Source organism: Oryzias latipes, chromosome 20 (genome assembly GCF_053564925.1).
Source record: "Oryzias latipes strain Hd-rR chromosome 20, Olatipes_Hd-rR_3.1".
Classification (NCBI taxonomy): Eukaryota; Metazoa; Chordata; class Actinopteri; order Beloniformes; family Adrianichthyidae; genus Oryzias; species Oryzias latipes.
The window spans coordinates 30,517,759-30,661,937 of NC_136256.1; the positions used below are offsets into that span (position 1 = coordinate 30,517,759).

Consider the following 144,179-nt stretch of genomic DNA (forward strand, 5'->3'; position numbering starts at 1 on the left):
GAGATTGGCAACATAAAATAAAACAGAAAACCCCTCACTCTGTGGCATGCACAAACGTGGAAAAAACAAAACAAAATATAAACTAAATCCGAACACGCCCCAATTGAGCCTCCACTGTTGTCGCCCACTTCACAAAGCCAACTTCGCAAAGCCCTCCACAAACCGCCGATAGTGTCTGGCAAACCCAAGAAATGACCGCAGTTGGTGCATGGATCAGGGGTTTCCATTTGGCCACCGCCTCAACCTTGGTGGGGTCTGTGGACACCCCTTTGGCTGCGATCATATGCCCCAGGTAATGTACCTGCCGTTGAAAGAAGGCACATTTACTCAGCTTAACCTTCAACCCCTCCCTCTGCAACCGTTCAAGCACCACCTCCAGCCTCTCCAAATGCTGATCAACTGTGGATGAAAACACCACAATATCATCCAAGTACAAAAACAATTATTTGCACTGTTGATCCCCGAAGAGCCAGTGCATGAGGCGCTGGAAGGTGCTAGGGGCATTGCAGAGTCCGAAAGGCATGCAATTCCATTCGAAGAGACCAAATGGAGTGCAAATGCTGTTTTGGCCTTATCTTCCTCTGCAACTGGGACCTGGTTGTAACCGCTGGCCAAATCTACGGTGGAAAACCAGCGGGCCCAGACCATCGAGTCTAAAGGGGGAAGAGGGAATGCGTCCTTCCTGGTTTTGTGTTTCAGCTGACAGTGGTCCACACACATACGGAGACTGCCATCCTTTTTCCTTACAAGCACGATTGGGGAGGCATATGGGCTGCTGCTTTCACTAATTACCTGGGATTCCAACAGCTGATTAATGTGTTCCTTCACACCTTCATAATCGGAAGGTGGGATGCGCCGGTAGCGTTGCCTAACCGGGACATTATCCAGCAGAGGAATCTGGTGGGTGATCAGCTCTGTACAGCCAAAATCACCCTCTCATGTGCTGCAAAGACAGATGCATAACATCCCAGAAGCGCTCTGGGATGTTTGTCTGCTCCTCTGCAGACAAAGGTGATAGGTTGGGCTGATCAATGTCAAGTGGCAGCAATAAATTTCTTTTTTTTTTTTTTTTTAACTTGTCTTGTCCAACAGCTGGGCAGACAGATGAGAGCTGAGGGCCTCTTGTGTTGGACATATTTTACTTTAACAAGAGGGGTTATTAATCTTCAGACAAACCAAAGGTATGTCTGAATAAACCCCTTTTGTAATTGAGGCCAAACTTTATTAATTTCAATCATGTCTGAAAATCTTTGGTGTTGGACCGGACGGAAAAGGAAAGAGGGGAAGAAGAGAGAGGGACGTTAGAGAGAGGGGGGGGTAGGAGGGTGATAATAGGAGGGGAAGGGGGATAAGACCATGAAGCAGCATAAAGCAACAAGTTTACTGGTTGTTAATCATTATGGTAAGGTTCAAATGTAGTAAAAAACAAAAAAACAAAACAAAAAAAGGGGCGGAGCCTGTCCACACACACACTGAAATGTATTAAACACACCTGTTAGTTGCAAAAATGTCCACCTGTCGACATGTACACAAAACAGATAGTGTTCACACGCATACTTGTGCCTTAAAACCAACTAGTGTGAAATATTTCAGTCATTCAGTCATGCAAACTGTTAGTGGAAAGGTGAGCTAACACCTGTGCTCAGGTGAGTGTTTATGTTCTTCTAAAATGGGTGGTGGAACGTGAAAAGAAGGCAGCAATAAATTTCATTGTCCCACCAGGAATCCAATGAGCCCTCCGGCCACGCACCCTGACCATAAATGTTTTTGGAGGGCCCGGTTTGTCCGGCACACAACTACCCCCCATGGTTACATTCAGGTAGGGGCAGGACGACATGAGTGTTGGCACCTCTACATGGTCACCTGAAGCCACACTTGAGCTACCAACTGCACCACCGAGTTTTGGCTCTGCAACTTAGTGGGCACTAGTTTTCCGCCGAGGGACCAGATTGGGCCGCCTGTCCAGCTTTCTTGCTGGCTTGACCACCCGGACACCATCACAGTCTTGTGCGTAGTGTCCCAGCTGTTGACACCGTCTACACCCTACCTAGCTACGGGTTTAAGGTCAGGTGTTGTTGGAGTTCTGCAAGAGGGAGAGGTTTTGGGTTAGCTGACTGATCTGCTGTTGCTGCAGTTTCAACATCCCCATAATGTCACTTAATGCGGAATCCTGGGGCTGGTCTAGCACCATCTGGTTACTCCAGACACCATTTTGGAAACCCAGCACTGAGGGACAGAATGACTTTGGTTTCGTCCTTCACCTGGCACCCCCTCACGCTCCCACCTGATTGCCTCCCCCCTGACCGCCAGCATTGTAGTGGTGGGCTGTCTCCGAGCGAACTGCTTCAGTTCCCGACGCAAGTTACCATCCAAAACATGTTCAATAAATTGGTCACGCAACAAAACCCCTGCATTTGGAACTTCATTAGGTGCGCATGCCTTAACAGAAGCCATCAGGCTCATTAGAGCCAAGGAAAATTCCTGCAGGGTTTCATCCTCCTGTTGCCGTTGTGAAAAGAAAGCTTCCTGTAAAGCCACATATGACTCTGTGGATCCATAGACTTCCTGTAAGACGGCTATGATTCTAGCTGGATCCTCTCGCTCACAGCGGGGGCAGAAATTGATCTCCTCACGTGCTTCTCCTTCCAGGTGATCAAATAAAATAAAAGCTTGGTCAGATAAGTTCAAGTGTCGTGCCCTCAAACAAGCATGTACTTCTTCGAGCCATTCTGATAGGCTTAAGCCTGTTCTCCCCCTAAACGTGGGGCATTTCTGGTCTCTAGGAACATATATCAACCTCTCCACTACAGTGGCAGAAGTGGGGGTCATTGGTACCGCAGCTGAGTTGGATGCATTGCTAGGACCAGGCAAATCTACATCTGGCTCCTGACTCAACCTCTCATTTTCAGCAGTTAATTGGGCAACAAAATCCCTTAATTGTTGAAATTGTTCCTCCATCATAAATACAAACACTGTAAAACAGCAACCATAGACCTTCAAAATACAACACTGGGCACTCCTTAAAAGAAGCCCACTGCTGCTTTGTTTGGCTTATGTTAAAGAAAAAAGAAAATATAAATACACGAACAAATAAACCATTAAAAAAAAGCTAAAATGGAATAAAACTTGGAACACACGTCTTGGCCAGATACTTTAAGGGATCCTGCCAACAACGCCACCTTGTGGCAAGTGGTCGTAGCAGATAAAAAGAAACAACAACTCCACCGCGGGTACAGGGTCCGGGGAACCCAAAGCAGCCAGGTAACATCCGTCCTAACGGAAGCTGCTGCTGCTGTTCAGGATCTTCTTTTTGCTGCTACTGTGTGTTTTGGCGTTTTAGTTTAGTTTGGACCAAAGAAACAGTTTTTTGGGTCGATTATGGGTCACCATAAAAGAGTTTTCTTATATCGGATGTTTCTCCTGTGGTTTGTTTAAATATCAAAGTCTTTTTGGCAGCGTCCTGCTGCTTTTCTGTCTCATTCTTCATATCATTTTGTTGTTGAGTGCATTTCCACTCTTAGGACTCTTGTTTTAGCTGAACCTGCTTTGCTTCATCTTTTCTCCAGCTTTCGTCTCTTTGATGACCAAAAAGACGTTCTGATCTTAATCTTCCTGGAGGAAATTCCACTGAATCAGCTTTCTCCGTACCATCGCATGAGGAGGCTGCTGAAGAGGCAAACCTACCTGAGCTGGGCGCGAGCCCAAAACCCACAGGTGTTCTGGGAGAAACTGAGGCGTGCCCTGCAAAGCGGAGATGACCTGGATGAAGGCCGGTTCTGCCCAGGCTTGTTACAGACTCCCTGATGGAGGTGGAGGTTTGGAACCATCATTACATGGTTGAATGTATTTTGGATGTTTTCTTGTTAAAGAGGTTACATAATGTAGTGGCGGTCACGTGCACGTTGGGTCTGCTGGCAGCACGGGATTGTGGGATGAGATCTCCTGGTCAAAATAGGGCTGAGCATGGGAGTTTCTTTTTGCCCACGTTTCTTTTCATATGAGAGTTTTGTTGTTCCACCCTTAGTTAATTCTTCCTGTTATGTTTGTTTCTTTTTGTTGCACCATCAATGTGGGAAGGGGAGAGGGTGATGTCCCATGTGCGATGCTCAATGTTGTAGGTGTTTAAGATAAATTAGCTTAATGCCGGAAAAGAGGGATCACATTCAGCTTCTCTTTCTGCCTCCTGCTCTCTGAGACTGTTCAGAGTTGTGCGGTGTATGGGACACGGACAGCTCTCCAGCACAGCCAGTTGATTGACAGCTCAGCTCTTGTTTTCACCTCTCTTTTAACCAACGTGTGTATGTGTGTGTATTTGTACCTGTGTGTGTGTGTCTGTACGTGTGTGTGTGTGTGTACGTGTGTGTCTGTATGTGTGTGTGTATTTCTACCTGTGTGTGTATTTGTACCGGTGTGTGTGTGTCTGTACGTGTGTGTGTATTTGTACCTGTGTGTGTGTGTCTGTATGTATGTGTGTATTTGTGCCAGTGTGTGTGTAGTTGTATTCGCGTGTGTGTATTTGTATTTGTGTATTTCTTTATATTCTTTTACTTTTCCATTTTATCCAGTCAATTAACGACTAGCTGTCCTCAGTTTTGTCAATATATCCTTTATTTTCTTTGTTTTCTTCATTTTATTTTTTTGTTGGTGAAAATCCTCCAATTGTAAAATCGAACACATTCAGTGTTTTGATTTGGAAATTCCTGACAGACGCTGATCATGGTGCATAGAAGTCTGCTTTCAGCACGCTGATGTTCAGGCTAACATGTGAAATAAAGAACAATGACCACTGAAAGCTGAAACTGCAGACAATGAAGTTTCTTTTGACATAAAAGCTCGACTTCAAAGAGACGCTGAAATCTGGGAAATCCAGGACATAAAATGACACTTCAACAGTTTGAACCAAAACTCGAAGAAGGGAGAGTAGCCTCAGACCCAGGTCAGTGGCAGACCTTTTCTCACAAAACCATTATGGTCCAGTGTCGTGGGAAAGAGGAGCGCAGAAAGCCGATGCCGGGCTTTGTTCCCTCTCTCTGTATCATTACTAAACCTGTCAGAGGTTTTGTTAACAGCTCTGGAAACCGGAAAAGTTCCACATTTCTTGTGTGGATCAATACGGAGCCGGCCCACAGAACATTTTCTTCAGCATCCTTTAGATTTATGTACCACTGAAAAAAACATCCAACCATGAAGCTGTATTTTTGGCACAATGTGATCAATCCAACGTCACAAGAGTCAAAAGGAAGCTTTTTCAAATGGAGACGTTAGAAGTCTTTTTTAGGTTTGTTTGTCGTCAGAGTCTCTATGTTTATCACGTGGAACTTCATTTTTTTCACGGAAGAAGGTTCATCTCGCCATCTGCTGTCTCCAAACATCACAAAGACACAACATTTTACTAAAAGGATTCTTTATTAAAATCTTTTACAAACACAAAGGTCACTTTTTACAAACAAAGTTCTTTCTTACTTGATCTTAGAGCACAGAGACGCCGGAGCGGACAAATCTCAGCACAAAGTTTTTAGTGAGTCTTTAAGCCAACTGTGTATTCGAACACTACACTTCTCTGTTTATAAAACAGAACAGAAATAGGGAAGGGTCCCACTCCAGCTCCTGGATGTCTGCGCTGAAGCCAGCAGAAAACTGCAGAGCTGCCGGGGAAGCTTTCCTCCAGACCGCTGAGTTGTGAACTCTAGTCTGCAGAGGTGTTGAGGACCTGAGCAGCCTTCCTCTTCCTTTCCCTACAAGAAACATGAGAGGAGTTGAATGAACAGCCAAGCATCCCAGCACCATGCAAAGCAAAGAAAGGCCTTTCTACTCACTCCACACAGAGCTGGAGCTTCTGGGTCCATCTCATGCTGGGATCTGCACACAGGAACTTCCCTGGAAGGTGGAGACTGTGGAGGAAGACCACAGTCACATGAATGCTCTGCACATCTCTGCTTCTGTCCTCAACTGGTTTCTCTGAAGTTTCATCTTCAAAAACCTGCCCTGAGGGTCTGAAGGCAGTGAAGCTGCTGCCTGCTCTCACTCACATGACGGCGGGCAGGTCGCAGGAACCGGTGATGGTTTGGATGCTGTAGCCCAGAAGGAGTTTGCAGGGCGGCCGGCGCCTGCTGTAGCTCAAGCAGCAGCTGGCTGTCAACACACAGACACTGATGAACACAGTCCTGGGAATCAGTCTGAAGGATTGTTGGTCACAGAGCATGGACTCACCTGAATGGGCGCTGCTGAGGAAGGTGGAGAGGAAGAGGAGGGAGCACAGAGCCGCTGCCAGGCACGCTTTGCTGTTTGTCATCGTGCTTCTGATGTCCGAGCGTCTCTGTGACAGAGCTGAAGAGGCTCGTCTGCACGTCTTGGAGATGGAGTGTGTGCAAGCACTCACGGCTGAAATACTAAACACCTGCTGTCTGGAAATTCCCAGCTCGGGGAGGGGCTTAAGTTAGGATCTATTTTTAGAACAAATGAGGAGCTGAAAATAGAAATGTGCCTTAAAAAAGTAACAGGAAAAGAGGCGGGGCTTAGATTCTCAGCTCTGTTTACAGCTGTAAAATGTGCAGTTTTCTCTTTTGGTGACACAGCATTGGTGCAGCTAGAACGTAACTCTGCTGCTGAAAACAGACGTCTTTCCCACTTTGAGCAGTCGCTTTGAACGAGCTTTTTATTCTGAAAAGGAATGAAGATGATCCTCTTTAGGGGTCATTTTAGGACAGTGAATGATGTTCTGTTCAGTCACTGAAGAGCAGGAGGAACAACTTTATTTTCTCCCAAACTCTTTGGCTTAACGTTGACACTAAAACTGTGTGTTTGTTGCAGCAGAAGGCAGCATCAGGCCATGAAAGTGTCTGCTGATAATGTATCATGTGAAATGCAAACACTTAGAAAAATCGCCGTAGTTGGAATTCAACTGGAGAAGATTAAAGGAAAAATGTGTGACTCACAGATCTTTTTAAAACTTTAAAGTCTTTGACATCAGACACAAACGGACACAAATAGAGTGGCTGAGCTTTGGATCCCATCAGCTGCCAGGATGGAAATGATTGACTTTGTGATGACAAACAGTCACTGTAGAGGTCGGAGGAATGTCTGGAATTTCACCGCGGTTCAAAGTTCTTTCATTGATGTTTGTCCCGCTCAAACCCAACAGAAAAACGTGGATTTATGGGAGAAGGTAATCATGGAGCTCACACGGTCCACCTCCGGCTTCCTGACGTTCCCCAACAATACTCCCAGAGTTCTGGTTTAGCAGGTCCCATCCTCTGGTTATTTTCTACTGGTTCTTCTGTCTCCACAGGAGTACTGGATTACTGTTGGGGACCCCGACACACCTGCAATCCATCCGCATCACCTTGGTTGTTAAAAAAAAAATCAGACCTTAAAAAGAACTTTGTCTTTGCCTGTATTTGTATTCCACTTGTTTTTTTTTCTTGTCTTCCAGCCTGACCATTCTCTTGGATTATATTAATTTATTGACTCCACCGACCACCTACCACACCACCATCCTTCTGAAATCGGTAGGGAGCTTCTATCTTTCTCATGGCACCAGTCAACTTTCGTCGCCATGTTAACGATGGGAAAAGTGACTGCGGTCATTATGAGGAAAGTCTTGTTTTTTGCAGATAATAGTCATAAAATTTATGGACTGATCTCAGAAAATATTGCAATGAAAGAATGAATAAAAGTCTAACCCTTCAGGTTTTTCAGAGTGCAAAGTTGTGAAAGATATTCCCCCATGATTTTGCGTTTGCTCTAAACCATCACATTACCAACTGTATGTCTGCCTGTAGTCTGCTAGCAAGGAAATGTTCATTTTATTACTTTTGTCACAGATCAAAAACCTGACAAGCAGTGCAATGCATTCAGTGTTTCTTCAATTTACAGAATAATTGTCCAAAAGCAGAGTACAGAATTCAATTCAATTCTATTCTATTTGTATAACCCACAACAACAGTGGTCTCAATGGACTCAATGGACATACCGGTAATTGTGTAATAAAAATGAAATCAGTCATAAAATACAATAGGTAATGGCTAAACTAATCAGACTGTGTTATTAAACTGGACATCCCTGCCCTTAGACCCTCCTTCTCGGTGAGGAAAAACTCCTAGAGAAACCAATTCTGGAAAAAAACGCAGAAACCTCAGGGGTGTCCACATGAAGGAGGGATCCTCCCCCAGGACGGACAGGCGATGTCAAATCTCAAAGATGTCAAGAAGTCCTGCTAGTTTGTGGGAGATGACCCTAATCCTGGATTCTCTTTTTACATCCTGTTTCTCACATTTGAAGTGTTTCTGTGATGAACATTGCAGAATAAATCAAAGATTTTGAATCTGTGTCAGACCTGTGTACGGAGCCCGTGTCCTGACATTAAGATATAAAAATATCGCTTGTTCCCACAGATTATTATCTCGTTCGCACAAAATACTATTCCGTTCCCACAAGATACTATTCCGTTCCCCCGAAATTATTAATTTGTGCAAACGCAATAATTATGTCGCTCGAACGCAATAATTAATCCGATCGAACGCAATAATTGTTCACGTCATAAGTCATTCACGCGGATATGCTCTCTGTCTCCCTCTGTCTCCTCTGGCAGAAGCCGCTTTCAGCGGTAACTTCTGGGTCTCTGTGACCCATATTCGTTCAAAAAAGGAACATAAAAAACAGAAATGATCATTTTATTACTGTCTCAATGAATATAAGAAAAATATCAAAAGATTTATGATAACTAGGCTGCTTTGTCATACGATAGCTCCTGCTAGGCTACTACTAGCGCCGCCGCAGAGCTCTTTGATGTATGACGGCGTTTGGGCAACTGGCTGGTCGGTTGACAGACAGCTGATATTGTAGTTTAGGGTCGAATAGGAATAAAAATATTCAGGACTTGTCTTTTATTAACTTTAGCAGTTGCTTTACATTCGAAGGCTATTAGGCTACATGCTAACTGACTAGCCGATCATATCCTGTTATTAATTTACGTCATAGATTTACAGCAGATACCTTGACATTTCTGTCTGTGTGTGTCTCATTACATTGCATTGAAGACACGGAGGATGTTTAGAGAACAGATTTATTTATTTTAAAAAGCACAAAAGCATCCATCGTATTCACGTTCATTCACATGATGATCTGGTACGCCCTCTGGTCATCTTGCTGCAAAAGCCGCTTCCTGCCGCTACTTCCGTGTCTCTGTGAGCATTCAATAGGGGTAAAAATAAAAGCAAAAATGGTCGATCTGTTATTGTCTCGATGAAAATCTGAAAAATATATTAAGCTGGCTGCTTCGCCTAATGCACTTACCTTTAGCTCGTAGCATAACAACAATAGCAGTACGTCATGTTTCCCAGCATGCTTAGCGGCCAATCATTGGCCAATCACCGTGTCCCTGTGACCAAGGTTTAACAACAAGACCAATGATTGGCCGCTAAGCATGCTGGGAAACATGACGTACTGTTTACTATTTTCAATTTATAGTATGCATGTATTGTGAGGGCGAACCAAAATGGCAGCCTGAGCAGACGCTCCTTTTCATCCAGCTGCGCTAAAAAGTTATTATTACTTTGGAAAATTAGCAACTTAAACGCTGAATAATCTTTTCTGCTGACCCTGAACACCCTGAATGTTTACTGCTCCTAAAATGGATTCCCGAGATAGAAAATGAAGCTCAAAGCAAAAAAATAAAAGTTTGGCTAATGCTAACAACACAACTGCTAGCGGCTGTGACTCGGGCAAGGCGGATCATGACTACGTTAAAGTTCCTGACGACCAAGATATGTGTGGAGAGGAAGAATTCCCTCCCTTACCTCTCTCAGAGGACGGAACACCTTGCAAAGAACCTGCGCTCAAGAAGGCATTGTTTGCAACTCCCAAAGGCAAAGGTGAGAAAAGTGTTGACGGCAACCAGGAAATCGTAGCTGTTTTATCAGAACTGATCAACACTCGCTTTGACAGCTTGGAACAACTGATTAATACCAACTCACTTAAAATTGAAGACCTTAAGAAATCAGTTGACTTTGCTTTCGGTGAAATCCAAGATTTAAAGAAGAGACTTGACGTAATTGAGAGGAAAACAAACAAAGATGGCGCCACCATCCTCCAGCTACAAGAAAGACTAATTGAGTCCGAGCGCTACTCGAGACGCTGGAATCTAAAACTGTACGGAGTACCAGAGACTGTGGCCAAAGAAGATGTAAAGAAGGAAACCATCCGAATCTGCCAGAGTGTTTTTCCTGAAGCTAAAAGCAAACTGCCTGACGTGATTGACGTTGTTCACCGGTTGGGAAAAATGAAGGAAAATGAAAGGAAACCCAGAGGAATCATCGTACAGTTTACCTCCAGAACCCTCCGAGACGCCGTGTGGAAAGCTGCGAAAAACAGCTCTTTTCTGAAAGAGCGCCATCTCCACTTCACCAAAGATCTCTGTGCGGCAGATCGCGAGAGAAGAGCGGCGCTGTGGCCAATGATTGAGGCAGCCAGACGAGAAGGGAAAACAGCGTACTACGTCGGTCCTCGAGCATATATCAATGGTATAGAAGTCGGCCTGCCTGAGACCTAAACACTGGACTGTCTACCCGACGATATCAGCTCATCCATCTTTTTGTTCTCTAGCGGTTTGCAATCTAACTTTATTGAAAATTGGCCATTCATGTTAATATCTTAATATGGTCGTCAGGTTTTTCTGGTTCATAAGTTCAAGTCACTTTATATTTGAGCCTGAATGTGTTTAATTCAGCATATTTTTTCATCCATTTGAATTTTACATTAGCGTAAATGTAAAAATTGAACATTTATTTTCCTATTTTTTATTTATTTTTAGCACACTGGTTGATGCAACACAGCTCACCAACTAAAGTTCTTACTTTATCATCTTCTCTTTGTTATGTCTTTATCTTTAGGTTCATTGAATGCCAGGGGGTTAAAAAATGCTACAAAGCGTAAAGCTCTTTTCTTGTTTGCCAAAAAGTTAAACACAGATTTTTTCTTTTTTCAAGAGTCTCACTCTACAAAAGATGATACCAATTTTTGGAGATCTCAATGGGGTGATAACATTTTCCTCTCTCATGGTAGTCAGCACTCAGCTGGCACTCTTACGGTAAAACATAAATTTGAAGGTGACATTCTTTCACATAAATGTGACACTGAGGGTCATTTTATCTGTATGGCCTTGGCCTATGAAAAAAAGACTTTTATAGTAATTAATGTATACGGTTACAATGCAAAACGTGACAACTCTCAACTCCTATCTATAGTAGAAAATGATTTAATAGAATGTTTAAACAAATATCCCAATGCAATTATTATCATTGGAGGAGACCTGAATATGGTGTTAGACTGCCAACTGGATAGATGGCCACCACAAACTGATAATCCTAATGCCGAACTTCTCTCATTTATCCAAAAATTTAATTTAAAAGATCCTTGGAGAGAGAAATTCCCAACAAAATCAAGTTTTACATGGAGCAACAAAAATGGCTCCCACCAGTCTCGTATAGATTATTGGCTTGTTTCTGATTGTTTAGATACAGATGACATTAATATTGATATTTTTCCTTCTCCTCTTACTGATCACAAAGCAATACAGATTTCCATTAAATTAAACCAAAATAAATCTAGAATTAAAAAAGCATATTGGATCCTTAACAATTCTCTACTTAAGCTTGCTATCGTGGAAAAACAAATTTCTGAAAGTGTCTCATATTACTTTGAAAAAGCTGTAGCTGAAAACTCTTATAGTAATAACTGGGAATTATTCAAATATGATATTGCAAACTACCTTAGGAAACTTAGTTCTAATTTAAATAAGTCCAGGAAGGAAAAATAGGATAAAGTCATAAATGACATAACAAGATTATCTCAAATATGTCCAGTAAATCAATCTGAAGATGACAAAATTAACTTAAATTCTTTACAAAATAAACTGGATGAGATTTATAAAAATCGTGCTGAAGGCGCATTTGTCAGATCTCGACTAAAATGGCTGGAAGAGGGTGAAAGCAATTCTTCTTACTTCTTCCAATTAGAAAAGCATCGTGCTAAATCAAATACACTACACCAGTTAAATATTGATGGCCAACTAAACTCAAACCCCTCTGTTATTGCTAAATTTGTTAGTTCTTTCTATAGTAAACTTTATGCTGTTAATGATTCCACTGACAATCCCCGACAGTTTTTAGATAACATTAATTCACAATCTATTAATCCCTCTGAACGTCAAATCTGTGACTCCCCTGTCACTGTTAACGAAATACTGACTTCTATAAAAAACTGAAAAATAACAAATCTCCTGGACCAGATGGATTAACTGGGGAATTTTACAAACAATTTAGTATCTCAATTGCTCCTTTTTTAACGCAGGTCTTCTTAGAAAGCCTTCGCCAAGGCACTCTTCCTCCAACACTGAATCAAGGAGTGATCACTCTCCTCCCAAAACCCAAAAAAGACACTCTCAATATTGATAACTGGCGCCCGATCAGTTTATTGAATAATGATTATAAAATTATTGCCTCTGTATTTGCTCACAGACTGAAATCAGCCTTGGACTCTGTAATTGGAGAAACCCAGTCAGGATTTATGCACAGAAGACATATTTCTAATAACATCCGGCTTGTACTAGATATTTTAGATTATTCACATTTAATAACAGATGAAAGTTACATTCTTTTTTTGGACTTCTATAAAGCTTTTGATTCAATTAATCACACATTTCTTTTTAGCTGCCTTCACAAATTCGGTTTTGGCTCTTATTTTTGCGATGCAATAAAACTGTTATACAGTAATGCTAACTGCTCAGTAAAACTAAAATATGGTACTTCTCCCCGTTTTAATATTAAAAGAGGAATTCGACAGGGTTGCCCCATCTCGCCGTATCTATTTTTATTAGCCACTCAAACTCTGGCAGATTACATAACTATTAATGATTTGAAAGGCATCTCTGTCTTTGGTAAAGAGATTCTTATTAGCCAATTAGCTGATGATACGACCCTTTTTTTGAAAGATAGCAGTCAAATTCCTCGAGCACTAAATCTAATAAAAGCTTTTTCTAATGTCTCTGGACTTCATCTTAACATTAAAAAATGTGAATTAATATCTATCAAAAATGATCAAACAGGATCCATATGTGAAATCCCCATCAAAGAAAGTGTAACATATTTAGGGATTACCATCACCAAAAACGAACTAGAGAGAAGTTCTTTAAATTTTAGTCCCGTAATAGAGAAAACCAGAAAACGTTTTAACTTATGGCTTCAAAGAGACCTGAGCCTAAAAGGAAGAGTCCTGCTGTCAAAGGCAGAGGGAATCTCTCGACTCACTTACTCTGCATTATCTCTGTACGTAGACAATCAAACATTAAAATCTGTTGACCAAATTTTATTTAACTTTATCTGGAAAAACCGTATACATTATTTAAAAAAATCTGTGGTAATGAACTCGTACGAGAATGGAGGACTAAACTTCTTGATTTTATAACCCTAAATAACACATTTAAAATAAACTGGATCAAATCTTACCTAAAAAATCCTACTTCAATTTGGAATATATTTCCCCATTTTATATTTTCAAACTTAGGCAACCTTAACTTTCTTCTCCTTTGTCATTACAATGTTGAGAAAATACCAGCTAAACTATCAGCATTCCACAAACAAGCTCTTCTTGCATGGGCACTTCTATACAAACATAATTTCTCTCCCCATAACTTCTTTATTTGGAACAACAAATATTTATTATACAAGAATAAATCTTTATTTTTTCCACATTGGTTTGAGAAAAAAATTCTAGTGGTGAGCCAACTTTTTGACACGAACGGGCATTTATTAAGTTTTACTGAATTCAACGCTAAATATAATCTGGCTGTGACTCCTAAAGAGTATGCCATTGTGTTTGATGCTGTTTCCAAAGAAATATGCCAAATGTTTAAAACAACTGCTACGAATGAAGAAATGCCCTCTATGGATGCAACTGCCACCACCACAGGAAAAATTTGTTTTACCCCCACACACAAGAATAACAACAAAAAAATACGTGTGTTGTTTCAAAGGGACGTCATTTCTGTACCGTGTACTAAAACCTACTGGAGACGTTTTGTTCCCGACAGTATCTGGAAGAAAGGATGGAGTGTCACCCAAAAATTTATGATAAATAATAAAATGAAAGAAGTATCTTTTAAAATAATTCACAAAATTTACCCCACCAATCAATTTATGCTAAAATACATTAAAACAATTGACCCTAACTGTATTTTTTGCAAAGAATATCCAGAAACAATTAACCATCTTTTTTGGAATTGTGCTATAATTAGAATCTTTTGGAAAAAATGTTTACAATTTATTAGAAATCGCATTCACCCCAACTTTAATCTAAAGTTTGAACATATAATTTTTGGCTTTCATAATAAAAATTTGGACTCAAATAAAAAACTCATAATTAATCTTATTATTATTTTTGGCAAATTTTATATACATAAATGTAAATTTTCTTCATCTTCAATTTTTTTCCCTGTTTTAATGAAACAAATTGAAATGTATATTAGTAACATCTCCAAGAGTCTTAATCAGAAAGCTGTATGTCTATATGAAAGTTGCAGAAACATGAATTTTTTTATGTAAAATATATTTAATATGTATGCTCCCCTGGCATATTTGAATTTTATTTTGTAAAATTGTGTTTTGTATTGTTTGTATTGTAATTTATTGAATTGTTTTAATGTATAAAATATTTATCAAAAGAACAGCTTTTATGTTCTGGTGATCTGTCCATCACTGAGTTTTTATATTTAAAATGTTCAAACTGTCTCAAAGTATAAGGCTTTGTCGTGTTTTTGCACTTGATTTAGTTCATTTCAGTTCATATGAGTCAAGGCAAGTGAGCCAATACTTTTGGCTCACTTGCCTTGGACTGGTTCCAAAACAGTTTCACAACAGAGCCGTGCCTCAGGAGTTTGTTCTCTGTCAAGAATGTTACCCTGACGCAAAACCATCTCTTCCTGTCGGACGGCTTTACAGCAAAAACAGACGTCATGACATCTGTTTGACTTTCACATTCCTGCCGAGTGAAGGAAGGTCAGAACATGTGAGAGTGAACTTCTACTAGAAATAAATTGAGGGTTGCAAACATTTGAATAATGGAATTTAAGCAGGAAGAATCTTTGAAAAGAAATGTAACAGCAGATTTGCGCACACGCAGCAGCAGATTTGAGCAGTTGTAATCGCCGATTTGAGGTTGTAACTCTAAATGAACACATGACAATGGTAATATGTCAGTTTTGATTTTATCTGTCAAACTTTATGGCAGAAGATTTTTACATACAGATGCAGATTTTTGGTGATCTCACAAATTCTCACATTCAATCTACAAGCTGTCCATGTTGACACATTTTTACCTTCATACTGAACTGTCCTCCAGTCCGTCAAAGAGACACACAACCACACACTCACACCAGTTAGTCACCCCAGAATCTATGAAGCATGTTTGCGGATTGTGGGAGGAGACCGGAAAAACCCACACATGAACCAGGACAGGGGTCAGCAACCCAAAATGATGAAAGAGCCAAATTTGACGAAAAAAACAAAAATGTCTGGAGCCGCAAAATATTAAAAGCCCTATTTAAGTCTTATAATGAAAGCAACACATGCAATATGTATCTATATAAGCTATATTAGCCTACTATCAAAATGACTAAGTTGTTACAAATACATAATGAGCATTATTAACGATTACATTTTTATTTGCCCTGCAGTGCATTCTGCGGAGAACGACGCGTCACGTGACTGCTCTGTTGTGAAAGTTTAACTTCATTATAATATCAATGAATCATGTTTCATTGCTTTAATAAAATTAAAGAAATGTAATAAAGAAATCTGATTTTTGATGTCATTTTTATTTTGAGGATTCGAACAAAAAAACAATAAAATGGAACGTGCGTGCCCCATGACAGCCAGCTTGCGCTCGAATTACAGAACAGCTTCAAGCATTTGCGGCGCCTGCAGACTTTCATTCAGCTCGTTTAGGTGGTTTGTCACAGTCATAGCCACCAAAAAGTGCAGCTTTTCCAGCCACAGTATCTTCCAGTTGCGGGTAGTTCAGGTCTTTGCTTTTCAGGAATGTTTTCACGTGTTCTAAACAGACGACAAAGTGACACAAAACGTCACCCCTGGACAGCCATCGGACTGCGTTGTGAAGAACTGACGGTGATTCGATTTACATCAGCCACCTGCCTAGCGGTTCCGCTAAAAGTAAAAAAAAAAAAAATTTAATAAAAGAAGCCCTGCTGGTAGATACGTGTGTCGAAGGCCATATTTCGTTGACGGAAATGTTGAAATTGTAGTGGCGGTCATGTGCATTTTAGGTCTGTTAGCAGCAGGGGATTGTGGGATGTGGGATGATGATCTTATTAGGGCTCAGCAGGAGCATTTCTGTTTGCCCACGTTTCTTTTCATATGGCAGTTTTGTTGTTCCACCTTAGTTTATTCTTCCTGTTATGTTGTTTCTTTATGTTGCACCGTAAGTGTGGAAGGGAGAGAGGTTGATGACCACTGTGCAATCTTCATTGTGGTGTGTGTCTAAAATAAATGAAATTAATGGGTTTGCTAGGCCGGTAAGAAGCTGTGCTCTCAGCTTCTCTTTTTGGCTCCTCCTCTCTGAGACTGGTCCGTGTCCAGCAGTGTGTGGGACACGGACAGTTCTCTAGCGCAGCCAGTTGATTGACAGCTAAACACTTTTGAGATTTTGGCTCCCGTACGTGACGTACTTGCCGGGCGTTACAACATATTTTCTACACATTATTTCAGCATTGGAAAACGTTAAGAATGTTTGTGTCTTGTTTTTCCTCCTACAGAAACCATATTAAAACAAAAAATATATTTCTCTCCCCCATCTTTTTACATTTTCAAAAAAAACTATCTGACTTTTAAAACAAATAGCAAATTAAGATAAGTAGAAACAAAGTAATTATTAAAAAGGGAAACTAAATTAGTAAATATAATTTCAGTTTTCTCAAAGAAATAAGTCATTTTGCTGTTAAAAAGACAAGAAAAGCAATTATTAAATTCACTTTTCATAAGAACAGTTGTTTGGTAGAGTATTTGATTTCATACTGTAGAAAATCTTCTCTTTGAATGATGCCACGTTTACTCTCATGCATTTGTGAAATGAACAGCAACCAAGCAACACAAAAATGGAATTAAACAGTTCATTTCAAACAACCATCCAAGTTTAAAAACCGAGCAAACCCGACTCCCAGCATGCCTCGGGGGAGCAAACACTCTGGTCAGAGTTTCCTCCAACAGCAAGATGGGCGTTTGATCAGGAACGTTTCTTTTTTTTTTTTTTTTAACTTGTCCTGTCCAACAGCTAGGCAGGCAGATGAGAGCTGAGGGCCTCTTGTGTTGGACATATGTTACTTTAACAAGAGGGGTTATTCATCTTCAGACAAACCAAAGGTATGTCTGAATAAACCCCTTTTGTAATGAGGCCACACTTTATTAATTCAACCATGTTTGAAAATCTTTGGTGTTGGACCGGACGGAAAAGGAAAGAAGGGAAGAAGAGAGAGGGATGTTAGGGGGGGGGGGGTGATAGTGAGAGGGGGGGTAAGACCATGAAGCAGCATAGAGCAGACAGGTTTACTGGTTGTTTATCATTACGGTAAGGTTCAAATGTAGTACAAAAAGGGCGGGGCCTGTCCAGACACACTCATATATTATCAACACACCTGCTAGCTGCAAAAATGTCCACATGTCAACATGTACACAAAATAGATAGTGTTCACAAACGCATACTTATGCCATAAAACCAACTATTGTGAAATCTTTCATTCATTCAATCATGCAAACTATAAGTGCAAAGGTGAACTAACACCTGTGCTCAGGTGAGTGTTTATGTTCTTCTAAAATGGATGGTGGAATGTGAAAAGAAGGAGGAGGAGCGCCCAGCCACCCCCACACCCAGCAGCAGCGGCAGCCGGAATCCCCCCAACGCCACACGGGAACAGGCAGGGAACAACCGCCCCCCAGGCGACCAAGACCGCCACCCAGGCCAGGGCCAGCAGGACCGCCGCGAGGCCCCCAGAGCAAGAGAGCAGGGAGGCGCGGAGGGAAAGAGAGCGCCGCCCCAGCCCAACCAGGAAAGCAGCCCCCCCGCCACGCCGGGAGAGCCCAACTTAGGGACCCACCGGAGAAGGACGCCCACAGCCCCAGACGAGCACCCCACCACCACCCAGGAGTTCCGGGCATCCCCACGCCCCAACCCCAGGTACGAGCCAGGACCCCCCAAGGGAGACCCGCTCCGCACTCCAGGCAGCCACCCACCCGGCCCACGGTTGGTCCAGGGAGGAGCAAGGCAGGGGCCCGCCGCCCCCGCCCAGGATGGGGGAAACCCGGGGAAAAAAGGGGGCCCACAATGGGTGTTGTAAAAAATATGGCCCGACCAGGCTCGGCCACAGTTGGAAGTTTGGTGGGGCCCAGCGCTCAGGCGCAAGGACCAGGACCCACCCCCCAGGGACACGAACACCCCCGGCTCAGGTGTAATGTGAACCCCCCCACCGTGCGGAGAGAGCACCGCCGGGCCCAGGAAGCCGGCACCCAGGGGACACGGCCGCCGTCGCCAAGGGGCCCACACCCCCCACCAGGGAAGGGGTAAGGGACAGATGTACCCAGGTCCCACCTTCCTTGCAAAATGTGTGTGCGTGTATGTGTGTTTGACAGGGTGTGTGTGTGCATGTGTGTATGTTTATGTTGGAATGCATATATTGAAGGGGGAGGGGTGTGTGTACTAAGGGGGGTGCAGTTAAAATTGGCGAGTAGGGTACTAAGGGGACATCTCCTGATTACTCACAGTGATGTCCCCTCACCCTCCCCACCAAGGGGCCCTAAATGTCTAAGGTGCAGTTAAAATTGGCGGGTAGGGTGCCAGGAGGACATCTGCTGCTTGCTGGCAGTGATGTCCAAGCACCCCCCCTACCAAGGGCCCTACATGTCTAAGGTGCAAATAAATCCGAAAGAGGGGGGGCCCACTCCATATGGCAACCATAGGAGGGGGGCCACTGCCAAGTAGCTCCCCCCCAAGGCGCATCGCAGGCTAGACCCCCCACCCCCTCACCCTAATATGAGGTTATATGAGAAAGGGGGTAAGTTGGGGACAGCTGGTAGACTGTCCCCCGGTGGTCAAACAGCTGTCCCCCAGCTCTCCCCCCAGCAAAGGGGCCAGGCCCACCCAGCCCAGGGGCCCCACCTCGGAGGCGCCGACACCCCAGGCCCGGCACCACCCACCCCACACAGAGAGAGGGGAGCCAGAAAGCGTCGCCCCCCCCGGAGCAAGCCCAGGCCCACACCCCCAAACGCCGGCCCTAGAAGAGCTCTGGTCAGGCATTGACGGGACCGAGGCAGCCAACCGGCCGAGGCAACCACCGATTGCCTCAGCGGAGACCCCGACCCGTCAGCCCCCCCGCCCCGTACCAATAATGCCCCCCCCTCCCCCCCAGAACACCCCCCCACAGGACAGGGCCGACAAGCCCCCCACCCCAGACCCCGCAGCCGAAGCGGATGACACCCAGAGCGACCGGGGGCCTCGAGAGGGTTGTCCCGTCCCGACCCAGAGCCAGGGAAGGGCCGATCCCAGCCCCAGGTGCAGATGGGAAGCCCATCCAGCGCCGCTGGGCCCCCCCAGCACAGGCAATGGGACCACTCCCCCAAGCCAAGCCAGACCACCACCCCACCCCCCCACCACGCACCCCCACACCCAAGCCCAGAGGACCACCCAGCGCCCCAGCCCGCCCCACCCAGGCACCGGACCCGACCCCCCGACCAACGGAGCCCCCACCGCCCCCGCCAGGCACCAGAGGCCCCGACCCCCACCCCAAACCACGGCAGAAGGGCAAGGAGCAGCGACGACCAAGCCCCCCACCCCCTAAGTCATGGAGTCAACCACAGGAGACCAGAGAGACTGAATTCTTTCAAAGTTACTTGAACTTTGGGCTGACATTTTTTCCAAGCTGATATGATCAAACAGCAGATTTCTGTGTTGACTTATGTTTATGTTTTTCTTGTTTTTCCAATTTATTAAAATATTTTTTTTAGCAATACAAAGAGTTACAAAAATGATAGATGCTAATCCTTCTTCTATATCGATGGCACTCATGTCACCAAGCACACAAAGTGACGGTGAGGCCGTGATTGAAACCTTAAGCCAGACTGATAAATCGGCACATACCTGCTGCCAGAGAGCCTGGACAGGAGTGCAGAACCACAGTGCGTGCATGTAGCTGTCGGGTAGATTATTATCACAGTGCTCGCAAATATCTGAGTTACTGAGACCCATCTTGAACATCCTCTGTCCAGTGTAGTAAATTCTGTGAAGAGTTTTGAGATGGATTAGCTGCAGATTTGGACTTTTTGTCAGTTTAAAGGTGTTTAGACAGAGTTCTGACCAGAAGCTTTCATCTGTGCTGATGCTCAAATCTGCATCCCATTTTTTTGTTGGAAGGGCAATATTGTTATCTAAATTACATAAAAGTTTGTATATTTTGGAGAGAGTTCTATTCATTGAGAAATTGATCAGAGTGGTAACTACATCTGGTAGCTTGAAATCGTCTTTATATTTATACTTTTTAGTAATACTTGATTTAAGTTGCTGATATTCCAAGAAGTTATTTATTCCATGTTTGTCTTGAAGTTCCTGGGGAGTTATGAATCTTCTATCAATAATTACGTGCTTTAGTTGTTTTATGCCCCCTGCTTGCCAAGCTGGGAAGTGAATAAATTTTTTGTTTATAAGGATGTCCGGGTTGTTCCAGATGGGTGTCATTTTGCACGGTTGAATTGATGATTTTGATATTTTGAGAAATTCCCACCAGGCTGTTAAAGTGGCGTTTATATTAATAGTTTTGAAACAATCCTGTTTTTTAACTGTTTGGCTAATAAATGGAAGATCTGACAGGTTGATCTTTCCACATAACGCCTGGTCAGGAACGTTTCTGCATCCGGGCCAGACGGACCATGTAACTCTGCTGCAGCCAAACCTAAGCAAAAATGTACATCCATGATTGATAACACCTGGCATCCCAGCAGCCTCTGGGCTGCTTCATGACAGCATGAGATGCGTTTTCACGCCAGGAACTGAAGCAGCGTATCACAGCTGTCCAGCTTTGCATTGACATCCTCTCTGTCCACCGACCTACCAATAAGACATGTATGACAAACCAACTCCTGATCAGGATCGGGAGTTCAGTGTGCTTGAAGTCGGCCCGTCTCTTTCTAAATTCTGAAGGTAGTGTCTAACAAACCTCCTCCGTGGGACCAAGCGGTCATCTTAGATGATGGAGTTTGGACCTGGACTGTACACAATGGAATTATCACATCTGTCTGCATTAAGATTGGTTCAACCAGCAATACGTGAGGGAGATGCTGTCCCACACCATGCTACTGTCTCCACCAAAGATGTTACTCTGTGCAGTAGCAATCTTCTTCACGACTTTGACTGAACAGTTGAAAGTCAGAAGACAGAATCCGGATTCATGTCTGAACCCAATGTTCCTCCACTGGTTCAGGTTCCTGCCTTGCAGACACCAGCTCAACAAAGTCTCCTGCAGACCCTGCCCAGGTGAGACAATCCTGGAATGCTGATTCTTGGAGCAGGACCCATATTTATTTATTTTATTTATTTGAATTAGGACAATGCATATTAAACAATGTTTCAGCAGCTGCTTTAACATAAATATGCCAGAGTTAGCACAGGAGCTAAATTTCATCTGTTGTCCTAGGACAGGATAAAAATATCAACACTTACATTTACAACACAATGAAATAGCACAATATTAGAGGTAAAAATATTTACAAAGGTTATTACAATAAAAAGCAAGTCTAAAAATTCCAAGACAGTCACAGAAAAACAACAATAACTAATGTTTGCAGGACTGGTTTGTTTTTAACCATCGTTTAAGAGCTGTTTGGAAGGTAGGGTAGTTTTCCCAGTTCCTAATGTGCTGTGGCAGCGTATTCCATAGCTGTGTGCCTCTAATTGAGACCACTGTTTGGCTGAATTTAGTCCTGCGCCTTTGAACATTACAGTCCCCTCGAGTTAAAGCCCTGGAGGCACCACAAACTCAATGAATGTCAACAGCAAAAAAGGGGTTTGGCTTTGGCTAGTGGAGGGCTTGACCTTCAAAAAGGAAAAATAAGCCACCAAACAAATTTCCTTTTCTTTGTGAACTATCAAAGCTTCCAGTTTAATAGTTTGTAACTGAGCTGGTAATGTTAAGACGAGTTTCAGAGGCCGTTTGTGCCACTGTTGACAGGCCGGCTGGTAAGCTGGTTCTGCATCAATGCAACACGTCAGATCCAAAGAATGTAAAGAATGAAGCTCTGACATTTGATGAATGAATGAAACACTCGTCAGGGGAAATTACACTTCCCTTCCTCAGTTTATAAGACGTCAAACTAAACAGGCATTCCATCAGATTAGATGACAATCATGTTTTTCAAAACAAGTCTACTTATGCATAACAAACCTTAACAGGATAAATCTTGTTTGTTTACTTTAAAAAGCCATTTGCAAGAGACAACAATGCAATCCACTAATACAATGCATGCATTGGAGCATAAGAGCTGCACCAACCCTATGAATAGGATCCTAAATTTAGAGATGGTGTGTTCCTCGTAAAAAAAGAAGCAGAGAGCTGGTTCTACAAGAATGAAGCACAACAGATGAATTCTTCAATTCCACTCATAGTCCCACTCCAACTGTATTTTGATGTCAAAGTCAGTGGTCTTTTAATGATTACTTTTTTTTGGGCCAAAATCTAAAAACCTTTTTGGTTTTCTGGGACATAGTTTCTGCAGAGCGGCAGGAGTTCCTTAGAAATTCACCTCCAAGTTGTGGGCAGGCCCGTTGGCGCTGCGTAACCCTGTCTCCACTTCCCATCACCCCTCAGTTTACATTCTCTCCCACTAGCTTCCAGCCCCAACCAACATTAGCAGTTTAGATCCAGATTCCAGCTCAGACCAGGAAAACAAAGGCGTTCATATTTGTTTCATATTTGTCTGAAGGTAGAGAATATTCACAGTTGCTGCATCCCAAACTTGAGCTTTTTCAAAACTGTGGGTGTCCATCTGCTCCTGCTCCATCATGATTTAAATAAAGACATTCTTAGAAATGCTGTGTTAATCTTTTTTTTAAATATAAATGTGCTCCGTCATGAAAAAAAATGCTACAATAACATGTTATAAACAAAAAAACCCAACATAATTTCATTGGAGTGGGTCACATAGTAACCCAGTAGACTCACAGCAATCGTGTGTGTACTGAAGTGTGAAGCTGTGCAGGTTTTAGGATGTGCTGCACATTAAGAGAATTAAATATTTGACCACAAGCAGCCATTGACAAGTTGGAACATCAATCTCTTTTTCCAAACCTCATCTATTTGGCAAAATACATTCATAGGATGAAAATTTAGACAATAACTTGCTGATAAAATACACTAACAACAGCCTAAACAGATCCTATAGTGTCACTAAGTTCTAACTCCATTAAGAACACAGAGGAGATCTAAGTAGAGATCAAGTGGATTTGGTTGAACAAAGTCCAGTTGCCTGCTCTGTTAACAATGGGATTATCCCCCACTTCATATCCCAACAGACTGCTATACTATACCCCACATCTTCTCCACAATAACCATATCCACCTTGAAACAACTGAACTGGACTTTGCATTGCTGCACATCAACATCAAGCTGCTACTGACTACAAGACCTCTGGACACTGAATGTCTCATTTCTGTTTAGTCCTGTGTTTTTTTTGTACTGATGATGCCTCTTTGGTTATTTATTTATTTATTGAGCATTTATGTGGTGAATCTGAGTTTTTTCCCCACTTTGAAATAATTAGGGTGATTGTCGATGCTCCAAATGTAAATTTGTAGTTCATGCTTTAATGACAATGACAAATGAAGGAATCTTGATCCACCCTGATGAATGAGAATCTACACAGACACGTACAGAACGGAGGCAAAACGTTTACGATGCAAAGTTTATTGCTGTTATAGAGCTGACAAATAACAAAAGGAGCTGGAATAAAAAAGAGAAAAGAACTTAAAAAACAAATGCACACCAAGAAAAACAGAAGCTGCAGCCAATTAATACATCAGTACAAATGTGAAGGCAGTAGTGAGCAGATTTGAACTCACTTTTGCTTTAAGATTTAGGATAGAATGATAACAATAAAGGCAAGTCACATGTTTTTCTGATCTAGGGTCAGATCTGTTAACTAGCTTTGGGTTTACATGATTTGACCTCATCAAGTTACTTTTTCATATAAGATAGAAGTTCTGTTACACAAGTTTTAGCAGAATAGTGAACCATTGTATTTTTTTAAATTTCTTTAAAGCATTTTGGTTTTTACACATGACAAACACATCAACATAAAAATATGGATAGTTTATTGTTTTCTAAAAAAGCTTGTTATACGTTAAGTTTAAATAATCAGGTTTGAATTGCATTTTTAAACTATGAGATGCAAATGAAACTTAGCAAATCTTGAAATAACTTGGTGGTTAGTCCCTCTCCTAATTGTACACAATTCTTTATCCTGTTTTCTTGGGTCAGAGTGGATGAAGTGCCCATATCTTTTGTGGATTAAAAACAGTAGTTTTTGTTTTTAACTCCTGGGAAAGTTGCTCCTCCCCAAAGTCAGGCTATGGAGGTATGATGGTAGCAGGTAAAAGATGGAAAGAATGTTGACTGAGCTCAAAGCACTAAAAGGTCTAAACTGTCACGAAAAGGAGCGGCATGGAAAGAAGACAAATCTTTGATCTTGATCTTCCATGTTGGCATTTCATGTGATTTGTCCCAACACTAGTGAACGTAGCTAATGTTAGCATCAAAAGATAATCAGGAAACCTAATCTTTTGTGAGTCCACACAAACATTTAAGCACAACTGAAAGAGAATCAAAGCTGTAGCAGATCCACCAAAGTGATGCAGCTGCTTTCATGAGGTACCAGCACGTCCAAAGCAGGAGCCCTTTGTGGCACAGTTTGACTCACACTTTTAGGTTTTGCAAGACCCACTCAACTTGTGGGAGAATGTGCACAGAAAGCTTTAGTCACATGTACCAGCTCAACCCCTGTACAGGTTCTGTGGGTTTTTGGGTTCGTGGACAGTTGTAAAGAGGAGCAGATGCATCCTCAGGCGAGCTCAGGTGTGTCTTGCAGTTCCCTTGAGGCTCGTACGGCCACCTCAAGGGACATCAGGAAAATGGAACGTACCATTGTGGTGTGTGTTATACGTGTATCGTTAAGTATTCGTAAGGATAATGGAAGTTACACACACTTATGACATATGGGTGATGCTGTCATAGGGCATCCTTACGCCACGCTCTAGTCGTTAGTAACTTGTGAATACTGGTTCCTTACTGACCGCACAAATGCTGCACGTACAGAGTGTGCACGAGTAGTGCGAACATCACCAACAGGCTTTTGTGAACAGTCTGCAGGATTTGGGGGGTTCAAAAAGTAAAATAAATCTGTGAAAAAAACAACACGCCTGCGTCTCACCTACTTCTCCCTTACAGAAGTGTTCACTACGACCTGCAGCCTGCAGAATGTCTGCTACCAACATGGCTTAAACCGATAAAGCAGAGAGCTTCTGCTGACCAGACAGATATGCCCGATTGATTCTCAGACGAGAATCTCATACAGAGATGAGATTAAAATCCCCCCCGAGGGCTAAACAATACAGGTCTGCTCATTTTGACACAGGATGATTTATTCCACTTGTTCTGTGCACTGCTCTGCTTCCTGTTAGGGTGATTTGGGGTTTTCCTCCGTCTCATTTCTGTGCTCAAATGTCCTCATTTCCTCCTTCCAAAAGACCTAGCTGATGCTCATGTTCTACTTAATGCTGTAATGCTAAGCGGAAAACATGTTCAACCTTTTTGAGGACAACGTCACGCGACTACATAAGTGAAGCTGCTGGTTCTAACGTACCAACACCTATGTTTGAAAGCGGGCCTTGGATTTGGTTCTACAGACCATAAAGGTCTACTTGTGATGATGATCAAAATTAAGCCTACAGTTAACTTTTTTCTTCCCAATGAAGAAAATTCTAAATGGACATCTGCACTTTGAGCACCCCCATTTTCATTGCCTTCATATCTTCCATACTTTGAAAGTGTAAGAGTGAATTATTCCAACAACAAATCCCAGCCAAGCATATAGAAGCCAGACAGATGAATACAATAAATGTCCAAAAATATAACTGACTGAGAAAATGCTCCTTTGCATGGCGTGTTGGGCTTGGAGTAGAATTGTCTTTGGATTGATGATGTATTGTTGCACAATATAATACACAGTAGTAGTGCCTGCACTAAAACACTTTGGTCTGCTTAATACGAACTGCAGTCAGGCAGTCCAGAACTTGTGCTTTAAACAGAGGCCACAACATGAAAAGGTACCGTGAACAGAAAACAGACCATGCAGAGCTGGTAATGTCCTGAGGTGTGCATGTTTTCTGCAATGTCTGCTGCAGTTGTACTCATGCATCATCTTTGGAGTGTTTGTCGCCCACCAGCCTCCCTCGCTCTCTGTGCCGCTGGATAGCTCGCCAGATCCGGCAAAGGACCCCCCCGCTGCAGAGCAAAGAGGGACGTTACACTCACTAAACTGATAATATTCCTGAAAACATGTTGCAGAAAGTCTTGACTGTTTAGATTTCATTTGGATTACTGAAAACCAAACTCTTACTTTGGGACATCGAAAGACATAGGTTAGTTGTAGCAAAGTAACAGTGTTTCTGAGTTCCTAACTTTAACATTTATTTTCTTCTTTGTTCTTAGATAATTAAGCTATCTTTATTTTATTTTTTCTTTGCATTTTTTGAGATTTTTAAACTTTTTTTTTGAGTTGGGGATTTTTTGATTCTCTTTAAGCCATCTTAATGTCTAGAATTCAAGCATTATTTTAAAAGTTTCATGTCTAGTTTTCACTTCAGAATTTAAAGAGGCTGCACAATGGTGTAGTGGTTGGCTCTTTCCCTCAAAGTGAGATGGTTTGGGTTCAAATCCCAGCTGGATTCTTTCAGTGTGGAGTTTGCATATCCGTCTTGTTCATGTGTGGCTTCTCTGGTTTCCTCCCACAGTCCAAAAAAATGCTTCATAGGTTCATTTATGATTTTAAATTCAGTTTGACTATGTGTGGTTGTGTGTCTCTGTGATGGACTGGAGAACTGGAGAACAGAAGCTGGACAGACTCTTGTGACCCCGAAAGGCAGTAAGACAGGTGTCAACATCCAGAAAAAAACAAAGAAATGTGTTTACCGTAGATGCAGGCAGCGCAGGTCATCTTTGCTAACATCATTCAGAATGTCAGTCAGTGTGTATTCCTCAACGACAAACTGCAACAGAGCACCTTTGATTAAGGTGGAGCGGTAAAAATGAAGCAGTTCAGACTTCAGAACGTCCAGAACCTTCTCTATAGTGCTTGGATCCGCTCCCTGCTCTTTCAGCCAGTCAGTCAGCCGTTTGTCTGGCTCATGGTCTGCTGGGGTGTGATGGATGGAGGGGGGGGCAATGTCTGAAACAAGCAACGTCTGCATTAAAAAAGGTATGATGTGCATTAGCAACAAACAAAACTGTCACCATGTTTAAAGAACATCAAACATCATTTTGAATGATGAATGCCATCAAAGTGCTTCTAGTGTGAAAGAATAGGCTTTAGTTCGTTTTTATTATTTTATGGTTATAATTCCATTTCAGTACCATGTCATTCTGACAACTGAATTTTGTGCTTATGGCTGAGTTTACATCATTCATGTTTTGTCAGGGAAAAAAAAACTACAAAAATTTAAATACAAGTAAAGAACATTGAAAACAGGACAAAAATATCTTAGATCCAAGAGCAGCATGGTTCTCAGTAATAGATCTAAGTAATGTGTTTTTCTCAGTCCCCTTACACCCAGACAGTCAATGTTGGTTTGCATTCACCCTTGAAGGAAAGAACTACACTTATACAAGACTTCCTTGGGGCTACGCAGAAAGCCCTAGAGCTTTTCTGATGCCATTGCAAACTGTTTAGCAGGACTTGAGGCACCTATAAAAAGGCAAATCATAACTTGTGTAGATGACATTTTCATAGCATCAACCTCTCAGGAGTTTTGTAAAATAGACAACATGGCTTTATTAACTTATTTGGCAGAGACTGGAAACAAAGTAAACAAAAAAAATGACAGCAATTATAACAAGTTAAATATTTGGGCCACGCTTTAACATCACAGGGTATAAAAGTAAATGAGGACAGAAAAGGGGTCATTTTGTCAGCCCCACAACCATTAACAAAAAAAAAAAATGATGTCGTTTTTTGGGGTTATGGATCCCAAACTATGCTGAAATAGCCTAACCCTAACCCCACTGCAAGACATGATTTATGTAGAAACTTTTATGAAGAATTCAATGGACAGAACAAGGTGTAAAAGCATGTTGGGAATCAAAGCAAGCATTAGCCAGAACAACAGACTTAGCTCTTCCAGACTACAGCAAACCTTTCAGTCAAACTGTAGAGATGGATTCATGACATCTGCTTTGTTGCAAAAAATATGGAGATAAACAGAGATCTCTGGCTTTTTATTCCTAGAAGTTAGATCCTGTAGCAAAAGCAACATCCCCTAGTGTTCAAGCGGTAATGGCAGCAGCAATGGCAGTGGAAAGCTCACACCAAGTGGTGCTTTTCCACAAGCTTACTCTGTATGTGCCACATGCAGTTTCAGTTTACCTATTGCAAACTAAAAGGACATTTTTATCACCAGCCAGACACTTATGTTTAGCCAGATTCAGATTCAGTTTCAAAGCCCACAGAACAGCAAACGATAAGCTAACAAAGTGGCATCACACATCAGGAGTGGTTCCAGAATGAATATTTGAGATGTATAGAATTTTTTGCTCTTGTTCAGACTACAAGACACATCAGGATTATTTTTACTTTTTGTTCCAAAAAACTTAAAAAAAGAAGTTTAAACTTCAAGCTATTTTAACTATTGTTTTCATACTTGCAAAAGGAAAAAACTAACAGTTTTTTTTCCTTACAATGGATCTAAAAATAACTACAGACTACTTAGAGTTAAATTACTTAAGTTTGTTAAACGTAACAAAAAACCCTCAGTGGTCTGAACAGCTGAATTCAAACCCAACCAAAACATCGTTTTGTTTCGTCCAGCTTTTCCTTTTTGTCTGTTACTTTGTTTTAATTTGATTGCTTTGAATGTTCGTCTGTGGTTACCATTCCCTCTTTTTTATTAAATAAATGGAAAGTATTTTGTGATATCTGTAGAAAGTGTCCTTTAAAACAAAGTTCCTCTGAAATGTCAAAGATACTTAAAGAGCTCATTACTAGGTGGTCTGTGTCTGAGTCGGATCAACTCCAGGTCGTGAGTCCTCTGCTGCAGTGTGGTCTTCAGGACCTGCTGGTACTCCCGCTCCTTTTGCAGCAGCTCCTCCAGGAGTCTGCAAAAACACGACACGGCCGTTATCTGCCTAACAGGTTTACTCAGCAAATACAAGATTCAGCTGAGAATGAGCCGCAGTCTACTGAACCTGTTAGTTAAACCAAAGAAATTAAAACATGTACTTTATGACATGAATTTAGAAACTCTGTTTTCTGCTAAATAAATATATAAAGCAAAAAGGGGAAAATCCCTTTTGCAAAAACTTTTACATGTTTACTAAAATCCATGTCTGGAGTTCTGAGACCAAAATAATATCCCTCCTGCAGGTAGACCTGCTTATGTGCAACCTTTTTTGTATTTTACATCCAAAAATGTTCCTGTTCTATATTTCTGCATAAACGAAGAACGTGCTCCCAATGTCTTTGGACTTTGGGAATTGGACAAATATTCAATATGTCAAACAATCAATGAATCCCTTCAGACTGCAGTCTAAACTCAAATGAACCACATTCAGAAAATATCCAGCTCTCTGTCCTCGGCCTGGATTACAGGTACTCTGTTACCCTGTTATCTGATCTTTCCCTAAAACAAACACATACACATCACTTCCACTTGTAATGCAGTCAGGGACACAGTCAAGTGGAAATAAACATGAAAGAATGTAGAAAGAACAATTTCAACATGTCAGAAATGTATGAGGGACCAGCATGGAAGACAGATCAGCAGTTAGATAGAGGAAGAACAAAAGAAATATCCAATCTGAAGGAATGATGCTATGCAACAGCTGATTATCAGGAGAACAGCTAAAGTCGTGGTTCATGGGTCCAACCTCAGAACAAAAAATACTTGTTCAATGCAAAAGAGATCAACAGTGTAAATGTTTCTCAGCAGCTTGGAAAGATCTTTGCAGTGTTTCTGCTGGTCTCTGGGTTTAAACAGGATCCACCTGTACATGGGGATCTTACATTGCCAGCAATGTGAATGCATACACACTAAAGCACTACATGGAGGAAAGGCAGGGCTGTGTATTTTCTAATTTAAAAACTGACAAACAGCACAAATGTAAAGAAGCCTTTTTAGAGAAAAAAGTTGAGCAGACACATCTGTCCTAGCTGGGTTATGTCTTTGTCCCTTTTCTGTTCGGCTCTGGTTTGGGACTCAACAAACAGAAATTCTGTGTGCATTGATGTTAAACCTCCACTCTCAAAGTGCGATGTTGAAAAAAAGAAAAAAGCTTTTAAGGTTTTCTGAGCTAGTTCTGGGTTTGTGCTTCTCTGCTGCTGTTCTCTAGGAGAGCCACGGCTGTCGTCGTTTTCTACTGCATATGAATACTCTGCAGCCCCGTTACACATGGAGAGGGCCATGACCGCAGGCTTTCCCTTCATGACGTTACACCTACTCCAATCACACTATCCGAGTTGTGCACATCCGTGTTTCCAGGTAAAATGTGGCGGCTGCCTGTACCTGCTGGTCTCCTGTTTCAGTCGACCCAGCTGGGTTCCCAGCTGGTTTTGAGATCGATGATGCTCCTGGGAATGAGCGATGTTTAAAGGGACGGTGATAGAGTGAACGGGTTCAACCGTAACCACCGGGTCATCAGAGTTTGAGGTTAAAACAGGACAAAAGTCTGACTCCTCCTCGTCCACCTCATCTTCCTTCTCTGCCCCCTCACACTCTGAGGCTGGCCCAAAGTGGGTCTGCAGTTCTGTGTGTCAAAGTTGACTGTTAGCTTCGTCTCCCTCAGAACCGGGCTTGAAGCCTAGACACCACACACCTGGTATCAGGATGGTGATGGCAGCCTGCACAGCTCGACGGATGATGTTGTCCATGGCAAACATCCAGTGAGGTTTAATGTGATGATTCCGTAGAACCTTGTTAACCTGGCAAATAATCACAGATTTTAAACGGTTGTTACATTTTTGAAAGGGCTTCAAATTTCCTCAGGAAATAAACCATATCTAAAAGCACGTTTAGAATTTGAAATGTTAGCATGAAAGTCTGACCGAGTCCTGGAAGCCAAACAGGACCAGCTGGATCTGGTTGATGGAGGTCGAGTCAAAGTCCAGGTCCAGCTTGAGTTTGGAGATGGTGGCTGCCATGACACGTCTCTCAGGAGAGTGGATGAAGTCCCGAAGGATGCAGATGATCTGCTTGATGTGGTCGGCAGAGAGCTGCAGCTCCTCACTGCCCTAGTTACACAAATGTTCAGATTTATTAGCTGCCGCTGGACTAATGACTGATAGTTCTGGATGTGGACAGTAGTTTTGTAGTTTAGGAACTTTCTCAGCCAAACACCGATAACTACAGTGGTGGACAAAATAGTTGGTACCCCTCAGTTAAAGACAGAAAGTCCACAATGTTCACTGAAATGACTTGAAACGTTCAAAAGTAACAATAAATTACAATATATTGAAAATTAAATAATCAAAATCAGCCATTACTTTTGAGTTGTTGATTAACAGAAATATTTAAAAATCAAACTAATGAAATAGGGCTGGACAAAAATGATGGTTCCTCCATAAAGAGAGAGAACTAATTGTCCAGGGGGTCATGATGAACTCAGGTTTGTCCTTTAATTGACATCACAGCTGCTTTCAAACCCAGAATCAGTCAGTCTGCCTATTTAAAGGGAGACAAATCGTCACGTTGCTGTTTGTTGAAAAAGGTGTGAACCATGAACATGGACAACAGAAAGCCAAGGAGAGACTTGTCCCAGGACATTAGAAACAAAATTATAGACTAACATGGTAAAGGTAAAGGCTATAAAACCATCTCTAAGCAGCTTGAAGTTCCTCTGACCACAGTGGCACATATTATTCAGAAGTTTAAGACCCACGGGACAGTAGCCAACTTCCCTGGACGAAGAGGAAGCGGAACATTGATGCCAAATTGAGGAGACGGATAGTTGGAACTGTATCCAAAGAGCCCAGAACAACCTCCAAAGACATTAAAGGTGAACTCCTAGATCAAGGTACATCAGTGTCAGATCCCACCATCCGTCATTGTTTGAGCCAGAGTGGACTTCATGGGAGACGACCAAGGAGGACACCACTGTTGAAAGGAAATCAGAAAAAAACCAGACTGGAATTTGCAATAATGCATATTGACAAGCCAGAAATCTTCTAGGAAAATGTCCTTTGGACAGATAAGACAAAACTGGAGCTTTTTGGTAAGGCACATCAGCTCTATGTTGGTAGACTCAAAAATGAAGCATCCAACCAAAAGAACACTGTCCCTACTGTGAAACATGGAGGAGGCTCAGTTTTGGGGTTGTCCAACAGGACAACAATCCAAAACACACAGCCAAAAACCTCCAAGAATGGCTAAAAGAAAAGCGTTGGACTATTCTGAAGTGGCCTTCTATGAGCCCAGATCTGAATCCCATTGAACATCAGTGGAAGGAGCTGAAACATGCCATTTGGAGAAGACACCCGTCAAACCTGAGACAACTGGAGCAGTTTGCTCATGAGGAGGGGGCCAAAATACCTGTGGACAGGTGCAGAGGGCTCATTGACAAACACAGAAACCGTTACATTGCAGTGATTGCCTCAAAAGGTTGTGCAACAAAATATTAAGTTATGGGAACCATCATTTTTGTCCAGCCCTATTTCATTAGTTTGTTTTTTTAATAATTCTGTTAATCAACAACTCAAAAGTAATGGCTGATTTTGATTATTTAATGTTCAATACATTTTAATTTATCGTTACTTTTGAACGTTTCAAGTCATTTCAGTGAACATTGTGGACTTTCTTTAACTGAGGGGGACCAACAATTTTGTCCACCACTGTATCTGCAATATTCCTAATTTTAAAGCCTTGGTGCCACCTATTGGACCAAAGACTACAGTCATTGGTTCCAAAAGGACAAAGAACTTTCACATCTGTCTATTTCATGTGTATAGAATGGAGACATCGAACAAAAGGAATGTGAGAATGTGGACGTTTACGAGTGATGTTTACTGGGATAAAGGATGTAGATATAGAAGAAATGTCTGTACTAGGTCGAACCGTCAGCTGGAAGGAGCAGTGCAGGAGTGAAGGTGAGTTCTATGTTCATCCTGAGGAGATGAGAACCTGTATGGTTTCTGGTTTAAAAAGGTTTGGTGGGGGTAACTTTTAAACCAGATATGGAGCTGATGGGTTCAAAAGAGTTTTTTGTCTCTGTAACGGGGTGGTCCAGATATGACGCGTTGTAAGTTTAACTGTTGGATGTGATGAATGAGTTGTATGATTTTCCCTGAAATAGTGAAAAAGGTCTCTTAAAAAATCTTTTGCATGACGTTCATAATAAAATATTTATTTGTGTTTCTTATGACATACATAAACTTATCAAACATTGACAGCACATTTATAATAAGACAATTTAAATCTACCTGCATAACCATAATAAATGCTGCAAACAAACTAATATTTTTACATTTTTTTAATCACATTTTTACCTAGTGTTTTATAACACAGAAACATTTTAAACTATTTGTTCGCAAAATTCTACACAAAATGCGTAACTGAAAAAGCCATAATTTGCAACATTATTGAAGCAGTCATTGCAGTCAAGTTTGTGACACTTTTTTCTCTTTTAGGTCATAATTTCTTAAGTTAAAGTCACTTAACAATATTGACAGATGTCAGATGTTGAACTCCTAAAAGGTTTTAGAACTTAAAAAGATCTCATTCCAGAGACTGCATTTCATATTAGAACCAGAAGAGGGAGCCCTAAGCCAGCTTCTCATCAGCTGGTCTCATGAAGCTGGGATGGAGTTTTATGTTTGATTCCATGTTTGTTACTACACCATGAAGGAGAAGGTTTTGAGTTTTTTTGACCAACAGAAGCTTTTACTTTGAAAGAACCTAATATCGAGATTCAGTTATAAACACACACACACATCCCCACACACTGACCTGGATGTGATTTTCTCTGAGATTAGAAATGACCTTTTCTTGGTCCTCATTGAGAACCTTGTAAAGGATGGCCCGTCTCTCACTGTCCTTTTTCAGCAGGAACAGACCGCCGTCCCTGTCATCAGGAGAGGGCGGGGCACTGCAATCCTCTGACACAGAGGTCTCCGATGGAACGCTGGAACACATGCAGACACTGTGACTCCTGAGGAAAACCCATGTAGTAATATTTACCACTCTGCATTTATGTACAGATGAAAGTCTCTCCTGGATACTACACGTCTCCAGGGAAGTGTGCGGGAGGTCGAGTCAACATGTTGGTACGTGCACAGATTGCTGCACGCACGTGTATTTCTGCACGCACAGCAGTGAGTGCTGACAGCAGAAGATCATAAAGTGATCAAAGCTCATTATATCAGCCGTGTAAAAGGCAGTGGGGGACAAAAAGCCACCTGCTGGCTAATGCAAACACTCCACAGATGCAGCTGGAACTGCATGTGAGGCATCTTGACCTGGACTCACCTCAGGTAATTAGAGCTGCTGGATTTGAGACTGTTCTCTGATCCGGAGCTTCTCTTCTTGTCAAAGAAAATGTCTTGTTTGGAGTCGCAGTCTGGGCTGACAGAGCCGTGTTCGCTGCTGCTGCTGCCGGCTGCTTCGCCCTGCAGCTGCACCGGCACAGACGAATTATGGATGTAGTCTGGAAGCACCCGCAGATGAAACATAGTTTTAGGCAGTCACACTGATTTCTTACTGATTTGTAACTACATTATATTGGGAAATAAATTTAGGAAACCAATAGTAGTCACTAATGTTCAAATGTTTCAGAAAAACTGTTCATTTTACTTTTTAACATCTCAACTCATTTTCCTGTTTTTCTGCATTTGTCCTCTTCTGGTTTAAAGAAACCTACAGTCAGGAGCATAAATATTTGGACAGAGACACATTCTTTCTAATTTAGTTCTGTACATTACCACAGTGAATTTGAAATAAAACAACTCCGATGCCATTGAAGTGCAGACTTTCAGCTTTTATTCCATGGGTTGAACAAAAAGATTGCAGAAAAATGTGAAAAACTAAAGCATTTTTAAACACAATCCCTTCATTTCATGGGCTCCTAAGTAATTGGACAATTGAAATAACTGAAAACCAAGTGGTAATTCCTAATATTTGGTTGAAAAGCCTTTCTGTTGGCAATGACAGCCTGAAGTCTTGAACTCATGGACATCACCAGATGCTGGTTTTCTCCTTCTGAATGCTCTGCCAGGCCTTTACTGCAGCGGCAAACAGTTGCTGTTTGTTTGTGGGCCTTTCTGTCTGAAGTTTAGTCTTCAACAAGTGAAATGCTGCTCAGTTGGGTTAAGATCAGGTGACTGGCTTGGCCATTCAAGAATATTCCACTTCTTTGCTTTAATAAACTCCTGAGTTGCTTTGGCTGGATGTTTTGGGTCGTTGTCCATCAGGATTATGAATCGCCGTCCAATCAGTTTGGCTGCATTCACCTGGATCTGCGCAGACAGGGCTGCATTCACCTGGATCTGCGCAGACAGGGCTGCATTCACCTGGATCTGCGCAGACAGGGCTGCATTCACCTGGATCTGCCCAGACAGGGCTGCATTCACCTGGATCTGCGCAGACAGGGCTGCATTCACCTGGATCTGCGCAGACAGTATGTCTCTAAACACCTCAGAATTCATTGGGCTGCCTCTGTCCTGTGTCACGTCATCAATAAACACTAGTGTCCCAGTGCCACTAGCAGCCATGCACGCCCACACCATCACACTGATTACTCCAATTACTTACCATGAAATGAAGGGATTGTGTTTAAAAAATGCTTTAGTTTTTCACATTTTTCTGCAATCTTTTTGTTCAACCCATGGAATAAAAGCTGAAAGTCTGCACTTCAATGGCATCGGAGTTGTTTTATTTCAAATTCACTGTGGTAATGTACTGAAACTAAAGTAGAAAGAATGTGTCTCTGTCCAAATATTTATGGTCCTGACTGTATGTAACCTGTTTGAAGTATCTACCTAAAATTACTTTCATGTTTGGTAACACCTCTTAAAAGAAAAGGTCATGGGACAGAGATTTCTGGAGGGTATCCCACCAATAAGCATCTCCATGTTTGTTTGTTTTTTGCACCAGTAAATGTGTCTCATTTCTATAAATAAAATCCTCAGTTTATTTTGTGTCTTCACTCAGACCTCATTGAGAGTCTTTGATGGAGTCTGGTTCCACTGCAGGTCTCTCCACACTTACCCAAAAACACACATTTGACAAAACCAGCACAGAATATAGAAACCACATTTTGTTCACCTGATGACTTGAAGGCGATCTTACTCTTCTTGCCTTTGGCGTTGTGTCTGATAAAAGGATCTTTGAGCAAATCTGTGGTGATGGGCCTCTTGTTAGGATCTGGCTCAAAACAGCGAAGAATGAAAGACTTTGCTTCCAAGGACAAAGACTCTGGGATTTCCGGATGGATCTTAAACATGCCAACCTTCAACAAACAACCAGAGTGTAGCTTACAGTAGTTTTGTTAACAGCTCTGTAGAAACATTCACTCTGCGTCTACCTTAAACATAGCAGCCTGTGGTTCCCCGAGCTCATGGAAAGGAGGTTTCCCAGTAGCCATTTCAATAATGGTACAGCCAAGAGACCAGATGTCAGCTGGGGCTCCGTAGCCCCGAGGGCCCTTGTCAATTATTTCAGGAGCCATGTACTGCAAAGTACCTTCAAGTACAGAACAAACAGCCACAAACTATAAAATGAAACCAAAATTCAGGTCTAAACAACAAATAATAATAATAATAATAGAGGAGAGATTCGATATAGTTGCTTCTTCCTACTTCCTTGTACATATTTTTGATTATTTAAAGTATTTTTTACCTTTTTATGAACAACTCCAGGGCTGCTGCAATTTCATTGTATAAATATGTACAATGACAATAAAGAATTCTGATTCTAAATTTTTCAAGTAATTAATCAAACTCAATCTAACAACCATCATATTTAATGGATTCAATGTGTCATATGTGTGCTGTATGCATAAACACAAATACATAATAAAAAATAGCCTAACCCTTTTGTTTTCTAATCAATGTATGCATTCATATCTTTTTAGGATTTGATTTGATTTGATTTATTTCAAGAAACTGACATAAAAAGACAAATGAAAGTGATATTTACACACAGATATATCAAACCTAAAATGATTAGTCATTTATTAACTGGCAAGTAAATCATTAAAAGTAAAAAACAAACATAAATCTACATGTAATTGATGCCATTGCTCTTAATCATGATAGATAGAATCCATGAAATTAAAAGTTTGTCCAAAACAGTTTAATTTAATGCTTAAAAAGGAGTGGGAGGAAACAAAAACATAGATGCACCTCTTATCCATTTCACTTACTTTTTGACATATACACCATATTCTGGCTTTTAACTTCAAATTAAAGGCCTAAGATTACTCCAGAAATACCTTTCATCATTTTATACATTTTATTTTCATTGTGTTTTTCTTTTATTTTCATTGTTTGAAATAACCAACAAACGGAATCAAAATAATCACTATAAATTCATTATAAAAGTAATACTCAACATGCAAAGACTGAACTGACACAGCAAACAGCTCAGGAACCAAACCTTCACTTCATCACCTCCCCATAAATCTAGAGTGCACTATAAAGACTGAGTCAGAGTTAAGTGAGGGCAAACAGCAGGGCAGAAACAGAAAAGCAGACACCTGATAATAATAGGTAAACACTCTTCTGCCTCTGCTTAATTAGTTAATCTAATCACACACCTCTGTGGTCACAGGAGAAGGCCAGATGGCCAATGAATGTGTATGTCCGTCTGCTCTTGTTGGTGTGAGTGTTTCCATAGACGCCGATTGGACATCTTGACATTTTGAGGGTCATTTGATATTAACACTCATAGCCTCAGACTGCTGTGATTCAATGACTTCATGAATGCAGCCCAGGCTGGATTACGGTCTGTGGAATTGCCAGAAACTGTGTTCCCTTCAAGGCCTGAAAGTCTGTCTGAAAACGTTTACGTTTCTTTTTTAGGACATTTGGAAATTCATTCAAAACTTGAAATGTTTCCAATTATTTGTTGTGTGTGTTAAGCAAACACTTCCATTTGTAAACATTAACACATGTATTCTACATACATGTATCACATACATGGTTAAAACTTGTTAAAAATGAATTAAACACACTTATCAGTTGAGATGCAACTAAAATCCCATTGAAAGGGTTTAACGTTACCTGTGAAAGTTTCCGTGCAGGGGTTCACTCCAGCAAGACGTTTGGAGGTTCCAAAGTCAGAGATCTTTAAGACGCCGCTATAGGTGTTCACCAAAACATTATCACCCTAGAGATGCAGGAATATGAAAGTCAGCTTTTGTAGTCTAAAACATGAGACTTATTTCATTAAAAGACTTTTAAACGTGACCTGTATGCAGCTTGGTCTTTTTTATTGTTAGTATTGGAGAGCCACAGGCTCATTTAGTTTAACACATTTATTCTCATTTTCTTTCTTGAAGTTCCTTTATTTCAATTAATAAAATGATGTGCTTTTGATTTTCTTTGGCTCATTTTTCGACAATTTTGAGATAGTTTACAAGATAATTAACAGTATTGGGATGGCAGTGGCTCAGGTGGTTGAGCCAGTGCGGCTACGGTGAAAGGGTTGGTGGTTCAATCCCTGTCTTCCCCAGTCAACCGATGTTTGACAATATCAAACAAACAAAAGAAGAAAATTCATCTTCTGTTCTCGCTCATTCCTCTGTAGAAGGCAGGGTCCACCCTGGACAGGTCCATAGTACAGTGTAGGTCCTTCTCTACATTAAAAATCACGCACACACACAATTTCTGCTGCCACATTCAAATGGTAGGGTCAGAATTTGTAGTCAACAACATGAAAGCATGTATCCATCCTGCCTTGTATTATGTAACGGTTCAGGCTGGTGGTGGTGGTGTCATGGTATGGGGGATATTTTCTTGACACACTTTGGGCCCCTCATTTCTTAATGAGCAGGGTTCCAGCGCCACAGCCTACCTGAGTTTTGTTCCTGACCATGTCCATCCATTTCTGACCACAGTGCATCATCTTCTGATGCTACTTCCAGCAGGATATAAAGCTAATTTTACAATTTATTAGTTAAATTAAACCCACAGAAGGTACAGGATTACACAAATAAATCTCTCAAATACAGTTTTGTTATATTCATTTTTTAATTTTGTTTGTTTTAATTTAGATGAAAAAAATTTTGTTTTTATTTTTAAACTTTAGAATGTTAAATATTTATACACAAGATCCTCTCAGATGAATGTTCTGGTTAACATGACACTGTACAAAGCTGCTCTTTTTGTTATTTACTGGAACTGCTGGACCTTAATGTCTCTGTGGACGATCTGGTTCTCGTGAAGGTACCGCAGGCCCTCCAGGATCTGTCTGGTGTAAAAGATGATTGTGGCCTCCTTCAATGGGCCCCATTTTGAACGCAGCAGTGCAGACAGGCTTCCTGAAGAAAGGAAACAAGCAGTGTCCAAACCCTATTATGGAATGGGAAGATGACAAAGCAGAGAAACCGCCAGCAGAAGACAATCTTAGATCTCTGAAAGAGTGATGAGTCCTTTACCACTTTTGACAATGAAGTCAATGAACTGTTCACTTTCTGTCTCTTTAGCCAAGAATTCAAACCAAACTAATAGAGTTACGGTAAAAAAACTGTTTGTTGTTTTTAAACGCACCTCCAGGCACTTGTTCCATAAAGATTTTGATGAACCCGTTCTCAGAAATAGAACCCAAATATTGAACGATGTTCCTGTGCTTCAGGTACTTATGGAGAGCGATTTCTTCATGAAGTGGCTGTGAATACCTGAATCCCAGACAAACACACCAAAAGACAAACTTTTTAACAACATGAAACCTTACTGACAACTTCAGAAATGCAACAATAACCATATCAAGCTGCTGATTTAAAAAAAAAAAACAATAAATTTTTATTTGATAGCTTTTTGTAATCTGCACAACTTCAACTGAAAAAGATCTTTTTCCCGATATTCATTTTTACCGTTATTTTACAGTTTACTGTTAATTAAAAATGCTCACTTCATTCAACATATTAAAGTTCTTAGCTGAATTGATGCAATCAGCTTAAAAAGACAATTTCTGTGAGAACGTTTGATTTAGGTCTAGAATGAAAAATGAAAGTTTTATGAATCCAATTAAAAACTTAATGATTTTGGTTCCGTTTATTTTTATTCTATTTTTTTAGGTCCATCAGACCTCCGTTTTATACACAAATCAACAGAGATCTTTGCGGGTTCCTGGACCAACCTGCTGTCTCTTTCCGGAATCTCTTTGATGGCGATCCGGACCTGGTTGCTCAGGTCCCGCCCCGCGTAAACCACTCCATAGGTACCCCTCCCCAGCACCACCCTGTCCCCTGTCTCATTAGTGTCATATTCGTACTGTGGAAAAACAGAAGTTCATGCAAAAGACATGAAGTTTTGACTATGCATGAAAAAACACCCATGCCATGCGGACCTCCAGTGTATCTCCGTCCCCCTCCCCCTCCAGCTCCACAGCATTCCCGGTACTGTCAGAAATCATCTCTTTCACTTTAGAGCAGAACCTGGAGCACACAAAAACAAATGCAGCTATGCTGTTTTTATGAAGAAATACAAACATCTGAAGAAATGGTCCTCACCGACCACACTGTTCCTCGGTGGAGAAGTAGATCTGGAAGTCATCAGAGTTGTCATGAACGTAGAGGAAGCAGCAGCGCTCATCAAACTTACTGATGCTGCAGGGGGAGGAAATGACAATCCTATGAGGAATCTTTTATGGAATCATTTATTCATCAGTTCAGTTTGACTTAAATTAGGATTCCTGATGCAGTTCCAGGTGAAAAAGCTGATCTAAGCATGAAGTTACCTTGGAAAGATATGTGTAAAATATTCATGAAGCTACAGAAAATTTGGATGTCCACCACAACCTGGAGCGACAGTTTTAAATAAAATGGAGTGGGGCGTGTCGACTGGAGCTACGATTGATGGTGAGAACGCTTCTCCTGCTTTTTATTCTACTTATCAACTGAATTCTTTCCAGACCTGATGCCTTTGATGGAGTTTGGAGTGAAGTTCCACTCGTGGATTCCCTTCTGAATCAAAGAAAAGGAAAGTTCATTAGTGGACCAAAGTGTCATCTGGAGCAGCGGGTTATGGAGAGAAGAATCAAAAACTTTGGTATACGTGTCATCAATGCTGTCAGATAGAGTCATGGTTTTCCAGCCCACAAGTCATGTAAAAAGGGTTAGTCAGTTAATCAGAGGTTAATTATCCATAATTAGCAGTAATAAATCATCCATTTTTTATTACTTTAAGGTTATATTAAAAGCATTTGTACATCTCATGATCGTGAGGAGCTGCATCACCTGACCGCATGTCCCTGGTTAAAACCTATTTGAACTAAAAATCGCTGAATAGACCCCAAACTCACCCAAATTATGTCCACCCACCAAAAGACCGGCAAAATTAGAACCAAAACCACTCAACTGTGCGGGAATTTGCTCAATCTGGCCACACTGCATGCTATACATTAGGATAAATCTTTTTACTTAACTTGATTCCAACAATAAATTACATAAAATAAAATCCTATAAGCTGTCTTTAACACAATTTAAAAAGATTCTATTCAGAAATTTTTTTATGTAAAATATTCCAAATTTGCTAAAACTTTAAATATTTTGTACATCTTAGAAGCAATCACAAGAAATCTTTTCATCACAAACCTGTTCCCACTTACCTATATCAGAAATTGGAAGAAAAATAGTAGCACTTTGTGAGAAATCAGTCCTCATGAAACCATTACTGATGGAAAAACCATATTCTAACTGGTAGACTGGATCCAACTGTTGCAGTATTCACACAAAGTCAGGAAGATTGATAAGCCCAGGTCAAATTTCTACCAAATTTGCGAATCCTTTGTTTGGGAACATCCTTAATGTGGAAAAAAATAGCTTTAGATCTACGGATCCGCAAAGAGACCTGATCTGTGAGAACCATGACCCTCCTGATAAACTCAAACTGTTGAAGAATATTTGTAGGAAAACTCTAAAACTGCAGAGACATGTAGCATTCTCCTTTAGTTTCCAATCAGTCTTAATATAGTTTCACAGTTCACCAACTCCACACTTTGAGTACATTATGAGAAAAGCTTAAACAATATGTCAGAGACTTTCTTAGGAAGTCTTCGTATACATCCATTATTTACATCCGTGTTTGTCATTAAGGTTACATAGTAGCCGTCTTTGGGTGAAGGCAGAGTACACCCTGCCAGGATGTCCTTAATTAAAACCTCCAATCGACTTATGAAACTGGTTTTTGTGTCTGTGCTCTCTCTGTGTTAACTTTATGTACAGCTTCAAAGAGGGCTGAAGAAAAGAATACAGCTGGGATCCCAACCATCAGGCTGCAGTGGCAGCCACTACTCCACTGAGTGTTTGAAAAACCTTGTAAACTTCCCAAAAATTCAGAAAAACGTTCTCATCTCTACAAGTTTTACAGATGATGTGAATTTTGTCCGAACGTTCTTACCGTCTCAGCAGGAGAAACATGCCAGATGGAGACATTCATCTCTTCTGCTTCATTGTTAATTGAAACGTAAGACGGCTGGTAAACTTTTGTGGGCTCCAGAATCAACACCTGTTAGAGGCAAAAACAGATAAGCAATGGCAGCATGTGCGGTGAAACATGGAGGAAAGCGTGTCTGATTAAGTGCTCCTTTACCGGAAAGCGCAGTCTGTTGGTGGTTCCTTGTGTGGCCTCAACTATGATGTCCATCCAGAAATCCAGTCGCTCTCGCTGAGGAGAATGTTCCATCGACTGCTTCTTGTACCTCTGGATTAACTGCAGGTTCTGAACCACAGAACGCAAATACCTGAAGAAGGTTAATACAAAACTTCATTATGAGGCCCAAGTCATGGCCTTAAAAATGAAACTACAAAAAAACATTTTTCAGCAAAGAAAAGGCTTTGTTGGAATAAAACTGGTGTTGAAATGAAGATTAAATATTTTGTAGCAAGTCAGAGAAAAAGTTGCTGTTTAAAAACTAGTTTTCTCATTTGAAAAGAGCAAGTTGATACAACAGGTTGTGAATGAGAATCCTTAGAAAGACATCTTCACACAACTTTAACCTTTTTGTTCGGTCATGAATGGATCCATAATGGTTGTGTAAATCACAACAGACATTTGTTACATTTTTTCTCACCCTGAACTTGAACGTTTTGACTCCTATGTCACTACGGTAAAAGAGACAAAAAGCTGGCACGCTTATTACATGTTTTAAAGACAAATAGTTGGAAAAGCAAAAAAATCAATCTTTATAAAGAAAAAGTAAAGATCCTTCAAATCAGTATAAATGAACATCACAGACACAAAGATGAGGGTTTTACCATAGAGGTGGCTTCAGCTTGAAGAGCTTCTCAGCAGCCTGAGTGGCTTTGGGGATGTCGCTGGCCAGCATGCTAACTGTGAAGAACTGCCCTACATCCCAGTAGTTGTTCATTTTCTCCAGAGAACCTTTGCGGCCCAGCAGGCTGTTCAACCTGACGCCTAAAAGAACATACACGTCTGTTTTGAAACACCTGGCCTTTGATTTTTTTGAGTGGTCCATATACATTACAAAAAGATGTGATAAGTGAGGATACCTATTTTTCTCAGTTCCATTGAGTTCTCAAATTGTTGTCCTGCAACTATGAGCAGAACAGCCAGGTTGATGCCAGAATAGAGGGTGGGTTGCAGCTCAAACCCCTTCCTGTACCTGCAGAGGGAGAAGCCAACAGTTAAACAGAAGCCTGTGATCTGCGTTCCCATGCAGATGTGTGTGTGAAGGGGGGGGGGGGGGGGGCACTGCTGTCACCAGGGGTTATGGGCACTTCCCTTCTTTTGTCTCACTTTCTAAATTCCATCACATCAGAACACAGAGAATCACTGACAGACACACCTGAGCACAGGTGTTAGCTCACCTTTCCACAACTAGCATGCATCCTTGACGTGTGTTTATTTTTATGCATAAATATGTGTGTAAGCTTTAATTGTGTTGTGGACATGTTGACATAAGAGATATTAATTAACTTAATCAATGAATCCTTTTCAGTTCCTATGATCCAATCAAATCAATCATTTTGAGGCAAGTTGTTAATCGAGTCGACTTAAACTGTTACAAATATCAGTTCAAAAAGAAATGATTATTTCAACATTGGGAAATACCATTTGGATTGAGCTACTGTAAGTTTATTTTACTAAAACACAAAAACGACCAATCACAGCGGAAAACACACATGTGATATCAGTCCATCATTCCAGTCTAATGTGTGGAAACACTTTGAATTTAGCAAAGACATGTGACCTTACAGTGTGCTAGAATGTTCTAATAATGTTCCTTTTGGATTCTTTGTGTCAGAAATCAGAACTCTGTCTCCCCCTCTGGTCACCAGTGGGAACCGTCTCCAGAGTACTAATTGCACTACATCTCCCAGCAACCCCAGCGCACAGTTTTTTGGATGCCGCACACCTGACTCATTTGCAATCGCTCACAGTCTACTTAAGCATGTAAGTTGCCCCACCCACAGCAGAGGGCACACTCTGGACCTGCTCATCACAAAGGGGGTTAATATTTACAATGTCAGTGTGGTTGATGTCGCCCTCTCTGATCATTTCTGTGTATTCTTTGACCTGTCTGTTGCTCCCAAACCACCGCCTGGCCCTGCAGTTGTCCAAAGGAGACAAATAAATGAGAGCACTAGGGCACAGTTTGTAGAAATGATTAACCCTGAAAACGCCTCTGGTGCCAATGTTGATGAAATGCTGAATTCTGTTACTTCTAGCATCTTGAATGTTCTGGATGCCATTGCCCCTATGAAGGTTAAATTGAGAAAACATAGACAGAAAGCTCCCTGGAGGAACGATGATCTAGTCAGGGCACAGAAACAACAGTGCCGCAGAGCTGAGCGAAAGTGGCGCAAGTCAAAACTCCAGGTTCATTATGAAATGTATAAGGGGGAGTTGTACGCTTACAACCAGATCTTATGCAGAACAAGGGAAAGGTACTTCTCTGAAATCATTGGAAGTTGCAGCAGCAACTCTCGTGTCCTGTTCACAACAGTAAACAGATTAACTAACCCTCCAACCCAGCTACCAATGGAACTGGTTTGCACACCTAAATGTAATGAGTTTGCTGTATTTTTTAATGACAAGGTTCAGGGCATTAAAAAAGCTATCAACTCCACAACACATAACTATCGAATGGCCACCTACTCACTCTAAGCTGACTCACTTTGTACCTGTCACTGACCAAACTGTCCAAGAGACCATCACCCGTCTGAGCTCGTCTACATGCTGCCTTGATGTGCTACCCACTAGATTTCTAAAGTCTGTCCTGAACAGTGTGTTGCCATCAATTACTCAAATAGTTAACATGTCTCTTCAATCTGGAATATTTCCAGAGGCCTTAAAAACTGCAGTCATTAAACCTCTCCTGAAGAAAAGCGGTCTTGGTCCCACTGTACTGAATAATTACAGACCTATCTCTAATCTGCCATTTTTAGGAAAAGTCCTTGAAAAAGTTGTCTACCAACAGCTCACTGATTTTCTCTTATTAAACAATTCATTTGATGTTTTCCAGTCAGGTTTTAGACCCCATCATAGCACAGAAACTGCTCTTATAAAGGTAACCAATGACATCCGCCTGAACACTGATGATGGAAAAGTCTCTGTCTTAATCCTGCTAGACCTGAGCGCTGCCTTTGATACTGTTGATCATGGGATCCTTTTGCACAGACTCAAAGACTGGGTTGGCATCTCTGGATCTGCCCTAAGTTGGCTCAAGTCTTATCTGGAAGACAGGAAATATTTTGTTGAAATTGGGAGTTGTGTCTCAGACTACATGGCCTTGACTTGTGGTGTGCCCCAGGGATCGATCCTGGGACCCCTTCTGTTCAACCTCTACATGCTGCCACTAGGGCAGTTAATACGCAGTAATAACATATCTTATCACAACTATGCAGATGATACTCAGATCTATGTGTCACTGACAACAGGTGAATATGGGCCGGTGGATTCACTCAGCCACTGCCTCCAACAGATCAGTGCGTGGATGCAGAACAACTTTCTCCAGCTAAACTCAGACAAGACCGAAGTTATTATTTTTGGCCCACAGAAACAAAGAGAAATTGTCAGCAGCTACCTTCATTCTCTGTCTCTTAAACCCTCAAATCAAGTCAGAAATCTAGGGTTAATCATGGACTCTGACCTGAACTTTAACAGCCATATCAAGTCAGTAACATCAGCAGCATTTTACCATCTGAAAAACATTGCCAAAATCAAAAACATAGTGTCAAAGCCAGACCTGGAGATACTTATTCATGCATTTGTCTCCAGTAGGTTAGACTACTGTAACGGCCTGCTCACCGGCCTCTCCAAACGAGCTGTAAAACAGCTTCAGTACATCCAGAATGCTGCTGCTGGAGTCCTGACCAGAACCAGGAAGTATGATCACATTAGTCCTGTGCTCAGGTCTCTGCACTGGCTCCCTGTACCTCAAAGAATAGACTTCAAAGCAGCTCTGCTTGTGTACAAGTCTCTCCATGGCCGAGCACCAAAGTCCATCTCTGACATGTTAGTGCCATATGAACCATCTGAGGACCTCAGGGGCCGGCCTCCTGTTGATTCCCAGAGTCAGAACTAAACAAGGGGAATCAGCGTTTCAATATTCTGCAGCTAAAATCTGGAACAGCCTCCCTGAAGTCGTAAGACAGGCGTCTTCTGTGTTCATGTTCAAATCTAGACTTAAAACGTTTCTGTTTAGCCGTGTATATGACTGAAAGGTCCTATCTTTCTTTTCTTTCCTTTCCTTCCTTTATTTTTAAATCAATTTTCAATTATTATTATTTTTTTTATTTTTTATTTTCTTTTAAAGTAAATTTTACGTTGATTATTTCTATGATGTATTGTGATTTTAATGCATTTTTCTGTTTTGTGAAGCACCTTGAATTACTTTGTGTACGAATTGTGCTATACAAATAAACTTGCCTTGCCTTGCCTTAAGCACTGCACTAAGCCTCACTCAGTGTGAAGTATTGTTTGTGTCACTCTGCCTTCTTTACAAAGCGTTGTATTCAGATCTGTTCTTCTGATTTCCTGATCCTGTTTTGTCTCTGACTCAGTTTGCCTGCCGCCTATACTGAATCTCACCTGGATCCTGACTACTCCCGTTTCTTCCCTGACGCTCCCATGCTCATTATTGACCCCTGGCTGCCTGACCTAGATTTAGCTTTGTGGACAGTTAGCTGTCCCAATGAAACCTGCTGCAATTGGAACCAGCTGTCTAACTGTTCTTGTGACCATTTGGATAGGGAGCCGGTTATTAAAAATGATCATGGACTTTGTGGTACAAGCATCAAATTTGGCATGTATGTATCTTATGATCCCCTCTTTCAGAAAAGCATGTTAGCCACGAGAAAATCTATCAGTTTAAAAAAGTATGTAATACATGTAAATAAAAATAGTGGAGGTGCTTCTCAAGTTTAAAGACAACATTTTGTGCCTGAACGGCCCATGTTCTTGAGACGAGGGCAAGTAGACATTGAATATTTTTGTTACAATTCAGTCTATGGCTGCAGTCTTTACAAATGGCCGCTATTTGGGATTTCTCTCGTGGCTAACGTGCTTTTCTGAAAGAAGGGATTCTACGGTACATTCCTGCCAAATTTGGCGCTTGTACCACAAAATGAGTCACACTGGTTGAAGTTTTGCTCTGGATCAATCTTAGGCCAATGCATCGGATCCAATCGGATTGTTTAACATGAACCTATATCGACTATGAATCGTAGGTCAACCACAGATTATGATATGAATCAAATTGTCAAAATGAATTTTTTCAGCCCTAGTTGATTTGTATGTGTTAAGGTGTTTTTGAAGCCAATAAGTGTGTTTCTAATATCTGAGCTTGTGGACAAGTGTGTCTGTGGACAGGCCCCACCCTTTTGACTAACACATACATTTGACCACAATGATGATAAACCTCTAGAAACTTGTTGCTTTTTAGTTCTACCCTTACCCTAACCCCCTACTTCTTCTTCTAATCATCCTTCAACTTCTTCAACCCCTTTTTTCTCTCCCCTTTCTTTTGTACCCTTATTCCCCTTCTCTAACATCCCTCTCTATCCACCTTTTCCTTTTAAGTCCAGTCCAACAAGAAATGTATCCAAACATAATAAATATAAAGTTTAGCCTCAAATCCAAAAGGGGTTTATACAAATATACACCGTGTGTGTCAGAAGATTCATAACCCCCTGTTGTAACAGTAAAACCTGTCCATCACAAGAGGCCTTCAGCTCTGATCGATTTGCTCAGCTGCTGGACATGACAAGTTAAAAAAATACAAGCAAGAAAGAAATGCAAATAAAATAAAATAGAAAATACAGAGAAAAAAGAAAAGAAAAGTATTCTCACCACTGTATGGCATTGTCCCTGTTGATTGTGTCTTTGCAGTCCGAGTCGAGGAAGATGTCCTTGTAGATTCGTCCACAGAGGCAGAACATGTCGGGCGCTGGGTGTTCACACGACTGCAGCACTTGGAGCATAACTTTCAGAGCCTGCTCTCGGTCTCCAGGACTGTTCCTCCTGCACACATTCCCATTTTAATAAACCAAACACACAAGCTCCTGTAGTTTTGAAATTCATTTATTGTTATTTATTGTAAATTTATTGTGGAACATGTTCGACAATTGCTCCATTAGGATGGTAGTTATTGTGAGTTTTAATGGTATTACTTTATGGTATTTTGAAAAAACAAATGACATTTATTTTTATTTGATTTATTTTTTTCCAAAAACTTTAGGATGCAACTAAATGTTTAAAATCTAAAGTTTTATTTCAATCACCATGAAATTCACTTTAACGTCTCCTGAAGTTATGGAAAACAAATGATTCCAGATAACATTCAGACATAAAACATTTGGTTATGGGAAAGTTGCTGTGGTAGTCAGAAACATACAATAGGTAGTGATAATGTGTATGTGTATGTGTGTGTGTTTTTTACCTGTTGAGGGCAAAGGCATAGTGGAACTGAATCATGGGCTGGGTGGCCAGGTCGCAAGTGGGCAACAGCTCCAGAGTCTGCACTAGCTTCACCATGGCATCATAGTCCTGTTCATGAAATGGTGAGCGGGTGAGTGAGATTTAAAGGTGTCAACATGATGATAGAGAAGTCAGGAGCTGCACCTGTATGTCTCTGTAGGAAAACAGAAGGTTCATAACAATATCCTGCGTTAGGACCTCAGTGTTATCCATTCTCAGCTTTATGCGGGTCAGCTCCTTTGCCAGCTCCTCTCCCTGGTATTTCTCCCTGGCTTTTCTTATGTCATTGAGCAAAGTGTCTTTAAAGGATGCACTGCAGGAAAAGGAGAATAAACATTCAAAAAACAGATAACAGCTGAGGTGAGCTCAGGTGAGATGAGGTGAGAATCTGCCTTTTTAAAGCTGAAAAAGAATCATGGAAATCAAGATGTACCACAGGAAGACGACTGTAAACCCCAAAAAGCAGCAGTCCAACATGGAGGACTGAGACGAGCATGATGGGCCCGTCAGGGTGAACTGTCGCCAGTCCTGATCTTCATCACCTCCCTGAGATGGACCATAGTTCAAACAAATCCACCATCAGCCGCCTCTACAGCATTGATGTCTGAAGTCATGAAACGCTTGAAGAAGCTTGTTTTTCAGCACCTTAAATCATACTTTCTTCCAGACTTTGATTATCATCAGTTTACCACGAAGCACACAGGTCATTAGGTGATCCCCCACCTGCAGAAATTGACACGGACATACTAGGAACCATGTCAGGATACTTTCTGTGGACTATAGCTCCATGTTTAAAACCCTACTGGTATCTTCAACATAAAGCTGACTGATGCGTTCACCTTCTTTTATCTGAGTGGGTTCTCAACTTCTTAATGGAGCACCCTCAAACAGGAAGTATTAGGAAGCGCACACCCTTCTCCAGATCACTCAGCACAGACGACCCTCAGGCCAGCATGCAGAGCCTATTTTTGTATTTTTAGATTTCTCAAGACTGAGTCCCGTTGCACCACTTAAACATTACAGTCAAGTTTGTGGACAAAAGAACAGTGATGGTCTTAACTCTGGCGAGGAATGAGACGGCGTACAGGGACCCAGGGCCAGTGGCTTGCATCCTTGTGTTCACTAAATCTTTTACTGAGCACCAGTAAAAACCAAGAAGACAGTTGCGAACTGGAGGAAGAGAAGAGCATGCACTCCTTCATAGCAGACAAATGCTGTCTGGAGTATGTTTTATCCTTCAGGTTTTTTGGTGAGGATGCGGCTGATGTATGACAAGCTCCAGTAGTGGGCAAGGAAGAGACTCCACTTTTTAAGACTCTCAAAAAAATGCCATCTCGACGCCAAACAGCCGCAGGACTTTGCTGTTCCACTGCATGCTGGCCTATTGACCCTACCCCTGCACCACACACACTTCAAGGGATGATCTGATCCCATTGCAACCACACGAATATTTTCAAGGGACCCCCTAAATCCTGCCTGCACTACAATATATCCACAACTGTACCCACAGACTACTGATAAGACTGCCCTCTACCCCCCCCCCCCCCCCCCCGCCCCCCTTTAAACCTAGCCCTGACCAGAACCCTTAGCTTAAAGGCCCGTACACACCGGGACGAATATTCGCCAGGCGTTATTCGCCAGCGTTTTTCGCCACGTTTTTTGTGTTCACACCCAGGCGATTTTCGCTGACGATGAGCCGAGCGAACATGCAATTTCATTCCCTGACATTAGATGGCGCTTAATGTAAAACAGAAATACTCCTGTACACAAGGTGGCGCTGCGCAACTTTATGCTTCTTAAAGTCGCTTTTCACTCAGAAGAAGAGAGCAAGTATTTACGCGCTTGTCAGAATCATACAAAGAAAACATGAATATTTCAAGCACCAGTAGCTCCAACTGGTGCTTGGTTCGGGGATATTTTAGAATGTCAGTCATTATTTCTTCGCGGCAGTGAAGACGCTACTTGGCGTCTATCTTCTTCGCTGGTATGTGTGCTCAGCAAGGCAGTTTTGTGTTTGAGCGCCCCCAAGTTGTGTTTTACTGTAACTTCAGAAGCTCCAGACACGTGTGCAATAGCGCCGTTCTCATTGGTCGAATAGATTTCGACGCGACGCGTCGAAAAAAAAAAAACGAACCCGAGGCGTTTTTTTTTTTTTTGACGCTTTGACGCGTGGCGTTTTTTCGCGTCGGTGTGCACACTCTCATTGGTGCCCTTTGTTTAGTCACGAGGCGTTAAACGTCGGCGAAAATCGCCGGCGAAATTCGTCCCGGTGTGAACGGGCCTTAAGCCTTACAAAAAGCTGGGGTTATGGTGCACTGGGGTTCTGTCCTCTATTCTCATGTATTTCTCTCCTCTATTCTTGATCATTTAGTTCTCCATGCCTCTGTTGGTGCAGTGCAATTCATGTACTGTCCCTCCAACTTCCCTCCCCCAGAGGGTAGTGCTCCTGTACTTGGCTGTGGACCTTAAATCTGGCTCATCTGTGCTCCTGTACCTGACAGTGTACCTCCCCTCTGGTTTGCATCTTCTACTGCTTCTACGCCTGGCTGTGGATCCTGCCTCTGGCTTATCTCGCGCCCTCAGCCGTCCCCCAACTCATCTGGATGATGCCCATCTCCTGGACTATTTAATTATGTAGTTGTAGGGTTAAAAAAGTTAATTCTTCTGTAAGAGTTCTGGTACATCACCTGTCCGTCCTGGGGGAGGATCCCTCCTTCATTTGGACACCCCTGAGGATTCTTCTTTTTTTCTGGATTCTGTTTTTATTTTTTAGGATTTTTTCCTCACAGAAAAGGAGGGTCTAAGGACAGGGATGCCAATTTAAGTCTGTTTAGTTTAGTTTTGCAATCAGCTATTGAATTCTGTGACTTTATGTCCTTTATGATTCATGTTTATTACACAATTACCCCATTCAGACGACTATTGTTGTAAATATTGGGCAATAAAAATGAAATAAAGTTGAATTGAATTATTGCATCACAGTGAGGTTTGCTGGCAGCACAACTGGGACACAAAAACCCCAAAGACAGCAAAAAAGGCACAATCCTTGGCCCTTCCCTTTACACTGGGACATTACAAACACATGTGGACTTCAGAAGGCAAACAGGACTCTAGCTGACTCCTCACACCTTGACTACTGCCTCTTTTGCCCTCTACCAGATGGCATTAGTAACATTAGGAGTCATGCAAACCAGTGAAAATATCATTTTATCTGTGGGCCATCACACTCCTTAATGCTCAAACTTAGGAATGACCGTAAACACCAGGTGCAACAAATGCTTGAATTTGGGGGAGAAAAGTGCAGATGTATGTGTTGTTGTAACAATGATGACAATAAAGGCCATCCCTCCATGAAACTATCCATCCACCTATCCATCCATCCATGAAACTATCCATCCATCCATCCATCCATCCATCCATCCACCCACCTTTCATCCATACCTCCATAGTCTTAATTACCTTTATAAAGATTTTTTTAATTTTACAAATACATTTTTTTCCAATCTCAGGCAGCTCCAAACTTTCAGGCTTTTTATGCTTCTTTTAAATTTATTCAAAAAGTTGGACATGCTCATGTCTTTAAACAATATATGTATGTGATATGAAGTGAATTATGACCTTTTATTACAATAAATCTCTTATTATTTTATGCATCAGAAGTTTGTTTTTCTTCTCACCAGGAGGTCACATGGATGTCCTTTAGGAGGCTGGTGAACCGGTCGGTGAGGGGAACGCACAGCGGCCCTAACAGGTTGTCCCAGCTTGGCTGCATGTACTCGCTGGCCCTGCGCTGTGCATCACTTTCACAGCACATGTACTCATGGCTGGGGGTCACTATGTAGGGGATGAAGTAGTAGTTCCCGCTGGATGCCTGCAAAGGAATAAAAAACACACATATTTCAAGAGAGGAACATTCTGGATGTTCACTTGAGTCTTTAAATGCAACTGAAACACTCTTATTTCATGAAAACACATGCAGCACAACAGTGTGTTGGTGGGGGGGGGCTTACATGCTGTTTAATGTGCAGATCAGTTCAATGCAAAGACAACAGCATCATATGATGAGCAGATTAGTGTTTTTCCAGCTTTAAAAAGCTTTTGGACAGACTCTTGTAAAACAGAGTTTTTTTTGCAAACTCAGCTCTTTGGTTGTTAATATCTGCAGCCTTTAAATGAAAATATCCCAGCAAGCTTCAGTAAGTTCCTGGTACCTACTTTGTTTCGTAGTCCAGAGCCCCTATATTCTGGAGGCAACTGAACCCAGGGAAACCCTAATGCTGGGGGGCGAGCAGCCTACTCCGCGAACACAGGCATAGACACCACACATACATTAAGTACCAGTTTCTTGGAAAGCCATCTGCTAAATGTAAACCAGGACTTCACACACTTGTTTAGCACATGTGGCTCCATGTAGCTCCTAAGTGAGAATAGGTGTGTGAGTGCATTCCTAAATGCAATCTGAGCTTTTTCCTAGAAATAGTAACAGAGGGTGTATTCTCATGAATCACAGAAGCACGCACATGCAGACACATGCAGACACTTACTGTGTTTTTCTGAGCCACCATGTCCTGCAAGGAGATACATTGAAGATCATGTGATGCGTGCCAAGGCTGTTTTGTAACACACTCATCTGTAAATAACTGGTGGAGCATTTTGTTCCAGCGTGGGCAGGGGGAGTACCTTCAGAGACTGGGCAGTGTCGGGGTCGGTGTCATGGTACAGGATAACGTTGTTGGCCATGTCAAAGCTTTCCCTCACACCCAGGTGATAAAACAGGGATGGCTGGCGAAACACGTCGCTCATGTCCACAACAGCAATGTCTGCAAAAGGAAACAGAAATGGAAATGTCAACCGATCTTTTGAGCTTTTACTTTTACTTACTGCTGACTGGTTCATACAAACTCTTATGCGTTTGTGTTTCATCTAAACAGGTAAAACCAAGCATGAATTCTGCCTGACGCATAAAGAGTCAGACTAAAGGAAGTCCTTCCAGGAGCTACCAACCTCACAAATTCCAAGAAAACCCTCTGCATAAAAACCCTGCAGCAGTGGAAAAGTATAAAAGTGTAGGAGGATGACAGGAACAGACATGAAGTGCAGACACTACACACCAGCTGCCTTTACTGGAGAAGCTGTCATTGCAATCTGGTGTTCTCATTAAAATCCTCAGCAGAATACTCCGGTTAAACTGCCACCTTGGTCCTGCGACAAATGAGCAACCTTTCCGCCTTTGCTCAAAAGTAGCTGGGATAGGCTCCAGCAACCCCGTGACCTCAAAAGGGATTGAGCACAATATGAAGATAGATGGATGGAAGCTGCCAGCTGTTCTGTTCAAAATTTGGGCTAGTCGCAGTCGGATAAACTTCTGTCCTTACTCTGATTTCCGAATTCTTCACAAAGATTATATTTTTCTGTAAACCAGAACTGAATGGATTTATTATGGATGCCATGTTTAAAACACTCTCATGGCAGTCGGGCTTAAACTGTCGTATGGGACAGTTTCCTTCTGTTCTACGGGCTGTGGGAGGGGTCAATGTGGTGCCAACGTACCCCCACAAAATAAAAGACAGGCCACAGGGAAAAGCAGGAATATATAAACCCAAAAATAAAATAATGCAAAAACATTACTTTTTTTAAAGAGAGAAGTAGATTAATTAAAGTTCTTTAAAATAAACAATTAAGCACTTAAAAAAGAGAGCGATCACCTCTGATCAGAAGGATTGCAGGTTCAGATCCTCCTCCGCCCGCCCATTCATCAGTGTCCTTGGGCAAGACACTGAAGCCCACATTGCTCCTGGTGGTTACAGGTTGTGGCCAGTGTTCAGCAGCAATGTGTGAATATGTTCATGAGTGAATTGGACTGTAAAGCACTTTAGGCCTTTAAGAAGGTAGTAAAGCGCTATAGTTGTATACACCATTTCCAACTTGTGAAATGTATTTTTTTTATCATTCATATAATCTATGTTTTTAAACCAAAAAGTTATCTTTATGCAAATGTAAATTGATCAATTTTTTCCAGGGGAAGGGTGTGGCATCTTTATATCCTTGTGCTTTTCGGACCACATTGTCTTCTCTGCTGTGTCCATCCACACATTAACACATTTAAATTATTTTACCTCCTAGTTTCATGATAAAGAATAATTATAATAATCTTCAAGCTAAAGTCAGGTAGTGTCAGGTGGAAACACAAGGACATGTTTCCATAAAACCTTTTCTTTAAACTAGAACAAACTTTTAATTACATTGGCTGCAAAACCAAAACAACGGCTATAAGAGCAAGAAAAAGTAGATTTTATGGATTTGTAGCATGGAAATTTTGGTTTGTTTGTGTTTTTGTTACAACCCCTTAAAATCAGGGAGGTTATGCTGATCTGACTCAAGGATACAGGAGGGGAAGCTGTCCATTCACATGTCAAAACACATCATGACTTCCGGTCACATCGCTTTATTCAACTTTCCCAGCAGAAATTCTGAACAATGCCTTGTTTATTTAGGCATAGAGGTCACAGGATGAATTATTGGGCTGATGGTTCTTTTACAGTCTCTCCTTTCATTTGCAGCCTAACCCCTAATACCTACCGATTAAACATGTCTGACTGTATCTAGCAAAAACACTATGAAATGTTTAACCAATAACATAAATCTGTTCAGGAAGCTGGAAAAGTACTGCTCTACATATAAAATCCAAGCATGTTTGCAGAAAGTGTTCAGATGTAAAGTTTGCTTAGTGGAGTTCTACAGAAAAGACATGAAATGTTCCCTAAAACCTGGATTCCAGCAGTGAAACTAGACCAGAGTAAACCGCACCAATCAAATAATACTTAAGGTTTGGTTGTAGGTTCAAAACCCAAATCCTTACAATATTTTTACAGCTGAACCAGGATGCATCCAAACTAAACTCTGACGTCACAGAAACTGACGTGAAGCTGTCATGAAAAACACCATTTCAGTCACGTGATCGCGGTGTCTCTGAAATGTCAAGTTCTGTTCGGGGCTCGCGGCTGCACCGACCTGCATCGTAAAACGAGTCCAGCACCGACGTTTCTCCGAAGTCCAGCCTGCCGAAGGTGACGGTGGTGAGCAGCGCGCTTTCCGCGTCGCACGCGCGCTGCAGGCTCTGCAGCGCGCCGGACTCGGGACTGCTGGCCATCACCGCCTTCAGCCCGTCGTTCAGGACGTACACCACGCGCAGGGAGCGCTGCCGGGCCGGGGGCGCCGGGCTGCACACGTCCGCCCGCTCCAGGGAGTGCTCCCCGACCATGTCAGTGCCCTGCGCGCTCTGGCCCGTCTCCATGGGGTGTTACTCTGGGTATTTACCGGCTGCTGGTCCTCGTCTCAGCAGCCTTATCCCGACAGCTCCTGCGACTCCTCACTGGACGCGCGCGCGCCGTCTGAGTTCGTCCCGCCGCGTATTCGCCTCATTAACCCACATCAGCTGGGATTATTATCTCGCACCAATACGCCCGCGTGCGCGGACTGGATCTCATTGGATCGCGCGCTGGGAGGGAGGGGGTTGAATCCAAAAGTGAAACTGTTGGGTTTTGCCACAGTTTAGTCCGGTTTAACGTTTTCTAACGGCAGATAACCAGTCCGACACGTTTTCCGGTAGTCTAAATCTAAAAGTCCCCTCTGTCCGTTATGCGCAGCCGTTCTGTGGTCACCGGGTTTTCCTACTTTCCGTTTTTTGTTAAACTTTCCAGGTGTGTTGTGTTGGAGGAGGTGAAACAGGAGAGGGTTCACGACACGCCAGGGGCCGCAGAAAACCCACCAAAACCCTCCGCAGACCTGCGTGATCAGGTCCACGCACTTCATGTTGAACTTTTTTGAAAGTCATTCCACTGTTGATGGAGTCTGCACAGGTTCCCATTTTAATATTCGGGACTCTGATCACAACATAGAAGATCTGAGTAAAGAAAATTCAATCAATTAAAAACAGTAAAAAATTAATTGTTGTTTTTGTGGTCAGTTTGTTCCATTTAAAGACAGATTTGTGATTCACATAAGAGAGAAAAAAGATCCAAACCTACAAATAAAAAAAACTTAGATCTTATCTTTAATTTTTTAGACAACTGTGGCCTGCCAAAAGGTGAGACCTTTGATAAAGTAAAATAAAAGGAGCTACAGGTGGCCCATCAAAAAAGAGTATTGGGATAAAAAAACAATAACAGACAATTATTAAAATAATTAAATCATTAGAATCATAAAACAGGGTTACAGCAACATTTTGAATCTAAACTTTTGGATGAGCTTGTTTTCATATTACTCTGAAAATGGCAGTTTAGTCATTCCCTTTCACAGGTTTTTGATTAGCACCAAAGTGCTTTCTAAATGTTCTCAGTTGCTGTCTCCAACAGAACCACAGAGGATTTCTTCTGTTCTCTACAAACGTTATCTTGTATAAATAGAATTATTTCATCCCTTATGTGTAAACATTTACTGGTCTTTTTTTAACTTGTCCTGTCCAACAGCTGAGCAAATAGATGAGAGCTGAAGGCCTCTTGTGTTGGACATATTTTACCGTTACAACAGGCAGTGGCGCTTCTACACTAACTTACTCCCCACCAGCGCCCCCCCCCCCCCCCCCCCCCCCCCCCCGCATACATACAAAATTTGAACACACCCTGCTGTGTTCCCTATCTTCTATTTAGCCATTTTACACAAAAAATGCATTTTCTAGACTGGTATTACAGGGGGGTCAAACTCAGTCACACAGGGGCCTAAGTTAAAAACACGCTTAAGGTTTTGGGCAGAAGAAGATAAACATTTACTGAACACACTAAAGCTAAACTTTTAAACCTTTTAAACTGAACTTTTTGAACATAAATATGAATAAAAACAGGAACATTAATCCAGAGTAACTCAAGTTAAACCTTAAATAACATATAATATTTTGCTCTCCATAGAAATATATTCTGTCAAAATTATACAAATATGAACATGCTGCAGAATAAAACAAAGAAAGCCTGGAAATAATAATAAGAAATAACAAATCAAATAATTCCGTTTTTTTTTTTTTGCTCTTTTATCATTTTTTAGAGCATTTTTTTAGAGCTGGACTCCTGCTTCATTTTTAGCAATAATTTCTTAATGTGTGACGTCCTGTGTGTGTCTTTGTGAAACATATCTGAGGGATTAGATCTAAAAAATAAAACTTATTGTGATTAATATGTTTAGGTCTTATAAAACATTAAAAAATAAATCATAGAACTCATCAGTGGGATTACTCCAAAAATATTTGGCATTTCCCTAAATTTGTGCAACACCAACAGCAGAAATCCTCCAAAAAACCTCAATCCATGAAAACTGGTCTGCGCCCACCACCCCTCCCCTTCCCTCTGACACACGCGGCTCCCTATGACGGGAGGCGCAGCCTCAGAGTTGATAGTCAGATAGAAAAAGACTCCCAATCACCGGTTAGTGGGATTCACCCAGCCACCGGTGAGTTGCGCCCCCCTCTCGAGTTTTTTGACTTGTTATGTTCCAAAGACTACCTCAAAGAGGTGTGGGCGCAAGCGTCTTGCAGCAGAGGGCGGTGGTCACGTGCGCGTGGGGTCTGCTGTGTCGGAGCAGGGAATTGTGGGAAATAATCCCCATTGCCTGCTTTGGTCGAAATTGGGTTGAGCACGGTTTTTCTTCTGCCTGATTCCTTTTCATGTGCCTGTTTTACGTTGTTTCACTCTGAGTTATTTCATCCTTTTTTTTTTTTGCACCATAAGTGTGAAGAGGGAATAGGATGAAGACACTGTTAAGAGTTTGTTGAATTTAAAACAGAGTGTAAAGTGTTGGCAGCTGCAGGCATGTCAAAATAAAAGCTCAAAGCTGCCTCTTTGAATTTTTCACATTATTTGTAACGCAACGGGCACAGAAAATGCCATCCCCGATGAAGTGCCGCCCTGGTCCACTGCCCACTTCGCCTATATCAAAAACCGCCACTGACAACAGGGATATGAATCTCTTCACACACTAGGAGTAAATTTGAATGAACCCCTTTGTCATTCAGGCTAAACTTTATTCATCTTATATTTGTAGAAATATCTTGTTGGACCGGACGGAAAAGAAAAGGAAGGAAGAAGAGAGAGAGAGGGATGTTAGAGAGGGGGGGATAGGAGGGTCAGCAGATAAAGAACAGCCGCCCCCCAGGCCAGGGCCAGCAGGACCGCCGCAGAGGCCACCAAAGCCAGAGAGCAGGAAGAGTGCAAGTCCCAGCCCAACCAGAGGAGCAGCCCCCCCGCCGTGCCAGGAGGGCCCAATTTGGGTCCCCGCCCCAGGAGAGCACCCCCAGCCCCAGACAAGCAACCCACCCCAACCCAGGATTTCTGGGCATCCCCCCACCCTGACCCCAGGCACAGGCCAAGACCTCCCAAGGGAGACCTGCCCTACGCTTCAGGCAGCCACCCACCCACCCAGTCTGCGGTTGGTACAGGTGAGAGTAAGCCTGCAGTAACCCTGCCCCAAAGGAAGACGCCCCAGAGCGGTGGGGGTCCACAATGAGTGTTGTAAACATGGCCCGACCAGGCTCACCCAAAGTTGGAACATTGGAGAAGGCCGGCGCTCAAGGGCAAGGACCAGAACTCACATTACAGGGTCACACACACCCCCAGGCTCAGATGTGATTTGATCCCCGGCTCTTGGTCTTCCCAGAGAGACATCTCCCTGCATGGAGAGAGGGCCACCGGGCCCAGGAAGCCAGCACCCAGAGAACACGGCCGCTGTTGCCAAGGGCCCAGTACCCCCTACCAGAGATGGGGTAGGGGACAGATGGTCCTAGATTTCCTATTTATTCTAATGATTTACTAAATTTAAAATCTACATTTACACATCTATTTTTTTCAGTAAATAATCTGCTACCATGACTATATATTTCTTATCAAGTCATCAGCTTTTGTGTTTAGCACAGGAATCTCACTGTAAAATAGCGACTTCCAATTTTATCATTTAAAATTTTAAATAACTTTGTTCTCATGAAAACTACAGGCAAACGTTTCCTGGATAAGAGTCCTGAATAGTAAAACGAAGGACTCAATTTTAACCAACATCCGGTTTTACTCTACAACTGTTAATCATGAAAATATCACTGAATAATTTACAAAGTTAGTTCCTAAATGGCGTTTACCTCTATAGGGATTTTTAACCCTCTTAGTAGGCCCAAAGCGCTTTGGTCCCAGATCCGTTTGCCCACAAACTCACTGATGTTTCTGCTGCCGAACACTGTCGGCAACCTGTAACCAGGAGCAGCCTGGGCTTCAGTGTCTTGCTCAAGGACACTTCAACACATGCTGGACAGGAACCATGGTGTGTTTGTTCTGCAATAAGGGAATTTCTCTGGTGCTACACCTGCAGTTTCTACGGTCGTTTACATCCTTGTTACAGTGACTTCTGCTTTTCTTTCTAACGCTTTTAGTCTGCCAATTTATACATTAGAAATAAAATGAATAAAAACAATGTAAACATGTGGTACACAATAGCCTCTTTATTACACTGAAATATAAAAGTATATATATATATATGTATATATATATCAGAATCCTGGACAGAAAGGACCAAGACAAAAACAACTCGTAGCCTCAGTCTTAGCAGTTTTTCTCTGTCATACGAAATACAGGAAGAAAAGAGAAGAAGTACAGAATCCAAAACAGGAAGGCCACAGTGACAGGATGCCAGTGATTCTGTGCACATTTAAGGGAAAAGGGCTAACTCACAGTCACACATGCACATGCTGAAATCTTCACCAGTGAGGACTTAACTACATTCCATGAAGCTGAATTTCATCTGCATCACCTCCCATCTCTGCAGCTGTCTCTGCTCAAGGGATTATAAAAATTAAAGCATAAAAGAGGAATTATGAAAGCATCTCACAGGTGTTTCAGTTTAGTTCTGGAAATAATTTGTGCTTTTTATGCTTCAAATAAAATGCTAATGTAAAAAACAAACAAATACATCTCTGAATCGGGCGTCATTCTCTACCTTTACAGCGGAAAATCCTTGCATCAGAAATGGTAACGACATCATCTGTTCCTCAGTGAATATGAATGGGAAGTGATATAACATTCTCAGATGTTAGTAAAACTTCACTCATGCAAAGAATTAAAGCTACAATATGTGTAAAAAGTATGTTATATTTTTTTTGAGAGCAGGGAGATCCCAAAGGAACCAAGCCAGAGTCAAAACATCTGTAAAACGATCAATAATTAGAAAATAGATCACAATAATCTGATGTTTCTGTCACACATGCCCTTTTAAAAAGTTGTCATTATCAGGATCCCACACAAAAAAACCTCAGCAGAGCCAAAAGATCTGCAGATGGTACTGGTTAACCCTTGTGCTGTCTTAGATGACCCCCCCCCCTTCCATTGAGGTGTTCTCCCTACCATGACAAAGGTGGATAAAGGTGGAAAGATTTCATGTAATCCATGGACACTAGTGAAGATCACAAATCATTGAAGAAAAAAGGTTCAGAGCAATGTCTAGTGGGTCCATATGACCCACCTCCCAACGTTAAAGTGTCTAGGACAGCACAAGGGTTAACTCACGGCAGTCGGACCTCAGCTCACATTCTCCGTTTCAATTTCACTGAGGCATGTAGAAACTGAATTCTAAGTGAATCCTCTCCAGTTTCCATCAAACATGCTGCACCATTTCCACTGCTGTTCCAAAGGCACTTGATTTCTTCACTGATCTTTCTATGACGTGCATTCATATGCAGGAATTTTGCATATGAATGCACAAACAAAACCAAACAACACTGTTCCAGGTAAACTTAAAAGATTTTTTTTTTAATTTGCAAATTAAAGCTAGAAATGCTTGCAGACAGTGATGCAAGTTTCACTTTCCACTCAGTAGAAAAAAGGCTGTACAGTTTAGAAAGAGCCACAATGTTAAGCGGGGAAAAAATGCAATTCCATCCCATAAATCACTTGATCAATGGATCGATATGTTACTTAAATCAATCTTTTTGTAGAACATTTACTTGAATTTACGCTTGTTTAAAGATAGTACTATTCCATTTTTTCTTTTTCTCGGCTTAACTTTGCTGTACTTCTGTGTTTTTCACAGGAGATTTTCTACAATTAGCACCAATTGCTTGAACTGTCTTTTTGCTATTTCAGAAGCTGTAAACAGAATCAAATGCGTTTGTGACTGAAAGTAAAAAAAAATGACAGGAAAAGGAGGTAGGAAGAAGTATTTGCACCTTAGCAACATCTCGCTAACATTCTAGGCTACATCAAATCCAAACAGAGCGGAGGATTTCTACCCCCCCCCCCCCCCCCCCCCAACTGTGACAAGCACTTTAAACATTGTATGCAAAACTCTTTTCTATATTATCTTTGCCATTTTCACAAACCTGGTCTGTTTTATTTTTGCTGTAAAGCTCTGCCTGCTACATTCTTAGGCCTAAAGATGCAGATATGTTTAACAGGGATGTATTTCTGGGAAAAGGCTGACAGATTGACACAGAGACTTACTTATGATAGTACTTCACAATGTCTCCTTTGATTCAGATGACGTTCTCTATACCTACATTTCCACCAATTTCCAAGACACTAAAGATTTATTCAGACAGCCTAAAGTCTTAATAAAAATAACTTTTAATTAAGAAAAACAGACATTTTCTCATATTTATGTCCCAATTAAATGCAGGTTCAGATGAGCATAACTTCAAAGTAGCATTTCTATCTTCATCAATCCTAATTTAGTTTTAACGGAAAACATATACAGTCCAACAACAGTCCCACAACAGAACTAAACTGTGTTTCAAACAGAAACAATAAGAGTCCTCACAAGGCAGGAAAGCAGTCACTCTCACACACGCGCAGACAGGAAGTGAAGGCCGCAGAGTGGACTTAGAGCAGCACAGAGGTCATCTGGAGCATCAGACGTTTCATTCACCCCCAGAACCTTCAAGTACCAGCCATTTTGCTGTGGCACTGGGTTCTTTTTCTGAGACCGTCATGACGCTCAGGAGGAAGCCAGGGTGCATCAGTAGCAGTGGCACAGCAAGCTCCAAAGACAAAGGAAACCCAAAACAGAGGCCTCTTTAGACGAGAAATGAAGAAACTCAGATTTGATAAGGCGGCATCACAAGGGGAGAAGGTGGCCAATGGTGGTTATGGTGCTGAACATCTGCTGATCCTGATGATCATTTGGCACAAACTTTTGGATAAAGTGTCAAAACCGACAGTGAGAACACTTTCAAATGGTGGCTGGCATGGAGGTGTTTGTCCTCATTTGGACAAGCTCTTCTTTATGTGATCTACCTCCACCTGAAGAACAAAAGCAGACCAATTTTGTTTCATGTTTTAGGTTCTTAAAGTGCTAAATATGACTGATTAATTAATGACATTTTATTAAATGGAGAGGATCATGCTGTTTTGAAGTACTTATGTCTTTGTTGTCAAACCTGTAAACTAATTCGCATTCTCTTCTCCTCATCCAGAGCGTTGGTCAGCTGTTTCATTTCCTGCCTGAAATAAAATAGATTAGTGTTACCAAAAAAAAATAAAATAAATAACACCTGCAGTGTGGGAACATCTTACCTGTGCTGGCTCTTTAGCAAATCTATGGAGGTTCTTAAGTCTTTCAGCTGATGCCTGAGTTCCTCCAGCGTCAGTGGCGTCAGGGGGGAGTGCCGTCGCTCTGGAGAAGGACTCGCACCCATAGAGGAAGACAAAGAGACAGGGCGATGGCTGGAGTTTGGAGGGATCAGGGTGGAGGGCTTGGGTGGCACCGGTTTACCATCAGGTACTGTTGGTATCTGCTGGACAACACAAAGACACTTCAGACCCACATAAGCCTGTATTCTAATCCAGCTGTTCTCAAAAAGGTCTTTTGGGACTTTGGGGGAGGACGATAAAAAAACTGATTGACCTTTCAGATTTAGCATTTAATGAACAAATCTGATTTTTAAACATCAGTTGTTGTTTTTTAATCTACCAAAATGAAATAAGATTTGTGAAGTTGTGTAGTTTGCTGCCATCTGCTGGTGGAAGAGTAAAAAGTGCTGTAGCGATCATACGGGGACGATAGGAACTCCTTTCCTCGAGGAACCATCCAGCGGTTTGTGGGAGATGGACTCATGCTCCTCCTTCGCTCTGTCCTTCCTGTCCTCCACTGGAGGGGAGCCCAGGCCTATGCTGGACATGGAGGACTGTTGGAGATACACAAGATCAGAGAAGACCTAACCACAGTGAAACATTCTCAGTTTAAAAACAAAATCAGCTAAATGTGTGGAAAATGGCAAACTACAAATGAAAGGTCAACATGTAAAAGAGTTCATACAGTCATTTTATGGTCAATAGGTCATATTAAGTGTGATAAAATGGTCATAATAAAGTCAAATTTTCATATTAAGTGTAGGAAATCGGTCATTTTAAGGTCAAATGGTCCTATTAAGAGTAATACAATGTTCATAATAAGGTCAAATGGTCATATTAAGTGTAATTACATGCATTTCAATAGAATTTACTGACACGCTGCTGCTGCACATAGTAGAAAAACCACTTCAAAAAACTTCTGTTTCTGTAAAACCATGTAGGTGATTCACCAATCAGCCAATAGAGGGCAGTGTAAGATTGCTGGCTTCAACCCAACCATTTCTCTGGCTTGCAGTATTTCTTGGTTAACTTTTTGTGTATTATTCTAAACAGGATTTGACAACAGCACAAGAGTTATGCATTTTTTGAACTAGTTAAAATGTAAAAAGTCATTGCAACAGTTTTTTAATACGCAGTTTAATCTCTAAAAAATGACAATGAAATGTGCTATTTTTAAAATTTTACTGATTTGTTTTTCTAGATTTTAGGTGTTCTCGGGTGTAAATCTCAGTTCTACCCTATAGTCAGAGACCGTCTTGCACTCCTTCAAGTGTACGAGCAGGACTCAGGGGAGGAGCCTCCCAGCCTGTCAAATCAAAGGCTTTGAGGTATCAACTTTTTGGCTCTTCAGCTGCCCCTTTTACGGGTGCCACAAGAAGAACTGGCTGCAGTCGGCGGACAGTGGCGCCCCTTAACGTGGGCTGAGTTGAACACGTTGACACACACCCAATGTGAAGGTTGGCATTCAAAAACACTAAGTGTCTCAGCTTTGTGAAGCGGATCTTGTTTCTTCAGTCAGTGATGATCTTCTCTGTTTAGGAGAAGATTCTCTCACCTGTCCAACACAAAAAGCCTTCAGCTCTAATCTGTTTGCTCAGTTGTTGGACAGTACAAGTAAAAAAAAAGAAGATTCTCTCAGTTCTCAGGTGCAGGTTGGTTCTGGAGCTTCTAGATGGAATTGTTTTCTTGCAGACTCTAAATTCTCTTTTCGCATTATCATTTAAAGTGAAGTGGTCCTGGATTTTGCTTCTTTTTCCAGTGTCACTCATTTCTGTGTTGTTGCACCTAGCACTGCTTTCACTGCGCGGGAAGCAAGCTTTCGCTACCCCTTCCCTGCTCAGCACAAACACTTATTGACCAATTATGAGTGGCATGAAGGGAAAAAGAAGTAAGAGGGTAAACAACAGTAAAAAAAAAAGGTCCCAGTCTGGGGCTGTGGGTGCCCTTCTCCGGTGGGGCCCTGCGTTGGGCTCTTCCGGCGCGGGTGGGGGAGCTGCTCTCCTGGTTGGGCTGGGGCGCCGCTCTCTTTCCCCCGTGCTTCCCTGCTCTCTGGCTCTGGGGGCCCCGCGGCGGTCCTGCTGGCCCTGGCCTGGGTGGCGGTCTTGGTCGCCCGGGGGGCGGTTGTTCCCTGCCTGCTGCCGTGTGGCGTTGGGGGGTTCCGGCTGCCGCTGCTGCTGCGGCAGGGGTCTGGGTGTGGGGGTGGCTGGGCACTCTCCCTCCTTCTTTTCACGTTCCACCATCCATTTTAGAAGAACATAAACACTCACCTGAGCACAGGTGTTAGCTCACCTTTGCACTAATAGTTTGCATGATTGAATGACTGAAAGATTTCACACTAGTTGGTTTAAAGGCATAAGTATGCGTTCGTGAACACTATCTATTTTGTGTACATGTTGACATGTGGACATTTTTTGCAGCTAGCAGGTGTGTTGATGACATTTGAGTGTGTGTGGACAGGCCCCGCCCTTTTTGTACTACATTTGAACCTTACCGTAAAGATAAACAACCAGTAAACCTGTCTGCTCTATGCTGCTTCATGGTCTTATCCCCCCCCCCCCCCCCCTCCCACTATCACCCACCCCCCTCCCTCTCTCTTCTTCCCCTCTTTCCTTTTCCGTCCGGTCCAACACCAAAGATTTTCAAACATGATTGAAATTAATAAAGTTTGGCCTCAATTACAAAAGGGGTTTATTCAGACTAGGGATGGGTATCGTTAAGGTTTTAACGATACTACTACTCTTATCGATACTGCTTATCGATCCGGTACTCTTAACGGTACTCTTATCGATACTTTTTGAGGACAAAAAATAAATAAATAAATAAATAACAAATTAAGAACATAAAGTGTTTTATTTCCTCACTATGCAACAACATTGTTTTTTTTTTAGCAAAACATTTTACTTTATACATGAGAATGTTCCAGACAGGATATTTATTTAATTATTTAATCTAATTGTTCTTATTATTAATGAGTGTGATGTTTCATTTGATCTTTTGTCCATTTTCCACAACCTTGAATAGACTTTTCTGTCTGTCAAACACCAGAGTTAAGTTAAGTTAAATGATGGAAACAAATTCACTTTGATGCAGACTCCTTTCTATTTTGCCAACTCCATTTATTTTTCTTTAAATCCAGTAAACCCAATAAATGATATTAATTTTACGGATGACAACTATCATTAGTTATTAATTATTATTAAGTATTAGGAAGCAGCTGATAGTTTGTCGCGGGTCTGGAATCATAAGCGGTGAGTCTAAGCCCCGCCTCTCTACTTGTTTGTTGTATGCTCCGCGTGCAACGCCCCCCCCCACCCCTCCCGCTGCCCCAGCCTGTTCTGCACAAACAGCGCAACATACGGTCATCGTAGTAACAGGGTGACAGCATGGTCGGCAAACTTAATAATTTTTACGCAGAAACGTTAGTTCTTAGTCTAGGGCGCTCACGTGTCCCCTACAAGATCGCCACTTACTGTGTGTGCGCTGCCTTGTCTTGTGTGTGTGCGCGCGCGTGCTGTCTGAACAACAGCCCCGCCCCCCCCGCACACAAATAGACAGACAGAGCTCTCAGCTTCAACGAGAATACCGAAATTAATGTCATCATTAATTAACGGAAAATTGACTGACTTGGTGAGTTAAATATGGCAGATAACGATTATATTTTGTGGGACACAAAAAAGAAAGAAAAAGTAACTTCTCCAGTGGCAGTACCGATAGCAGAACCGTTCAGGTCAGATCTTAACGATACTGCGGTCTTGAAGAATGCGGCCCCGGGGCTGGTTCAATACCGGGGCACGGTACCCATCCCTAATTCAGACATACCTCTGGTTTGTCTGAAGATTAATAACCCCTCTTGTTAAAGTAAAATATGTCCAACACAAGAGGCCCTCAGCTCTCATCTGTCTGCCCAGCTGTTGGACAGGACAAGTTAAAAAAAAAAAAAGGGTCCCAGGAAGAAAGGGATGGTGTCGTTTGCTTTAAAGAGCCAAGCGGTCGTATCCACAATCGCGCGTTTAGTTCATACTAATGTTTGGATTTGCCTGCGACTGAACTGCACTGAACTTCTGAGCAGCATTTCTACATTTCAAACAACTCGATCATCTCCAGAGTTTATTTCTATGGAGCACTCGGGACAGTAACCCCCAAGGAAAGACCTCAGACCTCTCAGTCCAGAAAAGAACAGGAACAGCTAAGATACTGCAGGACCCTCAAGCTCCTAGGCCTGGAGGAGAAACCACCCGCGGAGGGTGAGAGGGGCGCTTATAAGACCAGAAAAAATACAAGATAAATAGAAAAATAAAAAATTGTTGACAATTGTTCACAGTGTTATTTCAAGAAAGAGAAAAAACTGGTAAACTTAATTTAGTTTTGTTTTCATACTTTCTATTTTTGTTTTAAAGGTGCGCAGTCTCCAGCTGCGGTTATCTATGTGACTGCCAACAGCCAATCGGGTTGTTACAGATATGACAGCTTTTATGTAAGTTAACGGAGCATCCATTATGCAAGCTTCATAAACGAGGGAGAAGACGAAGCACGAAACGATCAGAGTTTGATAGCTTTTGATCACTTTTACACTGTGGTGAAGTTGGGTTTTGCCTTTCCACCTGTCCTGCTTGGAAAAAAAACACATTTCCTTTAACAAGCAGGACTTGGCTATTAAGGTTGAGCTGAATAAAACGGATTCTTTTTCGCACTAAATGTGCGGGATGAAAAAAGATGGCGAGCCAGCCCTGAAGCCGTTTAAAGTTATCACCAAGCCCCCTCTGCTGGACATTGGACGACCCTTTTCTCCTTGGAACTGGTAGGAACGTTCCTCACACCCCTGCGAAACGCAGAGTCCTCCAGGACAAAATCAGACAATACACTCAAACTCCCAAACACTTCTGAGTCAGTCACATGGAAAGAGATACAGTTTTATTTTGGGGTTCATTCCGTTTTTTGCTATATCACCTTGAGTTGTGTTTTTTATTGTTGTTTCATTTTCATTCATGGTAATACTGTGAATATAATTGTCTGAATTATTGTTTGTTGGTCAAAGCAATGATCGGGAGAAACACAATTTTAATTTCAGGAAACTTAATTGAACTCAAATGGGATAACTGAACAACACTTAGAATTCAGATGAAACTGATATAATTCTGAAACTAGAACTCAAACTAAAAAAAATAAATACTGGATCTCAATCTTAAAGGTTGAACAAAACTGGACTTAAGAATAAAACCTTGGTTGAAGCAAAATCCTTTTCATGAAAATAACAAGATTAAACCAAGCTGTGATTCTCATGTGTTTATTGTATGTACTGGTATGTTAAGTGTCATAATGTGTCTATCTAAATAATAAGCCGGCCACTATCAACTATGCTGTGGTCTGTGGGCTTTTTCAGGTTTTCCAACCTACTGGTCCGGGTTTTTAATGTAGCTATTAAAGAAAAATAACGGTTGGATTTTCCTCCCTGAGCAGGATTTGGAAGCTGCAGCAGCCATCAGCTTCACTTAGATTTTGTTGCATTGCTGCTGTTTTGTATAGCAGTCTGTAATGGTTTCACATTTCAACCTTGAACAGCCGCTTTGCTTTAGGACTCTGTCTAAACATTTTTAGATGCAATGATGAATAAGGAATGCTTGAGGTTTCCTGAAAGCTGGTTAAAGCAGACGTTGTCCTAACTCTGGGGTGCAGTCTCACAGTCTGACAGATTCAACCTTCCTTCCTTCGTAAAGGACAAGGTTACAAACTAAGGCTTGGAACAGAGACAGAAGAAAAGCTACTCACAGCTGAGATGACCTGTGAGCGTGGCCGGCGGTCTGTAACTCGTGGTCGCGATGCCGTTGGGTGACTCAGCTTCTCTGTTGTCAGGACAACCGCATCCAGGTCTATATCTGCGCAGACACAGAGGAACAAACACACACATGGTTCAGGCGTCTGCGTGTACTGTCACTGCCAATGCTCCTGTCACTCAGACTCACCGGTGTCATGTGACCTGTCAGGGCCAGAATCTGGGGTTGAAGCCCCACCCTCAGATTTAGGGCTTTCGCACCTATGCAGGTAAACCACAAAACAACATTAAGCCCCGCACACCCAGTGGGATTAGGAGGTTTTTAGGCAGTGCATGTGTGAGTGATTACTGACGCCAGTGATGGCGGTCTCTCTGGGCGCCGTGGAGGATGAGAGGAAGAGGAAGAGCTCAACTTGGTGGGGACAGATTTCTTGGAGAGGAAAGATGGAAGGGAGGGCTTGGGGATGTCTCCAACCTTCATCTCTTCACCTAGGTAATGTGAGAGCCACAAACCACCCGAAGAACACAAGAGTCAGGAATGTGGAACACTGATACCAGCATCACGAGGAGGGAAGGAGCAGCAGCAGAGTCTGACCTTTGAGGAGTAAGAAAGAGGAAGTGGAGGAAAAAGGAAAGGTCTCAAAATGTCAAAGGAGAAAAAGGCAAAGGAGGGACAAGGAGGTGCCGGGAGAAGGATTTTTCAAGGTCACATTTCTGCTGAAACATCAGCCAAAAAAAAAATCTGTTTGACTCATGAGGCTTTGTTCTTCATCTTGAAGAACATCCTGTGTTTGGTGCAGCTTACAGAAGACCAAACTTCCTGCTGCCTGTTTCACTTTCATAATAACAGAAGTGCGGGCACAGTCTGTCTTGCCCCAGCAGCAATGCTTCTGCCAGCTTCAGGGTCTGCAGCTTCCTGTTCTTTCTGCACAGACCATGAAAAGCCTGTGGCTGTGCAGCAGAGAAAGCTTTGCTGTAAAGCCGACCTGTTTTTAGGAGGAAATTCTTCTCGCTGGTTCCAAAGCTGACCCTCTACAGGACTTTACCTCGATCGGAGTCTCTTTGTGGGAGGTGTTCGGGCCGCTCAGGGGGAGCCTTCTTCACTTCACTTTTTTTCTCTACAGATTAAATTTGAGAAGTTTCTGCAAATCATGATCTTCAGTTTCTGTCATGGAATACAGAGAAAAAGTGAGCAGTTACCCATGGAGTGCTTGGAGGATGGTGTGCTGGGAGGAGGCGGTTTCTTTGGTCTCTAGAATCAAATAGAAAGCAGAAAAAATTAATCCATAAAGGTTTCCAGTCTTTGAGGGGCAAAAGAGCTTTTTTTAGGGCCTTAAATGCCACTAATACCTCTTTCTCAGCTTCTATCAGCTTCACAAAGTTGTCTGGGAAGACGCCCTGCCTTCCTCCAAACTCCCCCATCCACCAGCCTGCATCGGCACAGTCCTGGATGACACAGATTCAGATGTTGGAGTTTGTTCGGAGTTTGTTCAGAGAGGCAGACAGTCACACGGGTCAACGCTTCCCACCTTGGTGATGATGTTGATGATATCTCCCTCTTTTAGGGTCAGCTCATCTTCATTTTGAGCTTCGTATGGGAAAAGCACTTTACACTGCTCCCGCCCTGACACACAAGATGACCACAGTCATGAGCAAACGTGCAGAGCAAAAGCAACAACTGGTACGGTGGAGTGAACATTAGTCAAAGCCTGTTCTAGCCCTAAGACTAAGCCGAACCAAATCTGCCAAACCCAAAAAGAAACAGTCAGGATGAGGCTCAAAACAACGCCAGCTAAAAGAATGATGCTGTCATGTACATAATAGGGGAAGGTAGAGCGAAAACAATGGAAAATAAATATACGAATTATTCATTTTTAGCACATGACAACTTAAAGCAGAAGTCCATTTTCTATTTTTTTTTCTTTTGAAAATAATCCAGTTTCAAGAACAAAAAGAGAAAACTAAAAAAAATGTTAAAATACAAGTTTAGGGTAAATGTTTTTAGACTATTTTAGATACTTTTCGCATCATCATTTAAAGTGAAGTGGTCCTTTACATTTTAGAAGTGTTTTATTATAAAATACATGGAACCAGGAGCAGCTGGACGGCTCAGTTGTCTGCATGCAGGACTAGGTCGCGAGAAACCAGAGTTCGATTCCCAGGGGGTGCAATGAGCTTCCTGCAGTGTGGGTCCTTGGGGAAGACCCTTTCACACTACCACCTAACTATGTAGCCAGAAGAAAATCCAGGAAGAACATCCGGCATACTCTATAAAATCAGTGAAAGCTGATTGGCTGTGGAGACCCCTGAAGGGATCTGCTGAAGGGTGGACAGTTACATGGAACCACGTAAAAAGGATTTTTCTCACCTTTGCTTTTGGTGTCCGGCTCCGTCTTCATGGTTTCAGTTGCAACACTTGATGCTTTTCCTTCTGCGACCTGACAAACAGAAAACTTTAGCGCATGACACCTTCAGCACGCTTTCCTCTCACAGCTAACCGGCTGTTCTCCACAGCATGCTGGCATTTCTTCTGAAGAAAACCTTTGCTTCGTCTTTCTGGTTCTTTTTGATCTGCCAGATTTTTCATTTTAATCGTCAACAAACATTTTTTTTCTATCAATTTTTTCTATGTTCATTTATGTTCTACAAAGGCTTTCTTTCCTTGAAGCACTCTCCATTAAATATGACAATCGTGCATCCTTATAATAATAATGGATTAGATTTATCTGGGTTTTTTCTTGTTGCTCAAAGCGCTTACATTGTGTCCATTATTCATTCACTCCTCATTCATACTTGGTGATGGTAACTACTGATGTAGCCTATGCTGCCCTGGGGCAGACTGACAGAGGCGTGGCCTACGGCCCCTCTGACCATCACCGGGACATTCATACACATTCATACACCAGTGGAGCTGCACTGGAGGCAGGGAGGGTAAAGTGTCTTCCCCAAGGACACAGCAGGTGGAGCGGGGATCAAGCAACCGACTCTTCGGTCATTGGACGACCTGCACTACCTCCTGAACCACTGCCACCCATATATTTACAAAGTATTTCACACTAAAATGTCAAATATCTCTTGAAATATTTTTCATTCAGGCAAAAACAAAATGAAAACAAACAAACAAAACTCAAAAGACTTTTGAGTCAAAGTCAACCACTGAATAAAATTAGAAAAAGATCAGATGAAGAAGAAAATAGAAAGTATCACACAAAGATTTGATATTTTGGCAGTTTTTTTTTTGCTATTCATCCAAGATGGTTCCCTGAATAAAAATGATTTTATTTTTGGCTTGTTCTTTGTTGTTTCTTTGTTTTGTTTTTTTGTTTGGCAGGAAAGATTTGTTTTCTGGATGAAAGCTCCTGAAAATATAATCAGGTTTGGACAGATTGAGTAATTTTTACATTTAGTTGCAAATGCTCAGGCAAAAAAATAAGTGAGGTAACAAAAAATTTGGATTACTCTAAAGTTAACATCTATCTTTTAGCTGTAAAAAGTGATCTGAATTCTTCAGTTAAAGCTTCAATAAGCAGTTTTCCAAACAGAAACAAAAGAAAACCTATTTTTTTAGACTTGTCTCTTCAGGAGTACAGCTCAGTCAGGCCAAAGAAAACCAGAAACCACAGCCTATGAAAAGGAGGACTAGGACTCTAGCACGTCCAAGAACAGATTATTGAACTGAACGCAGAAAATAGTTATTAAAATAGAAGATCAGCTGAATCATGACTGATGTATGCAAGAATACAAAAATACAATTATATGCAGTTCTGTATGTTCATTCCAAAACAAAAGCTGAAGCAGCTGCTGTTCTGTCTGGAGCCATGGTTCCAGTCTTTCAGTGGCTCCAATCTCAATATTAAAAAGACCGTCTGTTTGTTTTTTTTCACATCAACCAAAGAGGGAAGAACAACCACATGTAGTGGTCAATGGAGAGCGATTGGAAGTTGTAAAACAATTCAAGCATCTTGGCGTAATCTTCATTTCAAACGTAACTTTTAAAGATCGTGTAAAGAAAATATTCAATATTTTCAAAATTAATCTGTCAAATTTTAAGCAAATAAGTTCGTCTCTGACTACTGAGGCAGCAAAGGTTTATATGCACTCAAAGATTTTTAGTCACATCACTTATTGTCTCACTACATGGTCCCAGACAAATGAAAACACGTTGAAACCCCTCAAGTCTCTGTTTAAGACAACCCTGAAAATTTTAGACATAAAGCCTCTGCGTTCTCATTACTGTGACATTCTAACCAAGTATGGCCTAATGGATTTTGAAAGTTACAAAATGTACATGGATTCCCGTCTCATTTTTAAAATTTTGAATGGCTGGCCCCTCCCCCCTATTAGATTTTATAATTAAAAAAACAAATGTTGGGCTTTCACTCGAGGGGTCTGTTTGGTTCAAGGGCGCAGGACTAAATGTAGCCAAACAGTGGTGTCAATCAGAGGCACACATTTATGGAATACGCTGCCACAGCACACTAGAAACTGTGAAAACTAACCTACCTTCCAAACAGCTCTGAAACAACGGCTGAAAACAAACCAGTCCTGCCGACATTAGTTATTATTGTTTTTCTTGGGTTTTTTAGACTTGTGTTTTATCGTAAATAACCTTTGTAGATATCTATATCACTAATATTGTGCTGTTGTTTTGTGTTGTAAATGTAATTGTTGAACCTTTTATCCTGCCTTAAGACAATGGATGTGCCTCTGGCATATTTATGTTGAAGCAGCTGCTGAAACATTGTTTAATATGCACTCTCATTATTCAAATAAATAAAATAAAATAAAAAAATGAAACAACTAAAGGGATTGAAACTTCGACCAAAAGAAACAAAAGCGAAGAGTTAAGTGACCCGGCGAGGACCTTTGACCCCCCTGATGCTGCCTGTTCTCTACATACTAACTACATACTAGCTCTACAGACTAACAAACTCAAATCCCCACAGATGAACCAGAAGCAATAACCGAACTCTCACAGGCTGCAGTTTCTCTGCTGAGGTGGATACCTGAACAGTGTTTGTGGAGCCAGGGTGGTTCTGTCCCAGACACACACACCGACAGTGGGCAGTTTGTTCCAGACACACACACGGCTCTGTTCTGCTGAGAACCCCCCCCTCTAATGAGACCCATGTGAAGCCACAAGCTGACAGAAACCTCCACAGCATCGCATTTGCCGCAGTGCCTCAGACCAATCCGTTTAGAAAGACTTTCAGACATTTAGCAAGAGTGTTTGAAACATTTAGTATAAAGTTATAGCTTCAACATTCACAAGAAGAAAAGTCATGAACAATCCTCATTAATTTATTTAGCTTTGCTTTCTCCAGAGACTAGGTAACATTAAGGAACCTTTAATTCATATTATTACACTTAGATTAAAGATAGGATGTTATTTTAATCCACTTCTTGAAGCAACAGATCAGGCATAGACTGCAATAATAACTTCTTCTAGTAATTCTATTGCATTGATATGATCATTGATCATAAAACTGTGGAGATGACAGTGGAGGGACCCCCCTCCATCCACAAGTCTCAACAGCGCTGTCCCCTCAACAGACTCACACAGGTTCCTAGGGGTCACCATCCCACGGGACCTTAAGCGGACCTCCAACATTGACACACTTCAGAAAAAGGCCCAGCAGAGGTTGTACTTCATGCGACAATGTAAGAAGTTCAACCAGCCGCAGAGGCTGCTGACCATCTTCTACACTGCAATAATCCAGTCTGTTCTGACCACATCTACCACGTTTTGGTTTGGATCTGCATCCAGACACGACAGGAACAGACTGCAGAGAATCATCAGATCTGCTGAGAGGGTTATTGGTTCCCGCCTTCCCTCCATTCAGGACCTGTACCAGTCCAGGGTCAGGAAGCGGCTGGTAGAATCTCGACTTCTCTCATCCCGGACACAACCTTTTGGGCATCCTCCCGTCAGGGCAGCGTTTCAGAACTATGTGCACCAAAACCCCTCGCCGCAAAGTCAGCTTCTTCCCCCAAGCCGTCACTCTGATGACCTCCTGACCAATCACAGGGTATGGAACACAGACACAGAGAACTGTCACACCGGAATAACTGTTGTACTTATCTTTATCTTTTTCTTCATAGTTATTGTCTTGTCTTATCTTTTCATTTGTTTGCACATGACAACATAAGACATCAAAGCTAAATTCCTTGTATATTCACTGTACTTTGCCAATAAAGCCGATTGGGAAATAAAGCAGTCAGTTTTGATCACTGTGGAGCTCTTATCTGCTTGGCAGAGTTATTCATAAAAACAGCAACAAATGATGGAATTCACAAAGAGTTTTAGAAGCTTAGTAACACATTTGGGAAATTGGTAACAAATGAAATAATGTTATTTTAAAAAGACGACCAGTGTTGGCCAAGCAAATCTTACGTTAAAGTAGAACTTACACGTCACACAAGCTACCGGTGTTCTAGAACAGGTTAAATTAGCGTCCTATGTTTAAATTCACTGAGCTAAACCACAGGTACACATTGAACTTTTCATTTTAGATGAGTTTAATCTTTTAATTGAATCACTATTGTTGACTTCAGGTCAAAATGCCCAATGAGAAACAAACTGTACTTTCGGCTTAAGTCATATTTGCCTGTTTGTGGTAACTCAAGTTTTGTTTGCAAATCTTTCAAACCACAATGTCTCTCTACTTCAACCTCAAAGACTGTGCTTTTGTTGCACAAATCTCTGCAGGGAAGTGAAGACTTTTGCAAAACCTTTGTGTTATTTAAGGTCATAATGTTAGAGAAAAACCTCTTGCAACTCCACTCTTAATTTTTGAACTAATTTTTTTCTTCACTCAAAGTTTAGAGTTTGCATTATTGAAGCAGTAACTAAATAAGGAATAATTGAGATTATTGTAGCTCCCTCTCAAGTCTTCACTTTTCATTGCATTTATCTTTGTCTTGCACTTTGAAACCCTGCAAAATAAGATCTCCTACAACTATGAAGATAGATTTTCTATTGCACCACTTCTGACTAAAAATAAATCAGGATTTCCTCCCTGAATAGAAATGGTAAATGGTAAATGGTAAATGGCTTATACTTATATAGCGCCTTTCTTCCTACAAGGACAAAGCGCTTCAGTCACAGACCTATTCACCCAGTCACACACACATTCACACACTGGTGGCTGCTCCGCTGCCAAACACAGGCGCCTGCCTACCACCAGAGGCAAGGTGGGGTTCAGTCTCTTGCCCAAGGACACTTCAACTCATGGGTGTGGAAGGCGGGAATCAAACCTGCAAGCTTACGATCATGGGTTGACCGCCCTACCGCTGCACCACGGCCGCCCCAATAGACTATTGTCTGAGTGACTGCAGAGAAAGAAGCTCAAAATTCTTCTTTTTGGGTCCTGTGGAAACGTCAGTCCTAATGCTAATCATCCAACAATTTTCATTTGGTTCAAACGGCTGGTTTTGTGTCTTAGCTCTTTGTGAGTAATAGCAAGTGACTGAACCGGATGAAGACGCCGTTGCTTCCTTCAGGGCCTCATTAGGAAGCAGAAATAGTGTCACCGTAAAGCATTGTAAAGCAGCAGAGCCGCCTCTCCCTCAGCAGGACAGGCGCACAAACATCCTTCAGACACACACACATCTGCAGACGCCACAGGAGACAACCATCTGAGCCTTTCAGGGCTGCTGCTTTCTGCACTTATAGCTGTGATCTGGAAAGAACTTCCATTTACATTCAATACCAGAAAAAGGTGTTGACATATGTGCCTGTTTTTTATGAATGAAGGTTTCCTGCTCCTTTCATCTTTCGCATTCAGATCATACTATGTATTAAAATATTCCTAAAAAAAGTGAAAACACCAGATGATGGCTTTTGCCATTTCAGCAGTTTTTATGTAATTTGTCATCAATGTATAAACTCATTTGTTATTCTTCAGGTCAAAAGCTTCCTCCGTAGTATTTTCTGTCCATAAATTACACAAGAACCACCAAAAGCTATGACAAAAACAGCAGTCTCCCATAATCTATTTTTCCTTATGTAATATACAAGAAATGCCCAAAGAATGTTAACTTGTTAGGCAAAAAGAGGTGAAGGGAAGTCAGCCCTACCGTCCCGTCTGTCCAGTTTAAGCGAGACACAGCTTTGCTGCATCAGCGCCGGCAGCAGGAGAACATGTGAGTGCTGAATCACCTCCCCTCTGCTCCCTGACTCGCTCTGCTCAGCAATCACTTCTGCTTTGCTCGTGTGTGAGAACAATGAACCACTTCCTGCACTGTAACACTTCAGCTGAGGAAGGGGAGGAGCTGAGTCTCAAAGAAAACCATAAAAGCATCAGAAATATGAAAATTAGGAGCATTAGTTTGAAGAAAACTGGTATAAACATCAGTTTTGAAAATAAACATTAAAGGGTGGTCCTGTTTTATGTTTCGGAAGTTGTGCTGCAGTTTCACATCAACGTGACTCACTTTGACTCCTTCTGGGTCCACTTCTATGGATCGAGGTCTTAGCTTTATCACCTGGTCTTTGAAGATTTCCCCAAAGCCAAAGCCTTTGACCTGAAAGATAGTTTCAAGACATAATATTACAAGATTCATCATCCAAAAGAAATAAAAACTTTGACCTTCCATGCACAATTCATTTCATTTCCAATGAAACACAATTCAATTACTTGTCAATTTATTTGTCAAATTTCCTTCAAAATCCCCTTTGTCTTTTTTTCACAAAATCTTTTAACATAACTATTGATTTAAAGTAATCAAAGGTGAAACTTCCATCTGATAAAAGTGTGAATGGGACTAAACAGATTTTGGATGTAGTAGGTGAAGATTCCATCCATCTTCCTCCGCTGCCTAAGCAAAGATGCTCAGACTTCCCTCTCCCCGGCCACTTCCTCCAGCTCCTGTGGGGAAACCCAGAGGCGTTCCAAGGCCAGCTGAGATATCCAGCGTATTCTGGGTCTTCCCCGGTGCCTCCGCCCAGTGGGACATGCCCGGAACACCTCCCCAGAGAAGTATCCGGACTAGATGCCTGAGCCACCTCAACTGGCTCCTTTCGATGTGGAGGAGAAGCAGTTCTAGTCCGAGCTCTCCACAGGTGACCGAGCTTCTACCCCTATCTCTAAGGGAGCGCCCCGCCACCCTACGGAGGAAGCTCATTTCAGCCGCTTGTATTCTGGACCCGGTACTTTCGGTCATGACCCATAGCTCATGACCATAGGTGAGTGGTGGAACAAAGATCGACCGGTAAATTGAGAGCTTTGCTTTTCGGCTCAGCTCTCTCTTCACCACAACGGACCGGTACAGCGACCGCACAACTGTGGACGCTGCTCTGATCCGCCTGTCAATCTCAGGCTCCAGTCTTCCCTCACTCGTGAACAAGACCCCAAGATATTTAAACTCCTCCACTTGGGTCAGGGACAATCCACCGAGAGATGGCAAACTAACTTTCTCCGGTTCTTAGGTGAAGATTGATTCAGTTTAATTAAACTTAGCTGTATTCATACACTTATTTTTAAGCATTTGAGCTTAAACTCAATCAATAATATTCTAGAATTTAATACTGCCTGATACCTCCATTGGAGATCTTTCTTGTGGCATGTCTCTTCAGTGCATTTCTTCTTACAGACATCTCATTTAATTGATAAACGGCTTCTTGTAAGATTTGCTTGGCTCACTTATATGTTTGGATTGGAACAGTTTGACCTGAAACAGTCGCTAGTGCTAACTGTACTGCACATTCTTCGGATGGACAGCAGGTGGAGCCTTCGAGCCATTCAGGTTTTCTTCATGTTGACATGAAGCTTCTTGAAAAGAGATTTCTGAACATTTTTAGTAAGGTTTCTGATGGTTTTGCAATGCAACAACAACATGTCATGGGTGATTAGCACCCTGAAATGATCAGGATCCTGATGGCATTCATCCCACCTTTTTTAAGTCAAGATGTCTTCAGCAGTGTAAGCAAGTAAAGAAAGTGGATGGATGTTGACAGTAAGAAGATGTCGGCATGTGACATGTGACTCAGTCACTCAGTATTTTAATGACCTTCTTGGGATGGATTTCTGACCCAGTTTCTGACCGGCTGTCACCTCCATCACTTTCACTGCCTGGGCTGTCCTTACCTGGACAAACACAGACATTGTAAAAATGACCTCCTTTAAGTTGGTTAGTCAAAAAGAGAATAAAAAGACATTTTTGAGCTCGTGGTCTCACTGGTCTGGCTGCGAAGTTCATCATGTGAGGTAGGGGTGTCCGCTAAAGGCATGTCGGACTCTGCTGCTATCTCTCTGGTGAAGTTGGATGGGAACATACCGGTCTTCCCATTAAGGACTCCCTCCCACCAGCCTTCCTCCACCTGAAATGATACACATTCTATAAAACTGTACAGATTTACACTGATGCAGGTAAAACTGATACACTGGTAGATGAAGGATTCTAAGTAAGCTGGATAAAAGTAAGGAGGATCCCAGGAGAGGATTCTCTTGTTGGCAAAACTTGATATTCGGATCATATCCATATAGAATGCAACTCCTACCACAAAAGAAAGTGGAGACAACATTTTTATTGGGGTTAGAACAATCTAAAAAAATCTTTTTTTAAATTTGAAAATAAAAAGTCCAGACATTATTATTTTTACTTATTTTCTTAAAAGAGAATGTTCTCAACTTTCTATGTTATGTTTTTTCCCGGTTTCAATTATTAATATCAATTATTTTTATTACTAAAATAAACTTGAATCTATATTGAAAATATCTATAAAATGTTTTCAAATTGTAGTTTTAACCATATTCTTTTTAAAATATTTATTTTTTAGCTTGTGGTGTTTCAACCTGTTATAAAATCCAACCTCAGGAATTTCTCACTCAAAAAAAGAATTAAGACAACTAAAACTTGTGTTTTCAGTTTTTCTCATTTGTTACCTCCTGAGTTAAAATGCTGTGATGAACATTTAAACACTCTGTCTTTTATTATGCAAACATATTTACTAAAGGCTACATTTATTTAGTAAAACTTAAAAATTGAATTGAATTGCAGACCTTATTAGTTATGTTTAAAGCCAGAAACAGAGATTTACCAGAAGACCTACAAAAGCTTTTTATTTTTACCACAGGAGAAGAAAATCATGGGAGAAAATTTGATTTCAAACAACAGATTGCTCGAACAACATTAAAGCAAAAGTGTTTGTCTATTGCAGGGGTAAAAATGTGGAATTCCCAGGAGAATCAGTTAAAAAGTTGTCAAAATATTATTAAATTTAAACGCATGTATAAAGCTAAACAAATTATTTTGTACAAACTTGACTGTTGAGTGGAATTTTTGGAATGTATGTATTAAATGAATGGAATGTTTTTACTGTGTAGTGGAACTGTACATTGTGAAATCTGAGCACAGGAGAAGGTGTGAGAAATGTAAATGTAATGTTTAAAAGGGAGCAGATAATTATAAGAATTGTGTTCTTCAATTCTGCTCCCTTCCAATCATGAAAATGTTCAATATGTAAGAGAAACATGTAAACATTTGAACATCGATTTTCATGAAAGGAACAAATAAATAAATGAAATGAAATGAAAGGCTACATTTATTTAGGCATTTTGTCATAGATCTTTCTTTGACTTCTTCACTCAGGTTAACAATTAAAAGCCTTACCTCAGTAATGATTTCTATCACGTCACCGACTCTAAGCTCCAGTTCGTCTTCATGTTGAGGTGCATAGCTGAATGCAGCTTTACATCTCCGCTTACGGATCTGTTCCCCTGCATCAAAAAAGCATCAAAACACACAAAAACTGCTCAGGAAGAACTCATTTTTACAAACATAGAAATGGAAAAGTTTGATCATTCACAGAGCGGGCAGATTGACCTCTGACCCTTCAATCGTATGACAGCCTAAAATGTTCTCCCTTCTGGGACAGGAGTTGTTGGACTCACACACATTAGTTCACTCAGGACTTTTGACTGTCCACATCAGTTGAGGGGTGAGCCTGCAGTTCTTCTTGTGTCCACAGGGGGTCACTCAAGTTCATCTTAACTCTAAAGGGATAGACTTGGGAAGGGACTGTTTGTACACGTTCAAAGGGTTTTACCTGGGTTTTTTGTTGATAACTACTTTATTGTTTATGAGTTTCAATAGATGTTTTATGTTTTTGTTATAGTCTTTAATGTTAAAGCATGTCTTATGTGTTTTGTATATTTGTGCAGTAAAAAAAAATATTTTTTTGTAATGTTTACACAGATTTTACAGTTTTGATGTCGGTTCCTTTCCTTCTTTTCATTTTTTTAATCGTGTCTGGATTTTTATTTTATTTTATCTATACAATCTTTGACTGCACATAATTGTAAATAGTTAAGTCCGGTTTTTTATCAATTGTGGTCATTTTATGCTTTTTTTGGCCAACATATATATATATATACTTTTACTTTTTTAAATTGTAATTGGTTCTAGCAAAGTGCAATGTATTTTTTATGTCAGTCTAGGTATTAGAAAAACATCATCCTTGTTTTGATACTATATCATATTTACAGCATATCATGCTGGATCTGTTTTAATTAACTCATTTAGTGTCAAAAAATACACCAGAATAATTTAATTTAGACCTTTTACCACATCAGGAGTGTTGTATTATACAAAAAATATTTGATACACTATTGTCTTTTCTGAGTGTGACAGGCAAACACCACTGTTCAAAAAACACCTAAGAAAAAGTGGTTAGTGTAGGGATACACAGCATAATAGAAGGTAATCCTCATGAGTTTCTTACCACACTAATAGGAAGTACTAGAGATGGGGGTTTGCCTCATGTTCATAGTGCTGTGTGTGATGGAGTACCTTTATTTCCAGGACGTATGCTTTGGTCTGACATGGGGCTGGTGCTGCCATTGGAAAGCTCTAGCTTGATCAAGCTCACCTGTCCTCCATCCCTCTTTCCCTCTTTTTTGATCTCCTGCAGAGGGTAGCAGAGAAGGGAACAACATAAACAAGGTTAGTTTTTATGCTAATTTGAAGAAATCCAAACATTGAGAAATGTGCCATCCTTCATTTTCTTCCGTTCATCTGGAACCTGGTAGCAAGAACAACAGTCTAAGCAAAGATGCTCAAACTCTCCTCTCCTCAGCCACTTCCTTCAGTTCCTCTGGGAAAATCTAAATGTGTTTTCAGGTCTCAGCAGTATCTAAGTGTTCTCCAGGTTTTTCACTTGGTGGGACATGCCACCCCCAGGGAGGAGTCCAGGGGGGTATTCCAGGAAGCATGTTTAACCCTTGTGCTATCCTAGGCACTTTAACGTTGGGAGGTGGGTCATCTAGACCCACTAGACAGTGCTCTGAACCTTTTTTCTTCAGTGATTTGTGATCTTCACAGGTGTCCATGGATTACATGAAATCTTTCCACCTTTATCCACCTTTGTCATGGTAGGAAGAACACGTCAATGCAAGGGGGGGGGGGGGGGGTCATTTAAGATAGCACAAGGGATAAACTACCCTGACTTTAACCCTGAACTCTGGCTGAAATCTGCCTGAACTTGCTTACTCTGGGTATGTCGGTTCCAAAACACCGGATATGAGTTAGCGTAATTACGCTCGACTTGTTAATCCTGGGTTAATGCGCGGGCACGGCAGGTATATAAAGACATTCTCAATGGATGGCAGATTTCACGAGTCACCACGGAAACGAGTGGAGAAAAAAAGAGAGCCCTTTACTTTAGCGAGACGGAGTTGGAGATTTTGATGGCGGCTTACGAGGAATTTAAACCTATCATCACCAGGAAAAGTAATACCACTGCATCAGTGAGAGAGTGAATGGCTGATTGGCAAAAAATCACTGATAGATCAAACATGTGAGTATAATCTCATTTCCATTGTCATAGCGATGCAAACTGCTTATGGGGAGATGAGAAGCAGTTTGCATATATATCTAAGACAAATCAATAATTTGTGGTTCCTCTGTTATCAGCTGTAATACCTCCAAAAACGAGGAGGACCTTGACGCAAGTCAAAATGAAGCACAAGAACATTCTCCAACAAGGTAAAATATAAATATCAAGATACCAACGCACAGAATTGTCATGTAATACAATATTCCATGTAATGTGGTTATGTAGCCAATAGAAAAAAGGCTGAGGCCCGTCAAACAGGCGGGGGTCCACCTCCACCTTCCCTCACCCCAGCCGTGGAGCTGGCACTGTCCCTCAATAAAGGGAGACCAGTCGTGGATGGGATTCCAGGGGGCACCTCATCAGACGTGGCCAAAACCATAAGTGGCTTGGTTAAATGTAGGTATATCACATTATAAGTCATGATGAATTGATGATTTTACTGTGCATCAGTGTTGAATACATCAAATATACACTCACCATTTAACAAACACATTTAGAAAGCATTACTTTTATGTGTTATGCATTTCAATTGTATATTTTATTCAATATTACAGCATATGATGTCTAATGTAATCTAATGTATTCTCATTTATTAGGTGTTTGCTTGAGAATATACATAGAGTATCTGACTGGTTTTTATTGTATTGCAGATGCCGATGGTCAGTACATATTAATGGAGTCTCCTGCATCACCACAGTCTGTCGTAATTGTAAGTGATTAATGTTGTTAGATCCTTAGTTGTCTGTTTGTAGATCGAGCATCTTTATTTACATAGTTACACTTCAGGATGAGGATGAAGAGACCGCATCTGCAGTGAAAGATATGGACAGACTTAGACCCATCGAGGTATGTGATGTCCCGCCACTCTGTTAATTCATGTTTTAAATGAGATACATAATATCATTGCAATTTCACACAGTATTGCTGGGGATGTTGCAGCAGATGCGGGTCAATGCTGCTCCACCATGAACCTTGGTAAGAACATTTCTGCAGATAAATTATCTCATGTTAATATTTGGTTTTTATTGCAAACATCAAATGCCAATCATGTGGAATTACTTTGTCTTTTTAGTTGCCTGCCAAAGAGCTGTACAAGGTCTATCTCCAGCGTAAAATACATAAATGTGACCTTGAAATAGAATTGCTGGAGCATCAGCTGAAGGTGAGACACATGTGAATATTTAATCTGTTAATTGTTTATGACGATTAAGCAATAAAGTCACTTTATTTCATTACAGCAAATAAAGGAATAAAAAATATCAGCCTTTGAGTCATGTTTTTTTAAATTGGATGTTTTTATTGGATGTAATGTAGGCTGATCATGTCCCGTACCACCCTGCCATCTCTTTAGTCAGCATGATCCAATGGGGAATCCTCTGGGCCGTCTTCTTCAAGAGGTGGGGGGGGCCCTCTCACCTCTCATTGTGGCGATGTTGTGCAGTACGGCACATGCAGCTATGATGTCACATGCCCTCTCTGAGCCCACGTAGGCATTGAAATCGAGCTTTCAGGATTTGTATGGTCTTCTCCACCCTGGCCCGTGTTCTGCTGTGTGCCAGGTTAAAATGTACCTGTGGTCCAGGCTGAGGTTCAGGGTAGGGGATCATAAAGAATGGCAGGCAAGGATACCCCCTGTCCCCCAGTAAGTAGCCATTGAAATGTCCTATAATAGCAGTTATATTGTATTATTTACATCACATTAAATGCATGACATTGTATAAGGAATGTAAAGCAATTTATACCCTGGTGGAATTTGGGACACAATGATGACTCTCTAAATATGCTGGCATCATGAACAAAACAGGGCCATTTGGCTTCTATGTTTGTGACGAGGTGGGTGGCATCACATAATACCTAGATAGTGGGGAACAGTAATCAGTCTGAATAAAGGATGATAGGACTTATGATACAACTGCCATATCTTGTTACCTGCACATTGATGCTATGCATGGACTTCCTATTAACATAATCTCCTTCATTGACTGAAGGAGATTTAATAGGAAGGTGAGTTCCATCCATGCACCCAATCACATTTGGGTGCATGGATGCATGTGACTGAAAAAAGTATTGATATATTGATAAAGCAGTGTGTTACTCTGTCAAATAAAATTAACGAACAAACCTGCTATTCTGTGGAATTCCTCTTTAATGACCCTCAGTGGTTTATGGCCAGGGAACTGCACAAAACATCCCAGGAGGCGTTTGAGTGCCAGACATGCTGTCCGAACTGCCCGACACACAGTTGCCTTTCCCACATGTTCTGCATTACCCAGGCTGTAGAAAAAACTCCCAGTCGCAAAAAAACGAAAGGCAAAACATAAAATGTTCTCGGTGCTCAGCGCTGCTCCCCGATGTGTCACGTTCGATACGAACGGTTTCAAAAGATTTGTTAAATAAATTAAGGAGTCTCTAGAAAAACGATAACACTCCAGTAAATAATCATTTTAAAAAGAAAAAACATCGATATATATTCTTATCACCCTCTCACGGTGGAAGAAGTATTATCTGAGCTTCTTCATCCACTGAATCATCTTCAAATGGACACGCCATTCTGCTTCACCCCTCTGAAAACAAACTAAGCTTCAACTAAACCAGGTTATGTTCAGAGCATGAGTTGCCATGGCAACTTGACATATCCTGAAACATACCTCTGTTTTAGGAACCGAAAGCGGTGGTTGTACACTTCTTTAGCCTCAAACTTATCGTGGGAGCTAGCATAACCTGCTTTCTGAAATAACTCCCAGGAAGCATCTGGACCAGACACCCAAGCCACCTCAACTGGCTTTACTCGCTATAGAGAGCAGTACTCCTGTCGAGTGCTCTGAGCTCTCTACAAATGACCAAGCTCCTCCTCCTATGGCTAAGGGACCCTCCCCTATTTGGATCTGCATTGGGAATGTGACTGTTGACAAAACCATTCGGGTTTTCTCAAACAAGAAAACCCTGGATAACTAGCCAGGTCCGCACTCTCCTCAAAGCCTAAGACATTGCCTTCAGGTCAGGTGACGGGGCACTATACAGTGAAGACTGTAATGAATTGAAAAGAGGAATCAAAAAAACCAAGGCAGACTACAGGATGCACATATTGAGTCTCACCTCTCCAGCAGCAACTCACGAGAAGTATGGCAGGGTATTTAAGACATCACCAACTTCAGAGCCTGTAATGTGTACACAGCTGCTCCTGATGCGACACGGACTGAGGAGCTCAACTGCTTCTTCGCTCGCTACAGATCCTGTCAATGTCAGTACTGTAGATCCTGGTGGTGTGGATCAGGGAGTCAATGTCACGCTCGCTCTTAGCATATAGCTTGATGTCGTCCAGAGGAGGTGACTGATGTCGGCTTCATCTCTGAGTAAGTATCCATGGCCAGTCTTGTTGATTATTTGGCTGAGGGGGTTCAGACCTATGCAGAACAGCAGTTGGAACAGAGCAAGATACCTAAAATAAATCAACCATAAACCTGGTAAACATAACAGCTGGAGCTCTTTCTCTGTCCCTGAAACAGTGAAATATTCACATGGATGGATAAACCTTTAAATAGGAGGAATACCAAGATTTCACCAACAGCACAAAAGCAATCAAACAAAGAGTTTCAGGATAAATAGATGTGATGGTTAACGTCTCCTCCCCCTATTCATGATGACACAGTTTCATAAGCCCTGGACTGTGGTGAACGCAGTTTACTGAAGCAAACAGGCATGGGTGCATTGACTCACACGGACCAACCCCTCAGATGGTTTGACTGGGAATTAGCTAGTGGTCCCAAGAGGATTATGTGAGGCTAGAAGACATTTCTAGATCACACTTTAGGTCTGAACATAGTACACAGGTCAGAACCTTTCTGCCAGCATGAGATGTACATTTAGCTTTCAACTGAGAGATGATTCAGGCATCCCATAGTTAACAGTCTAAATAAAACCTAACATTTAGTGCAGATCCTCATTTTTGCAACAGAAAGAGTTGAGTTTAAAAGTAAAAGACAGAACTGAAATTATATTCTTTATGGCAGCAGTTGTGTTTTGGTTCTTAACAAATTTTCACATTGCTGTTTTTCTATATCTCAAAGAGGAAACTACCAGACTTTCAGTCTCAATCCTCCAGTAAAAACTGAACCTAGAAAACCAAATATTTACTGTTTGGTTGTGTGAAAATGTATTTATGCACTTCTGTTCCAAATAATGAATCAGTTTGTTTTTGCTTTTATAGGTAAAGAAAGAACACTTGATGAGTGAAAACATTTGTTGAGGCAGTTCCTGGTCTACTAGATGTACAGCAACAAAAACATGTTAAAGGGCGATGATTAGGGGTGTAATGAATAAAAGATGAATTGATTTATCCAAAAATGTTGAAAAACAAAAATAATAAAAAAAAACACCTGTGTAAAATTTCAGTTTTGAACTACTGGTATGTAATATTTTTGCTTTTTCCTTTTAAAACAAATTTAAATCAATACAACAAAAAACACTGCAATCAAAACACAAAATACAAATTAAAATGTGTAAAACAGAATAAAACATAACCAAAAAAAAGGTTTTGTTTCACTAAACGCTGCCATTTAGAGAATCATGTGTCTAGTTTTTTTGCTCAGTATGTTCTGGATGTTCTGTTCTGGAGAAGATTCTCTCAGGTTCTTGTACAAGTTGGTTCTGGATCCGGTTCTCGATGGAATAATTTTCTTGCAAACTATACACTCCTTCTTTGTGTTATCAATAAAAGTGAAATGCTTCCAGATTTTGCTACATCTTAAGTGTCCAGTGTGTCTACTTTACTTTTTTGTGTTGATGTAGTTTGTTGTTGTTGTTGCATGAGGCGCTCTCTCTCTCTCCCACAGACTCGGTAATGAGCCCCCCCCACCCCCAGCTCGCTCTCAGCGTAACCACCCCCTCACTTATTCAAAGGATGTTTGTCAACTTTTTTTTTTTTTTTTTTTTTAACTTGTTCTGTCCAACAGCTGAGCAAACAGATTAGAGCTGAAGGCTTTTTGTGTTGGACAGGTTTTACTATCACAAAAAGAGGTTATATAGCTTCAAGAAACTAGAGTGTAGATTTGTATAAACCCCTTTTTGTCGTATTATTTTTTATTTATTTGTTACATTTAGTGTATGTGGGGAGGGAGAGGGGAAGAATGTGAGGGGAGGGTGGAAGAGAGTAAAAGGAAGAAAGGTGAAAAGGTGGGGGATACAAGCACTGATTTGACTAAGTTATTAATTTAAGCTGTAACAATTATACCAGATCTGCAGGAAAGACGAATGTAACATCAAAGGTGAAAATCTGACACTAAGATGAGCGAAAAAAAATCTGTCCATCAATACACTGTAGGTAAGGAGGAGGGATGAAGCAGACAGGGAGTGTGGCAGTGTGCACGTGCACGTGGGGGTGGAGATACATGCATGCTGCCGACGTGAACCGTGTGTTCATAAAGGGAGCCAGAACCTACCCAGCCAGACCAGCCAGACCAGGAAAGGGGAGGAGAGCCCCCCAGGCCAGAAGCCCCCCCAGCATCCGGACCCAGGCAGCCCGGGAGGGGAGGAGGAGGGGACCGCCCACCCCACCAGCCAGGCACAGAGAGGGCCCCCCTACAGGGGCCCCCCCAATGCCCAGAGGCACAAGCGAACCCAGTGTCCGGCCCCCAGGCCACAAGACAGGAGCGCTTAGCCGTACCAGGCGGCAGCCATGGGGGCCACCGGGCGCCGGACACCGAGACAAAGGCCAGGGACAAAGCCAGGGCCCCCGGAACCCATGAGCCAGCCACCACCCGACCGGCGCCCCGTCCCCGCAAGCCAGCCCAGGCACGCGACCTTAGCAACCCAGGGATCGCCACGCACCCACAGCCACAGCCACCCCCCTAAAACCTTACGCACTACAACCCCCCCCCCCCCCCCGCCATAATATCTGACCCCCCCTCCCCAACCCTGTCAGTGCCCTCCCCTCTCTGTGATGGGGAGGGAAAGCCCCAGAGGGTCCCAGCGAGCCAGCCCCCAGGTCGGTCCTACCCATGCACTCACACACACATACTCACAATCATCTGGTTACCCTCCCTACCCCCGCCGCCACACAGTAACCCCCCCCCCCCAGCCGGCCGACCCCCAGCGCCGCATGCCCGACCCCTCCCGCAGCCGACAGGATACCCATAAGCCCGGCCGCCCTGAGAGGACCAGGCGGGTGAAGACCGGCTGCCCCCCCCCGACCCCACCCATGTATGGAGGTGTGGGAGTGCTGTGTGTGTGCTGCAGGTAAAATAGGAGGTCACCAGTGTGGGGGGCTCCACCGCTGCCAAGCCGCAAAGCCCCCCACTCCGGAGTCCCTCTGTGAGTGGTGTGTATTTGCTGTGTGTGTGCTGCTAGCATGCAGTGTGTGTGTCTACAGAGGAAGTTAAAATTGTGGGGGGGGCCAGTGAGCACGGATGTTTCACCGTGCCCCCCTCCACCATACCCTCTCCACAAGGCCCTAGATGAATCAGAGTGTCTAATATGCAAGTAAAAAGCGGGGAGGAGGGCGGGTGCCAACTAGAACCCAGAGAGGGGCATCCCCAGTGAGCCCCGCCAGCATACCCCTCCCATCCAGATCCCGGGGCCCTATGTGCCTGTGTGCAATATTTGTTTGGGTGAGAGCGGGGAGGAGCGGGCGGATGGGCACAACCGGGGGAGAAGGCTCCCCCGAGCGACCGGCCCCCCAGCCGGCCGCGGTAGGCGCCCCCCCTCCCAGAGCGGCCGGGCAGCCAGAAACGGCAAGCCAGCCGCAGTTGGAGGCCAGAGCCTCGCGGCGCCGAGAGACAGCCAGCGAGGAAGGGTCCCGGCGCCAGAACAGGGGGGGCAGGGGGTCCAGCCCCACCATTCATACCCCGACCCCCTAAGGACTAGCACACTGCCCCCCCAGGCCCCCCCCAAAAAATAAATAAATAATAAAATATTAATAATAATAATAAAATAATTAATATAATAATAATAATAATAATAATAATAATAATAATAATAATAATAATAATAATAATAATAATAATAATAATAATAATAATTAAATAAACCCACCCAAGTGAACCCATTAACCCCTGCTGTGACTGCGGCGTCGACCCCCGGGGGGCCAGGCCACGCGCCAACCACCGGCCACGGGCGAAACACCAGCCACGGGCAGACGACCCCAGGCCCCAGAGCCCCAAGCCCCCCCCCCCAGCCCCCGCCACGGCGACCAGCCACCCAGCACGGCACCCGGCCGCCGTTCCCGGTCAGCCGCACTGCCTACCCTGCGCCCAGAAGGCACCCGCCCAGGAACCCCTGCCAAGTTGCCGGCAGAGTGTGCGCCCCCACCACCACCCCACCCAGGCAACCAGAGCCCCGAGCCGGGAGAACGACAGGCCCGGCAGAGCCCACCCCCCCAAACCCACCCCGGCCCACCCAACCAGCCAGGACCCGGCTCAACCTATCACCATCCCACCCCCACTAGGTGATGTGACTAACCAGCTGGAGCCAGGGAGAGTCTGAAGCCGACAGGTTTTTTGTGGAGGACATTATCTCAGAACTAATATGCTCTGACATGAGGTTTCTGTAGTGGTTAATGCTAAGATTATTTTTAGATTTACAGTTTAGGAGGATAGTTTTCTTTGCGATACATACAGCGGTGAGAACCATATAAGCCTTGTTAGATTCCATGTTGATGTTATTCAGGTCACCTAATAAGCAGAATTTGGGGCAAGCAGAAATCTTATGATTAAACCAGATTGATAAATCCTCACAAACCTTACGCCAGAATGATTGGACAGGTGGACAGACCCACAGAGCATGCAAATAGTCGTCTATGTTGTTACCTATGCACTGTGTGCATATAGCAGACTGATTGAGACCCATTTTAAATAACCTCTGTCCGGTGTAGTGAGTTCTGTGGAGAATCTTGTATTGAATAAGTTGCAGATTAGGGCTTTTGGTCATATTAAAGGCATTCAAACAGATCTGTAGCCAAAATTGATCACTAGAATTCAATGATAGCTCAGACTCCCATTTTGTCATGGGTAAGTAAATGGTTTCATCTATGTCTGATAACATCTTATAAATTTTGGAGGTGAGTTTGGGATTTTTAAGGTCCATGAAATGTGTTACTGTAAGGGGAGGGTCTAGGTCTATTTGGGTCAGGCAGTATTTAGTGCTTATAGCTGATTTAAGCTGCTTCAAGCTTTGTCTTTAGATGAAACTAATCAAACAGTTTAGCATTTATGTTCTCTTGATACTTACAGACTGCTATCGTAAGACCCACTCTAAAGAAGAGTGATCTCAAATCTAGACAATTACCGACCAGTGTCAAACCTGCCATAAGTAAAATTTTAGAAAAAAATAGTTTTTATTCATCTCAAGAATTTTATTAATAAAAATAATATTTTAGAAAAATTTCCGTCTAGTTTTAGACCACATCACTCCACAGAGACGGCGCTGGTCAAGGTTATATATGATTTGAGGTCCAACACTGACAAAAAGAAAACATCAGTTTAAGTATTGCTGGACCTGAGTACAGCCTTCCGCACAGTTGACCACTCTATTCTTTTAAACAGACTGCATGGCATGGTAAGCATCCCTCGAACAGTATTCAGCTGGTCTGAATCCTACCTCACAGGAAGAGATTTTAATGTCAGTGTAAATGATGCATCATCTGGGAGGCACGGACTGACACAAGGTACAATCCTTGGCCCCACACTTTTTAAACGTTACATGCTTCCGCTTGGTGATATCATCAGGATACACAGCATAAACTGTGATAGTTATGCTAATGACAACCAGTTATATGTGGCTGTGTTTCCTGATGACATGGGACCCATTGATGACCTTTTAAGTTGTGTTTTAGATATTGAAACATGGATAGGAGAGAAAATTCTAAGGCTCAATCAAGACAAAACAGACATTTTAATTGTTGGTCCTGAAGCTGAGAGAGAAAGGATCCAATCCTACTTATCAACTTTCAACTGGATGTGTGTAAATTCAGAAACCCTGTGAAACCTTCAGAAACCTGTGTGATTTTAGATGCAGATCTTACCTTGGTGGCTGTAAAACTACCCAATACAACACACAGACACAGAAAATCACCAAGATTCATCTAGAAACACAGTATAGACCAGCTGCTGGAGATAAAGCTTTATAATCAGAAATACTGCATGGAAAGATCACCGCAGACATCACTTTGTCCACATCTTACTGTCTTTTTGAACAGTAAAGGAATGGCAATGTTTAGCAGCAGCCTTAGTCAACAAAACAAATGCTTAATATTGGAGAGGTTCAAATGTAAAATACATCAGTCATGTTGAATATTTAACATGTTAAGGGCAGTTTTAAAAAGTAACCTGATTTTGTGCAGGCTTTTATTATTTCCTGACATTTGTACACAAATGAAATCTCTGCTAAGCAATACAAAGGTAACCCTGAGTTTAAAGGAAATTTAGTGGAAAAGAAAGGAAGCAAACGTGATTCATCATATCTCCACAGGATGCAGCTGCCTTATACCCACTGCTGTGTTGGGTCGGTGTGTTTGTTTGCATTATGTCTAAAGGTCCTATAGTCAGTGATGTGGTTTACTTTACACTTCCTAAAAGGCGGATTATCTTTTTTTATGTACTTCACATCCAGACCCAAAGCAGTCTGCTGTTGATGCAAACAGCAAGCTAAAGCAGTACATTGTCTAGACTTACAGTATAGAACTGCCAAATATTAGTCTTTCCCCAGTAAGAAAACAACTTTAATGCCTGTACACATCAATGTGTAACCCACTGTAGTGACTGTGGTGCAAAATAGGATTTCCTCTTTTTAGAAAAGCACATGTGTTTGTTACACATTGAATATACATTTATGTCCTATAAAACCCTAAAACTACAAAGTTGAGACATATTTTGTCAGCAGGCAAGGGAGGGAGGAGACATAAAAATAAAACTGCCAACAAAGAAACAAACAAAAAACATTTGTTTTGAAAAGTTGATGAATCTTTTGGGTTTTTCAGAAAATTGTGTATTTCGTTTATGAAGAGGAAGGAATTCTTCAGGCTTGTTCTAAGAGGACTTCCCCTTTCAAATGCACTGCGCGAATATGCATTCTGCTTTGTGAGGAACTGTCTGTTTTCACCGAAGGCTCTTATGTCAAACCAAACCATGTGATCCAAATTTAAACTTAATAGGCTGCTAATGAAGATAATCCAATCCTTCCACCAAGAGGATTTCCGTTATTTCTACAGGAGCGCAAACAGAAGTTGTCAAACGAGTTTTCATATAAATACTCAACAGAATGGAGCACACAGAACTTCCCTTAATTACTAATGTGGGTTTTTCTAGTTGTAGTAGATAAAACATGAAACGTGTCACAAAAGTCAAACACACAGCAGAAGCTTCTCCAGTAAACCACCATTGATGGTTACAATCTCAGGAAAGCTAATGTCACTACAGTTCACTAAACTAAGAAATCTTTTATACATTCACTTCTTTGGGCCTTTTTGAAAGACTCCCGCTTTCCACCCACATCAGTTTTCCATACAGATAATACGACTGTGACCTGTAACTGCAGTCTAGTGACAGATCAGTCAACTACATTACTGCCTACCTCTGTCTCTCTACCACACACACAAATGCACACATTATATTACAGGCTCATTGTCCGCAGAGCGGTGACATTCAGTCATCACTAATGCAGCCTGACAATGGGCGGACTTCTGTAGCACTCTCAAACCGTGTCCTGTTGGCTAGGCTTTGTGGTACTTGACCACTTCCTCTCATCAGAGAGTAAAAAAGATACTTCCTTCTTTTCATCACCAAAAAAGCCCATCTCACGAAGTAAAATTTTCTTTTACATTCTTGCATCTAGATGTCTGATCTACTCTGAGCCAAACTTAAACTTAAACCCTTGAAAAATCCACTTCCATCTGGATAACAGAGAAGTACTGACAACCTGTCAATGCTGACTATAAACTCTGAAAAAATGTTTAAAAAAATACACTGTTTAATTATAAACTGCTATCTGTTTATTTACTAATCATAAAGGGACAGTATACTGTACAGAAAAACAAATATGCAATACTGAAATTATTTGAAATAAAGATGACTTTAAAATGAGATTAGTCTGAGAGAATTCTGAAAATAACAGACACAATCCCCTTTTACTTACAGAGGGGCAAAAAAGTGTTTGTCATTCACAGATTCTGTAACTCCAGCTGAAAAATCTGAGTTTGGTTTGAAATATTCATCATAGAAACATTACAAATGTCAGAGACAGACAGAAGACAAAGAATCCAGGAAATCATTTTGTTTGATTTATAAGTTTTATAGTTTTAAACCACGGATAAGAAAATGGACGTGCACGAGGCTCAAGGATTTCTACATAAAATAAACTCAGAACAGATAAGTGAACAGGGTGACCTTATGAGTTTACCCAAATATAAACTCAAGTATTTTTCTGATAAACCAGCAGTTCTTTGTTGTCTTTAAGTCTCCAAAACTCCACAAAGCAGTAAACTTGTTTTGGTTAAACTGCCATGTTCTAGTTGATGCTGTTCATCAGATACATTTATTTGCTGTTGAATACTATAAGCCATGGAAATATTCAAGTTTATCAGTGATTGTCTAAAGTTAACGGCAGTTCTAAGACTCCAGTGTACCACAACCAGGGCACCCAAAAATGTGTATTTAAGGAAGGAGTTACAGTTCTCAGATTTTAAACTGGTACATTGGTGTAAATGTGGCTTCAACACAGCAAAGTGTTGAGGTAGAAATTGTTGTCACAAATTAAACAAATGCAGAAAGTTGCCTTTTTATACATGCCACATGTTAGTGGTTTAGCGTGCCAAAATGTGATGGAAAGAGTTAAATATCTAACCACTGCGACAAACACAAGAACAAAGTTCTTGCCCCCTAGAAAACTAACAAACTGTGAAGTGATTATTTATAAAAAAAGTGGATTTTAATTGAGCTGATGGACACAGGAATGGAAAAAGCTGAATTTACTTAAATTCCAATAAGAACTGTAATATACCCATAACACCAAATGCTAGTTTCACTCAATCTCATTCAATTGTGTAAAAATAAAAAAAACAGGTTGGAGGAGGAACTTTTTCCTGCCCCCTGGTTGATTTTGTTTAATATAGCTGTGAGTCAAACTTCAGGATATGATAATAAGCAAAACCTCAGAGATTTGAAGAAGAAATCTTTTTCATTTGGCTGAATGTGAAAGCTTTTAAAGATCTTTAGGATTTTAGAGGAAGTTCACAGGAAGTAAACTACAATGCAACTTTAGCTAAAATCTTTAAGAATCTTTAAATTTCCATTTTTTGTGTAGGTTTGTAATCATTAATTATTTGCTTAAATATTTAACCAAAATGTTGCGAGCATGAGCATTCTCACTCTGAAGTTGACCATAAAGCACATCTGTTGCAGCACTTTGAGGAGGTTGATGAAGACATAAGAGGTTGAGTGTTTCTTTTGCAACTACTCACCCTGACGAAGTTATCAGGGAAAAGGCCTCTGCGTCCGCCAAGTTCCCCCTCCCACCATCCACCATCGTCCCGCCGTATGTTCGTGATGATGTCACCCACCGTCAGGCTCAACTCGTCTTCTTGCTGAGCCTCATAGTCGAACTCTACCACTGCTTCCACTGCACACAAAGTGCAAGAGAGTTTCAGGAGACCACAGAGGCAACCAGAACAGAAGCCACTTTACTCCAAATATTCTCAGACATCAACAGTTTGGTGATGGTGAAGCTTTTATTCACTGATTTAAGAAGAGTGAATGAAAAAACATACTCTGTGAAAGCCATGAAAGTAAAAAAGGCTCATGTTTATGTCTCAAAACATGATACTTAAGATTTGACTTGAGAATAAACTTCAAGGATTTGAAACTTGATTTAAGAATTGTTTCTTATTTTTTAAGCTTCAGGAAATCATCTGTTTTTTTTAAATGTTTCTTTAACTGCATTTTTGATGTTTCATTCGTGAAAATGCATAAAACCCTCTTCCTGTAAATAAGACCAAACCAGTTGTTTTAAAGGCATCTTGTTAAAGTTAAAAATAAGTTTAACTAAAGGTTTTAAAACTTAAAAGTTGACTATCATTTGAGACCAAAAATACATTTAGTTACAGACCCTTAATTTTTTTTTAAATATTTTCCATCCCATCCATCTTCTGAACCCACTGAATCCCTATCAGGCTTGTGAGATCACTGGAGCCTCTCCTAGCTGCTGTTGGGTGAAGGCGGGGTTTACCCAGGACAGGTCGTCAGTTTGCTGGAATATTTTTTTGATGAAAAAAAAATTCTTGTAAATAATGTCTAAACTTCACAAAAGTGGAATATCTAATAATAAATAGATAAAGAATAAATAAAAACCTCACAAACAGCTTTTGCTTATTCCAGTCCCAACATTCATGGTGCCGGATTCCCACAAACCACTATCGGTTCAAGTTGGCTGTGAAACAAGTCACCTGCCTCCTCAAGCCCAAAGTGAAGCAATCCCAGCAGTCAAACAACCCATTTTAAGGTCTGTACCAATTATGTCAGTTCAAAATTCTTGAGTCTAAAATGTAGCACCCCTTCTCAGTGAATCTGTTATTTATGGATATATTTTATGTTTAAAAAACATGGAGAAAATTTTGAATTAAATGAAACAGGACTTTTACAGGACGTTTACTGCCTCAAAAGCTGAGCAGAGACCCCTTATCTTTGCATGATCATATTTTTCAGCTTCTTTAACATCTCCATTAGATTTGGAAACCGATTGAGAGAAAAGCCTGCCTTCATTTCTAAAAAGCAGCAAATTAATAAAATACTCTTGACACTGTTGACTGTGAAGAAGATAGAAGATGTTCATGCTGGAGTAATGAGCCCGCCTAATGAACCTGTTACTGCTGGCCAAACACAAGTGGGATAGACCAGCTAGATCTCTGGATGACAAACAGAGATTTGACCCAGATATTTTCTGGGCAAACAGATTCAGACACACTTGTGGCCTATGAAGGTAAGTTGGGCCACATTTTATATTAGCCAGGTTTCCAATCATTTTGGCAAAAGTGGAATGTTTTGTCTTATATGTGTAAAGGGTTCTCATTAGTTTCACAAACCAGAACAAATTTGTTTGGATCTGGTTTTGTCCTAAACTCTCAGCTGTGGTGTAAGTGAAGAGTGAGAAACTAAACACTAAAAGCATTTGTCATTGAAAGCAGAGCATGGATGAATGTTTCAAGCTTGGCGCATGGTGATCATCACATGGTGAAACAAATCAACAGAATCGTTCTTTTAGGAACAACCGTGCAAAGAAAGCAGTTGAAGTTGAATCATAAAAGACTTCACAGGTCCACAGGCAACTGGTGTCCTTAAATATCACTTCATCATCATCATTAATTTCTTTATAAAGCACCTTCCACCACCAGCCAAGGAGACCAAAAGTGCTGTAAAAACAGGGAGAACAAAACATTGTACAAGCATAAAACATAAAATGATAAAAAGCATAAAGCAAATTTAAGAGATTTAAACCAGCATAATAACAGGGCTAGGCTGATGCTAAAGCACTGAATTGGAGGAACAATTCTTTTTTTAAATTCTCCAAGAGCAAGACCTCTCTAATTGCCGGTGGCAGCTGATTCCATAGTTTAGGAGCCAACACAGCAAACACAAGGTCCCCCAAAACTTACATTTAGCTCTGGGAACCATTCTTACAAACTGGTCGACGGAGTGTAAGGACTGGAGGGGTAAGAATGAGCCCTAGCTGCCAGGGACGTAACCCTTGTGCTATCCTAGGCACTTTAACATTGGGAGTTGGGTCATCTAGACCCACTAGACAGTGCTCTGAACCTTTTTTCTTCAATGATTTGTGATCTTCACTGGTGTCCATGGATTACATGAAATCTTTCCACCTTTATCCAACTTTGTCATGGTAGGGAGAACACCTCAATGGAAAGGGGGGGGGGTCATCTAAGATAGCACAAGGGATAAAAGTACGGATCAGAATTTGAATAAAAAGCAAATATTGCACTGACACCTACTTCAAAGAGACCAAGATTGATGTTCTGTGATCAAACTTCTTTGCCCCACAAATAAATCTGGCTGCTGCGTTTTGGACCAGTTGCAGCCTGGCTATTGCTGCCTTGGGTAACCCAGCAAACAAAGAGCTGCAATAATTTAGTCTGGACAACATGAAGGCAATTTCAAGTTTTTTTTCTTTTTTTTCCAACTTGTCCTGTCCAAAAGCTGGGCAGGCAGATGACAACTGAGGGCCTCTTGTGTTGGACATATTTTACTTTAACAAGAGGGGTTATTAATCTTCAGACAAACCAAAGGTATGTCTGAATAAACCCCTTTTGTAATTGAGGCCAAACTTTATTAATTTCAATCATATTTGAAAATCTTTGGTGTTGGACCGGACGGAAAAGGAAAGAGGGGAAGAAGAGAGAGGGACGTTAGAGAGAGGGGGGGGTAGGAGGGTGATAATAGGAGGGGGGGGGGGATAAGACCATGAAGCAGCATAGAGCAGCAAGTTTACTGGTTGTTTATCATTACGGTAAGGTTCAAATGTAGTACAAAAAGGGCGGGGCCTGTTCACACACACACTCCAATGTTATCAACACACCTGCTAGCTGCAAAAATATCCACATGTCAACATTTACACAAAACAGATAGTGTTCACACACGCATACTTATGCCTTTAACCAACTAGTGTGAAATATTTCATTAATTAAATCACGCAAAGTATTTGTGCAAAGGTGAGCTAACACCTGTGCTCAAGTGAGTGATCATGTTCTTCTAAAATGGATGGTGGAATGTGAAAAGAAGGAGGGGGAGCGCCCAGCCACCCCCACACCAAGACCCCCGCCGTAGCAGCAAGGAACAACCGCCCCCCGGGCGACCAAATCCGCCACCCAGGCCAGGGCCAGCAGGACCGCTGCGAGGCCCCCAGAGCCAGAGAGCAGGGAGGCACGGGGGGAAAGAGAGCGCCGCCCCAGCCCAACCAGGACAGCAGCCCCCTCGCCGCGCCGGAAGAGCCCAATGCAGGGCCCAACCCGAGAAGGGCACCCACAGCCCCAGACGAGCACCCCATCACCACCCAGGAGTCCTGGGCATCCCCCCGCCCAACCCCAGGTACAAGCCAGAACCCCCCAAGGGAGACCCGCTCCGCACCCCAGGCAAGGTTTGTTTGTCAAGGTTTGTTTTTGATATAAAATAAACCTGATAAAGCCTACAGCAGATGCCTGAAAGAAGTGAAGAACAGTTATTTTTACTCAGCTGTGAAAAACACTCCTGAGGCCAGGTAAAACGCAATAAATGTCTACGTAGCCCAAAGAAATCTTGCTTTTCTAGTTACCATGCTGGACTTGTTGAAACCTGAAAACAGTGGGACCTTGACCTTTGACCTAAATATATAGGACAAAAAAACATACATTTAAAAACCGTTATGGGACCACAGCAGTCCATTCTTTTGTTCCAGCTCACCAAACTGTCATTAACCTGTCTGCACCGTAAGCATGGTTTCCATGTATTGGCTTTAATAATGGTCTTCAGGCTAGATAAGAGACCATTTAACCGTTCACCCTGCATTGGTTGAGACTGAACGTCAGAGCGTGTGATTGAATCGTGCATGTGCAAAGGTGAAGACGAGAGCTTTGGATACGGCTCATAGCTGTGAAGCTGGACATCTGTTCAGATGAAACTCAAAGAACTGCTTAAATCCTCAGCATAAGTTCCTATTGATGCAAGAATATATTCTTTGGTTTTGCTATGGATGTGCTCATCATCATATGGGGCTGAAAGGAAAGCTGACTCACAGATGCATGTCCATTGATGCTCCATGGGCCAGATGTCTTGAGTAGGGCTTCATATGGGTTTCATTTGTTTTATTTTTGGTGAAATTATGACTGACTTAACCCTTGTGCTATCTTAGATGACCCCACCCTTACATTGACGTGTTCTCCCTACCATGACAAAGGTGGATAAAGGTGGAAAGATTTCATGTAATCCATGGACACCAGTGAAGATCACAAATCATTGAAGAAAAAAGGTTCAGAGCACTGTCTAGTGGGTCTAGATGACCCAACTCCCAAGATTAAAGTGCCTAGGATAGCACACGGGTTACGTCCCTAACGCTGCTTTCTGCTTGATTTTGTACAAGTGTCGCATAAGCCTGCTTGTATAGCATGTGTAAGTGGCATAGATGGGGGCTGCACCAAAAGACATTTAAGGCATTGCGTAACCATGACAACTACAGTCTTGAGGGGAGGGGGGGTAGAAATGACTCTGACATTCTGGCTTCCTCCCACAAAGTTCACCACACTTTTGCCTAATGCAGAACATGACAACAGGCAGAACCATTTATGTCTTGTGAAAGCGTTTGTGGTGTTCGGGGACACTGCATGGGTTGTGTGTGTGTGTGTGTGTGTGGGGGGGGGTTTCTTAAGGAACAAAAAGAAGCACATATCTAACAGAAGGGAGGTGACTGAGCTGTCCAACTGCTCAGATTCAGACCTGAGACACCATGGAGGTAACTGAGATGATTTTTCTTTTTCCTCTGTTGCTCTTTGAGGTAAAACTGCTTCTGGCTAGAAGGAGAAGATTCTTTATTAAAAGGGCAGTAATCTTACATATGATAACATATTTCAGCTGCATGACGCCCACCCACCACACAAACATGCGTACCAAAAGACAACACTACTGCTCTTCTACAATGAAAAGAAGTTCAAAGCACCAAATCTAATAGTTGTAGAGAAGTGACTTCCTGTTATTTGTCCTGTGAAGCTTCATTTATCTGTACATTCAACGCACATATAAAAAACATAACCACCACTCTGCGGAGCCTGTTTTGTTGGAAAGTCGTCCTGGTGTGACAGGAGTGAAAACTCACCTGAACTCTGCTGTGGTCTAAACAGGTGAACCGCTGTCCGACAGAAAATATGTCAACATTAAACCATAAAAGAAATACTTATCAAATGTTTTAGTAAGTACCTCCAGATCTAAGCTAACCAAGTCTAACAGTTCCTGTACCGATATTTCATAGTCGCATAAGAAGAACAACAAATATTTCTAAGTTTAATTTAAAGATGTGAAGTTCAAGGTAAACATTTGTCAACTCATTTTCCAATTTTCACAAAAACTTTAAAATAAATTATAATGCTTGAATAAGACTGAACCACAGACACCCCCCCCCCCCCGTGTACTGTGTGTTGTCTGCATATGTTCTACTGTGTTTTAAATGGTTTAGATTTTTTCATGCATCTACACATTGTACGCAGTGTTGAGATACAACTTTTTTTGTCACTTATGACACCCTCCCCCCCGTTTTGTAAACCATCAACACCCACGCTAAGCGTGACGCGCTGACTTTCACGGCTGCGCCTCAGTCGCCTTTGAACTGTATTTGAGTATTTCTGTTGTATGCCTGATCTTGTTCGGGTTGCACTGGAACCTAATTTCCACATAGTGTGATAAATAAACTCTTATAATAATAATAATAATAAAAAAATATTAATAATAACAGAAATATACTAAGTAATGAATTGAAGGGGCCTATATCATGCAAAATCATTTTTTTGAGATTTTAAGTTATTATAATGTTCATTCCTCATGTAAAGAAATCTCTAAGTGGTATTTTGATCCTTTCACACATTTATGAATATTCCTCTAAAAACCTGCTCTATGAGCATCAGCCACTCTAAATCCATGAAAACGAGTGGATTATCTCATTGTGACATCAAAAAGTGAAGAACCACCCCTTTCTAGGAAGACTCTGCGCTGCCAGCTCCGACCCAGGCTAACAGACACCCACTTTCTCAGAGGGCTAGCGGTGATCGGATAAACTCTTTCCTTTTACATGCATAATCTGCACATACAACTTTGCAAAAGTTCTGATGTTGTTTGTTTTCGCGGGGGAAACGCAGACTCACTGCTGAGGCCGGGTCTAGGTTGATGTCATGAAATGGGCGGCACCCGCAAGAAGAGAAAGGCGGAACCTCAGAGATTGAGTCGTCTTACTTCCGGAATGGAAAAGAGGTTAGGAAAATAACTAAAAAATTATAAACCGTGTTCTTTTGTGTGCCAAAGGTAATATATTATCGTATACATGGATAATGTTTTTTTAATGCTATAAAAATGGCATGATACAGGCTTTTGGATATCATGGTAGTGATTCGTAAAGGTTAGTTTCGAAGATACATCTTCTGTGATTCTAAATCTTTTTTTGTCAAAAGTCCTTTAAATGATTTCAACCTTAAATTTGAGCAGCTGCAGCTAAATTAGCATTAAACATTAAACCAGGGATTTTCTCTCATGAACTGAAAGAAAATATAAGAAAATCATCTTTTAGCTGCAGTTATTCTTTTATCATTACTGCAAATGTGAGCTCTGCTTCAGTTTCTCCTGTGCTCTTAGGTTTAGCACCATTTCTGTCCAAACCTTTTCATTAAAGATATTTACATTTTAACTCTTTGTGAACTACTTTGATTCTTCATCCCCAAACAACTAACTGAATGCAGCAAATAGAATTTAAGGTCCTATTTCATCTGTGAAACTGATGTTTTTTCTGGTTTAAAAGATATTTCCCTGCCAGTTATTTTTCGTCTTGTATCCTGTAACTGCTTCACACAAGATTACATCTCAAGAAGCACAAGACTAAAAATATTACAAACAGCCGATATGCTTTGCTGATACATACTGCATGGGTACAGAAAACAAGTATTACTAACTTGTAAGAATGTTTAAGACACTTTCAGCTTAGGGTTCTGAGACTGAAAGCAAAATCTGATTTCTAGATTTCACTTTGCTGATGCTCGCAACATACATACATCAATGTCCTAAAGCTGCAATATTACCATCCAGGGTCATGGGGTAGCTGGACCCTACCCAGACAATAAAGGGGTAATGGCGGGGTAAACCATGGACAGTATGCCAGTCCATTACAGGGCAAGTTTGTAACAGAAAACATTTATTTAAAAAAAAAAAAGATTGATCAGCTTCAAAACACGAAAAGCTGACAACTGCAATAACTAGTTTTATGTAGATATACTACATAAAAACCAGCTCAACATTTGCATGGAGAAGAGCACTTTTCTGTAATTTGAAAAAGAAACTTGTTGCTGTTTACAACATAACGCACAACAAAATGACATTTTTATAATTGTTCTCAAACCTAGCTAAAGCTAATAGAGCTTATATTTGTTAAGAAAGCCCATATGAATGTCCACACAAAGCACCTGATGTGCGTACCAATGAAGTTATCATCTCTACTTTTCCAAAAATGTACTGTTCATCCTTAAAGAATCATCACTTCATCAAGTTCAGACACAGTGGATAAAACACCCGATTTCACTGTTGACATAAGTAACACAGTGTTTGTATCTGCTAAAGAAGTTGAATTTTTTAAGAAGCTAGTTGACACTCACTAAGCTTCCTTAATGAGCCTAATGATAAACTAAAAAAAACAAGAAAAACTGCATTTTCTGCAGAAGTGTTGATGCTCACGATTAGAGCTGCCCACTGAAGATGTGGAGGATGCTCTAAAGGGAAATAGATACATCTGCTGTCATTTAGAAATTAATCTTAAAAAACGGATATGAGCTTTGCTAAAATTGCTTCGGCAAATAAATGCTGATTTAGCCTATTCATTTAAAAAAAAAAAAAGGAAAACGCACAAAAAAAACGATTTTTACATTTGCTCAAAGAAAAGAGTTTAAATTGTATCAGTGCAGTAGAAATTGTGTTAAAACACACACACATATAGCTTACATCCACACAAAACTCACTGAATGTTGGTATAGGACAATGCTACAAGATATCATTTTATCTTATTAGTCTACAAAATATAGTTTTCAATATCCAAAATCCATTTTCTCCCATTTAAAAAACGTCTCCTTCAATCATGATCAAATTAGAAAACCTAGTGATGGTCGCCAGGTTAATACCAGTCCAAAGCCCACAACCGTTGTTTGTTGTCAAACAAAACTGATAATAAGTAGGCCTACCAACTGAAAAATACGGAAACTTTTTTTTTCTTTAGACCATGCCAAATTAATTTCAAACTTTAAGGGACAAATTGCCTCTAAAATTTGAGTATTTTACCATCTTGCTAAAAATGACTGATATCTTTTGCTTTCCTACTATTTACTAATATCTAGTAAAAATCACAACAGTGGTCTGAAATGTAATTGATTTCTAATAAAATGGGCTGCAAGTACCGTAATTCTTCTTTATAACAGTTCAACTTTGCAGAATCTATGATATAAATTCAACTTGGATCACAAATTACTTAAACTGAAATAATAAAGCCTTCTGATGTTCCATCAGCTGGTAACTAAAGCTTTTAATGTGAAAAACTTGAGTAGGGCTGCTGTTCACAGAAAGCAAGCCTTCAGTAGTAAAAAGGTAGAATTCTATTAAGTCTGCAGACAAAACTCCCACTGAAGAGCTCAAAGTTTGCTCAGGAGATAATGAGACTGAAGCTCAACATAGACAAAGTGAAAGTAAATTGTTTGTGACCACATTTAATATTAGCGGTAGATTGTTACAATAGACATAAATGTCAATGTGGAGTGGAAATACTCTAGTTACAGATCACAAAAAAACATTTCATCAGAAGATCAGCTAAAAATTTGAGTCTATTCACTAAAGTTGGAGTTTCAGTGGTTTTTAAATTGTTTAGACTGCAGCTTTATGGACGAGTGAAATCAAATATTGCATTTATGGTTTTCAGGTCAGTTTACTGCACTGAAATACTAATGTGCTCTTGGGAAAATGAGCTCTGTTAAGATTTATATTTTAGCAGTAAGGTTAAGAAAGTTTAGGAAATGCATGATCAATGCCAAATTTGCAGAAACAGCAGAAAATGTCAAAGTTCACAAGAAGCCAAGTAATAGTTAAACATTGTAGAAACTTTCAGACAAGATATTATATGTGAGAGTAAATTAGCAGGATTAACTCTGTTAATTTGAATTGGATTTTCTCCTGCAGACATTACCATGGTCATAGAAGCAACAACTCAAAGTTATAACTCCTGAAGACAATACTCCAGGAGGAAACAATGAGATGCTGCAACATGTAAAAAGAACAAGGACACCAACAAAAATGATCAGGTACACAGCTTGCTCTATAATCATCATCTTTGTGCTTGAAAAAAGTAGATATTAGAACTCAACACAAAAACCTAAAAAACTGAATAGCAGACGGTCAACCAAACTGACCTCACATCACCTGAGCTCTGTTGCCATCTCATCACTGCTCATGAAGAGTAGGTGAACATCAGTCGATTTGTTTAACTGTGTCAGTTCAGTCAGCTGAGGATGGGAGGAGCCAAGGAACCACTGTGACATGTAGCACCCCCCACCCACCCACATCAAGTGTGGAAGACATACCAAGTACAGAGGGGCCATAATACAGAAATAATAGGGAACCCCAGCAAGAACCATTCAGGAACAGTTTATTGTGTGGTCCTGTGTTGTACTGGGAAAGACAGAAAAAAGATTTCACATGTGAAAAAAATAACAAAGCAAAGGAACCTAAAGCTTTAACTAAAACAAGCAGTCAAACTGACTATTCAAGAGTCAGTGCCTATGCCAAATGGAAGAGATGGACAGATAGGTGGATGGATGGATGGATGAATCAATGGATGGACGGATGGACAGATGGATGGATGGATGGACAGATAGATGGATGGATGGACGGATGGATGGATGGACGGATGGCTTCCCTATGCATATTTTTTGCAAACATTTTCTTCATGCATATGTTTCTGTTTGGCAGTTTCTTCACCCAATAATATTTTAAGTTAAATTGACTTTTAAAGGAAGCAGTCCGAAGCTTTGAAAGATGGTCTGACTTTCTGTTTGCTTTCACTTGAGAACTAAATCTCAGCCCATCGGAGCAAACACTCCACACCTGATCCGTTTATGTTTATGCTGCTGATCATAGTCAATAATGGTCTCACAGGAGAATGAGTAGAACTGGGGATGAAGCTGCCCCACAGACCAGATTGGAGAAATATCCAAAAAAATTCAGTTGTTTTTTTCCTTATTCCTTTTCTCTTGTTATGAGTTTCTTTTAAACATTTCCAACATCAGCCAGTGGTCTGAGTTCATCTCGAGAGAGCATTGGGAAAGAAAACCAAATCAAGTGAAGGTCAGCCATTGTTGGGTGCTTTTGGATTGAGTCCCCCTAAAAATCATCATTAGGATTAAATGTAAATGTTAACTTGAATCTTTTATGAAGAGTGCAGTCAAACATTGTCAACTTACTTTTTAAAATCATTTTCTATAAATGACTACAGAAACCCCATTTAAGCAGAATGTTTAAAAACAAGTTTCATATGAACTAAACTTGTACTTTGACCAAACATTTAATTTAATTCCACTCCTGGTCTGTAATCTTTTCACTGAGTATACTAATAATTTACTTAAACTTCCTTTTGATAGAATCACAATCGTCTGCAATAAAAACCTCCAGCTTATCCACTCTTGGAATGCTGGCGTTTTAGTTTATTACCAACCAACAAGATTTTTTTTCAGCACACCCTCAAAAAAGCACAGGGGGAAGTCAAGCTCCCGCGGAGCTTCACGGCGTGAGAATCGGGACCTTTAATTGGCTGCATTCGATCTGCATCCATCTGTGAAACTGAGATACGGGCCGCTCCATCCACACACGCACACGCGTGGAGTCAACCCAGAAGAATGCAGAAAGCAGATGGACACGGGGGAATGCAAACGTGTCAACATCTGCAACTCATCATTGTGACCCGCTGCGCTCCTGAAACGCACCCGGACGGCCGTGCCGCACCCCCACGCGTGACTGTAATCACGCATGAGCAAAGCTGTGGGAAACCCGCAGAAAACGCAGACTGCGATTTCAAACGAGCTGCTGCGCCAGGCGGGGGAGATGGGGAGCGAGCAGAATCCAGCGCGCATCTGGAGCGGCCCGGGGCGTCGATTCCGTCCCATCCAGATGCGCGGAGGCGCGCTCAGAAAAAGACGCATCTCACCCATTGATGTGTCCCGGTGAGCTGCTGCTCGCGGCCGAAGTCTCAGGTGAACAGGCGGTTCGTGCCGGACCGAGCCACAGCCTCCTTCACAGATCCGCTAAAGCGGCGGCGTAACGGGAGGAGCGTCAGGCGGAACCATATTCCTTCCTCTTTTTCTGATCAGTGACACAACAGACGAGGAGGCGGAGAGCGAACAGACACGGAAAAGCCTCCGATAAACAAAGCCCTGTCTTTGGTGGCCTTCGAGTGTGCCTCGTAAAATCGGCTTTCTCCGTTTGCAAATCCATTGATGGGGTGGGAAGAGACAGGAAATCCCCGTTATGGCACCATTGAGCGACAGTATTTAGATTGAAAAGTCTCACAAATATTTGATTTTCAAGGTTCCTATAAGTTTAATGAAATGTGTTTTTTTATTTCTCAGATTTTAATAAAAAATAAAAAAGATTTCCCCCACTTTTATGGTGAGGAAATGTGTATTTTTACAGAAACAGTCCTTCCAAAGTGAAGAACTCGTTTGTTGATGTTTCTCCTGTTTGTAAAAGCCACTAACACGTCAGAAGAACATTTTCAAGTTTCTTTCAGGGATACTGGTATAATTTTCACCAGGTTTTAAACTCAGATCTTTCAAAGGCTTCAGAAATGAGACAGATCACACAATATTATTTAACACAACACCGCAAATGATATAAAATAATATTTTACAATCATCTATAGGAATGATTCTGAAACCAACAATGTCCTTGGTTAAATACATAAAAACTTTATTTATAAAAGTGTAAAAATTATTTATCGCTGTGTAGACAAAGACAACGTTCTGAGCAGTTTCCTTAAATTTCCCACAAGACATAAATGCATCATTTTGCTGACACTCTCGCGCCAGAATGCACAAAATCTCGCGATAGCTTCTTGAAGAAATTCTGCAAGCTTCAGTGGTGCCCTCTGAGAGTGATCGGCATGTGTTCAGTTGAAGTCCACGGTTATCTTAACAGCAAATGTTTGACCAAATCAATGGCTAGAATATGTAATCCCAGCTGTCTGATGCAGGCCACCCTCTGTTTGTCAGTCAACATACAGAGAAGGTACTGGGTGCAGCAGAAAGAGGGGAATGAAATAATTCAGCCATGGTCACAAGAAAGAGTAGGAAATGAACCTTCTGTTACAACAAACTGTTGCAGGTATGACGCACATGATCTGATAAACCACAGCCACAAGCAAAGTTGCAATAGCAGTTTACCTAGATGAGACTCCTCAGTCTGCAACTGTTCAACATCTGGCAGCAGTGGGTCAGGTGGTTGACCAGGTCAGTGGTTCAATTCCCACTCCTCCCTGTCAACTGTCATTGTGTCCTTGGGCAAGACACTTCACCATCCCTGCCTCCAGTGGGTCTCCACTGGTGTGTGAATGTGCATGAATGTCCTGGTGATTGTCAGAGGTGGTTACTGGCAGCCATGTCTCTGTCAGTCTGCCCCAGGGCAGCTGTGGCTGCATAAGTAGTTACCATCACCACATATTAATGAATAATGGACACATTGGAAGAACTTTGAGCGTCTGGAAAAGCAGATAAATCCAATCAATTATTATTATTATTTTCTGCTAGTTCCAATTAGAAAGTTGCTGGTTGCAGGCAGGTTGCAGCCTGACCTTTTTTTTTTTTTTTGTATATACTGTTTGCAGATATTTAAATTGTTTCTTACTGTTCTAATCTTCCTAATTTTTCTAGTCACTGTGCTGCTTTTTCCTTTTTCCTATATGTATGTCAACCAGTGCTGTATGCGATGGATGATCCAGAGATCATCTTGTTTTCTCCCTTGCTGCGCCATATGTGCTGCCAGTCAGCATGGCCACGTTTGGTTTACTCAGCTGGAAACCAAAAGCTCTCCAAATTCTCTTTCACGGACATCATATACTTAAGCTCTCCGCAGCTTTGGAAACCATAAAGAGAATTTCAGTTTCTATAATTTCCTTTTACAAACCCGTTGAGACGACTGTTATTATGATTTTGGGCTATACAAATAAAATTGAATTGAATTGAATTGAACAAACAGTGGCACGCTAAAGGAAGTATCTCAGCTGATTCAACAATCTGTTCTGTTTCAATGGATAAGCACTGACAAGGCGTGAAGTAATTTACAAGAAAACTTTAAATGCAGTTCAATTTATCAACATTCTTTCTAATTTACAGCCCTCATACATGTCTTGTAATGTACTTCTCTGTCACACCAGACCTCCTCATACAATACCACAGGTCCTCTCTGAACGCCCTGTCATAAACCTTCTGCAGATCTACAAAGACAGTGTGTCTCTCTCTGACCTTCTCTGTGCTTCTCCATCAACATATTCAAAGCAAATATTGCTTTCTGTAGTGCTTTTTCTTGGCATGAAACCATCCTGCTGCTCACAAAAGTTCACATCTGCTCTTAGTCTAGTTTCATCTACTCTTTCCCGTAACTTCATTTGGCTCATCAGCTTTATTCATCTGTAGTTATCACAACTCTGCATATCTCCCTTATTCTTAAAAATGGACACCATCACACTTCTTCTTCATTCCACGGAAATCTTATCACCCACTAAGATCCTGTTGAACAGCCCAGTCAGAAACTCCACTGCTGTCTCTCCTAAACACTTCCATACCTCCATAGGTGTATCATCAAGACCAAGTGCCTTTCCACTCTTCATTCTCTTCAATGCCCCCTCACTTCACTCTTACTCATCTCTGTTATTTCCTGCTCCACAACAGTCACCTCTATACCCATTAACATCTATTTTGCTAAATCAACCACCATTTGTCCATCTACTTTCCTCTCCTGGATACCAAACTTGCCCATCACCTCATCACCTCTGTTTCCTGCACCAACATGTCCAGTGAAATCTGCGCCAATGACAACTCTCTCACTTCTAGGGATGATGATCATCATCTCATCAAGGTCCGACTGGAATTTCTCCTTCTCCAGGTCACATCCTACATGTGGGGCATACCCACAAACAACATTAGTCATCACACCTTCCATTTCTATCTTCAGACTCATCCCTCTATCTGACACTTTTTACCTCCACAACACTCCTAACAAACTCCTCCTTTGAGAAAACTCATCTATTTCCCTTCCAATCTCCACCCTAATAGAACAATTTGAACGTTCCTCCTAAACTTCTAGCCTTGCTACCTTTTCACCTGGTCTCCTAGACACACAGTATGTCTACCTTCTTCCTCTGCATCATGTCAACTAATGCTCTACCTTTTCCTCTCATAGTTCCAACATTCAGTCTCTACTTTCCTCTTCTCACTCTTCCTATGAATGCACTTTCCTCCTCTCCTTCCACCAACAGTAGTCCAGTTTCTGGTGAATGCCACAGATGACGGTCATTGTTAACCAGGCCTTGACTGATCAAATATCATAGGTCTGATACGTACATTTGGTTTTGTAACCTTTTCTGAAACAATCCTCTGTATTTATCCAGGTGGAAATGCTGCTACGTAGTCCTGAGAACCTGTGTAAAATCATCAGAAGTTCACAAACATCCTAAAGCCCTCTCCTCTGCCGCTAACACAAAGCTACACTGCTCCTAGCATGTCTGTGTCTGTTAGCAGCCGGACACACGGAGATAGCACTGACGTCATCGCCCCGCCTCCCTTCTGGAAATGCTAAGTCAAATTGAGATATGTGACACTATTCGCAGGGTGGATGTTAAAATGAAAATGCAATCCCCTCTTTGCATTTTCATTTTAATTATGACACAGAATAAGCGTTTTTTAAGTAGAAATGAAAACGCATTTTGAAGTATTGATTTTTCATTTTATTTTTGAGGGATTTGATGCAGTTACATTTTGAAAATGAAAAAGCATTCCTGTTAATTTATTTTAATTGTCAAATTAAACATTTCTAAATGAATTTTGCTACACATTTACTAGAGAACTTTTTGAAAATGAAATGTCAAATACCATTTTCATTATTTTAATTAAGTGACAGAATAAGCAGTGACGAAGAAGAAAATGAAAAAGCATTTTGGTGGATTGCTTTTTTATTTTAATTTTGAGTCAAAAAATACAGCTTCATTTTGAAAATGAAAAAAAAATATATTTTTAATTATGCTACTGTATCGCTTTCATAGTTATGTCTGTGTTGGGTGAACCTGATCAATAGGGAGTTTCCTGTTTCCCCCACATACTGTAACCCACATTTAGTACAGGTGATTCAAATAAAACAGTTCTGTGAATGCGGAGTGCCCCTTGATGGTGAGGGGTGAACATTGTGATTATGAAAGCTTTTGAGCCACTTTTTTTGGCTGAAAAACTGAGAATGACTCCTGGGGCCTCATTTCTAAAACTTTGCGTAGGATTGACGTCAGAAGTGGTGTACGGATGAAACATAGGATGTGCGTACGCACAGAAATACTAGGATTTATAAAACCGTGCGCACGCACATCCTACGCATCTTTCCCTTAATAAATCACAACCGATTCTAAATGCAGCGCAGCTTTTGCGGCTTCATGACACGCCCATAGTTGCCCATAAATAGTCCGTGAAACGCCCACAAATTAATATTCATTGATTGCGAAGTCATGGTAAACACAGAGAGGAAATCAAAAAAACGTAACTTCACTCAATGCGAAGTAGAAGTTATCGTTGGCGAGGTGGAAAAGAGGAGAAAAATGTTGTTTGGAGGGCGCAGTGTGGGCATTACTAATGCTAAAAAGGCACTTGAGTGGCAAACGGTGGCAGAGGCTGTAGCCTCACAACCTCGAACCGTGGCCGAAATAAAAAAGAAATGGTCGGACATCAAAGTCGAGGCAAAAAAACTTCAAGCGCTCCATCGCCAGAGTGTGTCTGCCACATGTATGCAGGCTACACAATTACAGTTTATTGATATAGAAAATTTTTATTTTAGTTGCTGGGTGTTCCAGCGGGGCCAGTGGTAACGATGCTGCAGCTGAACAGCCGTCTGGATCCAGCGTCTCCACGGCACGCGGCTCTCAACCCTCCAGTAGTGGACGTGTCCTCACCGATGTAGTCCTTGAAATGCAGAGGGAAGTCATTAGTTCAATCAGAGAGGTGGCCAAGGAGTTGGGCGAAATCAAGACTGACTGAAATAAACTGCACGATGAGGGAATTCTTGAATAAATAATATTTTCCACACATCTTGTTGTTCTTTACAAGCAACACATCACTTCCAAGCGCTGGCGCACAGCAGCAGCATTTGGCTCAAATGCGTGGGGATGGGCTTCAGGGTCGGGGCCAACACAGCAATCACCGGCAGGGGGTAGAGGCACCTTTTTAAGCTGTGCCACATTGTGTAGCACAGCACATGCCAGCACGATTTGGCACACACTGTCACTTTCACGTGTTTCTTCCATCTACCGACGATGTCGCCATTTCTCATGTCACCCGTTTTTGTGCGTACGCCTGGGTCAGAGCTTGCGTGAAGGACCGCACATTTTCCCGTCAAGTTTGCTTTTTATAAATATCAACTATTGCGTAGAGAGTGGCGTACGCCTTCTTTTGTGCGTACGCAACGTTTATAAATGAGGCCCCTGGATGGGGTTAGTTTGGTAGAAGAGATTTCCGCTTTGACTAAATGATCACAGAGATTCAGATTTCTTCTGAAAGCTGAGATGATTCTGTGGTCTTTCAGAACTGTGGTCTTCTGAGCGAGATTCTGAAAATTCGTTCTGATGACCCTCAACAGCTTCAGTGAGAAGGGAGAATATGTAGCAATTACTGGCATGATGGGTGAAAGATCAATGGGTTCAGTTTTAAGAAAGAATTCAAAGCACTTTCTTAAGAAGGACCGAGAGTACCCTCTAGTGGCCAGGGATGGGAATAATGTTTTTGAGGCATGCCTGAAATCCGATTGTTGACTGCTGATTCTGTCAACAATCTAAGAGCTGTGATTTGATTAATCCAGCAAAAGTGTGTCTTGGATGAAAACTGGTTTTGTGTAGGAGAGCATGTGTGTCTGTGGGTTTGAAAAAAACTTTGATGTCCAATTGGTGAGTGTTATGGAAAGTATCTCCTTTAAATGTCGTGTCCAAATAATCTACAGAAGTTTTGTGGCTGTGGGGATTTTACCTTTATTGATGGATTGTGGCTGTTGAGTGTCCTCAGAAACATCTCAAACTCTCGCTCAGAATGTGTCCATACTCCCCAAATGTCATCCAGATATGAAATAGCAAAGTGGTTTAAATGAACATTTTTGCAGGGCTGAAGTTTCCCATTCTGCCATGAAAATATTAGCATATGCTGGAGCAAATTTCTTACCCATTGCAGCAGCTCCTTGTCAGGCCTTCTGTGATCTGGATACATCAGAAAAATATTTTTGATGGACTGTATCCCCCTCTGCTATGTCGATGTGTATAAACTGTCAATGTCCATAGTAAATAAAATTGAATCCTGTGAAATGACCAGTTGTTTCACTTTGTCAATAAAATCTTACGTGTCCTTGATGTAACTATCATGTTTTGTGGACAAAGGATTTAGATTATAATCTATAAATTCTGCTGTGCGGTAGGTCTCAGTGTCACAGTCAGAAACTGTAGGTCTGCCTGGAGGGATCAGAAAAGGTACGCTCCACTTCTGCGGTTCTTTATGAATCTTTGGGAGCGTGTAAAAAAGGCTGGCTCTTGGCTGAGGGCGGACCATTAAACAATTTCTTTGTTTAGCATTAATGAATTTCTTTTAATACAAGGTTTTGATATTTTTTTCAATTGAGGGGATTTTTTTCCATATAGATGGGTTTTCTTCAACTTAGAATAGTAGGTTTTATCATTTAACTGTCTATAGCCCTCCTTTAAAGAATCCTTTTTGTCCATAATGATCACTGCACTTCCCTTATCAGCAGGTCTAATGACAATACTCTTGTTGCTGCATAACTCTCTCAAAGTTTTTTCTTCATCCCTGGTTAGATTTGGTTTTATATACGTTTTTTTGAAATTATGCTCAAAGTATTCTATGTCTATGAGGCTGGCGGTTGTTCACCGGGTGTAATCTTCGTCTCCCCCTGTTGTAGTGAACCACGGTCCAATCGTCATCTTCGAAGCGGGGCGCCATCTTGAGGCCGGATTTTCTCCGTAAAAAGGCAGCAGCTTCAAAAGAACCCTTTGCTAGGACCTTGGCTTAAGGGGCTAAGGCCAATAAAAAACAAGACTTTTTTCGACAAAAAAGGTCTGTTTTTATTGTCCAACTTGACAAGAAACAGAGAGTAACTGTCAGGATCCTGTTGCGGACACAAACGCAGGATGCAGGAATGCAGAAGCAAAGTTCTTTAATTCTGCACTGAACTGAATGATACTCAAGGCTTGAGGTTACAATAGACTCGAGAGGCAAACAAAACAATCTCGTAAAGAGTGGAGGAAACGCACAGATTAAATACACAGGAGGACTGATGACATAAGTGAACACAGGTGTAGCCAATAAGATGCCAGGTGGAAGGAAAAGTAACTGCAAAGAAGAAAACCCAGGAAACAATGAGCTGGAAACAGGTTAAACTGAATAGAATTACACACCCCACCCCAAATACCCCACAGAAACAAGCCTAAAAACAACGTTTCGGTTCTGTGTCGAACCTTCGTCAGGTCTGGCTTGCTGAAAAAAGTTGAAAACTTACAGACTTTGAAGAGCTAGCGGCAGCTGCAAACAGCAGTGATCACTCCGTGGCGGACGTCCGACTTCGACCTCAGATCAGACGAGACGACTGCTGAATTTAAGTATATTACTAAGCGGAGGAAAAGAAACTAACCAGGATTCCTTCAGTAGTGGCGAGCGAAGAGGAAGAGCCCAGCACCGAATCCCAGCCCAGCGCCGAATCCCCGTCCGGTGGGCGGACGAGGGCAATGTGGCTTACGGAGGACCGCATGCCCGGTGTCGCACGGAGGCCCCGAGTCCTTCTGATAGAGGCTCAGCCCGTAGACGGTGTGAGGCCGGTGTCAGCCCCAGTCGCGCCGTGGTCCGGCCTTCTCGGAGTCGGGTTGTGTGGGAATGCAGACCAAAGCGGCTGGTAAACTCCATCTAAGGCTAAATACCGGCACGAGACCGATAGTCGACAAGTACCTTTAGGGAAAGTTGAAAAGAATTTTGAAGAGAGTTCAAGAGAGCGTGAAACCGTTGAGGGTTAAATGGGTGGGGTCCGCGCAGTTCGCTCGGGGAATCAGCCCATCGGGCAAGGGTTGGCAGCCGAGCGCCGGTTGGGATCCTCTACTGAGGGGCAGTTGGCGTGCCACTGATCCCGGTCAATCACTCTTTATTTTGATTATCGGTGGTGGCTGCCTGTGATTGCATCCCAGGTAATTGTCTAAATTTAAACATCACTTCTGGATGTATGCTTCATTTCATGCCTCAATCCCACAACATACGTGTTTTATCATTTATATTTAAAAAGCAACGACTTTTAGCCTTCTCTGCAATAGGGAAAAGTTACCTCCTGCTGGCAGTTTGGGATCTGCATGACATTGACGAGGTGGTGTTTGAATTCCTGCAGCAGGGGGTTCTCAGATAAGAATTTTTGAATACAGGTTCTCCTTCTGCATCCGTCCCCTCAGTTTGGTAGTAAGTAAAAAAAAAAAATAATAAATAAACGTGGTCCATGTTTTTTGACGGCTGGGTAGCTCGGTTGGTAAGGTGGGAAGCTACCATGCAGGAAACCAGGGTTCGATTCCCGGAGGGGAATGAGCAATGGTACTGGGGGCAATTACCATATCAATGGCGAGCAGTTAACATCACCCAGTAATGGTCCTTAGGCAAGACCCTTAACGCTACTGCCTCCCGAGCGCGGTTTCGGCTGCAGCTCACCGCTCCCCAAGGGGATGGGTCAAATGCGGAGAAAGAATTTCCCTTCGTGGGATAAAATACAGTGTATAAAAAAAAAAAAATATAAATATTGGGGGTGGCCTCAAAACCAAATTACATTTAGTTTAAACAGGCACACAGAAAAAAAAAACACTCTTTTTTTGTTGCTTTGTTGTTAAATGTTCTAACCGTTGCCAGGTAGAATCTATCACTGGTTCGTCACTGGAGGGGTTCTCAGTGTGATCGGAGACCGAGGATGCAGCAATCGTATTGGCAGACTGAGCTCCAGTAGCAGAAGTTGTGGGTGGGTGAGCTCCTGTCTGGAGCACTGTCGCCTCAGCTTCGGCCTCTTCAAATCCTTCAGGGACGTTTTGTAGCAGGAACCCCCTTCTCTTTGTCTGCACGACGAGTGCTCGTCTTGAAGCGTTGTGTGGACACCATCCACAAATGTCAATGTAGTCCCACACTCTGCCCTCACGTGTCCTTTGTTGACTCCTTGGCTCTTTGGACCTCTTCCTGATGCTCTTCTGGGGTCTTGTCTTTCATACAAACTTTTGCGAGGTGCGTGGAGAGGGTCTCGGTGGGCTTGAGACACAGTAGACAGTGGATGATGCGACGGTCTGGCTTTCTACAGGACAGAGATGAAAACAGACGTATTTTAAAAAGAGCTAAAACATTCAAAAACATTTTAAAAAAGAGCTAAAACATTCAAAAACATTTTAAATGTCATAATCAGAACACAAGACGGATCCAGATGCTGAAACCCGGTAGGAGGAGACAGGTAAGTGGTAGGTAAGTTGAAAGTTTTATTTTTACTGGTCCAGGAAATGTTGTGGGTAAGCATGGCTGGAGATCTGGACGAAAGGCATGGCTGGAGATTTGGACGAGAGGCATGGCTGGAGATCTGGACGAGAGGCATGGCTGGAGATCTGGACGAGAGGCATGGCTGGAGTTCTTGGCGAGGAGCGTGGCTGGAGTTCTTGGCGAGGAGCGTGGCTGGAGTTCTTGAGGAGCACGGAGGCTGTGGCTCTTGAAAGGAGGAGGTGTCAGCGTGAGTGGAAATGAAGCTGCTGCTCAAGGTGGTGTCAGACTCAGGTGACTCTTGTGGCATGAGATAAACCTGAGGCACAAAAACTAAGGCAAGGGACTAGGCACCATCAGGGTTAACGAACTGGCGATGAATGCTGGAGCTGGGTCTCCTTATGAAGAGCAGGTGGCTGATGAGGTGAGTAGTCACAGCTGGTGAGTCTGGAGCATAGCAAAGCTGGGAGGGGGAGGAGCACTGACTGAGGCACCATGACAGTAAAAAGAGCTTAAACATTCAAAAACATTGTACAGATTGCTAAAACATTCAAAAACATTTTAAAAATAGCTTAAACATTCAAAAACAGTGGAAAAAAAGAAAAATCATTCAAATACGAAGCCACATTTCATCAACCCTGTGGAAAACATGCTGATGTGGCAAAAGAACAGAACCACTAACATGAAAACCATGAACAGCCTGGTTCCATGTTGCTGTAAGCAGGCACGCTGGAACCAGGCAGCTTTTAGCTGGGACGCTGGAACCAGGCAGCATGGAAAAGCCTGGAACCAGGCAGCTGTAAGCAGGCATGCTGGAACCATGCAGCTAGGAGTAGCCTGGAAATAGGCATCTGTGAGCTGGGACGCTGGAACCAGGCAGCATGGAAAAGCCTGAAACTAAGCAGCTGTAAGCAGGCACGCTGGAACCAGGCAGCTAGGAATAGCCTGGTTCCATGCAGCTGTAAGCAAGCACGCCGGAACCAGGCAGCTGTGAGCAGGCACGCTGGAACCAGGCAGCTTGGAACAGCCTGGTTCCATGATGCTGTAAGCAGGTATGCTGGAACCAGGCAGCTTGGAACAACCTGGTTCCATGCAGCTTTAAGCAGGCATGCTGGAACCATGCAGCTACGAGTTGCCTGGAAACAGGCAGCTTTGAGCTGGTACGCTGGATACCAGGTAGCTTGGAATAGCCTGGAACCAGGCAGTTGTAAGCAGGCACACTGGAACCAGGCAGCTTGGAAAAGCCTGGAACCCTGCAGCTGGAGACTGGGAGGCTTGAAACAGGCAGCTTGGAATAGCCTGGAACCAAGCAGCTAGGAATAGCCTGGTTCCATGTTGCCGTAATCTGGGATGCTGGAACCAGGTCGCGTGGAAAAGGGTTAGGGTTGGGTGTTTTGCGAGAGTTTCGCGAAGCGAAACTGGAGCCCAGCTATGTCAGCCTTGCGACATAGAAGGGGGGGGGGGGGGGGGGGCTCTCACTACTGTTCAGATAGATTCTGTAAGTATGTAGTATGGATGCAATGGAATGGAGCAGTCCGATCCAGTTATTTGTATGTGGTGTGGTGTGGGGTGTGGAGGAGATTTTGTAAACCTAAAAAGTGAGATGCAAGTCACAAGTCCCGTGAGTATGTAGTATGGGTGCCGTAGTACGGACAAGTCCGATCCAGTTATTCTTGTGTAGTGTGGAAGGGTTGAGGCTAGGATTAGGAACAGGAAAGGTGGCAATGGAGGGGGGGGGGATTTGGGTAGGGTTAGGATAGGTGACCTGGTGAGGTGTTATAGACGGTGAAGGTGATGGTGGATTTTGTGTCTAATTAGGGTTAGGGTCAGGGGTAGGTTTGGGTTAGGGTTGGGGTTTGGAAAGCATACAATTGTATATTGTGTGCACGGGCCTGCTGGACTGAAAAAAAAAGAAAAACCAAGATGAAAAAATACAAATAGAGAATCAGAATAAAAAGTCAAAATTTTGACTGAGACCAGCCTGGACTTGACCCCTGGTTGCCTGCGTGATAGGTTCTCAACATAACCATTTGGCCACCCAACTATTCAGTGGTTCTAGGACATTTTAGGGATAAGAAAGAGAGGAAAAGCGACCAAAAAAACATTGAATTAAAATAAAATAAAACGATGAATATATATGTAACGCTGTTGAAAGTTATGGCCGCTGGATGGCGCTGTTGCCCAGTGATTTTGACCAAAGTTGTATGTTTTGTTCTTTGAGGGATACCGTAGGCCCAGGTAAAGTCCGTTCTGAGCGCCATTTTGATTTCAGAACGTGTTACTCCTTTGAAAGGTGGTGGCTGAGCAGTACATGGAGATTTGTGAACCTGAGTGCTTCTGGGGATAGAATAAACACCTGCCTTGTTACACCTGGCTCTCGACTCGATTGCAATCTCTGAACCAATTGTGGTCTCTGATGCTTCGACTCTCCGTGCGACATCTCCTCTCATCATAATATCACAAACACAGCGCAGAGTCTCGGAGGTTCCTGGAGAGGTATCATTACAAGAGGGTTACATCTTTTGGTGCCGTGACCCGGATTGCAGGTCGTGGAGACTGATGTAAGATCAAGGTGAAGTTTTGATCCACAGTGGATGGGCCAGTAGTACTTGAGAGACCGCTGGTAACACCTGCCTACACTGAAATATCCTTTACAAATACCATCAACTATAAATGGGCAGTTTTGTTTACTTATTTGAATTTTGTCTGTTGTTCTGAAAATATATAGACTGGTTAAACATATGTAAAATTTGAGGATTGTGTGGTAAAACTGGATTTTGACTGAAATTTTATTTTTCTATTTTTTTGCATATATGGTTTAACAAGCGGTAAGACTTTTGGGATTCTGTTCTGACTTGCAACACAATCACAGCATTCTCTGCACCTTAATAAGTGCACACACTCGTTAATTTACTCAATATTAAAATTCCTCTAAAAAAAATATAGAGAGAGATGGATAACACCCCAGAGTCTGCACTTGCGGGTCCTGCAACTCAGACCTCAGTAAGCAGTTTTCCTCCCAGACCCAGACCAATCATTGGAAGTGAACATTTTTCCTACCAAGCTGCTGGTAGGCGGTCAGATTATGGGCCAGTCCCACAACCAACACCACCACCCCCCAAATCTGACCCCTTATGCAGACTGCCACAAGATATGCCTCTGGGCCGCCAAGCAATGCAGACTCAACCTGCCGGCAACTCAGCTGGGCCAGACGCATCACGGTGGATATGCAGTCAGGGCTCCGCCTTACCATCAAACTATACCACCCCATGTTTCAGTGGATATGACACACAGTCAACAGCCTGACGGGCACCAAGCGGGTGCTCACACTCAGCCTTCTTCCCACACCTACCAGCAACATCCACATTTTACTCCTTTGTTCCTGCCGAACCCTGCCCCAGCACTTGATCTATCTGTCCACCAAGCCAGCATTGTTAACGAAACAATTCAAGTTCCAGATGGCAGGTACAGTGGTGTCCCTTTTCCGGCTGATTGTGCATTTGTTTCCCCAGTTGCTACCCCTCCAGCATATGGGCGATTGCTGCAAACACACCAAGTTAGAAATGTACAAATTTTCACAGGTTATACAGACAGCAAGGTGTTGGTGGATGACTGGATTCTTGATCTGCAGTACCTCTTGGATGCAATGGACCTCCCCTCGCACCTCCGTTTCTCAACTGTAATTCGGCATTTAAGTGGTGAAGCCAGAAAGCTGGTCCTAAATCTTCCCCCCATGTCCCAGACACCCGAGAAAGCATTTGAAGAGCTACGAGCAGAGTATGGTGACACTCAGTGTTTTCTCGACCCACTAGCTGACTTTTATGAGCGTGGACAGGCCTTTCCCCGACAGAGACAGTAAACTAATTCGGCAATTTTTGCGGGGCTTGATTGACGAAGCTGTGTATGCTCGAATTATGTCTATAAAACCACGATTATGGAGCTTCCGTGAGCTGCAGGCTGAGCTTCGCGAGCTAACACGGGAAACAAGGAAGTCCCACTCCCACTGCAGAGCTAAGAAATCAATGTCCCAAATGCATTGTACTCAAGATAGCAGCACAAGCACAAAAGGGGAGAATACAAGAGCTTCTTCTGAACTCTCAGAACTGACTGAGATGGTGAAGAAGTTAGCTCTTAATCAGGAAGGACAAATGCTTAAATTGTCGCAACTTGAGGCCAGAATAACTTTCTCTAACCCAGCTCCACCTTCTGCCACTTCTCCTACAGCTTTCTCTCCCAGGAAGGGCAGCACACAGGCCCAGCATGTTAGGTGCCGTCGGTGTGGAGAGCAAGGACACATAGGTCGGTTTTGCAGGGCAGTCCTTCACAATAAGAACCCAGAAGGGGCCAACCAACAACCATCTACAAACCCAACTGAGAGGGAAGCTCCACATTCAACACATTTAAACTGGTAAGGCCCACGGTTCCTGGGGAAACCGCGGGCACGCAGCAAAGCCCTAACCCACCAAAAGCAGAAACTGGCAAAGAGCAAACCCCCTAACTCAACCCTAAACCCCCATTCACTTGGGTGGGTTTATTTCATTATTATTATTATTTTTATTATTATTATTATTATTATTTATTATTATTATTAGATTATTATTAATATTATTATTTGATTATTATTAATATTATTATTTAAATTCTTTTTTGGGGGGGGGGGCTGGTGGGCGGTGTGCTAGTCCTTAGGGAGGCCAGGGTATGAATGGTGGGGCTGGACCCCTGCCCCGGTTTTCCTGGCTTAGGAGCAACGTTTTGCAAATGATGGACTGTTTTAATGACCCTATGCATCTGACAGACCAGCTGCCCAAACTGTGGGTCAGTTTGTTCTGGTCTATGAATGTCCTGTCTCCGAAGTCTGCCAAAATGAACAGCATTTCGGTTTCCCCTTGGGCTATCACGGACCACTGATGCATAGGAGCGAGGTTGATAGGGGCGAGGTTGCTGTTCGCGATAGCGATACCCAGCAAAGGGAGGCACAGGCTGGCTAGGGCGAATGGTTGCAGCCCCCCTTCCGCGGAAGTTGGGCGGTGCACGGTCCATCCCAAAGCGGGTATCGCAGATATGACCCCTCTGATTTTTTAGGAAGGTTTGTTTCCTCCCCCTCCGCGACGGACAAGTGTCCACTCCCCGTCCATTTGATTAGATTCTTTTTGTTCTTTTAATTTTTTATTGTCCTGTTCGCCTTTGTTATTCTAATTTAATAAGGCGTGTGTGAAAATGTTCTTTTTGTTTGTTTTAATGTTATTTAAATGTTTTTTTGTTTTTTAAAGTTTTTTGTGAAACAAAATAATCAAATTCGAAAAGAAATGTTTTTTTTTAAAAACAAGAAAAAGAAAAAAAGACAAGTGTTCAAAAGAAACGTGTTCAAAAGCAAAAGAGCGAAAAAGCAAAAAAATGCGTGCTACAGCAGCAACGTTTCGATCTCTAATAAGGTCTTCTTCAGGCCTATACAGCACGCAGATCACTGTGGCTAAATTGGCTGGCACTTGTGGAGATGTTGTCCCTACGAAGAGCAGAGCAGAAATGAGCTCTGTTCAGCCTGTCCCAATATATAGCCTCCTGGCTCCACCCCCTTGTATTTTCCCATTTTCTTTTTTCCAGTTTCTTTTTATTTATACCCTTTATTTTAAAGTTGTTTTTTAAGTTATTTAATGCATGAATCAATTGCCAAATTCAGTTTTAACAATTTAAAATGTAAATTTACTTAATATTTATTAACTTTTAGTGAAATTTCGTAAGATTTTAAATTATTTAAAAAAAAAATGTTTCTTATGCCAATTTTTATAGCCCTATGCATTTATATAGTTTTTAATTTTGGATCTTACTTTTGTATTGCGTATAATGAATTTATATAAGATAACCCCTTTTCGAATTATGATGTTTTTAAAAAAATATACATTTATGCAATGATATGATGTTTTAATGATTAGGTTAGGGCTAAATTCTAAATTTGGTTTAATATTTCAACAATTTGGTTAGGGTTAGGGCTAAATTCTAAATTTGATTTAATATTTCAACAATTTGATTAGGGTTAGGGCTACGTACTCAATTTGGTTAGGGTTATGGCTAAATACTCTGGTTAGGGTTAGAATTTGATTAAAGGGCCAGGTTAAGGTTAGAATTTGATTAAAGGGCCAGGTTAGGGTTAGAATTCGATTAAAGGGTTAGGGGTTAGGGTGGGGGTTGGGGTTGGGGTTAGGGTTAGAAAATTAGAATCTCATTGCCAAAGGCAGTGAAACTCAAATGCATAGGGTTAGGGTTAGGGTTAGGGTTAGGGTTAGGGGTTAGGGTTAGGGTTAGGGGTTAGGGTTAGGGTTAAGGTTGGGGTTAGGGTTGGGGTTGGGGTTGGGGTTGGGGTTAGGGTTGGGGTTGGGGTTGGGGTTAGGGTTAGGGTTGGGGTTGGGGTTAGGGTTAGGGGTTAGGGGTTAGGGTTAGGGTTAGGGTTAGGGTTAGGGGTTAGGGTTAGGGGTTAGGGTTAGGGGTTAGGGTTAGGGGTTAGGGTTAGGGTTAGGGGTTAGGGTTAGGTGTTAGGGTTGGGGCGAGAGCTCCACGCTGTAAACCTGGAACCCCCATATGTACAGACCATTTCTGTCTCCACTCAGATCTCGCCCTCCTCTCCAGACCATATAGAATATTTAAAATTTAGTATTTTTTGTGTTGAATCTAAATTCTCACAATCTGATTAGGCTTAGGGCCTTCAAGTCAGAGACGGTTAGGTTTAGGGGCAGAAATCTTTGGGCAGGGCTATATGGAGATGGATTGTGTCAATTATTGGTCTCCCTCTGCTGGACACAAAAATGAAAGGGGGTTACAAAATATGAATGTGTAGAGGGAATGTTTAGCATCTCCCTCTGCTGGACAATGGAAGGAAGAGCAGCCAAGCGTCACCTATGAGAACAAAGATGGTTTTTTCTCATTAAGACCTTTTGGATGGAGGGTGTCTAATTTAGAAATCCAAATTCTTTCATTTTTTCTTCTCTCAGGGGTTGACCATCTGGGATTCATCTGAACGATCGTTGCTCTAACTGAATCCCATCCGTGAAGCATAAAGTGTTGGACCAGGTAAGTGTCTGTGTTTTTTTGTTTTGTGATGTTGTGTCTGTGTTGGGTGAATCTAACTAAGAGAGTGTTTCCAGTCTCCCCAACGTACTGTATCCCACAGGTGGAGCAGGAGATAATATAAATGCAGTTTTGAGAGTGGGGGCTCCCCCTGCATAGAGACGGAAACACATTTTTGTTGTGGTGGCTGCAAATCCAATCCAAATGTTTGAAAAAAGAGGTGAGTGCTCTGGATTTTGGTTGTGTAGGGGGAGGAAGTTTGGCTCTAATTAAAATGTCCTTAAGATTTTTGTTTCTCCTGTAGGCTGGCAGAAATCTCTGCTCCTCGAGCAGCCCCTGGCTCTGAACAAGCTCCCGGAAGTTCCTCCTGAGGACTCTCACCATCCTGCACGTGGCTGCCGAATGTGTTGTGACAATGGGTAAAAGGGGAGCTGTATCAATAGGTTTAATTTCTTGAAATGACTTAAAACACTTTCTTAAAAAGGAGCGGGAATAACCCCTTGTGTATAATGCCGAAAAAAGAATTTTGGTGGCCTTTTTAAAGTCTGTCTGTTGGGTGCAGATTCTGTGGAAGCGGAGCAGCTGGGATTTAACCAGACCTGCAAATGTGTGTTTGGGATGAAAACTGGTTTTATGTAACAGTGCATGTGTGTCTGTGGGTTTAAAATAAACTTTAATGTCCAATTTGTGTGTGGTGTGAAAGTCACTTCCCTTAAATGTGGTTGTGTCTAGAAAGTCGACTGAAGAGGCGTGGCATGTTGATTTGAGTTTGATGGAAGGGTTGTGGCTGTTGAGAGTCCCCAGGAAGGTTCCAAACTCCTGCTCAGAGTGGGTCCACACGCCCCAGATGTCGTCGAGGTACCTGTAATAACAGAGCGGCTTTAAAGCACATTTCTGTAGTGCAGAGGATTCCCATTCTGCCATGAATATGTTGGCATAAGCCGGTGCAAATTTTTTGCCCATAGCTGTGCCCTTAATTTGAACAAAAAATTCTCCATTAAATTCAAAATCATTTCTGTTTAGATTAATCTCTAATAATTGGAGAAGTTCTTTATCTGGTCGTGTTTTGTCTGGGTATTTATGAAAGATTCTTTTAATACTGTCAATGCCCTCTTTGTGGTCAATATTGGTATATAAGCTATCAATATCCATAGTGAAAAGAAAAGAGTCTGCTGGGATTACTAGCTGTTTAATTTTTTCAATAAAATGATATGTATCTTTAAGGTAACTGTCATGTTTATTAGATAACGGATTCAGAAAAAAGTCCAAATATTCTGCTGTATAATAGGTTTCACTCTCACAGTCTGAAACAATGGGTCTGCCAGGAGGAATTTTAGATGGAACGGTCCATTTTTGGGGATCTTTATGGATTTTGGGTAACATATAAAACCGTCTGGGCCTCGGTTGCGAGTTGCCCTGCAGGTAAGTTTTTTGTTTTTTATTAATAAATTTCTTTTTCAATAAATTATTAATAATTGTATCTACTAGGGGGATTGTATCTAAATAAATGGGTTTATTGAGTTTATGATAATAAGTTACATCATTTAACTGTCTGTAACCTTCATATAAATAATCTTTTTTATCCATAATTACTGTTAGACTGCCCTTATCAGCTGGTTTAATAACTATGTCCTTATTTTGGGCTAATTCTTTCAAAGCTTTGGTTTCCTCCCCATTCAAATTTGTAGTGTTATGAATGATTTTAAAATCATTCTCAAAGTATGAAATATCCTGGTCTATTAAACGGTTAATTTGTGGTGGGAGAGTAGCAGATGGGGGTGTCCAGTCAGATTTCAGTGTGAATGGCTGAGGTTGGATGCTGCTTTTGTCCTTGTAGTGAACAGTTAACTTAATTCTGCGATGGGGTTAGGGTTAGGGTTAGGGGTTAGGGTTAGGGTTAGGGTTAGGGTTAGGGTTAGGGTTAGGGTTAGGGTTAGGGTTAGGGTTAGGGTTGGGGTTTGCAAAAATACGTTTGTATTTTGTTTGCACTGGCCTGCTGTACTGAAGAAGGGGGAGGAAAAAGCTAGAAAATAAAAAATAAGCAGTAAAATGAATAAAAGAGAATTCAAACTCCAACTGTCAGTCTGCCCGGTCTGGATTCGAACCCTGGATGTCTGCATGAAGGGTAGTTGTCCTTACCATTAGGCTACCAAGCCTTACAATGACTTTTGGGTGCTGAGGGGGATAAGAAAGGGACGGGAGACAGAAAAAAAACAAAAAAAATAAAAAAAATAAAAAGAAAATAATAATAAAAAAGTCTAAAAATGACCAACTAGATCAATATTTATAGTAAAAAAAGATTAAAAATCAATTAATCCAAGTTGTTAAGGATCTGGTAAAACTTAATCTTGTGGGTAAATTAGAAGCAGCAAAGTTAAATAAGTGCTAAAAACATGGAAAACATCCATAGAAAATTGTTAGTACATTAAAATAAGTGCTAAAATTAAGTGCCACACCTTATTAAAACATAAAAAAATATATATCAAATGCATGCAGGTTAAAAGACAATAAAATCAGTTAAAATAGGTTAGTATAAAAGTTTTGCTGTTCCTAAAAAAACCTTAGAGATCCTACTTTTTAATTTTGATTAATCTATAAGAAAATAAATAAATAAATAAATAAATAATTAATAAGATAAATAAATAAAATAATTAATAAATAAATAAAGGGGGGGGGGGGGGGGCTAGCTCCCTGGATGGGGATGCTACCCTCTTTACAAGTAGGTTTATGGAGGGGAGGTATTCAGCTCCCTGATTAAGGATGCAGGGTGGGGGCTAGTACCCTGTATAGGGTGACTAGAGGAGGGGGAATGGGAGAAAGGGGGGAGGGGTTGGTTTAGCTCCCTGATTAGGGATGCTTCACCATTTGGTTTAGGAAAGGGGAGGGTGGGGCTAGTTCCCTGTTTAGGGTGACTAGAGGAGAGGGGTTGGGATAAAAAAGGGGGGGGGTTGGTTTAGCTCCTTGATTAGGGATGCTTTACCATTTGGTTAAGGAAAGAGGAGGGTGGGGCTAGTTCCCTGTTTAGGGTGACTAGGGGAGGGGGAGTGGGAAATAGGGGTTGGTTTAGCTCCCTGATTAGGGACGCTTCACCATTAGGAAAGGGGAGGGTGGGGCTAGTTCCCTGTTTAGGGTAACTAGAGGAGAGGGGTTGGGATAAAAAGGGGGGGGGGGAGGGTTGGTTTAGCTCCTTGATTAGGGATGCTTTACCATTTGGTTAAGGAAAGAGGAGGGTGGGGCTAGTTCCCTGTTTAGGGTGACTAGAGGAGGGGGGTGGGAAAGGGGGGGGGAAAGGGGGGAGAGGGGTTGGTTTAGCTCCCTGATTAGGGACGCTTCACCATTTGGTCTGGGAAAGAGGAGGGTGGGGCTAGTTCCCTGTTTAGGGTGACTAGGGGAGGGGGAGTGGGAAAAAGGGGTTGGTTTAGCTCCCTGATTAGGGACGCTTCACCATTTGGTTTGGGAAAGAGGAGGGTGGGGCTAGTTCCCTGTTTAGGGTGACTAGGGGAGGGGGAGTGGGAAATAGGGGTTGGTTTAGCTCCCTGATTAGGGACGCTTCACCATTAGGAAAGGGGAGGATGGGGCTAGTTCCCTGTTTAGGGTAACTAGAGGAGGGGGAGGGGGAGGAAGGGGGGGGGGGGAAAGGGGGGGGGGATTGGTTTAGCTCCCTGATTAGGGACGCTTCACCATTTGGTTTAGGAAATAAGAGGTTGGGGCTAGTACCCTGTTTAGGGTGACTAGAGGAGGGGGGTTGGGAAAAAAGGGGGGAGGGGGAGAGGGGTTGGTTTAGCTCCCTGATTAGGGACGCTTCACCATTTGGTTTAAAAAAGGGGGGGGGGGGGGCTAGTTCCCTGTTTAGGGTGACTAGGGGAGAGGGAGTGAGAAAAAGCAGAGGGGGGGGAAAGGAAGGGAAAAGAAGGGAAGAGGAGAAGTAACGAGGTCTCCAGGGCCCATGGAGACGGTCCCCTAATGGAAGAGGACTCAGAAGGGATGTTTTGCAGGTCATGTTCGACCTTTGCATGCCCGTTCATCATGCTTTTGTCCTCTATTAGCATGGTTATGCTTCGGGGGGGGGCCGCACCACACACCTGGAGACCACGGGGGATCTAAATGGGGAAATAAAAGAATGGAGTAAGACATCCGGGCAAACAGGGTTAAAGAAACTAAAGGGTTTGTGTGAAAAGTGCAGAGTAAAAAGCCATTTCAGAGTCAGCCCTGCTCCAAGATGTAAGTCCATGGGGTTGGGTCATGGTGAGGATGCTCTTACCATGTTGCAGCTGTAGGTTGTCTTCAAAGTGCCAAGTGGGAGTTGGTGTGGGTCCCAAAAAGGCATTGCCCTGAGGTGTAGGCATGGTGGGTGTTGTTGGAGATATTGCTCAGTAGTCCCTTGGGTACCTCTGTTTCTGCTGTTCTTGGGTTTGAACCCAGGTCCTGGTGGGGAATTGATCTGGATGACAGCGTCTTTATGCGGTCCGCCACCGGAGCAGTGGCTTGTTAGTGGTGAAATGTCCTTGTGGGTTGGGATGCCTCTCTGGTTAGAGAGCTTGTTCCTCAGCAGTTCAAGGAGGGTTTTGAAGAAGGTTATTTTCCAAAAATGTACTTATTTAGAAAAGAAATGACAGAGCTTCACAGGCAGAGCCCCCCACCATGTAAATAACCCACTTAGTTAAAAAATATTCTAAAAAGCGTTTCAAAAAAGGAAACTGCAAAAAAGTTTAAAAAAAGGTCCCAAAAGGGATTAAAATCTTTACTAAAAAGATGTTAAAAAGGGCTTACATTTTGGAGCAGAGTTTGAACCCGACGTTTCGCAACGTTTGTTGCTTCCTCAGGGGTTGCTGACTCCATGTTGTGTGTTCTCTTATATGGTGCTTGGGTGATTGACTAATAGTTTGCACCTGGTTGGGAGTGAACTCAAGTGGCTGTCAGGAAAAAAAAGTAAAAACAGGAATTGGAAATAAAATATAGTACAGCGGCGCTGGCAGGGTTAGGGTTGGGTTAGGGTTGGGGTTTGCAAAAATACGTTTGTATTTTGTTTGCACTGGCCTGCTGTACTGAAGAAGGGGGAGGAAAAAGCTAGAAAATAAAAAATAAGCAGTAAAATGAATAAAAGAGAATTCAAACTCCAACTGTCAGTCTGCCCGGTCTGGATTCGAACCCTGGATGTCTGCATGAAGGGTAGTTGTCCTTACCATTAGGCTACCAAGCCTTACAATGACTTTTGGGTGCTGAGGGGGATAAGAAAGGGACGGGAGACAGAAAAAAAACAAAAAAAATAAAAAAAATAAAAAGAAAATAATAATAAAAAAGTCTAAAAATGACCAACTAGATCAATATTTATAGTAAAAAAAGATTAAAAATCAATTAATCCAAGTTGTTAAGGATCTGGTAAAACTTAATCTTGTGGGTAAATTAGAAGCAGCAAAGTTAAATAAGTGCTAAAAACATGGAAAACATCCATAGAAAATTGTTAGTACATTAAAATAAGTGCTAAAATTAAGTGCCACACCTTATTAAAACATAAAAAAATATATATCAAATGCATGCAGGTTAAAAGACAATAAAATCAGTTAAAATAGGTTAGTATAAAAGTTTTGCTGTTCCTAAAAAAACCTTAGAGATCCTACTTTTTAATTTTGATTAATCTATAAGAAAATAAATAAATAAATAAATAAATAATTAATAAGATAAATAAATAAAATAATTAATAAATAAATAAAGGGGGGGGGGGGGGCTAGCTCCCTGGATGGGGATGCTACCCTCTTTACAAGTAGGTTTATGGAGGGGAGGTATTCAGCTCCCTGATTAAGGATGCAGGGTGGGGGCTAGTACCCTGTATAGGGTGACTAGAGGAGGGGGAATGGGAGAAAGGGGGGAGGGGTTGGTTTAGCTCCCTGATTAGGGATGCTTCACCATTTGGTTTAGGAAAGGGGAGGGTGGGGCTAGTTCCCTGTTTAGGGTGACTAGAGGAGAGGGGTTGGGATAAAAAAGGGGGGGGGTTGGTTTAGCTCCTTGATTAGGGATGCTTTACCATTTGGTTAAGGAAAGAGGAGGGTGGGGCTAGTTCCCTGTTTAGGGTGACTAGGGGAGGGGGAGTGGGAAATAGGGGTTGGTTTAGCTCCCTGATTAGGGACGCTTCACCATTAGGAAAGGGGAGGGTGGGGCTAGTTCCCTGTTTAGGGTAACTAGAGGAGAGGGGTTGGGATAAAAAGGGGGGGGGGGAGGGTTGGTTTAGCTCCTTGATTAGGGATGCTTTACCATTTGGTTAAGGAAAGAGGAGGGTGGGGCTAGTTCCCTGTTTAGGGTGACTAGAGGAGGGGGGTGGGAAAGGGGGGGGGAAAGGGGGGAGAGGGGTTGGTTTAGCTCCCTGATTAGGGACGCTTCACCATTTGGTCTGGGAAAGAGGAGGGTGGGGCTAGTTCCCTGTTTAGGGTGACTAGGGGAGGGGGAGTGGGAAAAAGGGGTTGGTTTAGCTCCCTGATTAGGGACGCTTCACCATTTGGTTTGGGAAAGAGGAGGGTGGGGCTAGTTCCCTGTTTAGGGTGACTAGGGGAGGGGGAGTGGGAAATAGGGGTTGGTTTAGCTCCCTGATTAGGGACGCTTCACCATTAGGAAAGGGGAGGATGGGGCTAGTTCCCTGTTTAGGGTAACTAGAGGAGGGGGAGGGGGAGGAAGGGGGGGGGGGGGGAAAGGGGGGGGGGGGATTGGTTTAGCTCCCTGATTAGGGACGCTTCACCATTTGGTTTAGGAAATAAGAGGTTGGGGCTAGTACCCTGTTTAGGGTGACTAGAGGAGGGGGGTTGGGAAAAAAGGGGGGAGGGGGAGAGGGGTTGGTTTAGCTCCCTGATTAGGGACGCTTCACCATTTGGTTTAAAAAAAGGGGGGGGGGGGGGCTAGTTCCCTGTTTAGGGTGACTAGGGGAGAGGGAGTGAGAAAAAGCAGAGGGGGGGAAAGGAAGGGAAAAGAAGGGAAGAGGAGAAGTAACGAGGTCTCCAGGGCCCATGGAGACGGTCCCCTAATGGAAGAGGACTCAGAAGGGATGTTTTGCAGGTCATGTTCGACCTTTGCATGCCCGTTCATCATGCTTTTGTCCTCTATTAGCATGGTTATGCTTCGGGGGGGGGCCGCACCACACACCTGGAGACCACGGGGGATCTAAATGGGGAAATAAAAGAATGGAGTAAGACATCCGGGCAAACAGGGTTAAAGAAACTAAAGGGTTTGTGTGAAAAGTGCAGAGTAAAAAGCCATTTCAGAGTCAGCCCTGCTCCAAGATGTAAGTCCATGGGGTTGGGTCATGGTGAGGATGCTCTTACCATGTTGCAGCTGTAGGTTGTCTTCAAAGTGCCAAGTGGGAGTTGGTGTGGGTCCCAAAAAGGCATTGCCCTGAGGTGTAGGCATGGTGGGTGTTGTTGGAGATATTGCTCAGTAGTCCCTTGGGTACCTCTGTTTCTGCTGTTCTTGGGTTTGAACCCAGGTCCTGGTGGGGAATTGATCTGGATGACAGCGTCTTTATGCGGTCCGCCACCGGAGCAGTGGCTTGTTAGTGGTGAAATGTCCTTGTGGGTTGGGATGCCTCTCTGGTTAGAGAGCTTGTTCCTCAGCAGTTCAAGGAGGGTTTTGAAGAAGGTTATTTTCCAAAAATGTACTTATTTAGAAAAGAAATGACAGAGCTTCACAGGCAGAGCCCCCCACCATGTAAATAACCCACTTAGTTAAAAAATATTCTAAAAAGCGTTTCAAAAAAGGAAACTGCAAAAAAGTTTAAAAAAAGGTCCCAAAAGGGATTAAAATCTTTACTAAAAAGATGTTAAAAAGGGCTTACATTTTGGAGCAGAGTTTGAACCCGACGTTTCGCAACGTTTGTTGCTTCCTCAGGGGTTGCTGACTCCATGTTGTGTGTTCTCTTATATGGTGCTTGGGTGATTGACTAATAGTTTGCACCTGGTTGGGAGTGAACTCAAGTGGCTGTCAGGAAAAAAAAGTAAAAACAGGAATTGGAAATAAAATATAGTACAGCGGCGCTGGCAGGGTTAGGGTTGGGTTAGGGTTGGGGTTTGCAAAAATACGTTTGTATTTTGTTTGCACTGGCCTGCTGTACTGAAGAAGGGGGAGGAAAAAGCTAGAAAATAAAAAATAAGCAGTAAAATGAATAAAAGAGAATTCAAACTCCAACTGTCAGTCTGCCCGGTCTGGATTCGAACCCTGGATGTCTGCATGAAGGGTAGTTGTCCTTACCATTAGGCTACCAAGCCTTACAATGACTTTTGGGTGCTGAGGGGGATAAGAAAGGGACGGGAGACAGAAAAAAAACAAAAAAAATAAAAAAAATAAAAAGAAAATAATAATAAAAAAGTCTAAAAATGACCAACTAGATCAATATTTATAGTAAAAAAAGATTAAAAATCAATTAATCCAAGTTGTTAAGGATCTGGTAAAACTTAATCTTGTGGGTAAATTAGAAGCAGCAAAGTTAAATAAGTGCTAAAAACATGGAAAACATCCATAGAAAATTGTTAGTACATTAAAATAAGTGCTAAAATTAAGTGCCACACCTTATTAAAACATAAAAAAATATATATCAAATGCATGCAGGTTAAAAGACAATAAAATCAGTTAAAATAGGTTAGTATAAAAGTTTTGCTGTTCCTAAAAAAACCTTAGAGATCCTACTTTTTAATTTTGATTAATCTATAAGAAAATAAATAAATAAATAAATAAATAATTAATAAGATAAATAAATAAAATAATTAATAAATAAATAAAGGGGGGGGGGGGGGGGGGGGCTAGCTCCCTGGATGGGGATGCTACCCTCTTTACAAGTAGGTTTATGGAGGGGAGGTATTCAGCTCCCTGATTAAGGATGCAGGGTGGGGGCTAGTACCCTGTATAGGGTGACTAGAGGAGGGGGAATGGGAGAAAGGGGGGAGGGGTTGGTTTAGCTCCCTGATTAGGGATGCTTCACCATTTGGTTTAGGAAAGGGGAGGGTGGGGCTAGTTCCCTGTTTAGGGTGACTAGAGGAGAGGGGTTGGGATAAAAAAAGGGGGGGGGTTGGTTTAGCTCCTTGATTAGGGATGCTTTACCATTTGGTTAAGGAAAGAGGAGGGTGGGGCTAGTTCCCTGTTTAGGGTGACTAGGGGAGGGGGAGTGGGAAATAGGGGTTGGTTTAGCTCCCTGATTAGGGACGCTTCACCATTAGGAAAGGGGAGGGTGGGGCTAGTTCCCTGTTTAGGGTAACTAGAGGAGAGGGGTTGGGATAAAAAGGGGGGGGGGAGGGTTGGTTTAGCTCCTTGATTAGGGATGCTTTACCATTTGGTTAAGGAAAGAGGAGGGTGGGGCTAGTTCCCTGTTTAGGGTGACTAGAGGAGGGGGGTGGGAAAGGGGGGGGGAAAGGGGGGAGAGGGGTTGGTTTAGCTCCCTGATTAGGGACGCTTCACCATTTGGTCTGGGAAAGAGGAGGGTGGGGCTAGTTCCCTGTTTAGGGTGACTAGGGGAGGGGGAGTGGGAAAAAGGGGTTGGTTTAGCTCCCTGATTAGGGACGCTTCACCATTTGGTTTGGGAAAGAGGAGGGTGGGGCTAGTTCCCTGTTTAGGGTGACTAGGGGAGGGGGAGTGGGAAATAGGGGTTGGTTTAGCTCCCTGATTAGGGACGCTTCACCATTAGGAAAGGGGAGGATGGGGCTAGTTCCCTGTTTAGGGTAACTAGAGGAGGGGGAGGGGGAGGAAGGGGGGGGGGGGAAAGGGGGGGGGGGGGGATTGGTTTAGCTCCCTGATTAGGGACGCTTCACCATTTGGTTTAGGAAATAAGAGGTTGGGGCTAGTACCCTGTTTAGGGTGACTAGAGGAGGGGGGTTGGGAAAAAAGGGGGGAGGGGGAGAGGGGTTGGTTTAGCTCCCTGATTAGGGACGCTTCACCATTTGGTTTAAAAAAAGGGGGGGGGGGGGCTAGTTCCCTGTTTAGGGTGACTAGGGGAGAGGGAGTGAGAAAAAGCAGAGGGGGGGGAAAGGAAGGGAAAAGAAGGGAAGAGGAGAAGTAACGAGGTCTCCAGGGCCCATGGAGACGGTCCCCTAATGGAAGAGGACTCAGAAGGGATGTTTTGCAGGTCATGTTCGACCTTTGCATGCCCGTTCATCATGCTTTTGTCCTCTATTAGCATGGTTATGCTTCGGGGGGGGGCCGCACCACACACCTGGAGACCACGGGGGATCTAAATGGGGAAATAAAAGAATGGAGTAAGACATCCGGGCAAACAGGGTTAAAGAAACTAAAGGGTTTGTGTGAAAAGTGCAGAGTAAAAAGCCATTTCAGAGTCAGCCCTGCTCCAAGATGTAAGTCCATGGGGTTGGGTCATGGTGAGGATGCTCTTACCATGTTGCAGCTGTAGGTTGTCTTCAAAGTGCCAAGTGGGAGTTGGTGTGGGTCCCAAAAAGGCATTGCCCTGAGGTGTAGGCATGGTGGGTGTTGTTGGAGATATTGCTCAGTAGTCCCTTGGGTACCTCTGTTTCTGCTGTTCTTGGGTTTGAACCCAGGTCCTGGTGGGGAATTGATCTGGATGACAGCGTCTTTATGCGGTCCGCCACCGGAGCAGTGGCTTGTTAGTGGTGAAATGTCCTTGTGGGTTGGGATGCCTCTCTGGTTAGAGAGCTTGTTCCTCAGCAGTTCAAGGAGGGTTTTGAAGAAGGTTATTTTCCAAAAATGTACTTATTTAGAAAAGAAATGACAGAGCTTCACAGGCAGAGCCCCCCACCATGTAAATAACCCACTTAGTTAAAAAATATTCTAAAAAGCGTTTCAAAAAAGGAAACTGCAAAAAAGTTTAAAAAAAGGTCCCAAAAGGGATTAAAATCTTTACTAAAAAGATGTTAAAAAGGGCTTACATTTTGGAGCAGAGTTTGAACCCGACGTTTCGCAACGTTTGTTGCTTCCTCAGGGGTTGCTGACTCCATGTTGTGTGTTCTCTTATATGGTGCTTGGGTGATTGACTAATAGTTTGCACCTGGTTGGGAGTGAACTCAAGTGGCTGTCAGGAAAAAAAAGTAAAAACAGGAATTGGAAATAAAATATAGTACAGCGGCGCTGGCAGGGTTAGGGTTGGGTTAGGGTTGGGGTTTGCAAAAATACGTTTGTATTTTGTTTGCACTGGCCTGCTGTACTGAAGAAGGGGGAGGAAAAAGCTAGAAAATAAAAAATAAGCAGTAAAATGAATAAAAGAGAATTCAAACTCCAACTGTCAGTCTGCCCGGTCTGGATTCGAACCCTGGATGTCTGCATGAAGGGTAGTTGTCCTTACCATTAGGCTACCAAGCCTTACAATGACTTTTGGGTGCTGAGGGGGATAAGAAAGGGACGGGAGACAGAAAAAAAACAAAAAAAATAAAAAAAATAAAAAGAAAATAATAATAAAAAAGTCTAAAAATGACCAACTAGATCAATATTTATAGTAAAAAAAGATTAAAAATCAATTAATCCAAGTTGTTAAGGATCTGGTAAAACTTAATCTTGTGGGTAAATTAGAAGCAGCAAAGTTAAATAAGTGCTAAAAACATGGAAAACATCCATAGAAAATTGTTAGTACATTAAAATAAGTGCTAAAATTAAGTGCCACACCTTATTAAAACATAAAAAAATATATATCAAATGCATGCAGGTTAAAAGACAATAAAATCAGTTAAAATAGGTTAGTATAAAAGTTTTGCTGTTCCTAAAAAAACCTTAGAGATCCTACTTTTTAATTTTGATTAATCTATAAGAAAATAAATAAATAAATAAATAAATAATTAATAAGATAAATAAATAAAATAATTAATAAATAAATAAAGGGGGGGGGGGGGGGGCTAGCTCCCTGGATGGGGATGCTACCCTCTTTACAAGTAGGTTTATGGAGGGGAGGTATTCAGCTCCCTGATTAAGGATGCAGGGTGGGGGCTAGTACCCTGTATAGGGTGACTAGAGGAGGGGGAATGGGAGAAAGGGGGGAGGGGTTGGTTTAGCTCCCTGATTAGGGATGCTTCACCATTTGGTTTAGGAAAGGGGAGGGTGGGGCTAGTTCCCTGTTTAGGGTGACTAGAGGAGAGGGGTTGGGATAAAAAAGGGGGGGGGTTGGTTTAGCTCCTTGATTAGGGATGCTTTACCATTTGGTTAAGGAAAGAGGAGGGTGGGGCTAGTTCCCTGTTTAGGGTGACTAGGGGAGGGGGAGTGGGAAATAGGGGTTGGTTTAGCTCCCTGATTAGGGACGCTTCACCATTAGGAAAGGGGAGGGTGGGGCTAGTTCCCTGTTTAGGGTAACTAGAGGAGAGGGGTTGGGATAAAAAGGGGGGGGGGGGAGGGTTGGTTTAGCTCCTTGATTAGGGATGCTTTACCATTTGGTTAAGGAAAGAGGAGGGTGGGGCTAGTTCCCTGTTTAGGGTGACTAGAGGAGGGGGGTGGGAAAGGGGGAAAGGGGGGAGAGGGGTTGGTTTAGCTCCCTGATTAGGGACGCTTCACCATTTGGTCTGGGAAAGAGGAGGGTGGGGCTAGTTCCCTGTTTAGGGTGACTAGGGGAGGGGGAGTGGGAAAAAGGGGTTGGTTTAGCTCCCTGATTAGGGACGCTTCACCATTTGGTTTGGGAAAGAGGAGGGTGGGGCTAGTTCCCTGTTTAGGGTGACTAGGGGAGGGGGAGTGGGAAATAGGGGTTGGTTTAGCTCCCTGATTAGGGACGCTTCACCATTAGGAAAGGGGAGGATGGGGCTAGTTCCCTGTTTAGGGTAACTAGAGGAGGGGGAGGGGGAGGAAGGGGGGGGGGGGAAAGGGGGGGGGGGGGGGATTGGTTTAGCTCCCTGATTAGGGACGCTTCACCATTTGGTTTAGGAAATAAGAGGTTGGGGCTAGTACCCTGTTTAGGGTGACTAGAGGAGGGGGGTTGGGAAAAAAGGGGGGAGGGGGAGAGGGGTTGGTTTAGCTCCCTGATTAGGGACGCTTCACCATTTGGTTTAAAAAAAGGGGGGGGGGGGCTAGTTCCCTGTTTAGGGTGACTAGGGGAGAGGGAGTGAGAAAAAGCAGAGGGGGGGGAAAGGAAGGGAAAAGAAGGGAAGAGGAGAAGTAACGAGGTCTCCAGGGCCCATGGAGACGGTCCCCTAATGGAAGAGGACTCAGAAGGGATGTTTTGCAGGTCATGTTCGACCTTTGCATGCCCGTTCATCATGCTTTTGTCCTCTATTAGCATGGTTATGCTTCGGGGGGGGGCCGCACCACACACCTGGAGACCACGGGGGATCTAAATGGGGAAATAAAAGAATGGAGTAAGACATCCGGGCAAACAGGGTTAAAGAAACTAAAGGGTTTGTGTGAAAAGTGCAGAGTAAAAAGCCATTTCAGAGTCAGCCCTGCTCCAAGATGTAAGTCCATGGGGTTGGGTCATGGTGAGGATGCTCTTACCATGTTGCAGCTGTAGGTTGTCTTCAAAGTGCCAAGTGGGAGTTGGTGTGGGTCCCAAAAAGGCATTGCCCTGAGGTGTAGGCATGGTGGGTGTTGTTGGAGATATTGCTCAGTAGTCCCTTGGGTACCTCTGTTTCTGCTGTTCTTGGGTTTGAACCCAGGTCCTGGTGGGGAATTGATCTGGATGACAGCGTCTTTATGCGGTCCGCCACCGGAGCAGTGGCTTGTTAGTGGTGAAATGTCCTTGTGGGTTGGGATGCCTCTCTGGTTAGAGAGCTTGTTCCTCAGCAGTTCAAGGAGGGTTTTGAAGAAGGTTATTTTCCAAAAATGTACTTATTTAGAAAAGAAATGACAGAGCTTCACAGGCAGAGCCCCCCACCATGTAAATAACCCACTTAGTTAAAAAATATTCTAAAAAGCGTTTCAAAAAAGGAAACTGCAAAAAAGTTTAAAAAAAGGTCCCAAAAGGGATTAAAATCTTTACTAAAAAGATGTTAAAAAGGGCTTACATTTTGGAGCAGAGTTTGAACCCGACGTTTCGCAACGTTTGTTGCTTCCTCAGGGGTTGCTGACTCCATGTTGTGTGTTCTCTTATATGGTGCTTGGGTGATTGACTAATAGTTTGCACCTGGTTGGGAGTGAACTCAAGTGGCTGTCAGGAAAAAAAAGTAAAAACAGGAATTGGAAATAAAATATAGTACAGCGGCGCTGGCAGGGTTAGGGTTGGGTTAGGGTTGGGGTTTGCAAAAATACGTTTGTATTTTGTTTGCACTGGCCTGCTGTACTGAAGAAGGGGGAGGAAAAAGCTAGAAAATAAAAAATAAGCAGTAAAATGAATAAAAGAGAATTCAAACTCCAACTGTCAGTCTGCCCGGTCTGGATTCGAACCCTGGATGTCTGCATGAAGGGTAGTTGTCCTTACCATTAGGCTACCAAGCCTTACAATGACTTTTGGGTGCTGAGGGGGATAAGAAAGGGACGGGAGACAGAAAAAAAACAAAAAAAATAAAAAAAATAAAAAGAAAATAATAATAAAAAAGTCTAAAAATGACCAACTAGATCAATATTTATAGTAAAAAAAGATTAAAAATCAATTAATCCAAGTTGTTAAGGATCTGGTAAAACTTAATCTTGTGGGTAAATTAGAAGCAGCAAAGTTAAATAAGTGCTAAAAACATGGAAAACATCCATAGAAAATTGTTAGTACATTAAAATAAGTGCTAAAATTAAGTGCCACACCTTATTAAAACATAAAAAAATATATATCAAATGCATGCAGGTTAAAAGACAATAAAATCAGTTAAAATAGGTTAGTATAAAAGTTTTGCTGTTCCTAAAAAAACCTTAGAGATCCTACTTTTTAATTTTGATTAATCTATAAGAAAATAAATAAATAAATAAATAAATAATTAATAAGATAAATAAATAAAATAATTAATAAATAAATAAAGGGGGGGGGGGGGGGCTAGCTCCCTGGATGGGGATGCTACCCTCTTTACAAGTAGGTTTATGGAGGGGAGGTATTCAGCTCCCTGATTAAGGATGCAGGGTGGGGGCTAGTACCCTGTATAGGGTGACTAGAGGAGGGGGAATGGGAGAAAGGGGGGAGGGGTTGGTTTAGCTCCCTGATTAGGGATGCTTCACCATTTGGTTTAGGAAAGGGGAGGGTGGGGCTAGTTCCCTGTTTAGGGTGACTAGAGGAGAGGGGTTGGGATAAAAAAGGGGGGGGGTTGGTTTAGCTCCTTGATTAGGGATGCTTTACCATTTGGTTAAGGAAAGAGGAGGGTGGGGCTAGTTCCCTGTTTAGGGTGACTAGGGGAGGGGGAGTGGGAAATAGGGGTTGGTTTAGCTCCCTGATTAGGGACGCTTCACCATTAGGAAAGGGGAGGGTGGGGCTAGTTCCCTGTTTAGGGTAACTAGAGGAGAGGGGTTGGGATAAAAAGGGGGGGGGGGAGGGTTGGTTTAGCTCCTTGATTAGGGATGCTTTACCATTTGGTTAAGGAAAGAGGAGGGTGGGGCTAGTTCCCTGTTTAGGGTGACTAGAGGAGGGGGGTGGGAAAGGGGGGGGGGAAAGGGGGGAGAGGGGTTGGTTTAGCTCCCTGATTAGGGACGCTTCACCATTTGGTCTGGGAAAGAGGAGGGTGGGGCTAGTTCCCTGTTTAGGGTGACTAGGGGAGGGGGAGTGGGAAAAAGGGGTTGGTTTAGCTCCCTGATTAGGGACGCTTCACCATTTGGTTTGGGAAAGAGGAGGGTGGGGCTAGTTCCCTGTTTAGGGTGACTAGGGGAGGGGGAGTGGGAAATAGGGGTTGGTTTAGCTCCCTGATTAGGGACGCTTCACCATTAGGAAAGGGGAGGATGGGGCTAGTTCCCTGTTTAGGGTAACTAGAGGAGGGGGAGGGGGAGGAAGGGGGGGGGAAAGGGGGGGGGGGGGGGGGGGGGATTGGTTTAGCTCCCTGATTAGGGACGCTTCACCATTTGGTTTAGGAAATAAGAGGTTGGGGCTAGTACCCTGTTTAGGGTGACTAGAGGAGGGGGGTTGGGAAAAAAGGGGGGAGGGGGAGAGGGGTTGGTTTAGCTCCCTGATTAGGGACGCTTCACCATTTGGTTTAAAAAAAGGGGGGGGGGGGCTAGTTCCCTGTTTAGGGTGACTAGGGGAGAGGGAGTGAGAAAAAGCAGAGGGGGGGGAAAGGAAGGGAAAAGAAGGGAAGAGGAGAAGTAACGAGGTCTCCAGGGCCCATGGAGACGGTCCCCTAATGGAAGAGGACTCAGAAGGGATGTTTTGCAGGTCATGTTCGACCTTTGCATGCCCGTTCATCATGCTTTTGTCCTCTATTAGCATGGTTATGCTTCGGGGGGGGGCCGCACCACACACCTGGAGACCACGGGGGATCTAAATGGGGAAATAAAAGAATGGAGTAAGACATCCGGGCAAACAGGGTTAAAGAAACTAAAGGGTTTGTGTGAAAAGTGCAGAGTAAAAAGCCATTTCAGAGTCAGCCCTGCTCCAAGATGTAAGTCCATGGGGTTGGGTCATGGTGAGGATGCTCTTACCATGTTGCAGCTGTAGGTTGTCTTCAAAGTGCCAAGTGGGAGTTGGTGTGGGTCCCAAAAAGGCATTGCCCTGAGGTGTAGGCATGGTGGGTGTTGTTGGAGATATTGCTCAGTAGTCCCTTGGGTACCTCTGTTTCTGCTGTTCTTGGGTTTGAACCCAGGTCCTGGTGGGGAATTGATCTGGATGACAGCGTCTTTATGCGGTCCGCCACCGGAGCAGTGGCTTGTTAGTGGTGAAATGTCCTTGTGGGTTGGGATGCCTCTCTGGTTAGAGAGCTTGTTCCTCAGCAGTTCAAGGAGGGTTTTGAAGAAGGTTATTTTCCAAAAATGTACTTATTTAGAAAAGAAATGACAGAGCTTCACAGGCAGAGCCCCCCACCATGTAAATAACCCACTTAGTTAAAAAATATTCTAAAAAGCGTTTCAAAAAAGGAAACTGCAAAAAAGTTTAAAAAAAGGTCCCAAAAGGGATTAAAATCTTTACTAAAAAGATGTTAAAAAGGGCTTACATTTTGGAGCAGAGTTTGAACCCGACGTTTCGCAACGTTTGTTGCTTCCTCAGGGGTTGCTGACTCCATGTTGTGTGTTCTCTTATATGGTGCTTGGGTGATTGACTAATAGTTTGCACCTGGTTGGGAGTGAACTCAAGTGGCTGTCAGGAAAAAAAAGTAAAAACAGGAATTGGAAATAAAATATAGTACAGCGGCGCTGGCAGGGTTAGGGTTGGGTTAGGGTTGGGGTTTGCAAAAATACGTTTGTATTTTGTTTGCACTGGCCTGCTGTACTGAAGAAGGGGGAGGAAAAAGCTAGAAAATAAAAAATAAGCAGTAAAATGAATAAAAGAGAATTCAAACTCCAACTGTCAGTCTGCCCGGTCTGGATTCGAACCCTGGATGTCTGCATGAAGGGTAGTTGTCCTTACCATTAGGCTACCAAGCCTTACAATGACTTTTGGGTGCTGAGGGGGATAAGAAAGGGACGGGAGACAGAAAAAAAACAAAAAAAATAAAAAAAATAAAAAGAAAATAATAATAAAAAAGTCTAAAAATGACCAACTAGATCAATATTTATAGTAAAAAAAGATTAAAAATCAATTAATCCAAGTTGTTAAGGATCTGGTAAAACTTAATCTTGTGGGTAAATTAGAAGCAGCAAAGTTAAATAAGTGCTAAAAACATGGAAAACATCCATAGAAAATTGTTAGTACATTAAAATAAGTGCTAAAATTAAGTGCCACACCTTATTAAAACATAAAAAAATATATATCAAATGCATGCAGGTTAAAAGACAATAAAATCAGTTAAAATAGGTTAGTATAAAAGTTTTGCTGTTCCTAAAAAAACCTTAGAGATCCTACTTTTTAATTTTGATTAATCTATAAGAAAATAAATAAATAAATAAATAAATAATTAATAAGATAAATAAATAAAATAATTAATAAATAAATAAAGGGGGGGGGGGCTAGCTCCCTGGATGGGGATGCTACCCTCTTTACAAGTAGGTTTATGGAGGGGAGGTATTCAGCTCCCTGATTAAGGATGCAGGGTGGGGGCTAGTACCCTGTATAGGGTGACTAGAGGAGGGGGAATGGGAGAAAGGGGGGAGGGGTTGGTTTAGCTCCCTGATTAGGGATGCTTCACCATTTGGTTTAGGAAAGGGGAGGGTGGGGCTAGTTCCCTGTTTAGGGTGACTAGAGGAGAGGGGTTGGGATAAAAAAGGGGGGGGGTTGGTTTAGCTCCTTGATTAGGGATGCTTTACCATTTGGTTAAGGAAAGAGGAGGGTGGGGCTAGTTCCCTGTTTAGGGTGACTAGGGGAGGGGGAGTGGGAAATAGGGGTTGGTTTAGCTCCCTGATTAGGGACGCTTCACCATTAGGAAAGGGGAGGGTGGGGCTAGTTCCCTGTTTAGGGTAACTAGAGGAGAGGGGTTGGGATAAAAAGGGGGGGGGGGAGGGTTGGTTTAGCTCCTTGATTAGGGATGCTTTACCATTTGGTTAAGGAAAGAGGAGGGTGGGGCTAGTTCCCTGTTTAGGGTGACTAGAGGAGGGGGGTGGGAAAGGGGGGGGGGAAAGGGGGGAGAGGGGTTGGTTTAGCTCCCTGATTAGGGACGCTTCACCATTTGGTCTGGGAAAGAGGAGGGTGGGGCTAGTTCCCTGTTTAGGGTGACTAGGGGAGGGGGAGTGGGAAAAAGGGGTTGGTTTAGCTCCCTGATTAGGGACGCTTCACCATTTGGTTTGGGAAAGAGGAGGGTGGGGCTAGTTCCCTGTTTAGGGTGACTAGGGGAGGGGGAGTGGGAAATAGGGGTTGGTTTAGCTCCCTGATTAGGGACGCTTCACCATTAGGAAAGGGGAGGATGGGGCTAGTTCCCTGTTTAGGGTAACTAGAGGAGGGGGAGGGGGAGGAAGGGGGGGGGGGAAAGGGGGGGGGGGGGATTGGTTTAGCTCCCTGATTAGGGACGCTTCACCATTTGGTTTAGGAAATAAGAGGTTGGGGCTAGTACCCTGTTTAGGGTGACTAGAGGAGGGGGGTTGGGAAAAAAGGGGGGAGGGGGAGAGGGGTTGGTTTAGCTCCCTGATTAGGGACGCTTCACCATTTGGTTTAAAAAAAGGGGGGGGGGGGCTAGTTCCCTGTTTAGGGTGACTAGGGGAGAGGGAGTGAGAAAAAGCAGAGGGGGGGGAAAGGAAGGGAAAAGAAGGGAAGAGGAGAAGTAACGAGGTCTCCAGGGCCCATGGAGACGGTCCCCTAATGGAAGAGGACTCAGAAGGGATGTTTTGCAGGTCATGTTCGACCTTTGCATGCCCGTTCATCATGCTTTTGTCCTCTATTAGCATGGTTATGCTTCGGGGGGGGGCCGCACCACACACCTGGAGACCACGGGGGATCTAAATGGGGAAATAAAAGAATGGAGTAAGACATCCGGGCAAACAGGGTTAAAGAAACTAAAGGGTTTGTGTGAAAAGTGCAGAGTAAAAAGCCATTTCAGAGTCAGCCCTGCTCCAAGATGTAAGTCCATGGGGTTGGGTCATGGTGAGGATGCTCTTACCATGTTGCAGCTGTAGGTTGTCTTCAAAGTGCCAAGTGGGAGTTGGTGTGGGTCCCAAAAAGGCATTGCCCTGAGGTGTAGGCATGGTGGGTGTTGTTGGAGATATTGCTCAGTAGTCCCTTGGGTACCTCTGTTTCTGCTGTTCTTGGGTTTGAACCCAGGTCCTGGTGGGGAATTGATCTGGATGACAGCGTCTTTATGCGGTCCGCCACCGGAGCAGTGGCTTGTTAGTGGTGAAATGTCCTTGTGGGTTGGGATGCCTCTCTGGTTAGAGAGCTTGTTCCTCAGCAGTTCAAGGAGGGTTTTGAAGAAGGTTATTTTCCAAAAATGTACTTATTTAGAAAAGAAATGACAGAGCTTCACAGGCAGAGCCCCCCACCATGTAAATAACCCACTTAGTTAAAAAATATTCTAAAAAGCGTTTCAAAAAAGGA

At 42.3% G+C, this 144,179-nt stretch overlaps 3 protein-coding genes and 1 long non-coding RNA gene across 15 annotated transcripts; all 4 read right to left on the minus strand.

Annotated features, from left to right (window-relative positions):
• Positions 1–5,387: 5,387 nt before the first annotated feature.
• On the minus strand, positions 5,388–8,910 carry LOC111946677 (C-C motif chemokine 3-like 1). Its single transcript, XM_023950372.2, has 4 exons — positions 6,211–8,910; positions 6,030–6,132; positions 5,817–5,891; positions 5,388–5,735 (listed from the first exon to the last, which is right to left on the minus strand). The coding sequence occupies exons 1-4, from the start codon at positions 6,290–6,292 to the stop codon at positions 5,687–5,689; spliced, it is 309 nt and encodes a 102-aa protein (XP_023806140.1). The 5' UTR covers positions 6,293–8,910; the 3' UTR covers positions 5,388–5,686.
• A 140-nt stretch (positions 8,911–9,050) lies between these two features.
• Positions 9,051–56,994, minus strand: map3k15 (mitogen-activated protein kinase kinase kinase 15). 8 transcript variants are annotated; one of them, XM_078938704.1, is made up of 30 exons: positions 56,475–56,903; positions 54,144–54,283; positions 54,008–54,031; positions 53,679–53,756; positions 53,141–53,334; positions 49,608–49,776; positions 49,426–49,532; positions 48,837–49,007; positions 44,033–44,145; positions 43,778–43,937; positions 43,113–43,263; positions 42,921–43,028; positions 41,436–41,485; positions 41,033–41,128; positions 40,870–40,957; positions 40,660–40,793; positions 40,071–40,198; positions 39,711–39,841; positions 38,583–38,688; positions 36,884–37,041; positions 36,625–36,808; positions 34,831–35,008; positions 34,312–34,486; positions 31,416–31,601; positions 31,187–31,292; positions 30,877–31,117; positions 29,358–29,470; positions 27,442–27,548; positions 27,293–27,369; positions 9,051–9,183 (listed from the first exon to the last, which is right to left on the minus strand). In XM_078938704.1, exons 1-30 carry the CDS (start codon positions 56,755–56,757, stop codon positions 9,108–9,110), a joined length of 4,032 nt encoding a protein of 1,343 aa, XP_078794830.1. In that variant the 5' UTR covers positions 56,758–56,903; the 3' UTR covers positions 9,051–9,107. The 8 variants fall into 8 exon arrangements, with proteins under 8 accessions (XP_078794830.1, XP_078794834.1, XP_023805835.1 ...); XM_023950067.2 differs by lacking the exon at positions 9,051–9,183 and adding an exon at positions 23,995–26,605; XM_078938703.1 differs by lacking the exon at positions 9,051–9,183 and adding an exon at positions 23,995–26,605 and having other exon boundaries at positions 34,312–34,513.
• A 3,924-nt stretch (positions 56,995–60,918) lies between these two features.
• On the minus strand, positions 60,919–107,868 carry sh3kbp1 (SH3-domain kinase binding protein 1). Of its 5 annotated transcripts, none has more exons than XM_011489133.4 (19): positions 107,614–107,868; positions 96,110–96,267; positions 82,617–82,731; positions 81,438–81,544; positions 80,004–80,145; positions 79,836–79,912; positions 78,261–78,350; positions 72,193–72,262; positions 71,354–71,448; positions 71,175–71,270; positions 71,025–71,076; positions 70,871–70,942; positions 70,178–70,313; positions 70,015–70,085; positions 69,821–69,927; positions 64,477–64,608; positions 63,998–64,215; positions 63,862–63,925; positions 60,919–63,724 (listed from the first exon to the last, which is right to left on the minus strand). In XM_011489133.4, exons 1-19 carry the CDS (start codon positions 107,615–107,617, stop codon positions 63,686–63,688), a joined length of 1,845 nt encoding a protein of 614 aa, XP_011487435.1. In that variant the 5' UTR covers positions 107,618–107,868; the 3' UTR covers positions 60,919–63,685. The 5 variants fall into 5 exon arrangements, with proteins under 5 accessions (XP_011487435.1, XP_011487434.1, XP_078794843.1 ...); XM_011489132.4 differs by having other exon boundaries at positions 63,998–64,218; XM_078938717.1 differs by lacking the exon at positions 70,871–70,942.
• A 6,988-nt stretch (positions 107,869–114,856) lies between these two features.
• Positions 114,857–120,352, minus strand: LOC144988098 (uncharacterized). Its single transcript, XR_013651881.1, has 2 exons — positions 117,206–120,352; positions 114,857–117,017 (listed from the first exon to the last, which is right to left on the minus strand). It is a non-coding gene; the product is annotated as an uncharacterized LOC144988098 (long non-coding RNA).
• Positions 120,353–144,179: the final 23,827 nt, after the last annotated feature.

Bases quoted from the DNA above. Each gene is read 5' to 3' on its own strand.
- map3k15 (XM_078938703.1), bottom strand. From the start codon at position 56,757: ATGGAGACGGGCCAGAGCGCGCAGGGCACTGACATGGTCGGGGAGCAC. The intron at 40,794-40,869 runs GTCCGCATGGCA...GTTTTTCCACAG, and splicing joins GGGACGGAGATACACTGGAG to TACGAATATGACACTAATGA. The intron at 36,809-36,883 runs GTAGACGCAGAG...TGTTTGTTGAAG, and splicing joins CACAGGCTGCTATGTTTAAG to GTTGGCATGTTTAAGATCCA.
- LOC111946677 (XM_023950372.2), bottom strand. From the start codon at position 6,292: ATGACAAACAGCAAAGCGTGCCTGGCAGCGGCTCTGTGCTCCCTCCTC. The intron at 6,133-6,210 runs GTGAGTCCATGC...GTGTGTTGACAG, and splicing joins CCTCAGCAGCGCCCATTCAG to CCAGCTGCTGCTTGAGCTAC. The intron at 5,736-5,816 runs GTGAGTAGAAAG...TGTTTCTTGTAG, and splicing joins AAGCTCCAGCTCTGTGTGGA to GGAAAGGAAGAGGAAGGCTG.
- sh3kbp1 (XM_011489132.4), bottom strand. The intron at 78,351-79,835 runs GTCATTAAAATA...ACTATCTTTCAG, and splicing joins CAGAAATCCATCCCAAGAAG to GTCAAAGGCTTTGGCTTTGG. The intron at 71,449-72,192 runs GTGAGAAAAATC...CTTGTGTGTCAG, and splicing joins GCCGGACACCAAAAGCAAAG to GGCGGGAGCAGTGTAAAGTG.